General features: G+C 60.5%; 2 protein-coding genes across 5 annotated transcripts; one reads left to right on the top strand and one right to left on the bottom strand.

Annotated features, from left to right (window-relative positions):
- The first annotated feature begins 23,253 nt into the window (after positions 1–23,253).
- On the top strand, positions 23,254–98,435 carry ADGRB1 (adhesion G protein-coupled receptor B1). Of its 4 annotated transcripts, none has more exons than XM_074317052.2 (31): positions 23,254–23,868; positions 35,578–36,568; positions 46,082–46,243; positions 47,297–47,407; positions 47,834–47,998; positions 48,289–48,453; positions 48,807–48,971; positions 49,452–49,616; positions 49,822–49,923; positions 50,603–50,709; positions 50,937–51,131; positions 51,429–51,497; positions 52,201–52,309; positions 54,285–54,428; positions 54,925–55,000; positions 55,180–55,282; positions 56,311–56,354; positions 71,229–71,370; positions 77,161–77,264; positions 79,491–79,593; positions 80,262–80,412; positions 80,898–80,967; positions 82,167–82,233; positions 84,540–84,625; positions 88,956–89,127; positions 90,963–91,058; positions 92,652–92,706; positions 94,850–95,541; positions 96,629–96,664; positions 96,878–96,982; positions 97,660–98,435. In XM_074317052.2, exons 2-31 carry the CDS (start codon positions 35,800–35,802, stop codon positions 97,858–97,860), a joined length of 4,731 nt encoding a protein of 1,576 aa, XP_074173153.2. In that variant the 5' UTR covers positions 23,254–23,868; positions 35,578–35,799; the 3' UTR covers positions 97,861–98,435. The 4 variants fall into 4 exon arrangements, with proteins under 4 accessions (XP_074173153.2, XP_074173154.2, XP_074173156.1 ...); XM_074317053.2 differs by having other exon boundaries at positions 23,256–23,868; positions 92,652–92,691; positions 97,663–98,435; XM_074317055.2 differs by lacking the exons at positions 23,254–23,868; positions 35,578–36,568; positions 46,082–46,243; ... (12 more) ...; positions 55,180–55,282; positions 56,311–56,354 and adding an exon at positions 70,995–71,151 and having other exon boundaries at positions 92,652–92,691; positions 97,663–98,435.
- Positions 98,436–103,627: 5,192 nt separating this feature from the next.
- LOC109434829 (maestro heat-like repeat family member 5) lies at positions 103,628–128,125 on the bottom strand. Its single transcript, XM_088799295.1, has 29 exons — positions 128,104–128,125; positions 126,214–126,281; positions 125,009–125,120; positions 123,319–123,467; positions 123,067–123,141; positions 121,922–122,038; positions 121,467–121,586; positions 120,712–120,861; positions 120,485–120,607; positions 120,316–120,392; positions 119,410–119,542; positions 115,943–116,038; positions 115,182–115,286; positions 112,708–112,850; positions 112,448–112,571; positions 111,039–111,188; positions 110,201–110,355; positions 108,973–109,117; positions 108,492–108,676; positions 108,016–108,153; positions 107,728–107,839; positions 107,348–107,464; positions 106,679–106,855; positions 105,300–105,455; positions 104,589–104,711; positions 104,333–104,383; positions 104,142–104,244; positions 103,874–103,948; positions 103,628–103,728 (listed from the first exon to the last, which is right to left on the bottom strand). Exons 1-29 carry the CDS (start codon positions 128,123–128,125, stop codon positions 103,628–103,630), a joined length of 3,402 nt encoding a protein of 1,133 aa, XP_088655421.1.
- Between the last annotated feature and the right edge of the window lie 391 nt (positions 128,126–128,516).

The following is a 128,516-nucleotide window of genomic DNA, read 5'->3' as shown; positions in this document are numbered from 1 at the left end:
GGTGCCCAAACCCAAGCGTAGTAAAGGGCTGGGGAGAGAGAGAGAGGACACAGTTGCCTTGTCACCATGCAGGGACACTGTCATGAGGGGGATGCATCCTGGGAAGGGGCTGGCACAGGACCAGCATATAGAGGGTTCTGACTGAGGCAAGCGCCTGGCCCCCAACCATTCAACACCAGTCATGTCATAGCACCAGGCTCTTAGAAAATCGACTGCGCCATGAGACTTGTAACAGCCTCCCAAGGTATTTAACACCAAGCAGGAGTGGCAAAAAAAAAAAAAAAAAAAAAAAGTTAAAGGAAATGCATGTGAGTGTTGTCTGCTAATCGCATCCGCAGTGAAGGAGTTTGCCACTGTCCTGGGAAATGGCAGAGCCAGCTCGTCCTCCATCCCTGAGGGAGGCGGCAGCTTCACACCCCATGGAGCACCATCTGTCTGTTCCATACTCACCTCCCACGTTTGCTACCTGGCTCAGTGTCCCCTCTCCTCTCTTGACAAATCTTATCCTATTCAGCATCATTTATTTAGTCACAATCTTTTCTTCCAATGTCAGGCAACATGCTAGATCCTACGGACACAGTATGTTATTCCTGGGGTGTTGAAAAGGTTTCCCAGAGAAGGAGCAGTGGGGCTGGGTGCTGAAGGATGAGTAGGAGTTTGTCAGGCAGGCACAGGGTGAGTCTAACATGGCTGCTGAAGAAGGCTGCCACATCCTCCTCCTGTGTCAGCTTCTGTCCAGACTCCTATGCCAAACAGCATACGGGCATTTGCCCAGGCCCCCACTTCCCCTCCCCCTTCCTGCACACATATGCACAAACATGGTCCCACTCACATAGTCACACACATTCTCTCACTCAGAGTCAAGAATTGACTTCCATGGGCTACCACCCACCCTCACCCCAACAACTCAAAACCCTCCTGACTGCTGTGTGGGGGACACAGTAACGAGATGTTAAAAAGCAAACATAAAAATCAGAGGGAACAGCATTTTACAAAATCACAACACTCTGTACTTCCAGGGGCCCCCTCTCCCTAGTGAGCGCTGCCAAACGTCAAGACAGCGCTGTGGCCTGGGGCGGGGGGGTGGAAGCACCAAGAGCCTCACCTCCTGGAGCTGTGATGAAATGCGGGGGTCAGTGAGGTGGCGGGAGGGGACCTCTGGCTCCAGGCCCTGTCCAGAGGTGCCCCTGTTCTCAGCTTAGGGGTCTGGTCTGATTTGGGGATAAGAAACCAGCCACATGAGGCCCTCCCCCGGCCACCCATCATGCCAGAATCACATCCAAGCACCTTGCCCCACATTCCAGGCCCTCGGACACTGTTGCCCACGGCAGCCAGCTGTCCCGGCGCACCTCGCACCTCTGCCTCCAGCCCCTGGTCTGTGCCCAGCCCGGTCCCTCTGGCTGCAAGCTGCCTTCCCCGTCTTTCAAGGCTGTCCTTCCCACACACTTGGCCCTCCTGGGAATCTTCCTGACCCTCCAAGCTCCCCAGCCCCAAACTTGCCTCTTCCACAGCACTTATCACACTGACACACAGACATATAGAGGGTTCTGTTTATACACACAGACCTGTGAGCTACTTGTTAGCAGCAAGTGGCACAAGGCTGTTTCCCTTGTTTGTTGAATGAATGAATGAATGAATGAATGAATGAATGAATGATAGAGTGGCTGAACTGAAGGGATCTTGGAGAGCATCTGGACTATTCTGGGGAAACTGAGGCCCAGAGCAGGGATGTGGTTCACCAAGACCGCCCACCAATGGGCAGAGCTGGTTGGCCCCCAAGCTTCTGGCCCCCAGTCCAATGCTCTTCCCTCCTCAGTGGCTGTGGTGAAGGCCCTGAGGCCAGGGCCCTGCCCTCACTGCCATGGCCTTTCCCCTCCCCTGGGGTCCCCACTGCTCTATCAGCTCTCTCTGAGCTGGAGATCCCTGGCTGTCCCTTCTCCATCTCGTAGACCTGCCCCTTCGCCAAGCTATGGGCTCTGAAATACAGAGAAGGGCCATCTGGGCTGGGTGCCCAAGGACATGGCTGGGACTTCTCCCTCTGCTCCTCCCCCTTCCCGACCTCGTGGAGCCTGGCACCGGAATGGACAGCGTCTGTGGCCCAGAGAAAGGTAACCCAGAGGGACCACAGTGGGCAGCTCCCTCGGCTCCTCTGCAGGCAGCAGGTCCAGAGCCCACCAGAGACTTCAGGCTGAGAGGCCTCGTGGGCAGGGCTCAGAGGGACACCAGCAGTGACAGCACTGTGATGACCACCGCCGAGGGGTCCAAGCTCACCTCAGCCGCTGGGCGCTGTGTTGACCTCCAGCCCCACCACCCCAGCGAGATGTGGCTTCCAGAGGTACCAGGACCTTTATCCTGGTTCAAACCCGCTCGTCCTCTTCCGTGCTGTGTGACCCTGAGCAAGCCACTCCACCTCTCTGGGCCTCAGTTCCCCTCGGTGGAAGAAGCATGATGAGCACAATGGCATCACCCACCCCACCACCAAGCCCCTCATGTTGGGCTCTTTAGAGCCATTATCTCGTGTCACCCCACCCACCTGCCCACTCACTCAAACATTCACAGAGGGTCTTGATCAAAGACCTGGGGGACAGCAGTGACCAAAACCAGTGAAGGCCCTGCCCCCTCCCACAGTAGGCATTAGGGTCGGGAGACAGACCACACACAACATCCACCCAACTCTCAACCCGTTCTCTAAAGGGAAAACAAATCCAGAGGCTCCAGTGTAGGAAACACGCTCTTTACTTTGCACCATAACCGAGCAGGAAGAAGGACGTTCCAGGCCATCCAAGTGCGGAGGGGACATGGGGGTCCATCCCAGGGGTCTGGCCTGAGGACCCTCTGCCCCTCCCCAAGAACATCTGTCTCTCTGGGTCTCCGGCCTCCCCCTGGTGACTGTGGGCCAGTGCCAGAGGTGGGCGGCGTGGGGCATATTGACTGTATTTGGTAATCATTGCTGTATTTATAGGGTTTGATGGGGATAAAAATAAAGTGAGGCGGAGCTGCGTGAGTCACTGAGCACTTCGCAGTGTGGGCTCTCTGCCTCTGCCTCCTGGATTCAGCAGCGGGGCCCCCACAACCAGAGCCCCTGCTTCTCCTACCCAGGCCTCCCTGCAGCCAAGGCCTGTGCCAGACGGATGTCCAGTGAGGTAGGGGCTCAGCCTATGACCAGGGTGAGGGCTTCCAGTGTGCCGAGGGTCAGGGCCCAGCCTGGGCCCACAGGTGTGATGTCTCCTACAGTCCTACGATCCCAGGCAGGACACAGGCTCAGGTCCCGTCTGGGAAGCTGTCTGGATTTTAGAGTGTCCTGAACAGGCATTCCCAGGTGGGTCCCCTCTACGTCACAAGGCTGTGCAGAGGGTGGGGAGCCTGTGCAGGTCTCCCCAGCATGTCCCATCGTCTGCTCTGGTTGGAGCTCAGGTCACCACATTCAGGAGGGAGGTGAGCAGCCCCGGGCAGTCTCCTCACCTGCGAGCAGCCTGGAAGCGGCAAGGCTCAGAGCAGGTGTCTGGCCCACCCACTTCCGGACAGCCCTTACAACGGCTCCCATGAGACCCCAGATTCCCCTCAGGCTGAGGCACTCCACCTCTGTGGGTCAGGCCCTGGCTGAAAGGCCCCTTGCCCTCCACAGGGCAGTCCGTGCCCTGGGACTGGGTGATGTGCACTGCAGAGGCCCAAACCCCTTGCCCCAGCTCTGCAGGGCCACCCCAGTCCCGTAGGGCAGCTGAGGCCTCTGGGACCATGTGCCTGGTGCAGGCTCTCCCTCTGCCCAGCCCCTCCCCCTAGCCTCCCATCAGCTTCCTCAGTAAACGTCCAGCAGACAAATCTCTGTCTGAGTCTGCCTCTGGGCTGAACCCTCCTTCCAGGGAACCCCATTCTGCACGAACCCTGTTCCCAACACTCCCCTGACCCATTCAGGCCCTCCTGACTTTTCTGCCTCTTTCCGGCTGGGGCTCCTTCCATGGATGCAGATCTTGAAGGCCTGGGGCCACCAGTTTTGTACCACAGATGGGAGCTTGTCTGCAAGCTGGGGAGCAAGATGGGGTGCTTACAACACCACGAGAACACCTGGATCCACCTAGACCTGAAGGGAATTTATGGGGCCTGCCAGGAATTTACAGGGACCCCAATTCCCTTCTGCTTGAATGGGCTTGAGCTGTGTTTTCTATCTCTCTGAATCAAGAGCCCCACCTGGTCCAACTCTGAGGAGCTCTGCGAAGTGGAGGGCACCTGGACATGGGGCAACTTGGGAAACTAAAGGGCTGTGTGGTGCATTGTGTGCACTGGACGCGGCTCAGGGCCAGGCAAGCCCCAAGGAGTTTGGGAAAAGAGCTGCTGGGTCCTGGGAGACCCTTCTGGTCGGCACAGCCCACCATCCCTGGCTCCAGGAAGCAGTGCTTGGGGGGGTCTCTGTCCCTGGGGAAGGGGGCCATAAGTGGCCCCTCTATCAGCTGGCCTGCATCCCATGATGGGGCCCTGCACAAAGGCCGATGGTGATTGCCAGAGCCGACCCCGTCCTCCCCGGGGTGGAGAAAGACCTGGGGGGCAGCAGTTCAGGGGGCAGCGTGGAGGACAGAAAGCAGGGCCAGGAGTGGACACAGTTTGGGGTATGCACATCAGTGCACCATGGAGGGCACGCTTGTCGGCTTCACTGTCCATTGCAGGCCCCTCACCCGCACTGTGCCTGGCATCCAGCCCCTGAAGCGCCTGGCATCACAGAACACCACTCTGTTGGCATTCTGCCTCAGCTTGGCGGTCCAGCTTGACCCTCCACAGTGTCCGCGGATGGTAGGTCTGTGCCTCCTCACTGCTGGAAAGAGACATTTGAGGGGGAGAGACCCCACCCCATCTCGTGTTTCCCCCGAAGAAACCCCCGTTTGGAGACAGGTGGGTGCCTGGGTGGTTGAAGCCGTGGGGAGGGGAGGTTTGCGTTAAAAGTATCTGAGGTCTGGTTCTAGGTAAGATGGAGCAGGCACACCCCCCACCAATTCCAACTGGATGTGGCTATAAAACCCAGACAGAGTCCATGCAGCAGCCACATGAAAAGTAAGTGTTAGCAGGTGATGGGGGAAGAAGACTGGAATTTGAAGCACCCACAAACCACTGATGAACATCTCCTTTTTTCCTCGGGTGTCTTCCAGCTTGGACTCGAGTCAGCCTGAAGCCAGGAAGTGGGCACGCATCGGCGCCTACAGAAAGAGTTCAACCAAAATCCCTCCCATCTGACTCAGAACATAAGAGAGGACTCCTAACACTGACAGAGTGGGAGAAAGTCCCCATCTCAGCCCCGAGCTCCCAGGCGAACCCCTGGCAGTGGCCAGGATGGCGGTCTCAGCAGCAAGCCCTCAGATGCTCCAAGAGCAAAAGGAGGGAAAACGCCCTCCCTTATCAAGAGCTGTACTCTCCAGAAGGTGAAGTAGACTCGCATGTTTCCTCTTTCACTCTGTATTCGCTCCACGTGACCCTGATGTGGGCACCGTCGTCGGACGCGCATAGCAGAGTATCCTGATGAAAGCCCCATGTTTGGGCCAAGGGACGAAAGAGAGGAGTCCCAGGGAACAGAAAGTACTGGGAGGACACAGAGAGGGGGCTCAGGAGAGTGACCCCTATAGTTGTTTATGATTGCAGAGGCTCAACCTAAGCTGAGTACACACGACCCCAAACAGCACACCAAAACTGAGAAACCAGCTACAGGGAGGCACTGCCGAATTCCAGAATGGCCTCTGGACGCTCACACAGGACAAATCTGAATATCACTGAAAGGCTTTAAATACTGACCTGACAGAGAAATCAGAGCTCCCGAAGACTGGCAGGAACTTGTATCCTGGACCCAAGTGGGCTGATTGCTGCTAAGGTGTCCACATCTTCGTAGGACTTAGAACACATCCAGAGCCTTGGGAAACAATATTCAAAATTTCCAGGATACAATCCAAAATGATTTGGCATACGAAGAAACAGGAAAATCACAACATGCATTTTTCAGGGAACAAAACAATAAACAGAAGCCAAATCGAGATAACACAGATGTTACGATTATCAAACAAAGACTTAAAACCAGCTGTTATAAAAAATGTTCCAACAAGTTAGGGCAAACACTCTTGAAGTAAACAGAAATATAGACAGTCTCAGCAAAAAGAGAGAGAGACATAAAAAAGAACCAAATGGAAACATTAGAACTGAAAATACAAAACCAAAATAAGGGTGGCCGGATGGCTCAGTTGGTTAGAGTGCGAGCTCTCAACAACAAGGTTGCCGGTTCAATTCCCACATGGGATGGTGGGCTGTGCCCCCTGCAACTAAAGATTAAAAATGGTGACTGGACTTGGAGCTGAGCTGCGCCCTCCACAACTAGATTGAAGGACAACAACTTGACTTGGAGCTGATGGGCCCTGGAGAAACACACTGTGCCCCAATATGCCCCAATAAAAAAATTTTTTTAAAATAAAATTAAAATATCCGTAGTTTGAGTTCAATAGCAGAATGGAAATGACAGAAGAAACAACCAGTGAGCATGAACACAAATCAATGGAAAGTATCCAATATGAACAGGAAGAGAGGAGAGTTTAAAACAGAGTCTCTGGGACCTGTGGGATAATATCAGAAGATCTGATATTTGTGAGCTTGGGGTCCCAGAAGGAGATGAGAAAGAGTGTGATACAGAAAAATATTTGAAGAAAGCATGGCTGAAAATGTCCCAAATTTAGTAAAACACATAAACCTACAGACTCAAGATCAATGAACCAAAGAAATTTATTCTCAGATACACCAGAATCAAACTGCTACAAATTAAAGACAAAGAACAAACTCTTGAAAGCAGACAGAGAAAAACAACGAACTATTTATAAAAGAAAAAATCCAGATGACTTCAGATGCCTCCTCACAAACCATGGAGGCCAGATGGAAGTGGAACAATGTTTTCAAAGAGCTGACAGTAAAGAACGACAGTCCAGAATTGGCTATCCAGTGGCAATATCTTTCAGGAATGAAGGTGAAATGAAGACATCCCCAGATAGAGGAAAGCTAGGAGACCTCTCCCTGTGTGCAAATTCTGCGTCTACCTCTGAGCCTGTCATTGCTTTGAAATCAAAAGTTACGGGAAAAAGAGCAAAAGACTTGAACAGACACTTCACCAAAGAGAATATTCAGATTATAAATAAGCACATGGAGAGATATCCCACATCATTAGTCATTAGAGAGTTCAATTTCAAACCTTAATGAGATTCTGCTTCACACCTATCAGGACGGCTAAACTAAAAACTATCGACCATGCCCAGTGCTATGGCAACATGGGCCAACAGGTACTTATTGCTGCTGGGAAGGCAAAATGGTATAACCACGCTGGGAAATTATTTGGCAGTTTCTTATCGAGTTAGATGTACACGTACTGGGGGGCACCCATCCAAGTGAAACAGAATCTTGTTCACAGAAACCTGTACACAACGTTCAAAGCATCTTTCTTTGTAAGAGCCCCAAATTGGAAACTATGCAGTGTCCTTCAACGGATGATGGTTAACTGTGGTACATCCATGCCACGGACCAGTGCCCAGCAGGAAAAGAAACCAACTTGATACATGCAACCATGCAGTGGATTTCAAAGGCGGCACGCTGTGTGACTCCATTGATACAACAGCCTCAAAAAGACAAACCTGTTGTGACGGAGGACACACACGTGGTGGCCAGGGTTAGGGGTGGGGAAAGGTGTGACTACAGATGGGTAGCACAGGGGAGTCGTAGAGGTAAAGAAACTGTTTCTATCTTGATTGTGGGGGTGGTAGTGGTTACAAACATATGTTAAAACTAATAGCCTCCACGTGTGAATTAATTTTAATTGCCTGGAATGGCTGGGCTTCAGGAGCATTCATGATGGAAGTGTTTGGGGTGGGGTCAGCAGTGCCCTCCTATGACAGATAGTGACGCTCTCGGGGCCCCCACATGGCTCCTTCCCCTCCAGCATTTGCATCTGTTGCCACCAGGCTCCCACCTTTCCACCTCCTCTCTCTGGATGTTCTAGCTCCCAACCCGGTCTGGTTCTCTGAGGGTAGGAGTACCCCCATTAGACCGGTACCTGTCCAAGGAAAACAGAGCTGGACACTGTTGTTCATTGGGCGCCTACTATGCGCTGGCCGCTGCTGGGTGCTGCATACACACAACCTTAGGTGGAGACGTTTGCCCCACTTTACAGGTGAGGCATCAAAGGCCCCCCCAGCGGGGGTCAGCAACGGCATTGAACCTAGGATGGCCAGAGGCCAGCAGCCACCCTTCCCCCTGCCCACCTCTGTTCCCACCATGTCCTCAGTCAGGCCTGCACCAACTCTGTCCACTGTCTACGGGCATCCACAGAGCGGGGGCAGGAGTGAAACCCATGCAGGAATTTCCCAGGGTCCCAGCAGTCAGGCCCCCAGCGTGGGGATGCCTGGGGTGGGGGCCCTGATTCCTGCACCTGTCTGCAAACTACTCCCTTCTAACAGTCAAACTGGGCTGTGTTAAAACTCCCTCCTGCTGCAGGAGAAGACTTGTTAATGGATTAAATGACACTCTGGCTCCCTGCATGGCCAGTGAGTGAGAACAACCTCTCCTGGCTCTAAGTATCTGGGGCAAGACGAGGAAAGCAGCTGTGGGCGTGGGCGGACGCTCAGGCCACCAGGGCACACTAACCGCCCCCCCCAGCTCCTCCTCTCTCCCCAGCCACCAGCCCATTTCCTCATCTGGACAGTCCCCCTCTGGATTGCAGCTCAGTGTGGCCATCGAGTGATTGGCCCCACACCCAAGGGGTCTTCCCCACTGGACCTGCCCTGCGTCTCCTCTGCCCAGAGCTTGTACAGGGGTCACTTCCTCAGCATCTGTCTGACCATCTCTGTCCCTCACCACCCGCCCTTGGTCCCAGGCTTGTCTCCCTATCTGTTTGCGGGTGACCAAGGGTGGGACAGTATCTGAGTTAGCCCCAGTTCAAGGCTCCTGGAGCAGGACGGCCCTGCTTCCTGATGGGCAGGCCCCACGCTTTCAAAAAGTCCCAAGCTAAAGTTTTGCTTTGTCTCGTGCACCTGAAACTAATAAAATTAAAAAAAAAAAAAGTCCCAAGCTAAATTATACTCGTTAAGTCAAATTATACCAGAGATTCAAACCTCAACATAGAAGATTTAGTGCCACCATTACAATCCCTCTGTGTAATACCAACACTTCCAGGAAGTGGCCTATGTAGACACCCCATTACCCAGTGTCCCTTCTCCCTCAGGACTAGGACCCTGGGTCTTTAGCTGGATGAGTAGCTGCCAGAATTAAGACTCTACTTCCCAGCTGCCTCATAGCTGCGTCTAAGTTCTGACTGATGGGACTCGTGGCAAGTGATGTGTGCAACTGCCGGCAAGTGCCCATAAGAGCAGGCTGACCTTTCCTCTCCTCTTCTCCTTCCTACTGGTCAAAAGGCAGATGTGACAGCTGGAGCTCAAGCAGTCACCTTGGGCCATGAGGATGAGGCCCAACTATGTGGGTGCAGGTGGGGGCCAAGGATGCTGAATCACCCTGCCCCGTGAAGGGAGCCATCCTGAAGACAAAGGCAACACACAAAGACGAGAATGAGGCAAAGCAAGCAGAACTCAGAGAAGCAGAGCTGGAGCTCGATCGCATTCTGCCTGAAATCCACACAGCCCAGGCTTGCCATCAATGGGACTCAATCCATTCCTTTCACAGTTTAAGCCAGCTTGAGCTGGGTTTGCGGTTACAGGCCACTGAGAGCTTCCCAGAAGTTACTGTGGGGGAGTCGGGTGCTGTGAGAGAGGCATTTGGCTCAGCTGTCTTGTGGGGGGGGGGGGTCCTGAGAAGGGGACCCACAGGGGAGGTGCAGGGGGGTGAGGGTGTGGGGGGCTGGGTGTGATGTGGGCAGTCTTTCAGACAAGGAGGGGCTGGTGTCCCCTGGACACAGCAGGCCTGGGATGGAGAACCTGGCAGCCCCTGGTGCCAGCCCAGAACACTCTGCCAGCCTCCATTTGGCCCAGTTTGAAATTCGCAGGTAGCACCTCACACCTTCCCTGGAACTGTGAAAAGCACAGCACAACCTTCTACGCTCTGTGGGGCTTACTCATCTCACCACCAGAGAGACTGGCCACTCCTCCCTCCTCCGGCCACACAAGACAGACACACACATATACAGGGGACAGACACACATGCACATGCTCTTATCCCTGTGAGGTCTGCACACAGCTCGTGTGTTTATATTCACATGCATGTGGGCACCCTGTGTGTATACGTGTGTCCATGCCCGTGTGTGCATACATGTGGGTGCACATGCATACACGTATGTGTGCATCGATGTGTAAATATCTGTGTGTGCACACAGGAGGGACTGTGTTTGGTGTGTGCACACGAGATACGCGTGCATGAGAGCATGTGTGTGTACACATGCACACACCAGCACACACATGTGCACACATGTGCAGCACACGTGGGTTGCATGCTCAGGCACGTGTCAATACACCTACTCTCCTTCTCCGTATAGCAGTGACTGAAGCTTGGGAGGCACAGGGTGGGCCAGGGCCCAGCCAGACCACAGGGGCACCCTGCCCGCCCCTCGGGCCCCACTGCGGCAGAGGGCTAGTGGTCTCTGACTAGACTCCATGCAGCTGCGACGGGGACAGAGGTCAGGGACCCAGCTCTGTGCCCCCGTGTCCAGGTGGTGCCAATGCTCAGGCCAGCCCCTCAGCCAGGCCACATAACACACGTTCCTGGTCTGAAAACTGGGCGTTCCACCTCCCCAGGCTCCCAGGGAGCAGGAGGGGCTTGGGTAGATGGACACATGGGAGCCCACCTGCCACACCTCACAGCGCTGGGAAGCGGCCTGTTACCCGCATCTGAAATGAGGCTTCCAATAGGTGGGGCAGGTGGGGCACAGACGTCCCTGGGGGTGCTGAAGCCCGAGGGGCCCTGGCCCTTTCTCGGCTCTGGCAGAGCTCAGGAGGCTCCTTTCCAGGACGCAGCATCAGTGGGGAGTCCCACTGAGCAGAGCCTACCCCAGATTCTGCCTTGGCAGGGCTGGGTCCAGATTGGTCTGGCTGCGCTGGGAGGTGGGGTTACGAGCTGCAGGGGCCCCATGTGGCTGAAGGAGGGAAGGTCCCAGCACCTTAGGATCAGCTCTGGGCTCCAAGGGTCTCATCTGTTACGTGTCCCCCACGCCAAACCAGGAAGGGGGACACGAGGGGAGAAGGTCTGTGTTTTTTCTCCTTTGATTTGTTGGAAAGTAGCCTCCCCCACCTTCTCAGGGTTTGGGGAGCTGCTGTTCTTCACGCCGTCTAAATCTGGGGCCGCAGGTGCCAGCGGCCCTGGGCACTAAGGAGGTCAGCCCAGGGGGGACGAGCACCACAGCAGTGGCCCCGTTTGTGACCCACATCGCCTGCGCTCCACTCTGGGCACTGCGGGGGTGCGCTCTGGGCTGTGATTCTGGGGGTGTACGTGAGTGTGGCTGCGTGTTAAGACTGTCAGCTCCTTACACACCCCGACCTGGCACACTGCCCTTATAGCCAGCCTCGGGGGTGTGCCCCAGGTGCCCTAGCTCCCCACACCCAGTCAAGAAGCCAGGCTCTGGGCCGTGAACCTGTTGGGCAGGAGCCCAGCCCCTGTGTGCCAGGCCCCGTGGTGCCAGCCCAGCCCAGGTTCCTCTCCACATGGTTACCTCTATTGCCCTCTGTCCATCAACTCTGCCAGCCTCATGCCCCTCTTGCCACATTCCCTCCCATCCCCAGGCCCTGGGGGTGTGAGCCCGCCCTCCCTGGCAGAAGGCGGGACTCCCATCACCTGGCTGACTTCAGCACCCCAGCCCCCGAACGCCACCCCGTCCTCACAGCCAGCACCTCTGCCATCAGCACCGCTGTCACCATCTTCTTACCACCATGTCATCCTCCTCCAACCCAGCACCACGTCCCCACTAGCCCCACCACCACCCCCAGTGTCTATATTTCTGTCATGTCACACATCATGGCGCCAGAGAAGGTCATCATGCGGCAGTGGCACGTCTCCAGCCAGCTCTGCGTCCCAGGTGCCACCAGCAGCATGACTGTGCCAGGGCCTCCATCGCCAGTGCTGGCTCTCAGAGTGGGTCTCAGTTATATGATCCCACTCTCGGGACCTGTTCCAAGGCCAGGTGGGCCTCACGCTGAGACTGACCAGACCCCTGCTTGGTACCGAGTGAGCTCCGCTGCCCCCCCGCCCCAGGCCGTCCCCTCCGACAAGTCCCTGAACGGAAGCTTCGAGGCTGGCTGGGTTGGGTTTTTGTTGCCTGTTTATTTTTTCCCCGGCTTTGTATCTAACTCCTTTTTTTCCCTCTAAATTGGTGCGGCGCCTGGATTCACAATTCATCCTTCTGGTTCCCATTTCCGCGTGCTTTCCTCTCCGCTGCCTGAATTATCTAATTTGTAATATTTCATTTCCCCTCCCTTTCATCTCCCTCCGAACACCCCAACCGGTTAAAATAAATACGTATTTTTAATTCTGAGGCACCTAATTTAATCTGGCAGGCAACGTTCCACCATTCACTGGCACCCATCTCCATCTGAGTCACATTCCAGGCCAGCAGGCACACGGGCCTCCCACCTGTCCTGCCAGGGGGCTCTGTGGGGAGGGGCTCAGGGGCCATATACCCTGAGGGCAGGACCCGGATGGTGGGCAGGGCCCTGGCCCCAACAGTGTCTTCTCCTCGAGAGTCCACAGGACACCGCCATAGAATCCCTCAGGAGGACCAAAATGCTCAGCTCGATCTTCGGTCTCACCCTCCTTCCTCTCTCCAGCGCCAGGCTCAGGCAAGGGAGAGCCTGTCAACAGGTAAGGGGAGGTGGGCCCCAAGCGGGAGGCAGTTGTCCCTTCTTGGTTAGCATGGGGCATATTTCCAGTCCTCGTCCCCTTTGCTGGGTGGTCAGCAAGGTGGACCCTCATCCCGCTGCACTTCCCAGAGGCCGTTGTCACCTCCCTGGAGACCACGCCCCCACCTGCACCACCAACCTGCACCGGACTTGAGCCTGCGGCTCTGCTCTCTCCCCGCCCACCACGTTCCGGGCACTGGCAAGAGCTCCACGGTGTGTGGGCAGTCCAGGGGCTCAGACATGGGGTGCGTTAGAAGACGGGGCTCCGACGTCAGAAAGACTCCATGTGTTTAGCGCTGGAGGCAGTGGGGACTCTCTTACCGGCCGTGGCTGCCACTCCCACTGGTGCTCATAGCAGGGCCCTGAACCAGGTGACATGCAGACGAGAGCCTGGCCTCCACTGCCCATCCTTCCTGCCACTCCAGGGGCCCCGGAGAGTAGGTCTGCGGGCCTCTCTAGGCCCTTTCTGCTGACCTGTCCCAGCGTACTTGTCTCCTGCCCCTTTTTCTCTCAGCCTCCAAAGCCAGTGGCAATATCTGAGAAACAGAGAAAGACAAATGGAAACCAAAGTGAGGTGCTCATCAACGGCCCCTCATAGCAGGACCGGCTATGGCAACGTGTTACAGTGGGCATGTGTGCCCCAAGGAGCAGCCACATTGGGCAGCAAGTGGGCAGCGCTTGGCCAGTTCAGGATGCGCGTGCCCGCTGACCCAGCACTTCTGTTCCTGGATGCACACCCTAGAGAAACTCTATCCCACGCGCCTGAGGAGGGGCCAGGAGGACATTCTGTGCAGCTTGTCACGGAGAGAGCGAGCACACAACCTGGCCTGCACAGTCAGGCACTGCTCTAAGCATTGTCCGTCTGATGACTCATTTGGTGTCTGTGGCACCTGGGGAAATGGAAACTCTGGGAATGGGGTCAGGGACGGAAGATGGGAAAAGGATTGTGGCCCGCCCCTGATGGAACAGCTCTACATCTAAGCCCCTCTTAAGGGTTCAGGAACTGACCCCTAACCTGTTCAGGGAGCTTGGGCCCACCTTTCTGCTCCCGTGGCACTGGCCCTCTGCCATCTCCCAGGGCAGACTCACATCCGTTGATTCTCAGAAAGGATCCTTGTGTTCCCACAGCTCCCTGCCTGGGAGTATATAGGCTCGGGCCAGGTAACATTTACCAGCGGTCCCTGCATTCAAGGCCACATGGGACACAGCAGGGTGAGCAGGATACTGGGTTCAGGAGAACAGACCCCCAGGCTGGCCCTGCTCTGTCTGGTTGTGGGATCTGGGCCCTGTGTTTCAGGGTGTGTGATATGTGAGTGTGTGTGCTTGTGTGTGAGTAGTGGGTTTGATGTCTGCTTGTCTGTGGGCTTCACAGCCCAGCAGGGAACCTGGGACAGGTGGAGCCCGAGGCCCTACAGAGCCAAGCTCTAGTGTGAGGGCAGAGGAGGCAGGAGAGGATGCCTGCCTGACCAGGACAGGGTGGTGGGCAGGGTGGGGAAGAAGGCTGCAGTGTGATGGAGGGTTCTTGGGGATCTAAGGAGCTGCTCCCTGTGTCTTACTGTATCTCCACAGCTGGATCATTTAGGCTTCAAATTAATTAGACAGTGTTGAGTAAGGCAGACCCAGGGCCCAATCCTGAGCTAGGGGATACAATAGATGCAGAAATAGGAATGCCCCAGGCCACACCACTGAGAACTGGGAGACAGCATACCCAGAAGGGGGTTGCCTGGAGTACAGGATATGGGAGAGCGCTGACAAGGGATCACTCGCCGCCCCACCTCCCCCAAGAGCTCCAAACTGGAGGAAGTGTAGCAGACTAACCACTACGGAACGACATAGCATTAAATCAGCCAGCCACTGGCTCTGGAAACATCAAGGAAAAAGCCACACAAATTTTGTTCTTGGCTCCCTGAGTCATCCAAACCAGGTAGACCAATTCTCTTCAATATCATCAAAATCACTACTGTCATTACCGTCACCAACAGTACCACCAATACCATCATTACCACCAATATCACCATCATGACCACCACAATCACCATTGCCACCAACACCATCATCATCATCACCATCATCACCACCGTCACCACCACCATCATTAATACCATCACCATCACTACGATCACCACTACCATCACTACCACCATCTTCCTCCGTTAGGTTCTGGGCAGAAGACTGTCTATGTCAAGTTGAGGCAGACAGCTGAAGAAACAACCCTACTAGGAGGAGCAGGAGAGGATTTGCAAGACCCAGATCCTTGCTGGATTACTTTCTTGTCATGTCACCTTGCAAATTGACTTGATAACTCTGAGCCTCAGTTTCCCCACTTTAAGAAGGAAATTATGCTCCCTGAACTCTCTACTTTTCAATGTTGTTTTAATGAAATAATTTGAAATGTTTGATGATTTAAAAATAAATTTCAAAGTGCTGAGCAAATGTTATGCATTAATATTACCATGTAAAAGTCCATTCCTAGTCATACCCCTCTTTCAGCCCCCATCCCAGCAACCACATATTTACCAGGTCTTGGGAGGCTACAGTTCCAGGAAGCAACCTCAGGAGCTGGAAGATTGATTCCACCTTTGACTGGAATACAAACAATATGTAAATGACATGCAAATTTCCTCTGCTCCATTGAGAGACCCCCGCCTGGTGCTGGGGTGGGCTGCCTTGCCTCTGGTTCAGAACAGGCCATGGAGGAACGGGGCTCTGGGGTCAGAGGAGGAAGGAAAAGCGTGTAAACATTAGCCCTTGACTGAGAACTCAATGTGTTAACGTTCTTGTCAGGTCTCTGTTTCACAAAATATCAGCATGTCTGTACAGAGGTGCAAGCTTCCCTTCATTGTCTCACTGTCCCCCGAATGTGCCATCACTCTTCCTTCTCCTCCCCTTCCTCCCTTCCTCCGACTCTCCCTGGTGTGCCTGTAGGCCCTGGGTTCGGTGTTCAGTAATGGCACTGGGTTTTGGGGAGAGAGACAAATGAGAGGTGATGTCCCCTCACAGGTCTACCCTGTCCCAGCCCAGGACAGTGATTCAACATGCAGAGCCCTGTGGAGACACTGAGGCAGGGAGTCACCTTCACATTGGGGATAGACAGGGGTCTTCCCTGAGGGTGACATGGGCCAGCAGTCCAACGGCAAAGAGTGCCTCAGAGGACACAGCCGACGGGCTTCCCAGGATGAGGAAGAACCTGGCTCAGGCAGGAGGAGGTCAGCAGGGAGGCATGGACAGGGCTGTGCTCGGGATGAGGCAGGTGTCGCCGGGCGGACCGGGACAGCCCTCCCTGTCACACCTGCCCTTCAGAAGGCTCTCAGGCCTGGGAGGAGGGCCAGAGTTCACTTAACAGCCCAGAGAATTGGACCCAACTTTCACTGAACATGTAGCGAAACTGAGGCCCAGGCAGGGAAGGGACTGACCCACCACCAGGTTTCAGGGCTCCCAGGTCCCAAAGCAGAGGGTGCCCCCTGGGGGACAAATGGGCTGCACCGTCAGAACTCATCCCACACAGATAGACGCAAATCCTCCCGTGCTGTCTGTGGGTGGGCCCCCCACTCTGCCCCTGGCTGGGGCAGGCTTTGCTGTCTACACCCCAGGACCTGGCCCCGGTCCCATGCCTCACTCTGGTGGCTGACACATGAGCAGAGGCCAGCGCTGACCCTCCATCACCTAGGCTCCAAGCCAGGCTCCCCTGGTTGTCATGGAGATGGCCCTAGCCAGCTGGAGGAGCCCAGCACCTGCCCGTGGGCAAGGGAGCCCAATGGAGACGCCTCTCACCAGCCCCGGGTCAGAGCTGTCCACCTAGTAGACTGCCAGGAAAGACCCCAATGCCTTGGAAAGCCCAGTCCCCAGTCTAGGTGGGGAGGGGCCCAACCCACAGACAGCTGTGGTAGCATCTGCATCAAATCCCACCTCATTCACTTTCTGTAAAGTTTTGGTGTGCATGAGGAGCTGGCTGTGCCAGGCAGCCTGCAGGGCCTGGTCCTGCCCTGACTTTAGGGCCAAGTCTGCCCTGTGAGGGCCCCAAGGGGCGTGGGGAGAGGCTGGGAGGAGGGGAGAGGGTGGGTCCCTTTCCCTCAGGCTGCTACACGTCCTGTGGGCTGTGTGCACATGCACACGTGTAAGACGTCTGCACATACATACATACATGCACACATGTGGGACACCCGCACATGCATACATACATGCACATGTGCGAGACGCCTGCACATGTGTACATACATGCACCCGTGTGAGACGCCTGCACACATGTACATGCATGCACACGGGGGTGTTCATACTCACATGCCCACACGCTCACATGTGCACGCATCTCTTCCTGCTCCCTAAATGTGAGCGTGTCCCAGCCTCTTTCCCCCTCCTCTGGGCCTCTGTGTCATCTGGGGCAGGCCTAGGCCTCCGTAACTAGTGACACCACAGATCAGGGTCTGAGACCCAGGGTGGCAGGAGGGTCCCCGTCACAGTGTGACCTGGGACCCTCGCCCCTGTCTGTGGTCCCGCAAACCCCAAGGCCTCGCCTGTCATCAGCTTCATCAAGGAGGGGGAGCACAGAGCAGGTTTGGGGGCTTCAGAGGGCCCGAACTCCATTGGCTGGAGCCAGTCGTGTATGTGCCACAGCTCATCTGGGGGGCATGTGGAAATGAGGGTGCCCTGTGGGGGTGCTGCCTCCACACAAGGGCATGTCCGTGTCAGCAGCATTCGTATACTGAGGCCCCCTAGAGCGCACGGGACCTGCTGGGTGGAGGCCCTGCTGGGGCGGGCTGAGGGGACGAGGACCGCCAGGACAGCAGGGATGGCTCCGGGCACGGAGTGGTGTCAGTCTGCTGACCCAGGCCCAGTCTACTCTCCCCAGGTAGATCTCAGACCTCAGGGCTGTGAGGTCCCCTGGGACCCACCCCCAAAATGTCACCCCTGTGGGCCCTCCCTTAGAGAAACCTGGGATGGAGGAAGTGTATCCCCTGCCCTCTGAATGTCTGTCTGGCCACCCGCTACGCAGGCTGGGCTGTGTCCTGGGGTGCCCAGACTAGGCCCCTCACCCAGTGATAGTTAGAGGCAGTAAGGCCTCCAGGAGGGGCTGTAGAGATGGGACGTCATGGCCTGGGGTGTGAGGAGGCCTGGGCAGCATCCAGGGTCCCTGTGGACGCCCATGGCCTATTTGGGGCCGGCTGTGCCCAGCACGCACAGGCGGTGACTATGTGGGAGCACACCTGCCTTAGTGGGAAGCCCGGGCAGGGCACCAGGTGGGCAGGGAAAGCCCAGCCTGCAGCTGAGAACGCCACTTGGAGCCAGTGTGTGGAGTGTGGCGGGGGGGCAGGGCCGGCAAGCCTTTTCTCCCTGTGGCTCCCTGATCTCTCTGATTGTCTGCATTGATTTCCACTGCGCTGTTTATTAAATGCTTAATCTCCCTGCACTGAAAGCTCCCAGAGCTTGCCTGGCATCCTGCTAAGCCCAGAGGGAGAGCCTGGGGGGATGCTGGGGTAGCTGTTTGCACAGGCCCTGAAGTCCACGCAGCCTCTGCTTTAGAAACCGGGGCAGTGGGGTGTGGGCAGGGTGCCAGCCCATAAGGGGCTTGCTGGAAACTGGTCAGGTGGTTACAGATGCTGCCCATCCTCGGGCGTGACCAGGGTGTGACCAGGGTCAGGACTCAGCCTGTGATTATGGATCAGGGCTCAGCATGTGACCAGGACCAGGGCTCAGTCAGGATGTCGTGAGGCCTGGAAGTAGTACTTCGGAAATGTTTAGTGCAATTCCTGGCCCAAGGCAGGGACTCTACAGCGCCCCCCCCCCTTTCCTTTTTGCCCTGTGGATCTTGAAGACCCTTTGAAGAACATCTGTGACTCTGGATCCCACCCTAATCAGAGCAAAGGCTTTGGTGTCCATTCTAATCCCTGGCTGTGTGACCTTGGGCAGATCACATCACTCTCTGAGCCTGTTTGCCCCACTTTGGAACAGCACCATGCCTTATGGCCTGTGGCAGTTGCCATGAGGGCAGATGGACACAGGGAATGAAGTCGGTTTGGCCAGCACAGCTGCTATGGAAGTATCAGGAGCCTGCACAACCAGGCTTCACTATCTTCAGGGGCCCTGAAGGCCCCAGGGGTTCCCCAGCCGGCCCCCAGCCCCGGAGCCCCAGAGCAGCACTGGCTGCTGCCACCTCGCTTCTCCCTGACCTGCATTTCCTCTGCCGGAGGGGGTGTCAGGAGAACCCGCCAATGACGCCTGGTTCTCACCTGGAGAGTTGTGAGGAGGCGTGGTTGAAAGAAACTACCCCAACCTCCCGCTCCCCTGGGAGGGCAGGGCCGCTTGGGTTACATAATCTCATCCTGCTCCTTGCTCCTCGGGAAAGGGCTGAGGACTCAATCAGCACCACGGCCAGGAGAAAGCCTGGTCTGTTTGGCAGACCAATTTGGTCTGGTCTGTGAGGTCTGGGTGGGGCCCGTGAAAGGTGCTCTTTCCAGGGGGCCTGAGGACAGGGTGGGAGAAATTCTTCAAGGCACCGGGTCCTAAGACCCCCTTTTGCTCCCATAGCCTGCCTGGGGTTCCACCTGATGGGGACCTGGCCTTCCCCGAGTGACCCCTCATCTGTGCGGTGAGGCATAGCCCCAGGTCTGGCAGCAGGCCCGTCGTTCTCCAGGGTCTTACAAAGAGCGGGTGACACTGGATTAGAAGGAGGCCCGGGGCTGAGGCTACACAAGAGGGGCCCTTCTGAGCCCCTCCTTTAGAACTCTGTGGTTAACCAGAGGGGCTGGGAGGGGCTCCTTTCTCCCCAATCCTCCCTCCTCTTTTCCCTTTGGTCCATTTTCACAGCCCTGAGGACTGAGGACTGGGAGGTGGGGGCGGGGTCTGAGGACAGAGCCTCCACGGGAGGGCCTGGCTTCTGTGTCCTGACTGGCAGGCGAATTGTGTCATGTTGTGTCCACAGTTAATTGTCGTGCATATGACTCAACTAACAGCCCCACCCCTCATCCTCCTGCCTGGTTTGCAAAGTTCACTGACCGGTTGGAGAGGACCACGATGTCTGCTGGGAAGGGTTGAGGATGATAAAGATCCTCATGTCACCTCTGTCCCACGGACCTGGGGTCAGGAAGCTTGGTCCTAGACCAGCCAGCTCCCCACACGGTCTCAAATAACCCCCTCCCAAGTCCTCACTTCTCCCCGCAAGGAGCACATGGGCCTACGTGAAAATGGTGGGAAACAGGCAGAACTCTGAGGCATCCTTCCTGCGCTCCAGCCTGGGCTCCTCCTAGACCTCAGTATTCCTCTGCTTCCCGTCCCTTTGGGATGCGTTCGAGTCTACACAGCCTGGGGATTAAGACCTGGGTGTGTAAAACTGCCATGGTGCCGGGGCGCGTGCCTGGGGTCAGTGATCAGTGAGTTTAGAGTCACTTAAGGGGTCACGGCTGAGTAGATGGCTGTGGTCAGGGATTCGTTTATGGCCATGAATAGGGCTTTTAAGGTGACAAGGGTCAAATTCCTTCTGGGGCTGAATGAGGAGGTTCTAGGACCTGATGTCTAGCTGGCTACGGTTGGCCTAGCAGGGGACCCTCAATTTCCACTTCCCATGTTGAGCCCACCCTGGGTTTCTTTAAGCTGTGACCAGGCCCCCAGGTTTGGGTGGGAGATGGAACAGTGGGGAGGTCAGGGGTGTAATGCAGGGACTCAACTCCCACTCCCCACACAAGAACGCAGAATATGGTGAGGCCAAAAAGGAACACCAACAGAGACATAGATAGGGGAGTCATACCTCTATATTCTCGCTGGCGGCTGGGTTGGAGACACAGGAAGCAGCAGCCACATGATCTGCAACCTGCCATCCGCTTCTCTGTCAATCAACCCCCCAACATAGCCACGGCAGTTATATTAGTGGCTAATGGCTAACCAGTAACAACTGATGGCCACCCAGTCACAGCTGATGGCCATCTAATAACCGAGCCAGCACCTTTCCACGTGAGGCCGAGAGACTGGAAACTGCTCTCTGGGGCTCTGTCCCCACAGGGGTTTGAACAAGTGTTGGTGAAGGGGATGCTGGATGTAAACTGGTAGCGAATCTCAGGAAAGTGGCCACTGGTTCAGGGTTCTAGAATCCTGGAGGGTCTGGGCTGTAAGAAACCTTCAAAACTTTTCAGTCAAGATACTCATGTACCAATAGGGAAACTGAGGCTACAGCAGGTGAGTGTGATTCTCCTGGTTTCCAGGCATTCAGCTGGAGGCTGGGAGCCGGGTCATGCGACAGAATTCCCTACCTCTGAGCAGGGGCCCAGTTGACTCTTCTCCCTTCCTAGGGAGGGGTATGGGGGAAGGGTCCTCTCTGCCTATCCTAGAGAGTGTTCTGGATCAGGAACTGGGGCAAAGGGACAATTTTCTAAAAGTGGCAAGTCGGGGATGGAAGCAAAGGGTCCCCATACAGGGAGGGGGAAGGCATGGCCCAGCTGGGACGCTCCAGTTGTGGGGGAGACCACCCCGGATGGCCTGTTTGGAGGGGCCCCAGACTTGCTTTGTCTCAAAGCAGAGGAGCAGGTATGGCTGCTACCCTCCCCCATAGCAGGGAGAAGGGCTGGTGTCAAAAGCAGCAGCTGAAATCCTGACTCAGAGATGCCCGCACCCTTGGCGCCGCCTCATAGCCTAATATCAGAGGCCCCCTGGTGGCCACAGGCTGCTAGTGCAATGAGGAGAACCAGCAGCAAGGACAGCTGCAGTGAGGAAGGACCTGGACACCGGAAGGGTGGGCAGGCACAGCTGCCGGTCCTCACAGCAGCCCACAGGGCACCAGCTCCATCTCTTCCTCCAGACTTGGAGAAGAAGGCCCTTTCCCAGGAGGGAGGGGGAGGAAGAAGGCTGCCCAGGGAGGAAAGGGTGCCCTCCCCAGCCCCCCTGGGCTGCCTCGGGGTTTGTGCCTCCGTGGCCCTCTGACCAGCTCCTCAGGACACCCCTAGAGGTTTAGGCTACAAGCTGGCTTCCAGAGGGACTGGTTTGGGCAGAGCTCTACCTGATGAAATGACCAATGTGCCCGGACACTCAGTTGACTGGTTGACTTGAGTTGCCCTCCCCTCGCCCTGCCCCTGGGTAGGTGATGCTGGTGGTGGGGGTGCTGACTGACCGGTGATGGTGGTGATCGTGATGGTGATGGAATGGCACTGGTTGGGGGTAATGGTGATAGTCACGGAGAGAACAGTGTGGGGATGGGTGCTGACATTGAGATTGAGAACGGTGACAATGATTGTGAATTAATGTTTGACAGTGACAGTGATGAGACCCTGATGGAGCCTCCTGCTGAGTCTGAGAAAAGCAGACAGTTGGACCAAATGTTGGCCTGGGCAACAAAGACATTAGTGGACTACTAAGATGATCCGTGTGTAAAATATTGGCTATTCAGGCAGAGGCAAAGAGGATCTTACATTCAGAGTAGACCACAAGTTATTAAAAAGGAGCAAGGGGTGAAAGACCAAAGCATCCTAGTAGAGAAGGACCCTGAAGTAATTTGCCTGAGGCCATTCTCCAGATTCTAGATTTCATTCCAGAGAAGCCCCCGTAGCTATCTAGCCAAAGGTCTAGAAGAACAGGGACTGTGAATACTTGAAGATGAAAGGTGAAGCCGCTAAAGGGGCCATCTCCATCAGCTTCTAGAAAACAAAATCCAAATATGGGACGGGAGTGTCCTCACTGTCACCAAGTCAGAGGATAGCGGAAGACGAGGACGGGGAGGAGGTGACTGAGGAGAGCTACGTAGGGCAAATTGGTAGGCTAGACCTCACTTTCAAACCCACCTCCTCTTGGCTCTTCTCCCAAGCCCCTCCCTCAGTGTCTCTCAGGAGTCCCCCTGAGGAAGGACTGGACAAACTCAATGTGGGCAGCTCTAGTTGGTCCTTCCCACCCCTACCAACCTCTGACCCTCTTGAATGGGGTCCGTGGCCCTCAACTCATGCCATGCATCCATTTATGCACCCGCCTGTCCTGTCCATCCTCACTGCCTCTTTCCTCCATCCATCCCCCACCCTCCATTCAACACCCCAGGCATCTGTCCATCCATCCATCCTCCTGCACACCCCTTCCATCCACACCTACTTACCTCATCCATCCTTCCACCCATCCCATCCTCCCATGCACCTATATTGTCTATGCACGACACCCTGTAACTTCCCTCCATCCATCTGCTGTCTGTCCATCCACCCATCGTCCAGCCAGCAGGCAGCCTCTCCTCGGCTCCTGTAAGAAGCAGAGAGCAGAGCCCCAACTCCTGGCTTCCCTGTTGCCTGGGGCAGGAGCCGGGCTTTCCTCGGCGTGCGCGCGTGTGTGCATTTTATCCGCCCCCCCCACCCCGCGCCCTTATCTCGCTCCCCTCCCCCACACCCGTCCCCCGCTCGCGCTCCCCTCTAATGTGTGATCTGGAAGCTGTATAAAGCCTGATGTAATCCGTAATGCGGTCTCTGGCTCCCGATTCGGGATCCAGTTTCAGAGAGCGAGAGATTGGGGAGCGCCGGCAGCCCGGCGGGGGAAGCAGCTCGCCTCTTTCCCCTCCTCCTTCTCCCGGTCCTCGGCCTCCTCCTCCTCGCGCCGCCCCGCCCCCGGCTCGGCTTGGCTCGCCCCCCCTCCCCCCTCAGGAAGGGGAAAAAAGGCGAGAGGAGCGGGGCAGGCGAGAGGAGCGGCGCGGCGGCGGCGGCGGCCGGAGAGGGAGCGGCGGGCGCAGGCGGCGTTGGCGGCGGCCCCAGCGGAACGAGCGCGGAGCCGGCGAGTCCGGGGCACAGTCGGCCGCGCCGCGTCCTGGCCGGGCCCGCGCGCTCCGCATCGCCCGGAGCCGGGGCGTACGGACCTTCCCGGCGCCGGGGGGTCTCCAGCAGGCGGGGGGAGGAGAGGGGGCCTGCGTGCACCAGCGGGAGCGCTCCAGGGGGCGTCCCGCTAGGCCTGGAGCGGGCCGGGGGCGGCAGCGGCAAAAGGAGCTCCCCCACTCCGGTCGGCCGCCGGCGACGCGGGGCGCTCCTGGGGATTTGCAACTCGTCGGATCAAGTCTTCACCAGCGTGGCCGCTGCTGCTGGAGAAGGTAAGGAAGGCTTGGGCTGGGGGCTGGGGGAGCGGTGAGAGGGGGCGCAGCTGGGGGGGCGGGGGAGGAGCGGGCGCCCGGACTTCCTAACTTCGCCGTTTGGGGCTTCGCAGCTCCGAGGTTTGCGCTCGGAGCTCGGGAGTTTGGACCCCATCACCACCACCACCACCACCACCACCGCCGCCGCCGCCGCCGCCCCCTGGCTCCTCCAGCGGCGGCGACGGAATCTGGCAGGTCTCCGCGAGCCCACACCGGGCGGGCTGAGGAGGGGGCGACCCAGGATGTGGGAGAGGCCCCTAACACTGCTCACCTCCCCAAATCTACTCGCACGCAGCCTGGCCAGGCTGGCAGGCTGGGCTGGGGGAGGCGCCCCTTCCCATCACATGCACAGACCCAAGGCAGGCTAGGGAAGGCGTTCCCGTGATGTCCCCAACACATACAGACGCTGGCAGGGGTCTTTGAGAGCCCCAGCTGTGATCCCCACAGTCACACGTAGACCCAGGTGGGCTGAGGAGAGACACCCCAGCGTGTCCCCCTTCCCCTAAATCACACCAAGAGCCCCTAAAGACATTTTGGAGGCTGAGGTGGCCTTCCCCCACGGACAGAGCCCCAGGGCTGCTCGAGAAGCCCCCGGTTTCCCCCTGGCAGCCCTCACCCATGGATCCAGCATTGTAGGTGGAGACTCCCCAGAGGTTCTCTTACCCCAAATTGGGAGAAGGGCTACCCTAGCGACACACACACACACACACACACACACACACACACGCACACACGCACACACAAACGCCCTGGCTGTTCCTTTCTCGTATTCTTTTCCACTGGGTCGGATAGGCCGCGCGGATAAGCCGCTTCGAACTTTGGGTCGGCCCTGGGCCCTCTCCGCGCCCAGCATTGAGGCCAGGCGCCGGGCGCCCCTCGGTCTCCATTCTCAGCGGGCAGAGGCCGCCGGCCCTCCGCTGCCACTGCGCTCATTCGGAGCAGCCTAGAGGAATGGACATGGCCCCGCCGCCTCCCGGGGAGGCTGAGGGCTCTGGCTCAGCCAGGCACCCTCTAGCCCGGTCCTCGCGGACCCCTGAGCAGGGCAGAGCGCACCTCGGGCCTGCCTCGCGAGGGAGCAGCAGAGCTGAAAATCGCTGCTCGGAGGCTGCGGCTCCGAGCCCAGGTCTCTCCGCGGGGCCGCGGAGGCTCCTACTGGGTCACTTCCCAGGCCGCCCAGAGAGAGCGCCCAGCCTGACACCCAGACCCCGGGCGCTGGGCACCCATCCCTTTTTACTTTTATTTTGGGCTTGCAAGTTTCCCGGACCGCAGGGACCAAGGATGGAACCGCAAGAGTCCTATCCCACCCGTCCTCCAGTACCCTTTCCCTCCGTGCGCTCCCCATCACGTCCCATTCCCCCGGGTCTAGTGCGAGGATTCCTTAGCCGCAACTCCCTACGAGTTGAAAGGTGTGAAGGCGTGTGGGTGGGCAGGGGGCGCGCACTCTCGCCCGCGAGGAGCCGCTTGGCATGTGTGTTGGGGAGGGGGCTGTGAGGTCTGCGCTCCCACCCCACCCTCGGGATCCAAGGAAACCTACGGCGCCCTCCCCCACGGACACAAACACACGCCCCCTCGGAGCAAGAGCCTCCGCCCGGGACCAGCAGCAGCCGCGCGGGTGGGGGTGGGGGGATGCGAGGCTGGGGTCCCTTTTCACATCTTGGAGGTGATATACGATGTGTGGGGTCTGGGAAGGCGGCCATCGAGTCTTCTAGAGCCCTGAGCCATCACATTCCTTTGCGACCCCCGCAGCGGAGGAGGCAGCGAGGGAGGTAGAAGGAGAGAGCCGCTCCCTCCTGACCGCAGGCGGCAGCGAAACTCTGAGCCCGGACGCCCGGGTGCCGCGGGGTCCGGCTTTGAGTATCCTAGCAAGGTCAAGCAAGCGTAGGAGGGGGCGGCGGCTCCTGGGCGCGTCCCCGCCCTCGCGGAGCAGGAGCCTTGGGAGCGGGTGTGGACCGCCCGCGGAGTCAGCCCCCTGCACCCAGGTCCCTGGAAGCGGACATGGCGTGTGTTCGGGGATCCTGGAGCGCCCCGCGCCGGGCCCGGCGCCTTCCCTCTCGGCTCCACGGCTGCTCCTGGGCGCTGCTTTCAGACTTGTTGCGCCTGAATCTGGGGGGGCGGAGGCCGGCCTGGAGCTCTGCAGCCCGGGCGGCGGGGACCGAGCCCCGAAGCGTGCGGGAATGCGCCAGGGGGGCGCGCGGCTCCGCGGACGGGCATGGTGCGCGGGGCTCGAGCCGGGAGTTTGCCGCCTCGGATTCTGGAGAAGGGCGCTTGTCGCCGCCGCGCACCCGCGCGGGGGCGGATAAGGCGATGCGTTGCTCTGGGTATCACGCCGCACTCCCCCGGACCCCGGGCCGGGTAGGGGACGCAGCCAAGTTGCCGAGCCCTTCCAGTCCCTTCCCTTGCCCGCAGACTACGGCCCCTGGCGGACCTCGGTGGTCGCATCCGTGAAATCCGGGCGCGGGATATGCTCTCGGAGTCCTTCCGGCCCAGGCCCTCGTCCCGGGATCCAATGTACTGGGCCCACAGCATGCTGGGCCTGCAGAGTCCCGGCCGGCAAGGTCCCGAGGCAACTCGGGACCTGCAGACACGGCCGCGGGACCGGGCGAGCGGCCTGGGTTGCGGGCCGCCTCTCGTAGCACCCTCGCCCCGCGGCTGGCCGGCCCGGCCCCGCCTCCTGGAGCGGGCCCTGGGGGCCCCGAGCCCGCCCCCTGGGAAAGTCTCCGGCTCCGGGTACTAGCCGCTGGCGCCGGGCTGCGGTGGCAGAGGGCGGAGGGCGGCGCGCTGCCTCGGATGCGCGGGAGAGGGCGCCCGCGCTCGCTCGCCGCCCTGCCCGCCCCTTCCGCCCCTTCCGTCTCTCCTCCGCGGCCTGTGGCGCTCGCCCCAGCGTGGGCAGCCCCAGCTGCTTGCCGGTCCCTCTGCTCCCCTGTCAAGTCCGGTCACTCGCGGCTCAACCCAAGCCTCGGTCACCCATCTCTTCCCAAACTCTCCTGGCCCCGTGCATTGTGCACAGGCGTGAGGGAGCGTGTTTGTGTACATGTGTGCATGAGTACATGTGTGCCAGGCACGCACATGCGTGTCCAGCCACAGGCTGCGCGCATGTGTGTGCAGGCGTACAAACTGCCATATGTGTGTGCGTGGCGAGATACAGGTCTTGTGTGAATGGCAGTGTTTAGTAGAACCGCGTTTTCCCTGAGGGCAGCTCCTGTGTCCAAGCTGTGTTGTCTGTGAGATGGACCCCTGGGAGTGAAACTCTAACCCCCCATGAAGACCCCAGAGCCTGGAGGGTTTTGTTAACTCCATCCGTGCCCGCAAACCCCCTCTCTCCTTTGTCCTCTGGTACCCTCCAGCCTCACTGCTGCAGCTGGGCCATGGGGCAGAGCTGTGATTTCTGGGTAAATGGAGGACTCCGGGATCCCTGTGCACAGCCTGCGTGCACATACACACTAAACGTGTGGGTGCCCAGGTGTACACACTCCGAAGGGTGCACTGCACTCAAGGCTGAGGGTGTGGTCCCCCCACCCGCAAGGCTGGTGGGAATATGGGAGCAAAGAAGCCCTGATAAGCTCTGTGAATGGACTCAAGGGGTCGAGGACAGCCACCTGCAGGAGTGCAGAGGTGGTGCTCCTGAGAGGCTTCCACAGGGAAGCGGCAGCTCAACCGGGACCCACAGAGCCGTGGGTGGGGGGTGGGGCTAAAGCGGTCAGGAGGTTCATGGAGGGAACAGCCATGCAAAGGCCTGTGGCCGGTGAGAGCGCAGATTTGAGGAGCAGACAGGAGTTGGAGAGGAGAGTGGCTGGCAGGACGGGGCTTCGGAGGGAGCTGGCACAGACCTCAGAGCCCCGTAGGCTCCGGGCGATGTCCTGGGAGCCATGGGAGGGTCTTAAACAGGAGCTGATGGACAGGCCAGAGAAATGATGGGTGCTCCTGGGGCAGCAGGATCGCAGGGGGCAGAATGCCCAGGGGCCTGCCCCACCCACAGCTGCACTGCACTGCACACTATTCACCCTAACAGAATGGCCACCTGCCCTCCCCACCCCCCATCAGTGTGGCACACGAGCAGACGCACAGTGCAGCACACGTGCCCCATGAAGAAGAGGGAGGCAGTCATTGCATGACAGTGAGCCACTGCCCAGATCTGGGCCTCTGCAGAGGTCCACCTCTGTGGGATGTCAGGCCTGGCGAGGCATGGGAGGGCCCCTCCTCCCACCACTGCCCATTACAGTTACTGGGATAAGCAAGGCCTGAGAGGTAGGAGCTTCATTGGGAACTCTGATGCCTGGAACTCAGTACGTGCAGGTGCAAGGGGTGTGAACCCCCTCCCCCACAGGAGACCCTAAAATCCACAGATGCAGCTAAAAGTAAACCCTGGGTGCAGATCTCGGTTCTGGCAGGAGATCTCGCGGCACCTTCCCTGCACCTGTCTCCTCGGCTGTGGGTGGGGACGCTGTCTGCTGTCTGGGGTACACAGGACTACAGCTGGGGGTAAAGTAGAAAGAGGCTAGGAAGGGCCCTTTATGTCCTGCTCTGCGCCCCCATCCCCACCCGCCTTTTTCAGACGAACTCGTTTCTATTAATTGAAAAAGTGGCAAGTGCTGGGGTTGGCACCAAAGGGTTAGAGTGCAGAAGGAGTCCCCTTCCACCCTAGACCCCAGACCCCCCATCCTGTATCACCCTGTTACTGGTGCCCTTGTCCTTCCAGAATGTTCTGTGCCTCCACAAGCACAATCCTGTGTGTCTGTCCTGTAAGTGGTTTAGACAAATGGAAGTGTTCTGTTTACCCATGGGCACCTGGCTCACCCCACCCCACCCCACCCCACCCCAACCCCCTATGTCATCTCACCCCCACCCCCATGGCCCCCCAGCACCCTCCACCACCCCCTTGGCATCCCTATCATCCTCATCGTTATGCTGGTCCCACCGCCGTCTTCCTGCCCATGTGGCTCTGTGGGCGTCCTTGAGGGCTCGTTCAGAGGGGTGCACATGGGGTCCCTGTGGCCTGCTTGGCCCTGGTGGGTCACTGTGGGATCCCAGCCCACCACTGCCAGAGGCCAGGAGAGGCCCCCAGGACAGGCGGCCAGAGTCGGGCTCTGAGGCTGGTTTGGGGGGTGCTGACTTGGCTGAGAAGTGAGCTGAGGCTCCCTCGGGTGGTGAAGAGGCAGGGGAATGGAGGGGAGGGGAGGACCCTGCAGTGAGGGGCAGCAGGGCCTTGGAGCTCTGCAGGGTCATACAGAGGTAGCGTGGCCCTGCCACTGAGCCAAACCTGGGTGGGGGTGGAGGGAGTACACAAAGCCCCTGGCCCCACCCCCGAAAGTCTGTCCACCACCCATTAATACTGACTCACTCTCCCGGGGCCCAGAGCCCCCACACCCCCCACCCCCAGACCGACAGGAACCTCCCTCCTGCCTGGCAAGGTGACGTTGACCAGCGACTGGGTGATACTTGGGGTCCTTCTGCCCTGCCTGAGTGTGCCCTGAACCAGAGAGTGCCGCGTCTGTGGGGGATGTGCTGTGGAGAGCAAGTCTTCGTGAGGACCCAGTTTGGCTGGGCGGACATCCTGTCCCCTGAGGAATGTGTGACTTCAGAACCTGAGTGGAAAAGAGCAGGACTCAGTGAGAGGGAGAGAGCGCCCTCTGCCACCGCACTGCCCTGTCCCCAGGCCGTACCTTCTTCTCCACAACAGCACACACACTCGCACATGTGCACACTGGCCACTCACAGGCTGCATGTGCCCACAATCCCACAGACACACTCGTCCTGGGACACTTACACTCGCTCCTACACTGCACGTGCACACGCCCACAGTCCTCCGTGCCCAGCCTGTCCCACCATGGGCTCCGCAGTCCTGCCCTGGGTCGAGGCTGGCTGCCCACCCCATCTCCGCTCAGAACAAGGGGTGGGGTTGGCAGTAGGCCTGAGACCGAGCGCCGTACTCCGTTGTTCCCCTCTTCTCAGCCATCCCAGACAGAGGCACTCCGTGGGTTTTGGGAGGCCTAGGTTGGGGCCTGCTCCCCAAGGGACAGCCTCCAGCTGGGGAGCCTCCATTCCTCTGAAGACTGGGACAGCATGCCTGCCCTCCCTCCCTCTTAGGATGGTCAGTCCTGCCACAGCCGAGGGTGCTGCTGGGGGCATCGGGACCCAGGGGACCTGGCTTCCATGACACACATCCATCCTCAGTAGTGCCTGTCTGTTCTCATCTCTGCCCACGCTGTCAGGACCTTGCTGTCTCTATCCTCCAGGCCTAACCAATCAGTGTGGCACATGAACAGTGTGATGTCCTGCCCCTGGGACCTCATCCCTCCCAGGGCAGCCCCAGGGCCCAGCCAAGTAGCCGGACCCCTTCCTGATGGCTTCTTCCGATCTTGTCTCCATGCCTTCTCCATGTGACCTTGGGCAGGTGACCTTGGACGAGCCCCTCCTCCTGGGGACCTCAGATCCTGGTGTGGTGTGGTGTGTGGCTGGGGGCGTCTCATGGGCTGGCAGCTGGGCAAGCACTGCAGCAGAGCCTCTGTCTTAGGGCACCATACGGGGGGACATGAGAGGAAAGCTCAATGACAGGTGACACCCAGATTCCAGAAGCCTCCCCTCCTCCTGAGTCCCATGGGACTAACCCTATCACTGTCCCCACTTGGGGCTCTTCCCAGGGGAGTGTGTCTGCATGTGAGTGTGTCGTGTGCATGGCTGCAAGCACGCATTGCACGTATAGAAATGCATGCGTGTGCACGCATTCTTGGGATGCAGGACACAGTGGGAGCACCGGGAGGGCACGTCCTCGCTTGGGAGTCCCTGCAGGCTTGGGAAGGCTCTCTCGGGCAGCGCCTTGCCCTGTGTCCTGAGATGAGTGAGTGTGTGCCAGGCAGTGGCAGCAGAGGCAGCCCAACGAGGGGCATGGCTGAACCAAAGGCCCAGGAGCTGGAGCGTCTTCAAGGCCTGCAGGTGGTTTGGGGTAACCAGGTCCTGGGCGAGAGGAGGTGTGAGGAGGCTTAGAGCCTCCGAGGCCCATCAGAGAGCTGGCCATTGACCCCAGGGCCAGGTGGTCTGGGGCAATGGGGTGGCAGTCTCTCAGTCTGTCTGCCTCCTTTGTGAAGTAGAGGTGATACCAAGCTTGCTGTCTGTGGGTGGGGGAGCAGGTGAGGGTCTGAGCAGGGCGGCCTGGAACAGAGCCAGCCCCGGACAAGGCACCTCCCCCTAGCCCCCAGCAGTGTACTTTCCAGGGGTCTCCTCCTAGGCAGTTCTGTCTGGCTTCTGGCCAGATTGCCCCAGCGGCCCCTGGGCTCAGGCAGGCAGAAGGAGGCCCTCCATGGGGCTAGGCCTGGCAGGTGTGGTGGGCAAGTGCCCCTCTCAGGAGCCTGATGGTAACCCAACCCTTCCCGGGGTTCCCTGCCAGCTCCAAGGGACACCTCATTGGTCCTCACCCAGGTCTTTGCTGTAAGTGGAATAAGACCCGGGGGCTCTTTAGGGCCAGCCCAAGATGCCCCACAGCCAGCCACAGTGGTCACTGGGGCGTGGTTGGCAGGCGCTAAGGGTGGGGCTAGATAGTGGCCACAGGGAGGGGAGGCTGGCTCTCCCAGGGCCCGCCTGGCTCTGTGCTCACGGAAGGAGGCCTGCCCAGCTCTCATGACCTCTTCTTGTGGCCCCAAGCCCCTGAGACCACTCAGGGGTCCGTGTGTCAGGGGTCCCTGCCGGAACTGCCTCTGCCTACCAGGCTGCCCAACCTGCCACAGCCCAGGAGGCATCTGTGTGGCCCATGGGGCACCCTGAGCCGGGAGGGCAGGCTGCCATGGGCTGTGGTGGTCGGGTACCCCAGGCGGCCTCTCCTTGCTCTCCCAGCCCCCACCCGCCCATCAGCTCCTGGGCTGTCCTCGGTGCCACGGGTGCCCACCGCGCCCCTCCCCCAGTGCAGCCTTTTCCCAGGACACACAGGCGGGCACTGTTCAGAGGGCCAGGCGGGACAACAGAGCGCCTTTTGTGGCTGGTGTCTGGGGATGCCATTGGTGGCCTGGGGTGGGTGGGGAGGGGACGTGGAGGCTGAGCCTGGGGAGGAGGCTCAGACGGCATCACTGAGGTGAGGCTGGAGCACGAGGGGCAGCCCCAGCCCCTGCCTTTCGTTGTCAGCAGGGAAACCGAGGCACCAGGGCTTCTGACTGGGGGGCAAGGGTACAGCAGTCCGCATGTGCGTGGATGCGTCTGGGACAGGTGGGAGGTGGGCACAGCATCCCTCAGCTGCTGGTGACTCTGCGAGCCATGATGTGGGGCCGTGAGATGAACAAGGCGTGGGGTGGGGGTCTCAAAAGATCTCAGACCCGTTCCTGGTGTGCGGTCAGCGGTCAGTAAATGACAGTTATTGTCACCCTTTCTCTTTAACGTCACTCCCAGCTCCTCGTCCCCACCTGGCGTGGCTGGCACTCAGGTCCCCCACCTCCACTGTCACCCCGTCCTGTCTCTGGTGGCCTCCACCCGTCACCATGCTCACTGCCCCCACCCCTCACCTAAAGGCCAGTCTGCAGGCTGTGGGAAGCCGTGTGGCAGGAACGGAGTGACACTGGCCAAAGGCATGGGGGCAGGACACCAGGAAGAATTTCCTGGAAGCAAGGGCAGTTTGGCCCTGAGGAGGTGAAAGGAGAGGCGGGTCCCCAGGGAGCTTGGGCGCGCATTATCCTTGGGAGCTTAAGACGGGCAGTGGCCGTGGAAAGCTGCAATGACCCAGACCAGGGTATGGGGAACCAACCACCAGACAAGCAGCCTGTGGTTTGGGAGAGGAGAGTCACCCTGTGAGAACTGATGGGGGAATGAGCAGTGACTCATGGACCCCCAGCACCGGGGTCAGCATCCACCAGCCTCTTGCAGCCCTCACCTTTGGCGAGCAGGTGCGGAGAGTTCTGACCCCCAGCGGAGGCCTTGGTGCTGGCTGTGGCTGAGGGGAGCCAACCCGCGGAGCCAAGCACACAGGGCACCTGGGATGCAGCCTGCCACCCACTTGGCCAGGACCTCCTCCTCTGAGGCCCTGCCGTGGGCTCCTCGGGGCTCCAGCCTGGCCACTGGGCTCTCCCTGAATGGTCCTCTCCAGCAGGGCCGCCTCTCCCAACCCTGGTCCCTGTCCCACTGCCCCCCACATCCCTGCACAGCTAAGCCTGGCTCTCCTTCTGCCGTGTGACCTTGAACAAACATGCTACACATGTATTTGCACACACAGACACATGTGCATGCGCACACACATATATACACACAAAGGCACACGCATGGACATACATGGGCTGTGCACACATGTGCACTCCCCCTACCTCAGTGAGGGCGCCCACCACCCATCAACCACTTGTCCACGCTGGAAGTCTGTTTTCTCCAAGATGCTGTCTCCTCTCTAACCGCCTTCCTGACCCAGATGCCACGTCCTCCCAGCTCTCCCCACCTGCCTGCACCCCCAGCAGTCAGAGGGACCCTGCCCCCCAATCCTAAGACCCCTTCCAGGCACTGCCCCCTCCAGGAGACCACCCGGGTGCCAATTAGGGTCAGGACCTCCTCTGCATGCCCCTTCCCCATCTCGGATCCAATCGCCCAGGCCTGGGATAGACTCCACACTGATCGGCCTCCCCCAGGGCTGCGTGACCTGGGGCCTCACACTGATGTACCCCTGGCCCGCCCAGCTCTCTGCCCACCTGAGCCTGCCTCGGTGGTGAGAAGGCCCAGAGCAGCCTCTGAGCCGCTGATCCAAGGCCTTTCTGGAGGGTCTCAGGCGAACAGTTCCTGGGGGTGAAGGAGCCTCAGCGCGCTGCAGGGGACCTGTGGGTCTGTGGGGGCAGGGGCGTGGGGTGTGGGCAGGTGGAGGCGGAGTGACTGCTGGCAGGTGGAGGAACCGTCTGCACTGACAATCTGGGCCTCCAGCCCAGTTCTGCTCTGTGACCCAGCCAGAAGAGGCAGGGCTAGGCCAGCTCCGTGGTGCTCAGGGTCGTGGCTGGGACAGTCTCTGGCCAGCAGGGCCAGGGCATGGCTGTGGTTCAAGTCAGAAACGTCCTCGAGGGTGCCAGGAAGTCAGCTCAGTCCTACTGTTCCCCTCCCACACCTGGCTCCCTGGTGGACCTGGTGGTCTCCCCAGTGGGACTCCAGGGCTCCAAAGAACCCTGTATGAGAACCCCAGCAGTGGGCACTTGTAGGCTGTCTTCTGGCCCCAGAAGCCTGTTGGAGGCTCACTCCAGAGCCTTGGTCTCCGTTTGACAGGTGGGGAAACTGAGGCTGGGAGGCAAGGGACTTACCCGAGGCCACGCAGCCATGAGGGGCAGCCGGAGTCCAGGCCTCCAAGCTCGGCCTGCGGAGCTCCCTGCTCCGTCTCCAAGGCCCACACAGCAAGGACGCTGGGAGGGGACTGCAGAGCAGTGACCTACGTTGTGTCGCCGGCCAGCTGGGCCCAGGCAGCAGGAAGCGGCGAGTCCCTGTGGGCAGGCGGCTGCTGTGTGCACGGTCAGCAGAGCGGAGGCCCTGGCACCAGGAGGCCAGGCGGCTCTGGGCGCTGGCGGCCGCTCTCTCCTGGCCGGCCAGCTCAGATGCTGCGGGTCGGGATAGATGCACTGGCTTGGGAGGCCTGGGCGCCTCCATGTCCCTGCTTACCACGGGCCCGAGTGGCCTTCCTGTCCCCGGGGTGTGTGCAGCAGGAGCAGGGAGTGATGCCAGTGGCACAAGGTTGGGGTCAGTCTGAGGCTTTACATGTGGGTTCTCCAGCCCCCGCACTGTGACCTTGGGTAAGTCCTTACCGCCTCTGAGCCTCAGTTTTCCCATCCTGAAATAGGCGTGGGGGGTAATAGCTCCAGCCTCGCAAACGAGGGGTCAGTGCAGGCCCAGCTGGACTCTGGCGGCTCCAGGACACTCCATGCCCCCGCCCTCCCCACTTGGAGGTGCAGGGCCTGAGAGGCCAGGGGATCCCCAGCACAAAAGGCAGGGAGCATGGCTGGGGGTGGGGGGGCTGAGAGGCTGCAGTGACAGGTGGGGACCAAGGAGGAGGTGGGTGGATGTCTGTTACAGCCTAGGACCGGGGTCGGACCCCCACCCCCACCTCTCAAAGAACTGGGCAGTCCTGCTTTGAGGAGGGGTCTCTGCTCCCGACCCTGGGCGAGGCTTAGAGGTGCTGCAGGACCGCCAGAGGCTGGGAGATGGCTGCAGTGACCTTGCTCCTCTGCTCCCTGTGTCCCACTTCCCTTCTTGTCAGGTCTGCAGGGGGCGCAGGAGAGGGGGAGGTCGTAGAGAAAGGTGACTGAGGTAAGGGCAGGGCCGGGAGAGAGAACCAGGCCTCCTTCCCCCCAGAGGCTCATAGACAGTTACGGAGGTCCAAGGGGATGGGTGGCCACTATGGCCGAGACGGGGTGAGTGGGCAGGCAGCAGGCCCAGAGCCCGCAGGAGCCATGCCAGGCTGCTGGCCAGACAGGCACAGCCAGGGTCCCTGTGGCATGTGCCCTGGCCTGGCGCTGCCCAGCAAACCCTGCTCAGGCCTGAGTGAAGGAGGGGTCTCCCGTCCCCCTGGCTGGGCCCCTGCAGGTGGCTGATGGACAGGTGGACAGGGCAGGTGCCTGGGAGCAGTGCCAGGGCCCGTGTCAGCTGCCCAAAGCCCAGGGTGGGCAGTGCCCCAGCGTGCCCACAGTCCCAGTCTCCCCGAGGGGGCTCACACGTCTCCCATTCTGCTTTCTCTTTCAGCTGCTGCCAGTGGCCACAGGCTGGTGGTAGGGCCCTGGACGTTAGGAGCCCCCGTCACTCTCTCGGTCGTCTGAAGGCCTTTCCTCCTGCCCTCACTCAGAGATCCTGTCCTCTGGTCCCGGCCCCTGGCCTGGCCCACTTGACGCTGGACCCTGGCATGTCCAGGCCTGGTGGGAGTCTGCCTGCCCAGCCCGCGGAACCCCGGCGGCCCCGCGAGCTAGGATGAGGGGCCAGGCCCCCGCCCTGAGCCCCCGCTGGACCCTGGGCCCATTGCTGCTGTTGCTGCTGCTGGGGCGCCGGGCGCGGGCGGCCTCGGGGGCCGACTCAGGACCAGGGGCTGAGCCGTGTGCCACGGTGGTGCAGGGCAAGTTCTTTGGGTACTTCTCGGCGGCCGCCGTGTTCCCGGCCAACGCCTCACGCTGCTCCTGGACCCTGCGCAACCCGGACCCTCGGCGCTACACGTTGTACCTGAAGGTGGCCAAGGCGCCCACGCCCTGCGGCGGCCCCAGCCGCGTCCGCACCTACCAATTCGACTCATTCCTGGAGTCCACGCGCACCTACCTGGGCATGGAGAGCTTCGACGAGGTGCTGCGGCTGTGTGACCCGGCGGCACCCCTGGCCTTCCTCCAGGCCAGCAAGCAGTTCCTGCAGATGTTACGCCAGCAGCCGCCCCTGGAGGACGTCCCCAGGCCCCTGGGCCCCAGCCATGACTTCTCCGTGGAGTACCTGGTCGTGGGCAACCGCAACCCCAGCCGGGCCGCCTGCCAGATGCTGTGCCGCTGGCTGGACGCCTGTCTGGCCGGCAGCCGCAGCTCACACCCCTGTGGCATCATGCAGACCCCCTGTGCCTGCCTGGGCGGGGACACCAGCGACCCTGGCTCCAGCCCCTTGGTTCCCCGAGGGGACGTCTGCCTGAGGGATGGAGTGGCTGGTGGCCCTGAGAACTGCCTCACCAGCCTGACCCAGGACCGGGGCGGGGATGGCGCTCCAGGTGAGTGACAGCCGGGAGAGGACCCAGGGGTGGCTCTCTGGGCAGAGGGTCTTCTCTTAAGGGCTGTCCTGGCTGCCCACCCCCTGAGCACACCTTCAGGGAAGCCAATGCGTAGAGATAAGCTAGCTACGGGTGGCTCAGGACTGGTGGCCTGAGTGCTGGCCACTAGCCCCTAGGAACCAGTATGTGCCCAGGACATGGGAGGTGCCCAGGGAATGGAGAAAGGAAGGAATGAAGAACAGGTCTGATCTCTCTCCGGTGATGTGGTTTTAAATTCCTGGCTGGGGAGCCTCCTTACTTTTTCTCAGGCAGGACAATCTAACGGGCCAGCAGGCTGGGGTCTACAGGGGCCTCTTGGGATGCATGCTGGAGAAAATGTGAGCAGACAGGTGTTTGGACATGTCTGGGGAGATGACATTTGGGGATTGAGTGTGGTGTAGCCGTGGAAATCTTTTGTCCAGCAGTTAGTGACTGAGTGCCTGCAGGTGTGTTCCAGGTACCACGGAGAAGGCAGTGACAACCCACAGCCCAGCCCCGCCCTCAGGGAGTTGTGGGGCTACGGGAGCTGGCAAGGAAGGCCCTATGTTGGGGACAGTACGAGGGAAAGGTCGCCGGTGCCTGAGGTCAGAGGTGCAGGAGAAGCCCGCGGGTGTCAGGACGCACTGCAGGCCCAGGGCAGGGCAAAGGCTGGAAGTGGGCATGTGCTCGCGCCAGCAGAGAGGGCCGGGGCCTGGGCAGGAGGATGCCATTAGCGGGATGGGACACAGGGTGGGGCTCCACAGGCAGTGGGGTCAGGAGGCGCCCCCCACCCCCATTGCAGGATGCCCAGGATGTCCTGGGAGCATCTGTGAGGCTGGAGCAATGGCTGGCGGAGGGACAGCAGCAGGGGTCAGCTTGAGACACCAGGCAGGCAGCTGAACACACGTGCCTTGCATCCAGGGGCCAGGCCAGACTGGGTGTCCATGCTGAGCTGGTCACTGTGGGGCCAGATTACATTGTCCACGCCCGATGAACTACTTCTCAGAATAACATCTTTAAAGGCATAAAATAAGCATGTGGGGTATAAAGGAACCCAGTTATCCTGGAATCCAGTTCTATTCATGGCCCCTGGGGCCTGGATCCCAGGTTAAATGCCTCTGTGAGCTGTGAGCAGAGCTGGAAAGGAGTGGGGGAGAAAAGGGAGGTGACGGGCAGAACCTCCAAGAAGTGGGGGTAGGTGGGGTGTCCAGAAAACCAGCAGAAAATGCCCCATCAAGATGGGGAGACCTCAGTTGCGTCAGCCCCCAGCAGTGGGGTAGTTTTCTGGGAGGGCTGACCTTGGGGCATGGCAAGGTAGAGGTCACTGTGACCTTGGCTTGGATAGCTTCTGAGGAGCAGAGAAGTGGGCAGAGCTGGTTTGAGAGTGAGGAAGGCACAGGAGGATGCATCCTGCTCGGCCACTCCCCAGTGGTCACCTGTCCCCTGAGCCTCGGTTTCCTCCTCTGTGAAGTGCTGACTGCTTTGCAGGACCATGCTGTCACATCGGAGCTGATGGCCCTGGGGCCGGGCCCACGTTGGCACCCAGGATGTAAGAGCTGGTCTCTGTGAGCGTTGTGGACCAGCGGCCATGCTGGGAAATGCCCAGTGCTGCTCAGAGCCGCGTGGAGATGCCAGAAGGAGAAGGTCAAGAGGACAGGGCTGGCATCCGTGCCAGTTTGTGTGCCGGATGGAGCTAAAGCCCCACTCCCCACGGAGCACCTACTTTGTGCCATGCCGAGGCAGGAGCTGGGGTGCCAGGGGGCACAGGCCTGCTGGCCACAGTTGAATTGCTACCTGGAGAGCAGAAGGGTTGCGGGCGAGAGCCTTAAGCAGAAGAGTGCGGTTATTTGAGCTGTAACTGCAGAAGGGTGTGGCCCAGAGGGGATTAGTCCTGGACAGGGAGGGGCGACTGCAGGCCTCCAGGAGGGGCTGACAGGAAGGAGGAGGGTCTCGCGTGGAGCTGATGGACTTGCTGATGCAAAGATGCGGGTGAGGAGAAAGGACGTCACCAGACCACTCTGGATTTCTGGCCTAGAATAAGGTCGTTCACCCAGGTATCCAGTGAGGATGCAGTGGGGAGGAACGGGCGGGGGAGGAAGACCCAGAGGTCAGAGTGGGACTTGAGCATGAGATGCTCGTGGGTCATTCCGCTGGGAATGTCCTGTGAGCAGGGCGATCGGGCGCAGGACCAGGTTAGGTTCAAGTCCCAGCTCACTGGCCCCCGGCTGCTCCCATCTGCTCTTTCATCCCCTCAGGCCCCTCATCTTTAAAATGGAAAGAGTAATACCTGCCTTCCTTGGTTGCTGGGAGGAATGAGAAGTGGGGTGACAGTTAGTGGTGACCCCAATATGTTCATTGACTGGAGAGTTTGGGGGGCAGAGACAGTGCAGGTACTGGCAGTTGGGTGGGGCAGTGGGGGCTTTCGTGGAGATTCTGAGGGGAGAGTGGCTGGTGGTGGGGACAGAAGAGGGTAAGGAGGTGTGTGTGTGGGTGCGTGTGTGTCCATGTATGTGTGCACGTGAGCGTACATGTGTGCAGTACCTAGAGTCTGTGTGCATGCGTGCATGTGTGTACACATGTGTGCTTTGAGGCTGGGTTCTGTGCAGGGCCACTTTTGGCGATTTTGACCAAGCACAGTGTAAGGGCCATGGCAGGGACAGGTGGCCTTGTAGGAAGGCAGTTGGTCTGCACTGGGCAGGAGGGAGGGACCATGTCGTCCAGGCCCAGAGATGGCTGATCCCAGTGCCTGTTGTGTCCTGGACGCAGACTGCGTCTGGGACCCGGGGCCTGAAATGATCTCAGTAGTTGTGACAGCAGCCATGTTTGGCGTGTTTACTTTGTGCCCAAAGCATCCACATATGCACTGGTTTGCTCTTCCCAGCAGCCCCTGAGGCTGGCTCTCCACCCGGGCGCCCTCCTGCCACAGGTGTTCCCTGTCTAGGAACGCTCTTCCCCAGACCCCAAAGAGCTGCCTACCTCAAATCCTCGCTCAGCCATCCCTCCTCCGTGAGGCTCACCCAGACCGTGCCGGTTCAGGTGGAAAGAGCCCCAGCCCCAGCTCTCCACCCCACACGCTGTTTTCCTCTTTCCATCTAGGTATCTATCACCTGTGAACACACTGGATAACTTCCGGTATTGGTGGGGTTCCTTCCTCATTCTCTGTCCCTGCTAGGCATGGGTGTTTGCCCACTCCCTGAAGTAGCCCCCAGTGTGTGCCACGGTACCTGGCATACAGCGGGTGCTCATAAATGCTTGTTGAGTGGAATGAGGCTTAGAGGCATTAAGGCAGTGGCCAGGGTCACAAAGCTGGTGAGGAGTAGGCTGACAGCAGAGCCAGCTCTTGGCCACCTGGCAGTGCCCCCTGCACTGAGTTCTGCTGGGAGGGTCCTGTGCACACGTGTGTGCATGGGGATGAGGCACGAATGCACCAGAGAGGCCCAGCAATCATTCAGAAGACACACGGCAGAGCTGGGCCAGGCACCAGACTCCAGATCGTGCCTGCTGAGCCCTGTGCCCAGTGAGCTTCACTGGCCAGGGGAGGCTGGGACAAACACATCCCTCCGTGTCCTCCCCAGGAAGGCTGTGTGCAGCCAAGCCAGGGATCGAGCAGGCGGCCCAGGCCAGCCTGTGGCCCATTTACAGCCCTGCGCCCCGCCTGGCCTGTCCAAACGCCACATGGCCACGTCACGCGCCGCCTGGGCCAGCATTCCTCAGGCCAGAGCAACTGTTCCCTTGCCACTGCGTGGCCGCCTGGCTGACCCTCTCAGGCGCACCCCCACCGGGGGTCTGTGCATGTGTCTCTGTCCCATGCATAGTCTCTCTGTGCATCTTTCTGCCTCTGGTGAGATGGGGCCACTTCTCTCAGGGGTTGTTTTAAATATTCATGTTTTAATTAAAGAATTTTATTGCAGAAGTGACATGTAAGATAATGAAAAAGCAGTGTCCTGGGGGCTGGAAGCAACTGTGTGTGTGTCTGTGTGTGTCCCTGACTCTGTGTCTGCCCCCTTGGGCGGCACGGGGTGGGGAATGGGGCTGAGCTAGAGCCTGAGCAAGTGAAGGACGTCTGGGCATGTGGGTCTGGAGGGCTGTGAGGCTGTGATGCTGGGCTCAGGGGCTGTGACCCATCCAGGACCACACAGCTGCTGAGGGAGGGGATAAGTCCCCACCCTGCCTCCGGGCCTGGCACCACTGAGCGGGTGGCCCCTGCCCTGACACACACACCCCTGCAGGGCGTGGAGAGGTCCCCCTGGAAGCAGTGTCTGCAGGGTGTGGAGAGAGCCTGGGCCTGGAGTGTGTGGGGGGAGTTCCAAGTGGGAGGGCTATGTCTCTGAGCCCTTGGGGGGGGTGCACGGGGAGAACGGGAGGGGCCCCCCCGCCAGGGACTTTGGTCTGATCATGTCAGCCACAGATGCTGCTCTTTTTGCACAAGGACCAATTTAGAAAAGTCTGGAAAACAAAGTGTCCACTGGCGACAAGGCTCACTGCAGATAGCAGGTTATGGCCCCAGGACCGTGACGTGCACACGTATGCCGTCACCCACAGTTCCCCACGTAAGGCAGTGACCCCATGCTGCCCGGCTGCCAGAGACCCTGCTTGGGTTCCATGTCCCAGAAAGATGGGAGAAGGGATGTCAGCCGTATGGTGGAGGCCCAGTGAAGGGAGGGGACTTGCCCAGGTCAGCCAGGGCCGAAGGGCAGAGCCAGGGTGGGGCCTGGGCCTTCATGCTTATAATAGGACACCATTCTTGATGGGGAGCACCTGCCTGAGGAGGAAAGGAGCCAAGGACAAAGCGAATGACCTTGCAGACAGGACCAAGTGAGCTAGATCGGCAAGCCTGTTTCCCGTCTGTGAAGTGGGATGGGACAGGCCTGCTCACGTGGTCTACCCGAGGTTGAGGGCGATGCAGACACAGGTGTGGGAGGAGCTTTCCTTGTCCCCCTCACCTGGAGGTGGCCCGTGGCGGTGGGCGCGGCTCCCTCGGCCCATCCTGAGATCCCTTGTCACCTGCTACAGCTGGGCAGGCTGCTGCCGGTTCCTCCAGGCTGAGAGTGGGAGCTGCAGGCCCCCTGGAGGAAGGGCAACGCCAGGGCCTGCGGGGGGGGGGGGGGGGGACACATGGGGGGGGGAGCCGGGGGCAGGCCCTGTGGAGCCCGTGGTCTGGTGGAGGAGGGGTTTCAGGAAGCCGTCCTAGCTCCTTTGGTCTCCATTTGCACATTCATGCAGGAGGTTCAGAGGAGGAGCCTGGGTGCTCTGGGACAGGCCTTAAGTTGGTGAGGGTGGCGTAGGGGTCTTCACAGGAGCTGGACTCCGCACCGGGCAGGCCTGTGGGAGCCCCGCCGGGCAGGCCTGTGGGAATGGGCAGGTGCTTGGAGACCTGCAGGACTGGGGAGACCTCTGCTGGACGAGATGGAAAGTGCACAGTTCCCTCCTCCAAACGGGACCACCAAACACCCCAAAGCCCAGCAGGGGCAGGGCCTCCCCCAGCGCCCCCATCCCAGCCAACTTGGGGCACAGGGGCCTGAGAGGTCACAGCCTCCAGGCGCCAGGGTGGGAAGGAGGCCAGTAGACCCCTCTTCGTGAGCCCCCTCTTCTGGGTGGCCAGGCTGCCTAGAGGCCATTAATTGGTTCTATTCATCCTGTAATGAGATGGAAATGAGGCTTCCACACAGAGGGGGCATTGAGCTGGGTAAGAATGGCGGTTTCTTTCTGGACCTGGAGGGGCATCCCACCCCCGGCCTTGCCCACGCCTCTGCTGCCCCCTCGAAGCCCACCCAGCCCAGGAGCCCCTTGGCCACCCAGCAGAGGGCAGCCTGAGCGCCTCCAGGCCCCGCACTTCGGGCCCTGGGAGTCCTTCCTGGGTGATTCCCCCCGTCATGGACACACATTTATCAAGTGTCAGCTGTGTGGGGACACACATTAAAAATACAAACGATAACAAAAATAGCAGCTCCCGTTTCCTGAGTGCTCGTTAGTGGCGGGAGTGTGGCCGAGGTCGGGCACCAGTCTGTGAGGGGATCAGGGCTCAGTATATGCAGAGAATCAGGGATCCTGGCCCCGGATCAGAAGGCCGACTAAGGAGAGGAGCCAGCTCAGGATGTGACCAGGGTCAGGGACAGGGCTGGGGGCAGTCTGTCCCCTGAGCCCGTGGCCCCCCTCCTCCTCCTCTCCCCCTCTACATCCTCACCACCTGGGTCACCAAGGTAACCAGCCCTGAAATCGTGGGTGTTTTGGCAGCTGAGGCCTAACCTGAGTCTACCCTGAAAGACGGAGCTCTGCAGCAGTTGCCATGGGAACCGAGTGGCATCCTCCGATTAGCCTGGCTTGGACACCCTCTCTCTCCCACCCACCACTGGTTTCCACGTCACTCAGGCTTCCGTGTGGGGGCTGGGCTGGGACAGCAAGGGGCAACAGGCAGGACATGCCCACCCTGACCCCACCAGGTCTGTGTCCCTAGACTCCGGCCCTCTCTGTTCCTTTGTCTCGGTGTCACGGGATGTGGTGGCTTTGGCGGGTGAGACCACTGAGGCCTGGAACACTGGGCTGGGGCCTGTGGTTGGTCACAGAAGGTGGCGTTAGTGGGGGGTGGGTGCAGGGAGAGCATTTGGAATCTCACCGTGGCTTCCAGTGCCCGCTCCTCTCCTTGCCAGCCCTAGGTAACTTGGCCTCCCTTTCTGCACCTGTGAAATGGCCGTGGTTCTGGGCCAAGATCACCCGAGTGAAGGCATGTGAAGTGCAGCAGCAAAGGCCCACTCTGGGCAGCCTGGGCTGTCACACCTGCCCTGTCCGTGCAGGTGGACACATGGAGGCCGTGCTCGGGGCCTCTTTGGGGTGCTTCCATGGTAACTGCAGTATAAGACAAAATGGTATTTATGTAGTACCCTCCGTATTTATAGTTCTGACTCAGCGGTCCTCTTCGCCCCTCGGTGCCAGCTCCAGGGCAGACCCGCCTGGGCATGGCCTTACTCCCAGCCCCTGGCTGTCTGGACCACCCCTCTTTGAGCCTGTTTCCTCCACTGTAAATGGGATGAAAATGCTGCCTCCGGGGTGGATGAGACTTGAGGTTCCTGTGTGCTGAGGTGCCTGGCACAGAGCAGGGCCAGCTGGGGGCAGGGGAGGGTGAGAACACCTCTGCCCGAGATACCCCCAGGAGGGCTGGGCCGGGAGTGGGGGACAGACAGGCTGTGCAATCCTGCTCAACCTCTTCCTAGCTGGGGGCACGGGCACTCCTTCACCTGGGCTGCCTCAGTCTTCTCATCTGAACAGTGGGAGCAGAGAGGGCTCCCTGTGGTAACACGATGACTGCCAGATGAAGGCGTCACGCCCAGACCCAGGAGGGGCTCAGAGCCAGGTCTCCACCCCAGAGGAAGGGTCCGTGTAGAGAGCAGCCCTGCCCCCGCTCTGTGGCTCTGGCAAGCCCCTCCCTGGGCCTCGCGCACATGGGAGATGCATGTGAGTGAGAGACAGAGCAGGGTCCCCACCCAACAACTGAGGGACAGCCACCTGGCTGGGCACAGAGGACAGGAGGCATGGCTGCTATGTGCCCTTGGCAGAGGTGCCCTGCCTCTCTGGGCCCCGCGGGAGGGTGGGCTCTATGAGGGAAGGGAGAGGAGAAGGTTCCACAACAGGCTCCCCTTCTCACGCTGTGCACCCAGGCCAGCGGCTCACATCGGGGAGGTTCCTTCCGGTCCGTGCCTCCCATTCCTTGGCCGCCGGCGCCCCCTGCTGTCGGTTCCCAGCAGCTGCACAGGGGTGATGAGGCGGGAACTCCGGCACCGCGGAGTGAAGGTGGCCCTCCACAGAACAGAGTCACGGGGACACTGAATTTGCTGCAAATCAAAGTGGGTTCTCTGGAGTCAACTCTGACCCCAGTGACCACCCCCATACCCGTCCTTTCTGAGCCTGTTCTTGCCATTTGGCCTCAGTCCTGGGACAATGCTCCATATCCTCAGAAGAGGGGCGTGAGGTCAGGACGACATGGACTTGACCATCCCACAGCTGGTGGGTGGTGGGGCCAGTATGTGAACCTGTTTGGGGGCCCACCCTCTGGGATCTCCCAAAACCCTCATTCTCACCCCGCAGTGGGGTACACTCCCGCAAGCCACAGGCAAGCCGGAGCTCCCAGATGCACGAGACCCTTCTCATAGGCCCTTTGCAACCTGCCCTTGACCAGCCTGGCACCCCTGCTCCAGCCTCGGTTGAGCAGGACTTGGGGGGCAATGGCCCAGCTCTAGGGCGGACCCTTGTGCTGAACTTTGGCAGTCCTCCTGGCTGCCTCGCTCGTGGGCGCAGAGTTGTGTGCTTGTGCAGGATGCCCACCGCCCATAGGTGCTGGTGAGGCTGCCCACCGCGGCAGAGTGCACCCTGGCCTGCGTTGCTGGGAGTGCAGGGGCCTGGGTGTCCCCCAGGACAAACAGGATGGCAGCGGCTGGAGTTCCTCGCAGTGGGAGCCACCTGGGCAGCCTTAAGCATGGTGTTTGAACAGAAGGCCTGGACAAGCGGCCCCTTGGCCCATCAGTGCAGCCACCAGGCTCTGGCCCGGTGACCTCCCTGCTCCTCATCCCTCAGTGTCTTCCCTACTTTGAGGCTGTCCTGCTCAGTGTCCTTGTGGTACTAGGGTTACCAAGGGCTAATTGTTGGGGGGACAGGATGGAGGAAGATCCATGAGGGGCTGAAAGGGGGCAGCTGGGGTCAGGGCAGGGGTGGCTGGAGGGGCCTGGAGGCCCAGGTAGAGGCCTTTGTCGCCAGGCACCCTCAGCAGCCAGTGGCCAGTTTTACCAGGTCTGGGGAGGTGTGGGGGAGCTCAGCCTGGCTGGGCCCTGAGTTTGAGGCCCCCCTGGGCCACCAGGTGTGGTGTTCATACCTGGGTGGGGGATGATGAAGAAACAGGCTCAGGGAACTGGACTGAGAACCACGGGGGGCCTTCCGGCAGGGCTAGAGGAGCTGCGCCCAGGAATGAGACTCGTCAAAGGGCCCTCTCTGCCCTCAGCCCATCTCTAGGACCTTATAATGCAGCCGCTGAGGTGGGCATGGGTGTCATTCATCCATTCATTCATTCATTCTTCAGACCCCTCTGGGGCTCCAGCTTTGTCCCAGCCCCCACGCTAGGGACCTGGATTCAGAGCCAGGAGAGACCCTAGCACAGATGCCTGTGGACAGAGAGCCCAGAGTACTGGGGGCAGGGACCAGCCGAGGAAAAGGCCCAGAGGGGATCAGAGGGAGTGGGGTGGGCACCGCACAGCCAAGGCTCTCCCTGGTCAGACCCTTCCCCTGCACCTCTACCTCCCCACCACTACCCCACGCAGGCCCACACTTGGCCTCCCAGCTGACCTCCATTGTGCTGGTTCCCAGGCTGGCCCTCACAGTTCGGGTCTCTCCGCGTGGGCCGCTGTGGCCCCATCCCTGCCTGGGAGACCCTCCAGAGGTCACTCTCTGAAAGGCACCCTATCTCTTTGTCCCCATCCCTGGCTCTGACCCCTGCCCTCTGGTTCCCACCAGGCGGCTGGAAGCTGTGGTCGCTGTGGGGCGAGTGCACGCGAGACTGCGGAGGAGGCTTACAGACACGGACGCGCACCTGCCTGCCTGCAGCTGGCATGGAGGGCGGCGGCTGCGAGGGCGTGCTGGAGGAGGGCCGCCTGTGCAACCGCAAAGCCTGCGGCCGTGAGTGCAGGGGTGGACGGGGTGGCCAGTGGAGGGAAGGGTCTGGGGTGGGGCCAGGTCAGGTGAGGAAGGGGCGCAGGTCGAGTGGAGGGAGGGGCGCAGGTTGGGGCCGGGTGGAGGGAATGGGTTTGGTCTGGGCAGGATGAAGGCAGGAATCCAGGACTAGCCAGGTCAGGAGCGGAAGGGGGCACCCATGTCAGGGCCAGGCCAGGTGAGGGAGGAGACGGAGAAGAAGGATGGCCTTGGGGCAAAGCCTGGAAAAGGCAGGCCGGTCACCTGTGCTATGAGGGGCGGGACCTGATGCGAGGGCCGGCCACAGGGTAGAGCCTGGCCAAGGGGGTGGCCAGGCCTGGTCCTGGGGGCGGGGACCAGCCGAGGAAAAGGCCCAGGAGGAGAGGTGGGACGCAGAGGTAGGGGAGACTGCATGGGACTTTCTTCTCATCTGTGGATTGATAATTTTGGGGTGCTCGCTCCCACTGCCCCCTAGTCCTGGCCAGACCTTCCTGCCCCAGGCCAATCCTGCCTCCAGAACGTATTTCTCTAATAAGACTCCCTAATGACTTCATGTATATTTTAGCTGCTTCCATAAAGTTAAATCAAGTTATAATGAGACTGTCATTCTTTGGGTTGCTTATTTCCTTGATGAACTTTCCTGGGAGAGGAGCTCATCTCAAAAGACTAGGGAGGGTGTGTGGGGGGTAGGGGGTGGGTCCAGGCCACAGGAGGCAGGGGAGCTGTGGGATGCTGAGCAGGGGAGGGCAGCTGAGCATGGGAGGGCAGCAGCCACTGAAACGTGCTGTCCCGCAGGTGCAGACCCTGGAGGAAGAGAGGAAGAAGGGCAGGGTGGGGGAGATGATACCCACAGGAATGGGCCAGACGGGTTGGCGCCAGATCGGGGTGCCCTGGTCCCAGGTTTCCCAATTGTCCAGTGGGGTCAAGCAGCCCTGGTGCTGCGAAGCCCCGCCCCACTCTGGCGGGGGACAGAGGGACCCAGGGCCCAGAGCAAGGCTCTTGAGCACCACAGCCCGGGCGCTGACCTGAGCCCGTCTGCAGCAGCCGGACGCAGCAACTCCAGGAGCCAGTCCCTGAGGTCCACTGACGCTCGGCGGCGTGAGGAGCTGGGAGACGAGCTTCAGCAGTTTGGGTTCCCGTCCCCACAGACAGGTGAGCTGCAGGGCTGGATGGCACTGACACGTGAGGACAAAAACGCTGTAGAGTGGGGAAGGTCGGTTTCACGGGACTAGGTCTTTGGGCAAATATTTTAAGTTGTTAACTGCTAATTATAAGAAATAACATTGATAACTACCACAATTAGACTATATCTTCTCTGGTGCCAGGCTCTCCTCTCCAGGCCAAATGGCTTTAGGGAAACTAGAGCCCAGGGCCCCGGAGACCCAGCCCCATAGCCTTGCAGGGGAGGGCAGGTCCTGAGATCAGCCCGGCTTCCAGCCCCGCGAGCTAAAGGCCTCACAACCACCACCGGCTGCTCAGCACCGCGGCCCTCCTCCTGGGCGTCCCCCTGAGGGTCTGACCGCAGTCCTGGCAGAGAGGCAGCGGCAGGCCTGTAACGCTGTAGGTCTGGGCCCGTAGGTGACCCCGCGGCAGAGGAGTGGTCCCCGTGGAGTGTGTGCTCCAGCACGTGCGGCGAGGGCTGGCAGACCCGCACGCGCTTCTGCGTGTCCTCCTCCTACAGCACGCAGTGCAGTGGGCCCCTGCGCGAGCAGCGGCTATGCAACAACTCGGCGGTGTGTCCAGGTAGGCGTGCGCGGTGGGGCTGGGCGGCTGAGCGGGACAGCCGGGCGGGAAGGGGGTGGAGGCGGAGCATCAGAAGCAGGGGTGGGACGTCTGAGGGCGGGGCAACCAAGGCCTAGGGGAGCAGGGGTGGGGGCGGAGCATGGAGCGAGGGCGGGGCATCAGGAGCGGGCCTGAGCATCATGAGCGCAGGTGGAGTAGCCAGACTCGGGGCCAGGGAGCCAGGAGCCCTGAGCGGGATATTAAGGTCCAGGGGTCGCAGAGTTCAGCAGCGCCCTCCTGTCCCTCCACAGTGCACGGCGCCTGGGACGAGTGGTCGCCCTGGAGCCTGTGCTCCAGCACGTGCGGCCGCGGCTTCCGGGACCGCACGCGCACCTGCAGGCCCCCCCAGTTTGGAGGCAACCCCTGTGAGGGCCCCGAGAAGCAAACCAAGTTCTGCAATATCGCCCTGTGCCCTGGTAGGTGAGAGGGAGGGCGCTGGGGGCACATAGGGAGGGAGGGGATGGGGAAGGGTCCAGTGGGTCACTGGCCAGCCCCAGGAGTCCAGCTTTGCCCACCCAGAGACACCTGCTTGGGCACTCAGAGCTTGGAACCTCAGGCTATGATCAGGCTGGAGGTTGGAGGCCCTGGGGAATTATCATCCCTGTACCCTTGGTGCTGGAGTGGTGGCCCCTAGGCCATTCACACTTGTGGCCCAGCCTTCATGGTGGGATGGTGGCCCCTGGGGGTGTTTATACTGCATCTCAGGCTAGGTGTGGGACCCTGGGTGTTCACGCTGGTTCCTGTCCCCTTCCTCCCCTGGGCCGGGCAGTGGATGGAAACTGGAACGAGTGGTCAAGCTGGAGCACCTGCTCTGCCAGCTGCTCCCAGGGCCGGCAGCAGCGCACACGGGAGTGCAACGGGCCCTCATATGGGGGTGCCGAGTGCCAGGGCCACTGGGTGGAGAGCAGAGACTGCTTCCTGCAGCAGTGCCCAGGTCAGTGCCACACGTGGGGACTGTGGGTGGGGACCTGGCAGACGTGACCCATAGAGGAAGGGCGAGGCCTGTGGGGGCTAACTGTGGACCCTGGCATGTGGCCACCAGGGCGTAGGGGGATGGTGGGACGTGAAGGCAGTCCTGAGGGGGGCTCAGTGGGATGGGGGGCGGTCCTGGGGGGGTCTGTGGGATTGGGGCGGTCCTGGAGGACAGTGGGATGGGGGCAGTCCTGGGGGACAGTGCATGTGAGGCACTTGGTTTTCTGTATCAAGTTGATCTCTGCTTTCTCCATCTGTGGTCTCAATTTCTTTTCTCCTCATGGCTTACTGCTCCTACCTCCTTGGTCCCCGTGGCTCTGTGTGTCTGGCCCTTCCTGTTTTCTGCGTCTCCATGGCCCTGTGTGTCTGCACTGTGGTTCCTACTGGACCTGTACCCTCCTCGTCCCCGGCCCTGTGCCTTCATACCTGGCTTGCCCTGCAGTGGATGGGAAGTGGCAGGCCTGGGCGTCGTGGGGCGGCTGCAGTGTCACGTGTGGGGGTGGCACGCAGCGGCGGGAGCGTATCTGCTCGGGGCCCTTCTTTGGGGGAGCAGCCTGCCAGGGCCCTCAGGACGAGTTCCGCCAATGCAGTGCCCAGCGGTGTCCGGGTGAGTGTTCTCCCTCCCCCCCACAGCTGGGCTTCAGGAGGGCACCCTGAGTAACTGGGTGGGCTTGGGGCTGAGCTGGCTGGGGAATGTCTTCCTCTTGTGATGGTGGATGTCCTGGGGAATCTCGGCCCCCTGACCTTACTGCCAGGTCTTGGCACCCCTTCGCAGATCTTGCCTCCACTCACCATCTCTGACCCCTTGGCAGAGCCCCATGAGATCTGTGATGAGGACAACTTTGGCACTGTGATCTGGAAGGAGACCCCAGCAGGAGAGGTGGCTGCAGTCCGCTGTCCCCGGAACGCCACAGGTGAGGGCTGGCAGGCAGCCGGTGTGGGGGGCCTCCTGTCCTGTCCTCACAGAGCTGTATGTGGGGCAGTGAGATGCCCACACAGGCTAGCCCCGAGGGGCTGTCAGAGCAAGGGGTGTGTCCGTTTCTGGTTCATGCCTCCTGTTGGGTAACAGGATTGTGGCAGTTCTCTATTGTCATCAGCACTGTGTACTCACAGCTGTGCCTTGTTCCCTGCCCATTTCCTGGCAGTAGGCTCTGGGTCACAGGTGTGCCTGTGTTTAAGGCTGTCACTGCCTGATACCAAATGGCCCCAAAGGCTGCCCAGTGTCTCCCACCATGGGTGGGGCTGAGGTGGGGGCCGAGGCTGTGGGCTCTGGATGGGGAAATGCTCTAGGAGAGGCCCCAGGCTGAGCCTGAAGCCCCCCACTCCACCAAGGACTCTGCCCCATGCAGGTGGGTCCCTGAAGGTTTGGCCTCTGCCAGGTCACTGCAGCAGCCACTCAGAAATGTTCTGAAGGAAAGAGAGCGAGGAGGCCTGGCCCCTGTGCCAGAGGGAGGCTGTGGGCGAGTCTCTGCTTCTGAGGCTGAGGGTCCCATCCAGAGGGGCTCGGGCCTGGGAGTTGTGGGTGGGATTCCCGCACCAGAGGTGGGCATCCAGCTGGGAAGTAGGAGGCAGAGCTGCCCCCTGCCTCCCCAGGCCTCATCCTGCGACGCTGTGAGCTGGATGAGGAAGGCATCGCCTACTGGGAGCCCCCCACCTATATCCGCTGCGTCTCCATCGACTATCGAAACATCCAGATGATGGTGAGGACTGGTCCTGGGTCTCCTGCCCAGCCTATCACTCGAGGACACTCCTCTGCCCTATGTCCTTAGGCATAACCCTGTGTCCTCAGTGACATGCCCTGTGGACACAAGTCAGCTGTGGCCACTGGCTGGGGGCTGCAGAGGGTCCCGTAGGTGTGGGAGGTTCTTGGTACCTGCTGTGACATATCCTGCAGGATCATGGCACCCAACCCTCCCCATCTCTCCAGACCCGGGAACACCTGGCAAAGGCTCAGCGTGGGCTGCCCGGGGAAGGGGTGTCGGAGGTCATCCAGACATTGGTGGAGATCTCCCAGGATGGGACTAGCTACAGCGGGGACCTGCTCTCTACCATCGATGTCCTAAGGAACATGACCGAGATCTTCAGAAGGGCGTACTACAGCCCCACCCCTGGGGACGTGCAGGTGGGCTCCCAGGAGGGTGACCCAGGGGAGGGGCACCTGGGGAAGCGGACGGGGGGCAGTGCTGGACCCCAGCCTCCACTGAGCCCAGACCTGGCCATAGGCTGGGCCATGACCTCAACCTTACAGTGAGCACCAAAGGCTGCCCAGTGTCCGCCCCTGGCCACATACTGAGTACTGACCCTGGTCACACACTGAGCCCTGATCCTGGTCACAGGCTGAGCCCTGACCCTGGTCACAGGCTGAGCCCTGACACTAGTGCCTTGCTCTCTGCTCACTGGTCCTTTCTCTTCGTTCCAGAACTTTGTCCAGATCATCAGCAACCTGCTGGCAGAGGAGAACCGGGACAAATGGGAGGAGGCCCAGCTGGTAAGGGCAGCAGTCAGGGGTCGCCATTGTCGGAGCAGCAGGACGGGCACTGGCATCCACGCTGCCTCCCTAAGTCCCAGGCAGCCCCGGGTGGGGCCCTGGATTCAAATCCCAGCCCAGCCTCCGCCTATTGTGTGACTCTGAGGAAGGCACTTAACCTTCTCAGCCTCAGTTTCCCCATCCATCAGAGGATGGCTGGGTGTGGCAAAACGTGTTGGCTGCGTGGTGCTTGTCAGGATGACCCGGATGTGGTGGTTCTTTCTCATCTGAAATAAGGGTCCCTCCCTTCCTCCCGGACTGACCTGGAACCTGCCATTGTTTCTGTCCCCTGGGCAGTACCCAGTGTGGGGACAGTGGATACCCAGAGACCCCTGCCCTCCTCCATAGCCTGGACCCCTGATCCTGTGCCACGGGCTGTAGCACAGTGTCTGGGCTCAGTGTTCTCGTCTACGCATGGCGCTGTGCCCTCAGAGGTTCTGACCCGCTTCCCATCAGGTCCAGGGCCTGTAGTGCTAGGGAGTGACCCAGACACAGAGGGGACAGATGAGGAAGGGGGTGGGAAGAAGCAGAGAAACGAGAAGGCTTGTCCCCGACTGGGGGTGCAGGGTCCTTTGGTGACACCCTCATTTAGCTCTGGCGTTCTTGACGGGGCCGCTCCCCACCGGCTCCGAGGCTCCCTGACCCCACCCCTACCTGCCCCCAGATGGGCCCCAACGCGAAGGAGCTCTTCCGGCTGGTGGAGGACTTTGTGGACGTCATTGGCTTCCGGATGAAGGACTTACGGGACGCGTACCAGGTGACAGACAACCTGGGTAAGCCCACGCCCCGCTCCTCTGAACCCCCCACCACCGTGCCCCTGCTCTGCAGCTCTGGGCAGGGCCTTCCTGCCTCAGTTTCCTCGTCTATATACACAGGTAGCAGCCAGAGCCTCTCCAGGGCAGCCTGTTTGTCCAGATGCACAGACCTGAGAGTCTTGGTGGCTGGGGTCTGACCTGATCCTGGGAGGGGTCAGCATAGGCCCGCTCAGACGCAGACACGAGCCCGGGACACCCCAGGAGCCCCAGTGCACAGCCAGCCCCTCGGGGGTACCTCCCTGGGGCCCAGGTCCTACTTTGACTTGTCAGCCCCGGTGCCCTCTCTGAGATTTGAAGGCAGGGCTGTACAGCACCCCCTGCTCTGCCCTCCACTCCCAGAAGCGTCATGTCAGAGGGGACTGGACCCCACCCAGCTCCCTGCATTGACCGAATGTGTAACATGAGATGGTGACAGCTCACCTCATGGGGACGAGAAGGGTAAATGGGCCGGGGACCTGGAGGTCAGGGCCTGCACACTTACACTGAAGGCCTATTCCCGGTGTGCCCGTCGTGGCTCTCACGGGACACACAGCCTCCCTGTTTGGGACACCTCCCCAGACTCTGTCCACACACCCCTCATACACCCCACACACCCCACAGCCTGCACACCCTGTTCCTGGAACACCTGCCCCAGGAATCCAAGCAGCCCGATCCCCTCCAGGCCTTTATTCAGTCACCCCCGGGGAGGACTCCAGACCACCGTGTTGGGAAGTGCGCCCCCATCTCCCGCAGCCCAGCCCTGTGGTTGGCACCGCCTGTCATTCTCCCCCACTCACTGACAAGGCCAGGAGTTGTCTCTTTTGGTACTGCCACACTTCAGCACTGGGACACCTGGCATACAGTAGGTGCTCAGCGTATGTGTTGAGGGCATGACTTGGTTCCCTGTTCTCTCATTGGTGGAGGACTTAGGGTTGGTCACTCAGAGAGCAGGGGCCTGTCCCTGTCCCCAGGGCCTCTCGTAGGGGACATGCCATGGTCCCCAGTGCTGACCACACACGGAGGGCATGGCCGGTAAGCCAGGCACAGAGCCGCACTGACCTGTGTGGTGGGTTTCTCTTGGAAAGAGGCCCCAGAGCCGGGCGAAGGCCAGGTAGCAGCCAGGCAGGTGGAGGCTGATTCCTTGGCCCCTCCCCCTTTCACCCCACACCTAATGTACCCCTCATGTAGACCTCAACCCAGTCTGTGGGGTGCTGGTAAAGGGAGCACAGTGTTTGCCTGGGTGGGTGGGCCGGAAATGAAGGGGACTCAGGGGGCCAACCCCCCCACACCCAAGTCCTGTCCCCCCAGGCCTCTGTCTGCCATTTGTCCACGCGATGCCCGTGGTTGGGGGTCTTCAAACGTGAGCTTGGCTGGGGCCCAGGTGGGGCTGTGGGTCTTCAAGATGCTGGCCAGACCCCAGGGCCAGGTTCCCACAGGGAGAGGCTGAGAGGAAAGGCTATTGGTACCAGCAACTGTCCCCGAAACCAGCTTCTCTCCAGAGGCTGCATCCCCCTTCCCCGCACCCCGCACCTTCCTTCCAGGTCACCCCTCCCACCCAGCCCATCTGTTGTCTCCTTACCATCCTCGGCCTGGGAGGTGGGGTCTGTCCCTGTCCCTTTTTTAGAGCCAGGGTGAAGGGGAAGCTAGGGGGGTGCCAAGGTGGAGCGCAGTGTCTCTGGGACGCAGCCGACCCAAAAAGCCTATCCAGGGGCAGTGCATATGGGAAGGGCAGTTGGTCTGCAGCTTGGGGCCAGGGGCCTGGCAGAGAGGCCCGGAAGGCAGGCACCAGGCCCTGGGCCTCACCAAGCAATGCCTCCTGTCCCTCTGAGCCGTGAGTGTCCCGAGTGGTAGTCCTGGACTCCTGGGCCCACTGTGGCGTCCCAGGGCCGAGGCTGCAGGTCGTGTAACCACTGTCCCTGTCTCTGCTCCCTCTTGCCCGCTGCCCCCACCGCAGTCCTGAGCATCCATAAGCTCCCGGCCAGTGGGGCCACGGACATCAGCTTCCCCATGAAAGGATGGCGGGCCACAGGCGACGGGGCCAAGGTGCCAGAGGACAGGGTCACTGTGTCCAAGAGCGTGTTCTCCACGGGGCTGGCAGGTGAGGAGCCCCGGGGCAGGGGAGGGGCCCTCACTGGAGACTCGGGTGTGTGAGGGTCCAGCCCCTGAGAAGGTCCTTCTGGAGCCTAGCCTGCTGCCCCAAGGACCAGGCGGCACCCATGTTTCTTCTCAGTGTTCCCAAGGTCTCCCCTTCCTCCAGGAAGCCCTCCCTGCCCTCTCTGTGATGAGAAGCTCCCAGGCCATCTTCGTTGAATAGACAAATGGACCTTCTCCTCACAGGGAGGGACAGGATCTCACCTGGAGTCACACAGCAGGCGACAGGTTCCCAGGGAGTAAAGCCCTTCCCTGCCTGCCCCCAACTCTTGGAAGTCACTCAGGGGACCCTAGGCAGTCACCCCCGCACTCCACCTGCCAGGCTGCATCTGTGGTGGGGGTGGATATGACCACGGAGCCTGGGCCTCCCCCCAGGGACACAGGCTAGAGCAGGGCCCAGGCTTGGGGGCGGTCAGGAGGGTGACTGGCCCACTCTCTTGCAGAGGCTGATGACTCGTCTGTGTTTGTGGTGGGCACCGTGCTCTACCGGAACCTGGGCAGCTTCCTGGCCCTGCAGAGGTGGGCACCGTGGGGCTATGGGGGGAGGCCAGGTCTGGGGGAGATGGGGATGCTGGGCGTGGAGGCCACAGGGGTACAGGGGTGTCAGTGGGTGTTCAGGAAAGGGGTCCAGAGGTGGGCCTGTGCCTGCAGGAGGGGCGGCTCCTGGGTACCTGACGTGGCCTGCTGGCACTCCCCAGGAACACCACTGTCCTGAACTCCAAGGTCATCTCGGTGACGGTGAAGCCACCCCCTCGCTCCCTGCTCACACCCTTGGAGATCGAGTTTGCCCACATGTACAACGTGAGTGCCCTCTGCCTGTGCTTGTGCACGCCCGCATGTACGTGGCTTCCCATCTGACCACGCATGGGGCTGTGTGCTCTGGGGTCTCACCTCAGCCTTGCAAGAGAGCTGCTTACATCCCCGAATGTCGGTGGGGAAACTGAGGCTCAGAGAGGTACCATGACTTGCCTAGGGTCACACAGCAAGGTGATGTGGGAGACAAAATTCAACCCACGTCTGACACCACTGCAGTGCTAGCCACATCGGCCTGGTTGCTCCCTGAGGAAGACAGAGCCACCCCTCTGAGAACCGAGCCTGCTCTGGGTCCCAGGCCCCTCCATGCCCTGTTCCTTGAGGCTCTCTGTTGGGCCTCGGGAGAGCTGGGCCGAGATGCACTGTGGACCAGCTGAGAGCCAGGAGCCCAGGGGTCACCCAGCCAGGACAAGGCAGCGCCAGGCCTCGAACGCCAGCCCTGCTCCTTCCTTCTGCGTGGCCTTGGGCGAGTTGCTCAACCTCTCTGTGCCATGGCTCCCTCCCTTATCAAATGTGAACTACAAGGTTGTGCGAGGACTAAGTAATTCCTACCAGCGTTTAAAGCAGCTTCCCCCATGAGTGCAGGAAACTGCCTTCATTACCTCTCCTATCGCCCCAGCGCTGGTAAACACAGGTCAGGGGTGTTTGCTGAGGCCCTCCCTCTGCCCACCTGACCCCTGCTCACTTACCCCCCAGGGCTCGCCAGGAGGGGTCTCCCTGCTGCCCCATCTTACGTTAAGCTGGTCCGGCCATCTGGGCATCCAGAGATGTGTTTCAGCCGCCTATGCCCAGCTGTGCTCAGCGGGGCCGGGGAAGCCCGAGGCCACACAGCAGTGGGGCGGGTGCTGGGCCAGTCCCTTCCCTGCTCTGGGCCTCAGTTGCCTCCTCAAACACCTTCTCTCGGAGGAACAGGTGTAGGCAGAGCACCTGGCACACCTGTGGGTGGATCCTGGCAGTGACCCTGGGGCGGGGCTCAGGGGGCCGACGTGGCCCTGACTCCTCTCCCCTCTCTCCAGGGCACCACCAACCAGACCTGTATCCTGTGGGACGAGACAGATGTGTAAGTCCATCCAGGCTTTGTGGCCTGGGGCCTCCAGGGTGGGCTCGCGAGGAGGCTGCGCCCGTGGGGGAGGGGCCATTTCTTGTTCCGGGCCGCTGTGTCTTGCATGGTCCCTTGCCCAGGTCTGGCTCTGAGGTAGCATGCCACCCACCCAGGGAAGGCCACTGGGGTGAGGAGATGGGCATAGAGGTCCAGCCCTGGGCTGGGTGCTAGGCTTGCCACACCCCATGGAGCAGACAGACCCCTGCAGTTTAGGGGTGCGGGAATGAGGGGAGCACTGTGCAGCCCAGGGCAGCTGCGTGGGATCGGACACCCAGACTGAGCCAACGGGAAGCCGCGGCAGGAGCTCCTGGGGTCGCGTGCCCAGGGCCTCGTCCGCACCCGCCAGTGCCTCCCGCGCCGTGTGCTGTGGCACAGCGAGAACAAGCCAGTGCCTGCTCCGCGCCTGGCAGGGGATGGAGCTGGAGTGTGCAGGCTGTGATGGGGGGTCACAGGGCCCTGCGTGGTCACCCCACAGGAGGGTGTCCCCCGAATCCCAGGGAGGCAGAAGCCTCATTTAGTCACAGGAAGAGTTTGTGCAAAGGCGCTAAAGCGGGAGCAGCTCCCAGAGGAGAGGAGGGCCAGAATTTGGGAAGACAAGGACAGGAGTGAGCTTGGCAGCTCGATCCCAATGGGCCTGGTGGGCCTGGTGGGGGCTGGGCCTTCCTCCCAAGGGGTTTGGTGTGCATTGGGGAGTTTGGTCAGTGGGCAGCTGGGTGTCATTGTCACTACCTGCCCACCTCAGCCCTGGTGAGGCCCTCAGGCCTCCCTGCGCCCCTTCCCCAGGCCGGCGGTCGGGAGGGTGAGTGTGCTCAGCTCAGCCCCCTGGTCCTGGAGGTACAGGCAGCACGTCCCTGCCCATGCTCTGGGCCCCGCAGTGACAAATGTGTGTCTTGGGAGGCTGGGAAGGGCTCTGGAGTGGGCAACGCTGGAGGAGAAGTTTGCCTGGCAGAGAAGGGGAGGAAGGGGTTTCAGGCAGAGGCGCAGCTTGAGCAGGGGTGCAGGGGGGAGGCTGCAAGGGGTGTGGGGACAGTTTATGGGGGCTGCGTGTCAGGAGCTATGGCAGTTGTTTGGGGGGTGGGATCATTATCCATCCAGCCACCCACCCACCAGCCCATCCTTTAGTGATCACTGCTGTCCGCTGTCCTGATGCTCAGCCTCCACTTCCCCAGTGAGGACAGACAGCCACGCATAGACAGATCCGTGTGGAAAGGTCAGGTCATTGCACATGCCCAGAGTGGAGCCAGATGGATCTGGTGGCCGGGGGGTGAGGCGCCTTTGGAGCAGATGCACAGAAGCCTCTCTGCGGAGCTGGTGTTCGAGCAGAGGTGGCACAGCGCTGCACGTGGGCATCTGGGGACGAGGCAGTGCGAAGTCCCTGTGCTGTGTGTGTGCAGGGCCACACGGCTGCCCACACCGGCCTTGACCGCTCGGGGGCTGAGGCCAAGGCTGGCCTGGGGGGTGCTGGGTGGACCCCACAGCCCTGGAAAATGTCTCCTCTGACTTTGGTTGCTGTCGACTGCTTTTCTCTGGGTTTTGCAAGTGGCGCACGCTCTTTGTACAAAATGGAGCATCAGAAAAGGAGACAAAGCCCACGCACTCACAGCACCCAGGCCTGCCCTTCTGCCCTGAGGGGGTGTCTCAGTTTTGCCTTTTCAGGGTTGCAGGTCCACCCTGTCTGGCACAAGCCCTTCCCTGCAGCCCAGAACCCCCCCACCTCCCGCCAGAGGCTCTTCAGAGGCTGCCTACAGCTGCAGGGGCCCCTGGTCCACCCAACAACCTTCCTGCTTTCTCATTCCGCAGCGTCACCAGGGTCCTCGCTTGGGCAGCTCTGCCACATTTCCCATTGTTTCCTTGGCATCGTTTCCCCAGACAGTTTTAAGCTCTTGGCAGTAAATTGCTTTCCAGAAAGACGGGCCCCTTTCCCTCTGCCCCCTGGGGGCAGCAGGCACGGAGAGGACTGTCCAGGACACTCAGGGACCCAGGCTGTGGCCCTCTGGCCCCGTGGCCTGGGGCACATCACGCCCTCCTGAGCCCGCCCCCTTGTGGGGAGAGGATGGCGGCCAGGTCTGCGGGCTGCTCCGCCTGCCCTTCCCCTCCCAGTGCTGCAGTGCCCAGTGCCCACCTCTGGACCGTTCAGGTCTCTACACCTGGGGCCCAGAGTCCTGAGGAGAGCAGGAAGGTGCCAACAGCTGTGCTGTTTGAGGCGTGCCCTGGGCAGCATGATGCATACAAGCTCCCTGTTTGGTCCTGGGCATGGCCCTGGGGGCATGGCAGCACTGTGCCTGTTATCTGTGAGGCTCCCAGAGGCCTTTGGTCCAGCTGGAAGGTCAGAAGCGGGAACTGAGGTATCTGGTCCAGAGCTGGGCAGCCCGGGATCCACAGGGAAGGGAGGCTGACTGAGACGGGGGGCAGGGAGGGCCCCCCTTTCACCCTCACTCCCCTGCTCTATGCCGGACGGCTCCTCCTTCCATGGCTGGTTGGCGCTGCTCCTCAGAGGAGCCAAGGATCTCGCAGGTGGCCTGATGGGGTCCAGGTCTGCTTCCACCAGTGTGCCCAGGGGCAGGTCTGTGTGGAGTGGACCTGTATTTGTGTGTGCGCTTGGAAAAGAAAGGGTCTCACATGTCTGCAGGATCCTGCGTGTGCGATGGGTGGGAGCCAGCAGTGACCGTCCACTGAACTAGTGACCGTATGACCCATGACTGCGACCCACACCTGAACCCTGGTCGTGGTCACAGACGGAGCCAAGCTCTCCATCTCCCTGAGCCCTGACCCGGTGCGTGTTCACACACAATGACGCATGTGTCAAGCTTGCAGGGCTGTCTCCTCTTCCAAACACACGCAATAGTCAAGGATGCACCATGCTCCTCTGGGAAAGAATGAGTCAGGCTTCCTCCCACAGTGCAGACCCTCCACCGGCCTCACCCCGTTACACACACACACACACACACACACACACACACACACACACACACACACAAGGGCTCGACTTCCACACTGGAGGCATCAGCTCATGCTCTATGAACACCGGGTCCTGACAGCCCCTGGAGTCCCCCTTGCCCAGGAGCCTGTTATGTAACCGGATCCCATCCTCTCGGCCCAAAGACACCAGGTCACCCACTCCTGAACCTCATTGCTCAGAACCCTCCACCATACCCCACACCATCCTGGCCAGGGACATTGAGGGTCTGGGGAGCATGGGTATTAGTCGGGGAAAGGGAAGTCCTTGCAGAGTTCCCAAATGTTCAGGACAGATGGGGGGGTGGATGGAAGAAGTGTGGATGGATGGATGGGTGGATGGATGGATGGATGGATGGATGGATGGTGGATGGTGGATGGATGGATGGATGGATGAGGGGTGGATGGATGGATGGATGGATGGATGGTGGATGGATGGATGGATGGATGAGGGGTGGGTGGATGGATGGATGGATGGATGGATGAGGGGTGGATGGATGGATGGATGGATGGTGGATGGATGGATGGATGGATGAGGGGTGGATGGATGGATGGATGGATGGATGAGGGGTGGATGGATGGATGGATGGATGGTGGATGGATGGATGGATGGATGAGGGGTGGATGGATGGATGGATGGATGGATGGATGGTGGATGGATGGATGGATGGATGAGGGGTGGATGGATGGATGGATGGATGGATGGATGGATGGATGGTGGGGGGATGGATGGATGGATGGTGGATGGATGGATGGTGGATGGATGGATGGATGGATGAGGGGTGGGTGGATGGATGGTGGATGGATGGTGGATGGATGGATGGATGGATGGATGGATGGATGGATGGATGAGGGGTGGGGGGATGGATGGATGGATGGATGAAGGATGAGTGGGATGGGTGGGGGACGATGGGTGGTGGATGGAGGATGGGGTGGGTGAGTACATGATCGGCCGTGCAAGGTTGGGCTGGTGAGTGACAGGGTTGTTGAAGGTCAGGAGCACGGCCTGGGAATTAAGTTCTGTGGTTCTGAAAGGACAGCTCCCTGGGTCTCCCACTTACGGGAAGTTGCAAATGTTTTGCAGTCTCCTTTTTAAAAACGAACCCAGAGTTAACATGGGGTATAAAAGTCAGAGCTGGCAAGATCGTCAGAGATCGTCTGCTCTGCCTCACTTGAAAGTGGTGCAACTGAGGCCCAGCATGGGGGTGTTAGTATAGACTAGGCTGGTGGCCAGACAACCTCCACTGTGCTCCTCCTGCTGTGCCAGTGTTTGGGGGCGGGGCCTCGGGAGGGCTCCAGGAAGGGCAGGGTTCCATGCCCACCACATCATGTGCTCCTGGATCTCCCCATGTGTCCACCATAAAGGCTCTGAGAAGTCCCGCAGCAGGCCCCTGTTCACCCAGGCTGGGAGTTTCCCTGACTAGTGGGCTCTCAGCATTCTTACTCTCTGACACTGGGACAGCTGGCACAGGGTGTGGTGTGTGAAGGGTGGTGTTCCTGCACATTCTGTGAGCCCCTTTCTGGAAGCCTGACTCCCCACCAGGCACCTTTAGATCCGCCTGGTTTGTTCACACAAGCCTTCTCAGTGTGGCTGAGAAGACAGGCCCTGAGTGCTCTCCAACAAGCCCAAGGGCACCCGGCTGCAGCTGTTCTGGGAGACGCTCTGGACCCAGGCCCAGCCCCCTCCCTGGGGCTCCTGCTCAAGTACACATCCTGGTCCCTTTAAGAGCCTTGCCCCCCATCCTTGGTCTCCTTGGAGAGGGCAGTGAAGGGGCTGGCCAAGGGGGGTGAGCGGAAGGGAGACTTGGCCGAGTCCCCAGGCTGCTGTCAGCGGCCGGTTCCCAGCCCGATCTCTCCCACGCCGGCTGGTCCCTGATGGAGGCAGGGACCGGAGGGGGACGGGCCCAAACAGAAAGCCCGTTCAGTGAGCTTTGGGAGGACGTGCTCTGCTTCCCCCCACCTGGGGGGGAGCCAGGGCTGGGGGAGGGGTGAGTAATGATGCTGGAGACGAGGTCACCTACCCATCCTAGACACTTCCCTTCTCCCTGGCACCCCTCCCTTCTCTGACTTACTCCCATTATGTCCCTGGGGGGCTGCAGGGCTGGCAGAGGCCTGCTGGGGACCTGCCCTCTCCTTAAGGGGCTTCTGAGCGAGGCCTGCCTGTCTCCTTGCAGGGTGTGAGAGCTGAAGGGAACAGACAGGATAAAAGGTCAGGGCCACAGGTACTGCTGTGCTCTGAACCTGGGGTGGGGCAATGAGTGTCCCCTGTCCTGCCCTCCACCAGCTGGATCACTCGGACCTGTCTGCCCCTGGCCCCTGTGCCCTCTTCTCCTCTGGCCCGAACTCCACCTGCTCAAGGAGACCTTCCTGCCCGTTCTCCTGCACCCCCACCCCTGGTTACGTCTTCCCAGTTTCGACCCAGTTTGTGGGAAGTACTCAGATCTGTGTGTTCCCTGTTTCCACTCTCCCGAGCAGAATGTGAGCCCGCCCGAGGGCAGGGCCTGGGTCCACGCCTGGCACACAGTGAGCCCTCAGGACGTGAACAGAGATCTCTGGGAAGCACCCCAGCTGAGGGGCCCTAGCTCTGTCCATGCTGCCTATGGAAGCCGCAGCCTCAGTTTTCTCGGCTGTGTGATGGGACAAGATGAGTGCCCACCATCTCCCAGTGTAGGAAGGTGCCACACAGCCCCTGACCCCCACCTGGCTCCCACAGGCCACTCAGAGGATGGGGCTGTCAGTGCAGGCCCAGAGTTGTCCCCCCCACCCTGCTGCCCTTCCCCTCCTGCTCCCTCCCCTGCTCTCCTGTTTGCTAGAAAAAGCTGCTACTTGGCCTGTGACAGCCCTGGTGAAGCATGTCTGAGGAGGGGGCTTCCACAGTGAAGGGGGGTCGGTGTCCTGTGCCAGGAGTACAGTGCGGGTGTCACAGACAGAAACTTGAGGCTCTACATGTGTTGGTGTAGCAGGGGGAGTCTTGGTGTGGGGAGTTTTCCTGGATGGAGGGTCAGGGCACATGAGCCTCCCACTGGGCTGTGTCCAGCTGTGTGTGGTCCCTGGACCTTTTCACCTCTGTGGGCTCCCCCATGTCTGGGTGTCCCTGTGGGTGGCTGGCTGTGTGCTGAGATCGCCAGGCAGTGCCAGGAAGTGGGGGAGGGGGGCGGTGTAGTTACGAGCTCAGCCAGTGTGTGCTTTGGTATATATGGAGGGGGTACATGTGGGGACAGAGCAGGGCACACTTGGAAAGGACCTGGGCCTGGCTGGCACACAGCGGTGCTTCAGAGTGCCCCTGCCAGGGGGTTCACCCGTCCATCCATTTGTCCATCCATTTGCGATGTACCAGAGCTCTGTGCATTCATGGCGAAGCTCTGCCACGTCGAGCACTAGCCATGCCTGGTACTTTGGCTCTGCTTCATCCTCCCAGGAGGAGCGATCAGTAGTGGGCTGCCTCCTGCCCAAAACTGTATCTGTTTCAGCAGGGATGCACAGCTGGCTCATGGGCCTGAGCCCAGGTTGAACGATCCTGCACTGCCCACCAGGCTCCTTCACTCAGATGGCCCCAGTGACCTTGAAGAGGCATGGGAGGGCAGGGCGTGGCTGCAGGGATCTGAGTCACAGGGATATGCCTGGAAGGCATGCCGGGAGCCCTCCTTGCTCACAATACTTGCTTCCCTCTGCCAGGTGTGCCGTTACTTGTTTCCCACCGTATAAAAGTCTTCATCTAGGCCCCAAGTCCCCAGGCAGCTTTGTGCCCTTGCTGGTGGTTGGGAGGACTGGACTAGCTGTCCTCAGCTCTGCCCGGAGCCAATGGGGACATGGGCGGGCTGGGGGTGGGGTGGACTCAGGGAGGACTTCCAGGTTGGCAGGGAGGGCAGCGTGATCGTGGGTGTCCAGGCTCCTTTCTTGGCTTTGGTACAGAGGCAACCGGAAGCAGGGGGATGGTGGAATGACCTTAAGGCCACTGAGGTGACTGGGACTTGGAGAGTAAGGTGAACTGGGAGATGCCTGGAGGGTGGGCAGGTGTAATGGACAAGGGTGATGGTGTGGCTGCCTGAGTTCCCTCATCACGGCTGATGGAGATGGTGGTGAGACCTCCTCCTAGACGGGCTGTGCCTGTACAGTGCCTTGGACATGGCAGGTGCTGAGTAAATGCTTGTTGATGATGGTGGTAGTGGTGTGCTGTTGCTACTAGCAATGGTGGGAACAATAGTGGTGTTGATGATATTGAGGGTGTTGGTGGTGGTGATGGTCGTATTACTGACTGTTATAGATGATGGTGGTAGTGGTGTTAGTGACAATCCTGACGGTAGTGACGTGGTGGTAATGGTATTGCTGGTGGTGCTGGTGGTGCTGGTGGTACCAGCATGATGGTGTCATTCTTGATGATGCTGACAGTGACGTGATGGCACTGTAGATAATGATGGTGTCACTCTTGACGGCGGTGGTGGTGGTGATGATGGTGGTGATGCTGCTGACAGGATTGGTTACGGTGATGATGGCGGGGGTGTTGACAGCATAATGGAAGTGGTGATGACAGTATTGTTGATGTTAATGGTGTTGTTATTGAAGTTGGTGGTGGTTTCGGTGACAGTTATAGAGGTGGAGGTGTGGTGACAGTCAAAGTGGTGTTGCTGGTGGGCTCAGCTCTTAGGGGACCTGAGGCCCCCTCCCCATGGTAACCAGGACACACTCATGGCTCAGTTAATGAGCCAGACTGCAGCAGACTTGACCTGACACCAGCCACCATAGAGGAGAGGACCGCAGGGGAGAGCAGAGGGAAGAGCCTGGAGGAGACAAGGTTGGGCTGGCTGTGATTGGTGGTGAAGTTGGGGGTCTGCTAGAACCAGGGGCGTGTCCATGGGGGTGCCCAGTGCCCAGCAGGCACAGGCACAGGCAGGCCAGGGAGGCACTTGCTGAGTGAATGAGTGAGCATACCAGCCAGACCCCCCAGCTGTACCAGTGGGTATGGGTGTTGGGGCAGTGGCCGCTCGATGGGTGGGAATGAGTGACAGCCAGGCAGAGCTGGGCTGGAGGTGCACCAGGCGAAGTTCTGAGCGAGGGGCAAAGGGCTCGGGTAGGATCCCTGGGTGTGGGTCTCTGAGCTGGGAGGAGCCAGCAGGTGAACTGACATCAGTAGGACCCCAGCCCTCCGAGGCCACATCACTTCCTTATGGGGCCGGGGAGCCCAGGCTCTCACCCTCTCCAACAGTGCCCGTCTGCCTGGCAGTCTGCCCTGGGCCTCTGTGGCCTTGCCCAGTCGGGTGGGGTGGGACAGAAGAAGAGCGGCTGGACCCCGGGGAGGGCCAGGTTTCCAGTCCTGGCACAGGCCTGAGGCTGAAAGCCCTGACCCAGAGTGTGGCCAGCGCCGGGGGCCAGGAGTAAGAGATTGGCATCTTGGATTGTGGGCATATGAGAAGCCCTGGCGGTCCCGGCCACAGACCCAGGGATGCTGAGCGAGGCTCAGGCGCTGGCAGCACTGGGAAGGACACAGGCCTGAGGGGCATGGGTCTCACCTGGCAGCTCCGTCAGGCAGGTGCCCATCCCCCAGGATCCCCTGGTCACAGGCATCGCTCCCAGGCCCTGAACCAAGAGAGGATGGAGCTGCTCCGGGCCAGGCCCTGGGGAAGCTGACATGGCCTGCCTGGGGGGTTCTCATAAACTGGTGACCAGATGGGCTGGGCATGGAGAGAGAGGCTGAGGGCTTCCTGGAGGCGGCAGTCACTCTGGAGAGCCCTGAAGGATGAGGCTGAGTCAGAGGACAGGAGGTCAGGAGGAGAGGCAGGAGCGGTGCCTGTGTTCTGGGTCACCTGTGTGTCCATCGGAGATTGTCTGTGCAGACGGGGTTGCCATGGCCACGGGGGCTGGGAGTCCCGATGAGCTCCGGCTGCTGGGTGAGGTAGCACCCGGGGAGGGGAGCCCAGCGCAGCAGCAGGGCACGGGCTCTGGCGGGGTCAGATGCAGTACTCAGGGACTCGTGGGTTATCTGGGCAGGCTCCCTGGAGGAGGAGACCCAACACCAGCCTTGATCTATGGCTCAGAAGTCAATAGGCAGCGGTGTGAGGTGGGCACTCCCAATGAGTGAAGCATAATTTAGTGGAACTTGGACCTGGGATGGTTGGTTTAGGGAACACAAGTGGAGGCCAACCCACGAAGGGTCATGAAGGACAGGCTGAGATGTTTTGAGGTCTCCTAGAAGCCCTTCCCTGCAGACACCTTGCCCACTCCCTGTTCCCCCATTGGGGAGCGCTCTGCCCACTCCAGCTTCTTTCTGGTGTGTAGGAGGACACTTATGAGTCATTCACACTCCAGTGCGAATTAGCCCATCAAACCCCAAGGGACCCTGGTGGGTATAGTCCCATAATAGCACCTGCTTTGTGGGGGAATGCAGAAGGCATGGCTCAGTGGCTGGGTGGGGGCTGTCGGTGGGCCCTGTGTCACTGGGCCCTGCCATGGGCACTATGGTCTTCCTGAACAACGTGTGGGTGAGGAGTTGAGCCCACCACACCGGGGCAGCAGCTGAGCACCGAGTGGCCAGGAGGGATTTGTGCCCAGGGCGAGTACAGGCCTCAGCTGCCCGGTTCCCTTTCTAGGGCTGGGCTGGGTGAGCATTGTCTGGGCACTGGCCAGGTGGCAGGAGGGCAGAGGTGCTGAAAGGCTGAGCCTCCTCCCAGGGCCTCCCAGGGTCCTTGGCTCCCACCCTTCTGGTGCCTTCGGTAAGCTGCCTGAGAAGGGGTGGGGCCCAGGCCCGCTCCCCTCTAACCATCCAGCGATGGGCACTAGGCTGCCTTCTCTGAGCCACTCTCACTGGGGACATGGGGCCAAGGCTGTGGCACTGCAGTGGGTGACGAGGTGGTGGTCTGCGCCAGGCCAGGAGCAGTTGGATGGGGGCTGCAGGGAGCTGCGACTCACAGCCTGAATGTGGCCCGAGGGGGTGGAGAGGTGAGGTCCGGAAGGGGGGGCCTGTCCCCAGGGACCCTGTGGGTCCTTGAGCATGGCCTCTGCTCTGAACGAAGAAGGAGCTGTGGGAGGGTCTTGAGCAGAGGATGACGTGGCCTGGCATGTTTCAAATGCTGGCAGTGGCATTGTGTGGAGGGTGAGTGGAGGCTAGCAAGGCAGTGGCCTCGGTGGCCAGGGGAATGCTGGCGGGGGTCCCACCAGGCTGGTGGCCACGGCTTGGACTCTCAGTGTATTTCAAAAGGAAGGCCCCTCAGATTTGCTGATGGGTCAGCTGTCCGTGTGAGAGGGAGGAAAGGGGGAGACCTTGAGGTTGCTGGTAGGCAGTGGGAGCTTAGAAGGGCAGAGGGGGCTGCTGCTAAGTCTTGGCTGAGCACCCCACCCCCACTGGTGTGCTGGCAGCTGGTGAGCAAGCCAGGCCCAGTCCTGCCCTCCCAGGGGAGAACGCAGAGCAGGACCTGGAAACCATGAGCAGAACATACCCGTGGTAGAAGAACCAGGCAGGAGACCACAGGACTCACAGAGGGTGGAGGCTACGGATCAGGACGGCAGGAGCCTGGGAGCTAACTGTGGCCTGTGGCCAAGGAGGTGGAGCCAGCCAGGCCAGGCCCAGCAGGTCAGCTGGTCTGACAGGGGAGGCACCGTTCTGTCCTAAGAGCTCTGATCTGACGAGGGAGGCATGGCCCAGCCCTTAGCGCCCTCTCTCAGAGAGGGGACACTGCCCTGCCCTGGGAGCTCTGGTCTGATGGGGATGGCATAGCTCTGCTCTGGAAGCCCCGGGGAAATCTGGAATGTGAGGGGCCCAGGTCCCCCCTCAACGTCCCCTGAACTCAGGCAGCGAGGGACTTCTGCTCTAACCCTCAGGCACCCTGCCCTCCTGGTTTTGGGAGGTGACACTATCCCAGCTCCCCTCACCGTGGATCTAGTGAAGGAGAAGCAGGTGTCACTGACCCAGATTCCTCAGGCCTGGGCCCGGGCGATGGGGGCTGGCTCCATGACCCAGATATTCCAAGTTTGTGAAGCTCAGACAAGCGGTGGCAAGTGGTCTCCCACGTGTGGAGCGGTCACTGCGCAAGAAGAGGAAATGGCCTGTCTGTGTTGCAGAGATGGGAACAGGTGTTTCCTGCAGCAGGGAGAATTTTGGTCACATGTGGGGAAAGACTTCCAGATGTTGTGGGTAGAACTGGGTGTGTCCTATGGTCTTGTTGGAAGGAAGGCTGAGAATTCCCTGGCTAATCCCAGGTGACGGTGTTCCTAGGACACAGGCAAAGGTCGTCAGGTCAGGGACCACCCATCCCCATGTCCTACTCAAGGCCAAGCCCTGGCTGACGTCAAGTGCAGTACAGAAGGCTCAGCGACCCCCCTGTGAAACCTCCACTGACCGAGTGCTTTTCCTGGCTTGGGATGGGGCCTTGGGCAGGTCACCCCTCTGCCTGGGCTGGTCTCAGCTTGAGGGTCTTTCTCAGATCTGTTCTTCAGAGTCCAGTGGTTCAGATGTTATAGGCCTGGCGGCGGGGAGGGGTATAGTCAGGTGAAAACTGGAACCCTGGCCCTCTTGCTATCTTGCTGTGTGGCCTTGGGCAATCTCCCCACCTCTCTGAGTCTCAGTTTCTTTATCTACACAGTTGAGCTGAGGGTTATTGCGAATATTAAATAATAAAAAGCCCAGGAAGAGGTTTCGTATTGAGGTGGGGGAAGAGGCAAGGAGAGGGCCCCCGTGCCTGTGCCACATGTCAGGAGCCTGAGCATTCTCCCGATACAAGCCACCAAGAGGACCCTGGTGTCAGGAGAGGCTGAGGCCAGGGAGCCTGCACTGCAGTCCTGCAGGATCTGGGTGAGCCCCACCCCCAGGTCCAGGCAGCTTCGAGAGTGACCAGCAGCTGCCCACCTCCTGGGCTGTCAGCCTGGCCAGCTGGTCCTCTGGACCGGGGCAGGTGCCTCCTCATGCCCTCTATAGCCTGAGGCTGCAGAGGCAGGCCCTAGCCAGACCTCTCAGCAGAGTGGGTAGCCACCCTCACGCTCCCCTCCCCTGGGAGACTGATAAGCTAATTAGTGCCCACAGCAGGAGCCCTGTGGGGCCAGCCACCGGCCTAGGCTGGCATTCTCCCAGGTGGTGGCCGGCAGCTGTCTGCCTGGCGCCCTGCAGACCCGCCAGTGCTGGCTGGGAACCTGCCAGGCTGCTGGTCCTAGCCAGCCTGTGCCCCTCACCCCCTGGGCCCGAGGGTGCTGTCCCCTCCCCGTCTTCCCAGCAGCCCTCAGGCAGGCAGGAGACCTGGGTTCTTGTTCCTCTCGCCACTCAGAGGAGGTGGGTGGAGGCAGTGTTCATGCCTGGATCGTTAGCAGAGCTGAGATTTGAACCCAGGACCAGCTGGCCACAGAGGCCTGCTCTTAAGAGCAGCCATCGCCAATGTCAACAATAGGCTGGTCAACTTGGGAGAGAGAGGGATTCTGTGTCCAGCCGGGAATGGCCTGAAGGACTGTCTGGGAACGTACTGTTCTGGCCTGTGCTGCGTTGGCCTCCTGGTGTGTGGTCGGCGGCTTGTACATGCAGGGCTGCAGGTGAATGCACACCCAGTGTGAGGACAGGGCACTCCCAGTGGGAGGGAGGGACGGAGGGTGGTGGTGGGCGCCACACGGCTCTGCAGAATGAAGTGAGACGGCAAGCGGGGCGTGCCCGGGGCGGCCGAGTGAGGCCTTGATAAACCTCTGGCCCACGGTGCAGGAAGGACCAGGCTGGACCAGGGGGGCCACTGGGAGCTCCAGGACCCCCCAGTCCTTACCTGTTCCTTTCACCGCCCAGGTCTCGTTTCTGGTTCTGTGGTTAATGCTGTTTTCCCTTCTCCTGAGGAAGGGAGGAAGGGAGGGAGGGAGGAAAGAGGGAAGGAGGGAAGGAAAGGGAGAAGGGGTCTCTGCTGGGGGTTTAATAGGCTTGGACCTTCGTTCCACTCTGTGCTGGGGACACACAGCCTGCGGGGTGGCAGACTGGGGCCTGGGGCACACAGGCAGCAGGGCCCCTGGCCTCCACCCCAGTGGCCCTTCCCTGCCTCTGCTGTGTGGCCAGGCACACCTCAGCTCCTCCCAGGCCTCCCAGGAGAGCAGAGGCTGGAAGGCTCAGGCAGAGATGTCCCCTAGCCCCCCAGGGAGCCAGAGGCAGAAGCCTCTGTGGCTAATGCCAACTTCTGCTTTCTTTTTTATGCAGAAAAATGGATGAGCTTCAAGCCCCCCAAACCCTGGACCCCATGAACTCAGGGCACACTGCCCATGAGAGGGACATACCCTCCTCTCACTGCACTTCAGAGATGAGCAGACAGACTGGAGGGTGGAGGGGCTTCCGGGGTCACAGAGCCTGAGCCCTGCAGAACCTGGCTACCTCCTGGGCTTTGAAGCAGCTTTGCCTTGCTATCACCTTGGGCATGTCTTGCCCCACCCCACCCCCACCTCAGTTTTCCTCCTCTGTGAAATGGGGCAGGTCTTTCCCCATGGGAGGACAATCAAGAGAGAGAAAAGCAGATAGGAGGGTGTTTGGCTTGGCCCAGAATGTGTCCCTTCTCCCCTGGAGCCTGAAGCTCAGAGATTGTGTAACATAAATTCAACGGAAACCACGCGGGGCCTCTCAGATACCAGGAACTGGCATCGAACATTCCCAAAGATGCTAACACGCACGCGTGCATGCACGTACTGTGCTGAGCCTTTAATGGGTGTCTGACCCCCTCCCCATTTTAGAGATGAGGAAACTAAAACTGGTGTGAGGGATTAGGTAAGTTCCCAAGGTGAACAGCGAGGAGGTAGCCAAGGCTGGTGGTTTGCAAACCCAGGTGATGGCAAAGATAACAGTCTGTGTGTGCGGTCTTGGGTCACAGCTCCTCTGGGCAGGGCACTGGGCAGGCAGCAGCCCAGCCTCCAGCCCACCTTTGACACAGAGGGGTCGCGATGGGGGAGGTGAGCCGAGGGCTCTGGAAGGTACCTTGCAGCTCCATCACCCTTGGCCCAGGAATGGGTGAAACTTTAGCATGGGGCAGGCCTGGGAAGACCCTTGCTCCAGACACCTGAGATTTTCTCCTGAGGCCCTGGGGCAGGTGCCAGTTCAGAAGGGGGCCACTCCTGCTGGGGCTGGTGATGGGCAGTTTCAGCCTTGTCTTCAGGCAGCCTGGGGGCCCCCCACAGCCGGCAGGCCCAGCGCCCTGTGGTGAGCACGCCGTGGACCCCCGCAGGCTGAAGGGAGGCAGGCCCAGCCCAGGGCTGGACATTCCCATGTTCCTGGATGTGGGGGCTGGCCGTGAAAGGTGGGGGGACTTGGATCGGCAAGGACGGGTTTGCAAGCCGTTCAGCCCAGGGTCCCTGAGACCCTCAGGAGCCCTTGTGTTTCAGTGGAAAGCGCAATCACGGGCCTATAGACAGCAGGAGGGACCTGGGTCACAGCCGCGGGGGGCTTGCTGACTGCTTCCCGTCTGGGAAGGGCAGACTGTTCCTGTCCCAGGAGAGGAGCAGCAGACCCCAGGGGCGGCAAGGCCTGGGGGAGGTGCATGTTGGGGATGGGAGGGTCCCAAGGTCACCAAAGGGAGCGCCCTGGATGTGGGGCCAAGGGGCACAGGCCACCCCTCCCCTGCTCCAGCGCCCCCGGCAGCCGTGCCCCCCCAACCCTGTCCAAGTGCGCCCAGCGCCACCCCCGCAGCCTGGCTGGCCGCCCCCTCGGCTCCAGGCGGCGCTGGGGCGGTGCGGCGGGCGGGGCGCTCTCTGGCTCGGCCCGCGCTCCCGCGAGTCGCTCTCCCGTGGCTCCGCGGCGGCGGCCATGGGGCGCGGGGCTCCAGGGGCCGGCGGCGGGGCGGGCGCGCGGCCGTGGGCGCAGGTGCAGGTGCGCGGCAGGGACGGGACCCGAGGCGGGGACGGGCGGGGCGGGGGCCGCCGCTCACGCTGCCCTGTCTCCCCCAGACCCTCCTCCCCCGCCCCCCCACAGCTCGGGCCCTGGTCGTGGCGTGGCTGCCGCACGGTGCCCCTCGACGCCCTCCGGACGCGCTGCCTCTGTGACCGGCTCTCCACCTTCGCCATCTTAGCCCAGCTCAGCGCCGACGCGGTGAGACCCCGGCGGGATGCGAGGGCGGGAGGGGGCGCAGAGGGGGCTTCCGGACGGACAGTCGCCTCCGGGCTGGCGCGCGCACAGAGGGCGGAACTGGCGACTAGCTGGGAGGGGTCGGTGTGCCCGGCAGGCCCCGGGGCCTGGCCACAGGGCCTGGGCCTCTGGAGAGGGTGGGTGAGAGCTGAGTGGGTGGCAATGTGGGGTTGGGGACTGGCGGGCGGAACCGGGCTGGGACCCCAGGAATGACTGATGGGTGAGTCGGTCTCCCTCTCTCCTTGGGGGCCTGGGACTTGGAGGGAGCTGGTCCTCAGAGGAGCCAGGCAGGCTGGGCCCCAGGCTCTCCCGGCTGGGGGAGGGCAGTGCCTGGCAGAGCCTGGCAGACCCTTTCATTTGGTTGGGGTCCCTGTCAGCGGGTGGCAGGGTTCTGGGCTGTCCGGGAGAAGGGGCCATAAGCTGCTACCTCTTTCTGAGCCCTTTCCCACCCCCCCTGTGGACCCCGGCCTGTGGAGGCGGCTGTGTCCCAGGTCGGAGACTTGGAGGGGCCTGGGTGCTGAGTCTGGCCCAGGTCCACAGGCTCCCCAGGAAGGCCCCATATCTCAGGGGCCTCCTTTTTTGTTCCCTGATTCTTGTGGGGGCTGCCAGTTTCTATGGCAACGGCATGTGGGGCCAGCTGGCTGGCTGGAGCCCTGGGTGCTGAGCCAGGCCCACTGGGGCTGGTGGGCTCTCTTGCCCATCCAGGCTGCACTCACCGGTCAAGAAGGCCCAGGCCCCAATCACTGGTCTCCTCCAGGATGGAAGAGCTGGGGTCTTTGCTCACTAAGCCCCTCTGCCCAGGCCTGGTGTGGGCAGCAGACACGGAGGACAGACTGGGGAGAGGGACATGGCTTTCCTGGGTGCTTGGGGTGCTGGCTGGAGTGGTACAGCTCTCCTGTCACGGAACCCCAGGTTCAATGTGAAAGATGGCTCCAGGCCTCTCTGAGAACGTTCTGCCCACCCTCTTCTCCTTTGGGATATGGGTAGGGAGGCGATATTGTCAGCTGGGGTCCCCTGCAGGGTCAGAGCTGGACAGGACTTTAGAGCTAATTGACACTAAACCTCTCTGTTGACAGGCAGGGAAACTGAGGCTTGAGTAGGGGGCTTTACCCAAGGCCTTAAGGGGAATCTGGATGGACAGGGATCTGTGGTCTTGGCCCTGGTCCAGTGTGCCCTCCCCCATCAGGCTGTCTCGGTGACAGGCTGTCCCTGCTGATCTTGCTGGTTCTGGGGGCAGGGCCATCCTGGGGGCTCCCTGAAAGAGGCGGCTTTTTGCGTAGATGGTCATTGGCACTAAAGCAGCAGGCTCCACTGTACAGGGGCACAGCCAATGGGGCGGGGGCTTCCTGGTTCCACCCAGAGGCCCGAGCAAGCCAGGCAGGGCCCCCCGCAGGTCCCTGGGTGTGAGGAGGACCAGGGCAGGGACGGCCTCTGCAGTGGGGTGCGTGCCCCAGCTCCCTTTTCCCCATGTCCCTTACACACGGTGACCCTGGGCTGGCCTCAGTCCCTCTGTGCCTCAGTTTCTTCCCCTGTGCAGTGTAAATGGTCCTGTGCTGCTCTGGGTAGCAGTGAGGAATAAAGCAGCTGGTGGGGGCAGCAGGGCACTCCTGGAGCAGGGCCCGAGCATCCAGCAGGCAACACCCTTTCTCCCGGGCAGGGGCCGAGCTCATGCAGGCCTGGCGTGGAGAGCGTGCTGGGTGAGAGACAGTGCATGGGAGTGTGTGTGGGGGGGAAGGCTGTGCTGGTGAAACTCCACGAGTGAAGGGACTTGATGCCAAGGGGGGCTTTCTAGGAAAAGCCGACCTGTGCCAGGTGCCTGCAAGGCCGAGCAGCAAGGCCGCACTGCACAGGGGAGGGACAGAAAGAATGCAGGGCTTTGCTCAGTGAAGGGTGTGAGGCGCTGTGTGGCAGGAGAGTCAGGGGGGCTTGTGGCATCAACATGACCTGCCATGTCGGCGTATACGAACAGGGGACATGGGCAGTGGGTCCGGCACCCCGTCCCCATATTCCAGAAGACGCAGCTGAGGCCTGGGGTACAGGAGCTTCCAGCGCCCTCAGAGCCACCCCTGCCATGGGACTGAGAGCAGACTGCCTGGCTGCTCTGAGCCTCAGTTTCCTCCTCTGTAAGATGGCGTAGTAGTCAGCTCTCCCAGATTCTGTGACCCCTTCAAGGGCGTGGGTGTGAGCTCAGAGCGAGAGTGCGGAAGGACCCAGGGTGGGCAGGCCACCTGCCATGCGGCCCATCATTGCCTTCCTCTGGCCCCAGTGACAGGTGACCCCACAGATGCTGGGCAAAGATGAGACGGCTGTCATGCAGACCACTGTACTAATGACCCGTCTGAGTGCCTGGGGCTGAAGCCTGTGCTGGACTTCAGGCCTGCCCTCTAGGGCCCCGGGGTCTGATGGGAGAAGCAGACGTGTCTTCAGACAGGCCTGGGGCAGCCTCGGCTGGGGGCAGGCAGGTGCTATGCTCCCAGGGCACCCTTCCCTCCTGGGGGGTTATTTGGGAGATGTGCACGTGGAGGAGATTTGGAGTGGGGCCCTGAGGGTGAGCAGGAGTTCACCAGCCACGCTTAGTGGGGAGGAGTGACAAAGGGCCAGAAGCAAATAGGAGAGGGGGTGGGGCTCAGGGGGCAGGCCCGGGTACAGAAGAGCTTGACCTGTACCCCAAGGGCAGTGGGAAGCTAGGTGGCTGGGAGGTGAGGGAGGATGGTGATGGGATTGGGGGGACCTGAAGGGACCCCGGCAGGAGTGAGGGCAGAGTAGCCCAGTGGCAAGTGGGGTGGTGGCAGAGGTGAGCTGGGCTGGGCGTGGGGAAGGACGGGGTGGTGTCTGCGTCTGCTGCAGGGGTTGCACAGTGCATTGGGTGTGAGAATTTAGGTCTGAGCAGGCGGAGGCTACAGGCATCCTAGGGTCTGGAGTGGCTTCGAGGGACGGGGTCCAGAACAAGGGCCCCAGAGATGGTGGTAATGATGGGATGCTGCGGTCACACCCCCGGAGCAGAGCGGGCTGCGCTAGATCTCAGGCGGGGGCGTGCAGTGAAGAGGCAAGACGGAGGCGCCAGAGCGTCAGATCATGGCTGTGCCCCTGCTGGCGTGCTCTGAGTCACACCTGCGAGGGGGACGGTGCCACCTGCCTCAGAGCTGTGGTGGGGATTGAACGAGGTGAGCTATTCACAGCACACGACACAGCCTGGCATGGAGTAAACAGTCTGTATGCACAGGTGTTGTTAGTGTTGTTTCTGTGAAGTGCCTGAAACTGTTACTAGTCTGACCATGGTTGGGGCTCAGCGAGTGACCAGGATTGGGGCTCAGCGTGTGACCAGGGCCAGGGCTCAGCCTATGCTGTAGTCAGGGCTTATTTCTGTGGGTAGCTGTGAGCCATGGTTGGTGTTGGAGCAATACCAGGACAAAGGTGGTGCTATAGGAAGGAAATCAGTGTTCAGGGTGCATAAGTACGTAGACTCTTTGGGAGAAGACTGGAAGTAGGGAGTTGGCGTGGTAGAACTGACATAACTATGTAAACAAAAACAAAAGCCCTGGGTGGCCGGGGACGATACCCTAGAGGGGCTCAGTACAAGGTGCTGGGGCAGAGACACAAGGGAGGGCCCCTGTGAGGTGGTGACATCTCAGCTGAGAGAAGCAGCAGCCGTGTGAAGGTCAGGGGAAGAGCGCTGGGCAGAGAGAGCAGCATGTGCAAAGGCCCGGGAGCAGCACTGAGCTTGGCAAGGGAGCTGGTCTCCTGAAGGAGGTCGCCTGCGTCTGCCTGCTCTGTGTCAGTTGGGTCAGTCTCTCGCCCCGGAGGTCTCCAGTCCAGCCCTCCCAACAAGGCCTGGAGTTTGCTGATAGCCCTGCCCACCTATTCTGTGACCTGTCTCCTCTCCACATGGTCCAGAACCTGCCAGACCAGAAGTGTCAGGAGTGACAGAGAGGAGGGCTGGGCGGGCAGGTGGGATTGCTGATGGGTGTGTGACTGCCAGGCCTAATGAGGGCAGGTGGAAGCAGATGGCCTTGGAGCTCGGGCCGGAGCCAGCCACGGAGCCGGCGTGAGCCACTTACTCGGCTACCCGTGACCCGTGTGGCTGGTTGTGGGCCAGCCCAGTGTCCTAGAAACGTTTGCTGGGGTCACCCTGCCCCCCACCTGTCCCTCTAGCCTCCTCCCTGCCCTGGTCCTCAGGGTCTCCATGGGTCAGTGATGTGGTGATGGGACTTTGATCCCTCTGGGCCCCTGCCTTGGGGTCTGAGCTCTGTGGGGACAGTGGCACTTTCCCCTCCTCACTCACAGAGTGCAGTCTGGAACAACTGCCGTGGGCAAGGCCACCGGCTCACCTGGGGTAATCAGGGTCTGCTAGGAGGAGGCTTCCCAGCTGAGCCTCATGGGTCAGAAGTGGCATTCCTGCGACAGTGAGAGCACATGTGCCAGCAAGCACAAGGCCCGGCGGGGCGCCAGGGCGGGGGGCATGGCGTGGCGTGTGTGTGCCAGGCATGCACGCCTGCAGCACTGGAGCTGGCGCCCCAGCTGGGCCGCCTCATGCCTCACTTTGACCTGGGAGAGGAGAGGGAGCAGCGGGAGAGGACATGGAACAGTCCTGAAGGGAAGAAGCAAGTGGGGAATCACAGCAGGGCCTCTGGTCCCCCTCCACACTGGCGCTGGCAGGAGCTCAGAGGTCACACCCATGCCCGGTATGGTGTGGCCAGGGCCCGAGGCTTCCCAACAGGCTGGGAGCCGATGAGAGGCCAGCAGACGGCCAAGCCTTATGGGGGCAAGAGACCAAGGGTGCCATGGGTAGTGGTAGAGGCGACACTTGTGTGCTGGCAGGCGGGAGGACAGGCTGATGCTGAGTGCCTCGGGGACTCAGTCCTCTCTCCTGCACCCTCGTCCTCCCTGCCTGGGGGTGGCAACTAGGACAGCCAATAGCGCCCCAAGGGTGGGGCTCTAAGGTTTCCTCCCACACACAAGTTCAGGGCCAGCCAGGCCCAGAGCCGGGGTGCTGGCCGTGGTCCTGAGCCCCTTTCCCTGGGGCCTGCCGGTTCCCCCGTGTGGAAACACAGACATTTGTCTTGCTCCTTGGCCATGACCCCAGGAGCAGGAAGGTGTCAGCTTCCGGGTAGGGAACTGTAAGAAGCCCCTCCTCCTCCGGCCATGCTTTCCCCACCATCTCCCCGACTCCTCTTTCCTGGAGCCAGGCTGCAGCAGGCTGGGGAGGAGCCACAGAGCTAGTCTGCAGTCCCAACTTGTCTGGGTTCTGGGTGCAGCTGGGCCCCGATCTTCATCAACCAGGACATGCTGTTCTCCTGCCATGTGCCCTCCTGCAGGCCCAGGGCACTAGTACAGCGTGGCCCCCGACGTGGCCTGTGGGTCATGCAGTCACACAGGATGAGCACATGGGTCGTAAGCAGGGGCCAGAGGCACTAGCTGTATAACAGCTGGGAAGGTGTCCCAGGCAGAGGGAATGGGTGCTGCTACACAGGCCGTGAGGTGGGAGCAAGAAGGCAAGCCAGGGCCAGGGGCCTTCACAAAGCCAGGAGGGCATTTGGACACTGCTTAGGACGCGGAGGCTGGGGGGCAGGGCTGGCAGGGAGGGGACCTCGGGTGGCATTTTATAAAATTCTTTGACTGCTGCTTGGAGAAGAGCTTGAGGGGGCTGGGCCCAGAGGGGCAGAGGGCAGAGGCCCTGCCCCTGCCCGGGGTCTCGTATGCACGTCTGCCCAGCCCCTGCCCGCCTCACTCTGTTCTCTCCCCTGGACTCGCCAGAACATGGAGAAGGTGGCCGTGCCGTCGGTGACGCTCATCGTGGGCTGCGGCGTGTCGTCCCTGACCTTGCTCATGCTCATCATCATCTACGTCTCCGTGTGGAGGTGGGTGTCCTGGAGCGGCGGGCGGGCGCTGGTCCGGGGCGGCCGGTGCTTCCCAGGAAGGAGACAGCAGGGTCATGTCTCACTCCTCCTCCTCTGAGGGTGCCATGGGGGGGTGGCCCAGAGTCCCCTTCCTTCTCTCCTTCCCAGCCAGCAGCACCTGTCACCTGTGTCCCCACCCTCCCCTGCCCATCCATCACTGATGGATCCCATGGATGGATCACAGCTCTCCCACCTCTCCCTCTGCCACCCCTCACCCCTCCACCCCCCACACACACCCCTACTGCCTGCTGCCTGTTCCAGGTTCCTGACTGACGGCTGCTCCAGGGACAGTGATGGGGGTGCATTGCAGGGGGCGGGGGGACACGGGCACATACCTGCTGCTCCTTCCTCACACTGGGACCGTACTTCCTCCTGCCCTCTGAACGCTTTCCCTGGCAGATGCCAGCCAAGCCTGCTCCCCAGCTCAGCACCCTGCCCTTGAGCACTGGGGCCCCCAAGACCTGACATCTCTGTCTGTCCTGTCACCTGGACATGCAAGGCCATGGCCTTCCTGGAGCCCAAGGTCAGGTTGCAGGTTGGGAACCTTCACTCGCTCCCCTGCCTCGCACTCACTGCCCCCAGGCCCTGAGTGCTGTCTGTCTGGTTTTGGCCTGTGGGGTGTAGGGCAGTGCAGGGGCGAGGCATGCCATGAGGACTCCTGTCTGAGCTGGTCACCAGCCTTGGGTGAGGGACCTATGTGCGCAGGTGCGGGTCTGAGCTAGGCCCAGGCGCCCACAGATGTGTGTGAGAGCGTGTGAATGCAGGCACGGGCTGTCTCCCTGCCCACAGTGCCCCACTTTGAGCCCCACTGAGCAGAGGTTTGGGACAGGGAGGGTGAAGTCAAGGTCAGCCGCCTACCCAGCAGCTGCCCGGCGGGCCCGGCCAGGACTCCCAGTGTGTCTGACTCCGTGGGCAGTGCAACATCAGCCAATAATTGAACTGACACCACACCCTGAGGCCAGCAAGGAGAGGTCAGTGTGGCCAGTGGGAGGGGCCACCTGCGCTTTCCTGGTGACTGGGTGCCCATGAGCAGCGGGCCTCTGTCCTGCCCTAGGGTGGAGGTGCAAGAGGGTCAGCATCCAGGGCCCCTCCCACTGGGCCCACATGCCCCCCGACCCTCAGGGAACAAGTTTGGCCCTGGGCTTAGCCCTTTTTTTGAGGCCTCAGTTTCCCCAGACCTCTGGGGAAGGGGCACGGGGCAGCCCTCTCAGCTCTGCCATGCTGCGGCTCTGACATTCTTGTCCACGGTTTGCAAAGTGCCTCCTTTCTGCGCTCTGCTGGCCATCACTGCCCTTGTGAGCTGCAGTCAGGACCCCACTCCAATGGTCCCCGTCAGGAAGTGGAGACCTAGAGGGGACATGACCCACCCCCATCACAGGCCACATCAGGCCCCAGGTTCTTACTTGTACCCTCAGGCCACCTGCCTGGATCTCAGCCCCCACAGGCCTCTGGGGTGCTGTGTTGGGAAACGGGAGCAGAGGGATAGTGGCTGACACTTTGTGTCCGAGCTCTTGAATTTCGGCCAGCCCTGAGCAGCAGGCTGTTACCCCCAATCCATCTCAGAGAGGGAAAAACAGACACAAGGGTTGGGTCAGTTGCCCAGGGTTACACAGCCACAGGCTCTGCAGCCCCCACTCAGGACCACTCCACATTCTTGCCTCAAAGTCAGGATCAGACCGGGAGGGTGGGCCTTGGGAGACGGGTGCTGCTGGGGTGAAAGCTAGGAGCAGGCAGACAGTGAGACCCCAAGAATGAGCTGTGTCTGGGGGGAGGAGTGACAGGGAGAGGATCTTACATGACAAGGAGAAGCATTTTTAAGGATGAGTCATCCCCAGCAGGAGGGGGCAGCTGTGCTCAGTGACTCCACAGGGCTCTCCCTGGCACCTGACTGTTGGAATTTGGTATGCAGTGGAGTGGAAGTGGAGATGGCGGTGGTGGTGACGGTGATGGCGATGGTGGTGGTGACAGTGATGGTGGTGATGGTTGTGGTGGATGTGGTGATGGTAGTGGTGATGGCGATGGTGGTGGTGGGGGTGGTGGGGGTGGGGGTGGGAATGGTGATGATGGTGGCAGCAGTGTTTGTGGGGAGAAAGTGGCGCCCTGGTTTGGTGCGGCCACAGCAGCCCAGTTCTTGTGAAGTGAGGCCCTCTTGGGCACTGACCACGGGCCTCCCACCCTCTCCCACAGGTACATCCGCTCAGAGCGGTCCGTCATCCTCATTAACTTCTGCTTGTCCATCATCTCCTCCAACGCCCTCATCCTCATCGGGCAGACCCAAACCCGCAACAAGGTAGGTGCCTCACACACATCCCAGTGTCCCCGGGTGGGGTTGGTGGTGGTGGTGACGGTGATGACCCCGGCAGAGACCTGGACCCTGGGTCCCCAGGAAGCTTAGGGAGGAGGAGACCAGACTGCCTGGAGTTCTTGGCTCCTCCTCTGGCCACGGCAACCATGTGGCTCCGGCCCGAGGGAAGCTGTCCCCTTGCCAGGATGGCAGGGTGGGAAGGGGGACTGGGTGTCTGGTCTCCAGCTGGACTGGCAGTTTGGGATGAGCCAGCTGAAGGCCTTGTCCCCAGCCCACGGTTGGGCACCAGGCTCTGTCTGACCTTGTCTGGGCCTTGCCACATGGCCCTGCAGATGACCTGCCCTCCCTGGGCCTCGGGGTCACCACCTACCAAACAGGTGGGCTTGCACTGGGGCTCTTGAGTGGGCTCCTGGCCAGCATTTGGTGCACGTATGAAGGGGTGGTGAGGAGTGTCTGTGCCTGGCAGTTCGTGGGCAGGGTCCCGCAAGCACCCACCGGGGGCTGAGGTGTTTCATAGCCCACCTTGGGTTGTTTCCTGCCTGGGGATTTGTCCTGCTCATTGCCGTGGTTACTGGGCCTCTCACCTGGGCAGTCGCGGGGCCCGAGGAGCGGGAGCCTGCCCAGCTTCCCCACCCGCCCACCTGCCCACCCAGGTGGTGTGCACGTTGGTGGCCGCCTTCCTGCATTTCTTCTTCCTGTCCTCCTTCTGCTGGGTGCTCACCGAGGCCTGGCAGTCCTACATGGCCGTGACAGGCCACCTCCGGAACCGCCTCATCCGAAAGCGCTTCCTCTGCCTGGGCTGGGGTGAGTGGCCGCCCACCCTGGCCTCTGGGCGCTGTCCAGGCCCAGCTGCTCGTCCCTGCCCCTTGCGTCCCCTCCCCTCTCCCCCCCGCTCCGTCCCTGGTGTCTGCCCTTCCACTGGATTGCCAGATAGATTACTAATGCCAACTTCAGTTTGAATTTCAGGTAGTGAATAACTTTTCCGTGTAAGTACATCCTAGTCAACGTTTGGGATATACTTACACCAAAAAATGTTTCATTCTTTATCTGAAATTCAAAGGTGACTGGGTGTCCTGTGTTTTCCTTGCTAACCTGGCAGCCCTGCCCCTAGTTCTGTGGGTCATCATCCTGTCCCTTCTCACATGCTCAATGTCACCCTCTGTTCGGGGGCTTCAAAGTCACATCCCTGGCAACCCTGCCCCCCTCCCGCGTGGCTGGAGGGAGGCGGGGGGTGGGCAGGGTCTTGGACGGTGGGGGACCAACTCCCCCTCCTTGTGGTCCTTCCCTAGGGCTCCCTGCACTGGTCGTGGCCATTTCCGTGGGATTTACCAAGGCCAAAGGGTACAGCACCATGAACTAGTGAGTTGGGGCCGGGTGGGGGGAATGGGGGAGGCCCTGGGAGGTGAGGGCTGGCTGGGCCCCCATCTCACAGAAGAGAAAGCCAAAGCTGGGAGAGGAGCTGGACACCAGGCCCCTCCCCGCAGCCAGCTCTTCCCCAGCAGTAGGCAGCGGAACCAAGAGAGGTGGTCTTGGGGAGCCTCCCAGCTTGTCCTTGGACAGACCAGTTAACCTCTCAGAGCCCCAGTTTCCCCATCTGTTAGGGTGTCCACCCCTGCACCAATGGGACTGTGGGGAAACCCTGAGGTGGGCAGTGCAGGGGGAGCCTCTTTCCCAGATGAAGTCACTGAGGTCCTGAAGCATCAGTGGGCCAGGGCCACGGGCCTTGAATGCCAAGCCAGGAAGCTTGGGGCTCTCCTAGCCGTAGTGTGACCTCCCACGCTGCGGGGGGGAAACAAGGCCTGCAGGGCCGTGGGTACAGGGATGCGGAAGAAGGGGGCAGGTGGGAGAGGCAGGAGGAGGGGCTGGTCCTGGCTGCTCAGGCTTGGCTCACTGTGGAGCCCCAAGGGGACAGGACGTGGCCACGCCCTGGGCAGTGGGAGGCAGTGGACACAAATGAGGAACCCAGTTACTGGAAGCCCCAGTGGGGTGAGTGCTGGGAGGCTCACGGGTGGATCAGGGGTCATTGAAGGGTTCTGAAGCATGGAAAGGAGTTCGTTAGGCAGCACGGAGTGGAACACTCGGGACAGAAGGAACAGCACGTGAAGTGTGCAGAGTCCTCCCTGAGCTCAAGGCTCCTGTGGGCCACTGTGGGTGGTGCCCAGGAGATTCCGGGAAGTTTGGGGTGAGGAAGGGCCAGGCTGGGGACCCTGCGCCGTGTTTGGGTATCATGTCAGGAAGAAGGGTCTGTGTGTGAGATGGGGGAGTAAGTGTCTAGGAGGACGGGACAGGCAGGCCTGGGTAGGGGACAGTCGGGGAGGGGGCTGGCAGGGCACCTGGCCCTCTGCTATGCGGTTCTGTGTAGGGGCTCCCCTACTCTGGACCTGCTCCTCCATCTGTAATTGGGGGTGACAGTGCCACCTGGAGCCCCTGAGGGCTCTGAAGCTAAGGATGAGCATGCAGGTCCGGCATGCCGGAGGCACTGTGCACCTGCTGGGTTCCTCCCGCCCTTCTCAGCGTCTCCCCTGCCTGGCCGCTAACCTACCGCTCTCCGTCCCCAGCTGCTGGCTCTCCCTGGAGGGGGGACTGCTATATGCCTTCGTGGGACCAGCTGCGGCCGTCGTGCTGGTATGGACCCCACCCAGTGGTCCTGGGCCGGGGCTTGGGCTGCACCTACTGCCCCATCAGGTCTCCCCAGCCACCAGGGCGTGGGCGGCACCCTCAGTCCCCTGACCTGCCCTCGACCTGCGGAGGTGCAAAGGCTGGGCTGAGGTAGCCACCTCTTGTTTCTGTGAGCACAGCTTGCCTGATTCTTGGGCACTGGCTGTGTACCTGCCAGATCTGTGTGCATTTGCCAAGAGAGTGGGTGAGTGGGGACAGGTGGACAGATGGAAGACTGGGGCAGCAGGGAGTGTGGGCTAGGCCTGGGCAGTGGGCTGTCAGAGCCAGAGGCTGGGTGGGCCTCCGGCCGTCACCCCCTGGAGGAAGGAAGCACCTCCCCTTACCTGACCCTCTGATTTTTTTTCCTCACACCCTTGCTCCTCTGAATGCCCTTTTGGTGAGGGACGAGGGACAGCCCCATGTGGCACCAGGGGCATTGTCCATGGGTTATAGATGAGCAGGAGAGGCTGGGGGCCTACCTGGCTTGGAGCCCATCTCACCCTCCTTTCTACCCCAGGAGAGGGCATCAGACACTGTCTTGCTGCTACAGAGTTCTCTGAACAGGGCCATGCCACCTTGTGGGAGCACCCAAGCTCGGGCACAGGCTAGACGTGGCTGAGGAAAGTGCAGCCCTGGGCATCCAGGGGGAGGCTGAGTCCACAGGAGACGAGTTGGGGGAGCCTGGGGTGGGTTGGTGGAGGCGGTGAGCAGCATCTGTGAGCAGGCCCAGGCCCCTCCCCACAGCCCAGCCTGGCTTCCAGCCCCTTTATTCCTGGAAGGCACAGGCAGGGAGAGGCTGCGTGCTGGGCTTGTCAATGCAGCAAGTCAATGGCCAGGGCCATTGAAGGGCAGGCGCCCCAGAACGAGTGGGAGACAGGAGCCCTGTCCCACCCATGGCCCTTCCTGGACTGCATCTGGAGGATGGGCTGGTCCTGACCCACTATGGGACCCCCGCCCTGGAGCCCCACTGGAAGTGGGGATGTGCAGCTACAGAAAAGCTGAACACAGAGCCTGCTGCAGGCAGGGTGGAGCGGCTGATATCCTGCCCTCTTCTGCCCCGGCCATGACAGAAAAGAAGATTGCCGGGAAATTCGCCTCCACCCAGATTGGCCGAAGAGCATTTGGTGCCCATGCCCTGGGAACTTTGTGTTCCCAGGGCCCGGGCAGCCACAATGTGTGGAGTCAGCCTCCCTGGAGTCTGGGCCCAGGTCCCAGGATCCACAGAGTCCCAGGGTCCCCGAGCCACAGGAGCTCAGCTGGGGTCAGGCAGCCCCTCTGCAGGGTAGGAGCAAAGGGGAGGGCATTCAGAGGAGCAAGGGTGTGAGCTGGCCCCCCCCCACCACCAGCAGGAGGCCAAAGGAGAGGGGAGACCCCAGGGTCTCCAGGGCTGTAGAGGGAGCTGACGAGGGCGCCCTGGTGACACTTCTCTCTCAGGTGGTAGCTGGGCAGCAGCCTGAGAGACTTGTCTTAGCACTAAGAAACGGGCCAGGGGCTGTCAGGAAAGACGCCTGGTGGCAGGACTGGTCCTGAATTAAGGTCTGTAAAGGGCTGCCCAGGACAGAGAGCACGGAAGCAGTGTGGCCCAGGCAGAGCCAGGACAGCAGTCTCTGGTGGCAGTGCGCTTCCCGTTGTGGCGGGGACACCAGGTGGAGGAGTACGGGCGAGCCTGGGAGCGGGTGGCAGCTGGGCTGGAGGTCACCGGAGGTCCCTTCGTGCTCTGAGCATGCTTACCTGGTCAGCCCCACTCTGGGCAGGGACAGGCTCATCCCGGCCCCAGCTGCCCTCTGACCTCTGGACAGATGGCACCCGTTTCACAAACTGTCGCTGAGCACAGGGGGGGTGGGTCGGCCTCTGGGCTGCCCAGCTCTGCCCACCCCGGGGCCTGGCGCAGGGTGTGGGAGCAGTGCCCAACGCCCTCTGAGGCCCAGCTGGGTTAGCCTGGCTCCCTCCTGATGTCCACCCGCCCACCTGGGCTCCCGGTCCTGGCGGAGCCCGTCAGGTGGGAGGGTCACATGGGAGGCTCAATGCCCAGCCCTGTGGGGTGGGGGTGGGGGCGGGTGCCATCTGGCACAGAGGACCCCACCTAACAGCTGGAGGAGACAGTGGGGTGAAGGGGGCATGAGCGCGGACCAGGCTGGCAGAGCTCGCTCCCGTGGCTTTGCCTCTTCCCTGGAGCCCGTCGCTGACCGGGGAGTGGGAGGCACAGCTGGGCCCCATATGAAGCCCTGGCCTGTGCACGTGCAGGCACCCCACGCCCCCCTCTTGCCTGGCAGGTAAACATGGCCATTGGGATCCTGGTGTTCAACAAGCTCGTGTCCAAAGACGGCATCACAGACAAGAAGCTAAAGGAGCGGGCAGGGTAGGACCCAGAGCTCACCACCCCTGAGCCCCAGTGCAGGTGGGGAAACCGAGGCACAGAGGTCTGCGCACAGCCAGCCCTTGCTTTGCTCTGTGCTGCAGTTTGTCCATCTGGCCCGTGACAGGGTGGGGGCCCTATGAGGTCCACAGAAACAGTGAAACTGATTGCTTTCAGAGACCCCGCCCCTGCCAGGCCTGCCCCTTCCCCACCTCGGCGTTAGCTGCTCCCTGAGCGGGCATGTGGCCGGCCCGGCCTGTGGTGCCTTCAGCATGGGAGGTGCAGTGGATGGCATGGGATGCCCCCCTACCTAAGAAACATTAGCCCACAGAGGGCACATGGCACTTCTGGTGGTGGTCCTGAGGGCTGGCCATGCCCAGCAGCGTGGGGGCGTATTCTTGGGAGGGTACTGTGCCTTCAGCCTGCCAGGGGACGGGAGCCCCAGGTCATGGCGTGGCTGACTGCCGGTCTGGACAGGCCCCCTCTGTCGTGCCCCGGCCCTCAGAGCCCTCCTCCCCTGCCTGTGCCAGCTGTTCTGTCTGTGTGGGGTCCTCACCCCTCTTGCCCTCCCCGCCGTGCCAGTCTTGCTCGCCTGTCTGTCTCCCTGTCTCTCTCTCTCTCCTCCCTTCCCCCCGTTTTCTTCTTCCTCCTGCTTGCTTCAGTGAACAAATGCTTCAGGAAACTTTTCCCTTGGGTGACTGGTGGGTTCTGGTTGGTTAGAAACCGGCCTTGAGGGAGGCGTGTGACTATGGAGTGCCCACAGGGGCTGGGAGCCTGGTCTGTGGCCTGGGACGTGGGCACTGGCAGACCTGCCCCAGCCGTCCCCGGAGCGCAGCCACCCACACATGCTCTGTGGACAGTGACCACAGCCAGGAGGCCGCAGGGCTGCACACCACCACGAGTCACGCTGGGGCGCCCACCCTGTGCTGGGCGCCATCTGTCTGCATCCTACCGTCACCCTTGAGGCAGACTCTCTTATGTCCCCATATGACAGCTGAGCAGACTGAGCCTCAGACGGGGGCGTGGCTGGTGGAGTGGGGCTCGAGCCGTGTGCTCCAGCACTGCCTGCCTGGGTCAGAAGCAGCCCTGACTCTCCAGGTACCAGCCTGTCCTCCTGGTCCCAGGCTCTGGGTGCGTCAGATGGAAAGAGGCCCCAAAGACACCGCTCCCCACCTGCCCCTAGGACCTTATGCCCTCAAAATCCCATCCCCACGCCCCTCGGGCGTGCCTTCACATGTGTGGGGCCCTCTCGGTGGCCTACGCCACCTCCAAAGTGGCCAGTAGCACCATGTTAGCGCCCACCCACCTGCCTGCCAGGCTCTGCTCTCCTCTGAGTCACATTTTGCTTGTTTTAAGCTTTTTCTGTCATTTCTGTCATCTCTTCTGTCACACTGGGGCTCGTAGGCATCCTCTGCCCGGCCTCTCACACTGACCACTCGTTCCCTGCCCTCCCCCACCTCTGCTCCCCGCTGGCCCCCTCAGCTCTTCCCCAAGGCCTCTTGGTGCCAGAGACCAGAGGGCAGGGTGTCCCCACAGGCAGGGTGGCCGTGGGCATGCTGGGACCTGAGCCAGCACTCTGAATGTATGTGTATGTGTGAGTGTGTATGCGAGTGGCTATTAGTGTGTTCACGTCTGTGTGCCTGTGAATGTCCGTGTGTGTGACCGTGTGTGAGAGTCACAGGCAGTCGCTGCCATGGAAGCAGGTGGGCAGACTCAGGGCCAGCACCCTGATTGGCTGACCCCGGGTGCCACCAGGCTGTGAGCAGGGCAGCCGGTGTGGGCCAGGGTCCCGGATTGAGGCTGAATCTGAAGGGAGCAGCTCAGTGACTCCAGAGCACTTGGGTCGTCTTGTCTCCAGACACACACGTTTTTGGGACCCTCTTGTGTTCGCTCCCTGAGCTGGGCACTGGGGCCCAGGGTTGCAGGAGCCTGTGCAGAGGGCAGTCCTGGCTATGGACACACGTTCAGGGCAGGTTGGTCCGGTTGAGCCAGAAGCCTCAGGGAGTGGAGGGGGACTTGAGGGAGAAGGATGCTTCTTCGTGCCGGGTCCACACCAGCCAGAACACAGGGCACACCTCGGGGTACAGTGCCCTTTGGATTCAGGCATGGCCCTGTGTTTGTTTCACACACCAGTCCCCATGGGGTGGAGGGCAGCACCTTGGCCCGGGATGTGGGGCCTGTACCAAGAGCCTGGGGGGGGATGTGACCTGTGAGGTCATGCAGCTGGTTGGAGACAGTGGCCCTGTCCACCCCAGTCCATGCTCAGAGCCCGCCGCCCCCACCTAGGGACATCTGACTTTGCAAAGGGGACGGATGGCATGACTGCCCCCCTGGCTCCTCTCCCCCCGATCATGCCGGGACCTGCAGAGGCTGGGCTTTGGGACTCTGGGTAGTTTCCAGGTCCCCAAGCCTGGCCATCTGCGAGCCACAGGCTGCGACTCAGGCTTCGGGCCCAAGGGAAGATGCCGCAGGATGCGGAGTTCGGGGGGGGGGCGCTGTGCCCCACCTGCTCAGAACATGGGGTGAGGGCTCATCCATGGGTCCCTGCTAGGGAAGGTCTGCTTTGGAAGGGAGGAGAGAGGCTACGGGGCCCCACCTGCCATGCTGAGGAAACTCAGGCCCAGAGGTAGGAGGAGACAGTCAGACACCAGCAGGTGTGCGCACAGCAGGCCTGGGGGAGGCAGAGCACCCGAGTAGGAAGGAAAGGCTGCGTGTGTGTGCAGTGCTCACCCCACCTGGCCTGCCCCTCCTCGGAGCCAGGGGTGCGCCAGGGCCCTGGACGGGTTTGGGTCTTGTGCCTCAGGCAGGGCTGCCATTTAGGAAAGACCCATGGAGGGGGGCCTGTGAGGAGACCCCAAGTTTGTCTAGGGTGGGGAGGTGAAGAAGGGTCCATGAGGTCCAGTTCTGGAGCTCATATTGTGCCTGGGGAAAAGGGGGGGCCTCAGGGTGAGTCCTGGCTCCGGCCTGAACCCCCAGGTGGGTGGCCAAGGAGCCATCCCTGAGCTGGGGAAGGCCTTTGGTGGGGCGGAACCTGGGGCTGGAGACCTGGGTCCCAGAGACAGGCCGAGGAGGAGCTGGAGGGGCGGGGAGCTGCCCCAGTCCCGCACAGAGGTCCAGAGGTGAGTACGGAGCTGTCCCGGCCTTTGGGGCCGGGCCCCTTGCAGGTCCTGGGCCGCACAGCAGAGGGTGCCGTCTGGGGGGAGCTGCTGCCCCGGCCAAAGCCACCCTGATTTGGGGGTCCTTGTCCTGGCCAGCCTCTCCTCCCAGCCCTGTGTCCCCAGCCTTTTCCTAGTGGCCCTGCCCCACACTCCCTGTCCTGACCCCCTGCCCTACTTAATCTGCTCATCCTGACAGGGAGGAGGCGAGCAAGTGGTCTGGACACCAGCCCCCACCCCTGGGGACCATGACACTGGCCCCAGCAGCCCCTGAGTCCCTGCAGGCATTCACCCAGCCATGGGGGCAGAGCTCACCCTGGCTGGGTCCTCGGGCCACAGTAGCCCTGAGGGGCCTAAGAGTGACCAGAACTGGCCAGGCGTCCTGCTGATGCCCTTTCTGTCCCCGCAGCAGCCCCTTGAGGTGGCAGAGTGTCCCCCTGTATGATCCAGGAGGCAGGCCCAGAGTGGCCACACAGGGAGCCCGTGCTGGTGCAGGGCGGGGTCTGGGCGAGATGCTCCTGAAGGAGGGGCGAGGGTTGTGGGGCAGAAGCAGCCGCTCCCCTGGGCCGGGCAGAGCAGGGCCCACCAGGAGGAGGAAGCGAATGTCACCCTGTTCCTGTCTGTCTGTCTGCCCTGGTCCCCTGCCTGCCTCGTCTGTCCTGTTGCCTCCCCACAGATTTTCTCCTTCCTCCTCCCTGAGTATTCTAGTTCTCTCCTTATCTTCCTCTCTCCCTCCTGCCCTCTCTCTGTCCAGAGCTCAGAGGCCTGGCCAAGCACCCCTCCCCTGCCATCTTGCAGTTCGGGCCCTGGACCCCTGACTGGGACCTCCTACCCTCCTTGTGGCCTCCTGGACAGCCAGGGACCTGGTGTCCCAGAGAGCTCCCTCCCTGACCCGGGACCACCCTCCCGGGTCCCCAGCTCCCCTGGAAGCCCTCAGACTTGGCAGGACTCAGGCTGGTCAGGGGAGAGAGCCTCTACAGAGGACGGGGAGGGGTGGACAGCCCCGGGGAGAGGACACAGCCCAGGCGTGGGAGGCCCAGCGGGGACCCCATGGGAGACTCTCCCTGGTGGGAAGGGTGGCCTGGCCCGGCCCCTGGGAGGGAGACGGGGGCTGAGGCCAGGTCCCGGGTGGGGCACGGGCACGGGCCTGGGCAGCCCTGATGCCGCCGTGTCTGCAGGGCCTCGCTGTGGAGCTCCTGCGTGGTGCTGCCGCTTCTGGCACTGACCTGGATGTCAGCAGTGCTTGCCGTCACCGACCGCCGCTCCGCCCTCTTCCAGATCCTCTTCGCTGTCTTCGACTCGCTGGAGGGTTTTGTCATTGTGATGGTGCACTGCATCTTGCGGAGAGAGGTGGGCGGCTGGTGGGGCAGGTGGGGCTGGCACCCACCAGACACCTGCAGGGTTCCCGGGGCTTCTGGGCATCAGCCTGGCCCAGGCGCTGAGATGCCCCTGTGCCCTGTGTTGGCTCAGACAGGGTGGGGGCAGGGGCTCCATCCTCCTGGGGCCCCTGGGAGCCACCAGAGATGTGAGCAGCTTTCATGGCAGCTGAGACTCCTAGTCTGGCATTTTCTGGACCTCTCCAGAAGGTAGTAGAGAAGATTTTTACCAAACCAGGTCCCGACTGCCACTGGCTGGTAGCAACATGTAAGGTGATGTGCTGCTATCTTAGAGGGGCTGAAATGTGGAAAAACACGCATTTTGATGTCAGTGGACTTGGGGCCTTCTTCAGGGTCAGACGGAGAGCAGTGCAGGATTGCAGAGGACATCAGCGGGGGCTGAAGGGGCTGAATGGGCAGGCAGACAGCCAGACTACCTCTGCTCCCCCCGGAACCTCCTAGAAAGACAACAAGGGGAACTTTTAAAGCACATGGATTTCAAAGGACAGAGAAAACAGGAGCGGACTGACAGTGACAAAACCTGGGAGTCGGAAGCAGAACAGCCCAGCGCACAGCCGGCGGTGGGAGGCTCGAAGCGGCCGGCCCACACCGCTGAGGCCTGGGAGCTTTGGGAAGTGGGGCCACCAGGGCCCTCTGGATGCCGAGGGATGGCCAGGACTGGTTCTCTGTCTGCTTAGGGAGCAGCTTCGATCCCCCTGGGCTGGGGGAACCTCTGCAGCTGAAGATGGGGGTACCATTACCATACTGAGAATGTACGGGGGAAATGTACATGCTGACCTCAGTCACCCCGTCAGCAGAGACCCCCAGCCCAGCCCATACCTGCTGGGGAGATGTGAACACCCCTCTCCAGGGGTCTTGACTGTACGGAAAGACAGGAAGATGAAGACCTGAAGTTTCTGCCATTGAAACAGGCCCAGTCGGTCCTGAGGGTTCCCTCTGAAATCCCGAGGACCTAAGGAGAGGCTGCAATGGAAAAGCTACGATGCACCCAGTGGGCCACAAACAGCCCAGAGGGAAGACACGTCACAGGCCCCGCAGTGACGTCCCCAGAAAACATCCACCTGTCCCCGTGATCTCACAACAGCCCCTTCTGCAGATGGGGCAGCTGCAGGCCAGCACAGGGCAGTCACCTTGCATGGGTTTGAGCCCAGGTGGTCACACGCTGACCAAGCTCTAAGGCCACACTCTTGGCCCTCGGTGGCCTGGCTTCTGTGAAACGAGAACTACGGAAAAGGAACATCCGAGAATGGAAAGCGAGCACATAGGAATTAAAAATATGAGCGCACTTCTGAGAAGCTGAGTGGGTGGGTAAGACCGCCTATGGCCCACCCAGGAGAGAGGGCCGCCTGACGGATGGAGCTCTTTACTGTCTCCTCCTAAAGAGTCCCTGGCTGTAGTGGGCCCGGCTCCCCCACAGACACGTGGTCTCACCCTGGGCCCTTGTGGGCGCTCAGAGGGGCATCTCCTGAGGGAGTGAGAGTCAGGCCCTCAGTTTGTCCCGACAGAGAAGTAGAGGCCGTGGTGACGCAGGACAGGTCTGGACACCACGCCTGCCTTGGCCCGATGTCCGGTTCTTACCACATTTGGCCAGGAGGGCCCACAGCACATTCTTGGGGGCTCCACACTTTTGAGTTCACACTGTGAAGGGCACAGAGAGAGTGTCAGAGAAGAGGCTGGGCCCGCACTGGGCCTGAGGGGGTCAGGAGAGACCTTGCAGTCCAGCATCGCTCCTGAGGCAGTCTTCCATGGCGGGGCTCGCCGTTGACCACCTGTGCTCTCCCTCCCCAGGTCCAGGATGCTGTGAAGTGCCGCGTGGTAGACCGCCAGGAGGAGGGCAATGGGGACTCGGGGGGCTCCTTCCAGAACGGCCACGCCCAGCTCATGGTAGGGCCCGGAGCCCATGGCAGGCTGCCGCTGAGATTTTCTGGGCCCCGTTAGGATGTCTGAGCCCAGTTCAAGGTTGGGGAAACTGAGGCTCCCCAGGGCGAAATCCCTGGTCCAGGATTTGGGGGCAGGCAGGGTCAAATTGACGAGAGTCTGGGTGGGGCTGATGTCCACCCCAGGCCCACCCTTGGTACCAGCAGTGCCCATTGGTCAGACCCCACCCTCTGGGTGCCCCAGCCCTTGTCTCAGCTCCTGCCCTCCCCTCAAGCTCAGCCAGGAATAGAACTTGGCTTACGTGGCTTCTCCCCGGGGAACCGCCTGGCCTGTCCACTCACCCCGACCCTGCTGTGGCCTTGTCCCCTCAGGACCAGACTCCCTAGCACCGCACGCAGTCGGACCCAGGTGCTGCCCCTTGTACACCCCACCCTCTTGTGCTGCCCACCTCACAGGTGTCCACTGAGATGCCACCTTCTCCCAGAAGCCCTCCCTACATCCCCATCAGGCCGCCCCTTCAGGCCCTGGTAGTGCCCTGGGTGAATTCTCAATGTCATGTTGCACCTGCTGCCCACAGGGGTGCCCCTGGCAGGCGGGGGGTACTCGATCTATCTTCAAGGTGGTTGGTTGTGGTCACAGGCAGGGCTCAGCAGATGCCAGTGGCCAGCCAGGGGTAGGCCGCTGGTGTCGTCGGGAGCAAGGGTGGGTCCTGGACCCCTGACACTGCTCCTGGCCTGACCTCTGACCTCAGGCTTTGTGGTCTTCCCGCCAACCTGACCTCTGCGCTTCAAGGAAGGATCCTCCAGGTTTGAGGTGAAGGGCCCGGCGGCCCCCTGGGGCCCACCGCCCCTGGAGAAGGCCACTGACCTGGCGTGGCCTGAGCCACTTCCCCAGCTCCTAGCCTGGGATGGGGCCAGTGCTGTGGCAGAGACCATGGCCAGTGCTTAAGGGGCAGCTGGTGCCCTCCCTGGCACCAGACATCTGCATCCCGACTCTGCTCTGCCTCTCCCCGACTGGCCGACCTCTGTTTCCTGATTCTCAGGGCTGTGGCAGTGACTAAAGAGGTGCCATGGGGCAGGCCCCCATGCCCCACATGTCAGCAGGTGGTGGCCTGGGCTCAGGGGCTCTGGTGTGGGGCCCTCTGTGCCCCATTGGAGGGGTGTGAGGGACAGTGCTGGAGGCCCAGGGGCAAAGGGGGCAGGAGAGAGTGAAGCCAGGGGGCAAGAAGGTGAGTGAGCTGTGGCAGGACCCGCCTTCCACTTCCCAGCTAATGCACAGATACCCTGGAGGGATAACGTGCTCACACGCGTGTGCACACTTGCACACATGTGTATGTACATGCACAGGCGAGCATGCAGGGTGTGGCCGCCCTCCAGGAGTTCACTTTGTGTGAACACACGGGCACCCTTGAACGTGTGGACCCCCTTAACCCTCAGGAGCCTGCACGTGCGTACATACACACACACCCCTCCCAGGTGCGGCTGCTTTTCCAGTGTGGCCCTTTCCCACCAGCCTACAGGCATCATGGCTCTTGGGGCAGCACCCCAGCCCTGCCCACTGGCCCACGGGCCCTCACCCTGCCCTGTCTCTGTCTTGCAGACAGACTTTGAGAAGGACGTGGATCTGGCCTGTAGATCAGGTGAGCGCCTGACAGGTGAGAGCGACAGGTGGCCCTCGCCAGGGCCCACTTGCTTCTTTTTCTTTCCTTTGTGCATCTGTTCATTTGTCTGTCCTTTCCCGCCCCTGCCTCCTACTCCCACACTGGGGCTGGGTCAGGTCCACCCAGGCCCAGGGGACGCTGCCCGGAGCCCTGGTCTGAGCAGGGAGACGGCCCTCCCCTGGCCTGGGCTGAACACAGACCTTGGCTTGCCCCAGCTGCCTGCATGCCTCCCACACCCACCCACCCCCGAGGCCTCAGGCAGGGTCTGGAGGGCATGAGCTGAAGAAGCCTCCAGAAAACTGTCCTGGAGCTCAGGCTCTGCAGGTGCAGGGACATCTGTTTTGGCAGAGTTCTTAGCCCTGGAGAGGACCGCCTAGGGCCTCCCTGCCCAGCCCCGGCCCTCTCCCCATCGTGCCCCACTCCTCAGCACCCACACACACTGCCGAGCTGTGACCTTACCCTCCTGGTAGGGACAGTGAGGCTGAACAGGCTCTGCATGAGACCCGGAGTTGCCCTGCCCCCCGCCCCACCCACACCTGTCACTCACCCCTGCCTGCCCTCCCACGAGGGCCCATATTCTGTGTTGCCTTCATCTCTTCATTGTTAGTCCAACCATGGAGGAGGGGCGGGAGCAGGAGGGAAACAGGGCCAAGGACCCACCGCTGATCCCTAGGCTAGCACTGAGCTTCCTGGAAGGGAGGGCAAGAAGGGAATCACTTGCCCGATAAAAGGAAGCCTGCCAGAGGCTTGTGTGAGCCAGAGGTCTGGGGCAGTGACCAGCAGTGACCAACTGCTCACGCGCCCTCTGGCCTGTCAGGTATTTGAGGAGCACCTTCTCCAGAGACAGCCATGGGGAGGGACTGGGAAAGCCCCACGTAGGGAGTGTCAGATGCGGCCAGGTAGACCCAGGGGGCCTTCCTCAAGGAGGGGACCTCCGGGTTGGGCTGAACAGGAGCTGGAGCCCTTTAGTCTCATGTGGTCTAGCCAATCTCATTGGGAGGTGACCCCTAGACTTGGGAGCCTTTAGGAGCTTGGCCCAGCCCCGTTGGGTGGCACCAGCCTCTCTGAGCCTCCCATCTGTTCCTCATTAGTAAGATGGCCCGGCCTGGCCGTGGCTGGTGGCTGTGGGTTGGGGATGGCGGGGAGGAGGTGTCATAAACACGGCCAAGCGCTGAGTGTGTGGGAGCAGGCCCCCGCCCAGGCAGACACGGGGTGAAGTGGGCGCCCCAGCGAGGGCCTGGGGTCTGGAAGGAGTTTGGGTTGTCTGCCTAGTGCATGGGAGGCACACAGCCCAGACCACGAGGCTCAACGCTCGCTCTGAGGTGGGCTGGGAAACCTCCAGGGAGGCACGTGCAGGGGGAGACAGTGAGGGACGGGCCCTTCCTGACGCTGGGGGGCCACAGGCTTGGTGGAGAAGATGATGGGCCCCTGTTGGGCCACATGGAGTGGGTGCAGGGTGTCGGTGGCCAGAGGGTGGAGAAGACAAGGGGCAAAGAGGGCAGCGTGAAAGGCTCTGACCTAAAGCCAGTGACTGACCGTCGGCCTGGGCAGCTTGGAGGGCGTGTGCTGATGAGGTGGGATGCAGGGGAGAGCTGACAGGCGCTGCTGCCTGGGGGCTGGACAGAGGTGTGGCCAGCAGGGGGAGGGCGCTGCAGTCAGAGCAGGCGTCCTGAGGAGGGGCCCTGAGGGGGCTGGACGGGCAGCTGGACCTGGCAGCATCAGGCTCTGTGAGGGCCAGTGGAGGGTGAATTGACTGGTAGGAACCGGGTGGGGGGGTGTAGGCAAGCTGGAACCCAGGCCAGAGGTCATGGCAGCCAGCCTGGTTTCCGTGCAGCTGAACAGGAGGGGCGACTGGGCCCCCAGGAACAGGCCGTCTTGCCTGCAGCAAGGAGCTGTGTCCCTGCACTTGTGGGCACTATGGGCTACCTCCAGGGCCAATGGGCCACCCGGCTACTGGAAGAGCAGTGTAGGTGGTGGTCATCTCTTATGGGGGAGACAGAGGGGCAGCCCGTGTCCCAGCCTTATTTAAAAGAGCAAAAGGAACCCCAGCTTTGCAGCACCAAACATAGCAGGGGGTGTGCCCGGGGGGCCTGGCCGGACCCCCGGAGGCCGCCCTGACCCCCCACCTGCCCCTCAGTGCTGAACAAAGACATCGCCGCCTGCCGCACGGCCACCATCACGGGCACGCTCAAGCGGCCGTCGCTGCCCGAAGAGGAGAAGCTGAAACTGGCTCACGCCAAGGCGCCACCCCCCAACTTCAACAGCCTGCCGGCCAACGTGTCCAAGCTGCACCTGCACGGCTCGCCCCGCTGCCCCGGCGGTCCCCTGCCCGACTTCCCCAACCACTCACTGACCCTCAAGAAGGACCGGGTACCCAAGTCCTCCTTTGTGGGGGACGGGGACATCTTCAAGAAGCTGGATTCGGAGCTGAGCCGGGCGCAGGAGAAGGCCCTGGACACGAGCTACGTCATCCTGCCCACGGCCACAGCCACGCTGCGGCCCAAGCCCCCGGAGGAGCCAAAGCACAGCATTCACATTGACCAGATGCCCCAGACACGCCTCATCCACCTCAACATGGCGCCCGACACTGGCCTGTCCGCCCGCAGCCCGCCCTCCCGCCAGCCCCCCGAGGCGCCCCCCGCCCAGCCCCCGCCACCCCCACCCCCGCCACCCCCACCCCCCCAGCAACCCCTGCCCCCACCACCCACGCTGGAGCCCGTGCCCCCCGGCCTGGGGGAGCCTGGGGAGCCCATTGCCCACGCAGGGCCCAGCATGGGGACTGGGACCAAGAATGAGAACGTGTCCACCCTGTCCGTGAGCTCCCTGGAGGTGAGGGCCGCCCAGGGGCTCGGGGTGGGGGGCCTTAGCCAGCAAAGGAGGGGTGTGCGTCCTGGGCACCTTGGGTTGAGGCTGGCAGCCAGTGTCAGGGAGGCTCACCGTGCTGGAAGCATCCCTTTGGTAAGAAGGGAGACAGGCCTGTGCTGGCAAGTGGCCTGGCCTGGCATACGACCAAGGTGTCCTCAATCTTACGCAAAGGCAACAGCATCTGTCTGTCCTCCAGCCACAGCCCTCAGCCCTCCTGGACCCTCATAACAGGGAGCTCGCTGGCGGGATCCACCTCTCGTCGGGTGGTTCCCCAACCTGGTGGTCTCACCCATTGCACGGGGCTCACGCACGGGCCCACAGCCTGGACCCACTGAGCTGGACTTGAATCTTGCTTGGGTCTGGCCCCTTCTGTGGTTGGGTGGTCACCACAGCAAGTCCCTCCCTTAGTCCAGCCTGAAACCTAGAGTTAACCCCCAAGGCCCTCCCAGCCTGTAGGACATGGGATCAGAAATGAGAGGGGTGGGAGCAGCCAGGCCCAGCACCTCGGGGAGCCTCACGCTCCCTAGGACCCAGTTCCCTGTGGCGCCCAGCTGTGCCATAGCCCTACGTCAAGGTCTTGGCCCTGGGAGTGTGTCCTGGGCACACTGAGCCAGACACCCTTGCCCAGCTCTGGGACTGGCCTCGAGGTAGGAGACAGCCCTGGGGGCAGTTCGGCCCCTTTATGCTGGGGCAGAAGGTGAATGCTGATCCATTCCAGTTCTGGACTGTAACACGAGCTTCAGACAGTCTAGGGAAGAGGGACCTCATGACTTTCCCACCAGCCCGTCAGTGCCCACTCTGTCCCCGCAGAACCCCAGGCTGGCCCCACCCCCACCCCCATCCCCAGTGTCTCTGGGCCCTGGTGGCCTGTGAGGGCCCTGGACACTGAGAACCATAGTGCACCCAGAGGTGTGGCCCAGATCCAAGGGCAGGCATGGGGTGAGCGGGTCCTGCTACCCCATCCTCAGGCAAGGAGAGGCCAGGGCTGGTGACCTGGGAGGCGGCTTTAGGGAACTGGTTGTAAATGCACACAAACCCCTTCTCCCCACAGCGGCGGAAATCGCGGTACGCAGAACTGGACTTTGAGGTGCGTCCTGGTGTCCCCTTCCCCAGACACCTGCTGCCAGATGTGCTCTGAGCCCCAGGCCTGACAGGCTGGTCCAACAGGCCAGGAGAGGGTTGGGGAGGAGGACCTGGCCCTGACCTGGGAGACCAGGTTTCCCGGAGTCAGCCCACAGGTGGGTGGAGGGCAGGGCAGCCCCTTCCGGCTCAGGACTCTCTGCCCTTCTGCCCCCTGCAGAAAATCATGCACACGCGGAAACGGCACCAGGACATGTTCCAGGACCTGAACCGGAAGTTGCAGCATGCAGAGAAGGACAAGGAGGTGCTGGGCCCCGAGAGCAAGGTCTGGGGGGCACAGGGCCTCAGGGCGGTGGGGCGGGGCCTGGGTGGTGGGTGGGGCCTCAGGGCGGTGGGGCGGGGGCCTGGGTAGTGGGTGGGGCCTCAGGATGGTGGGGCGGGGCCTGGGCTGGTGGCAGGACCATGGGCAGCAAGGTGGGGCGGGCTTGGGGCGCGCCCTTCGGTAAGGTTGCCTTCTCCCTCCTTCGACTCCATTCAACTCCGTTCATTCGTTTAACCTTTCCTGAGGACTGGCCTGACCCAGCCCATGCTAGACCCTGGAGGGACTGGGCAGATGGATGGGTCTGTCCCAGGGCTCCTGTCTGCAAGGGTAGGCAGTGCACTGGGCTGCAGTGGGGGCCAGGGCAGCCTGAGCAAGGCTGCCTCTCAGAGAAGGGAACAGCCAAGCGAGGGGTACTGAGCAGGCAGAGGCCTCCATCTGCCCTTTTCTGCAAGCCACCTCCAGACCCTGACCCAGTGGAGGGGACCACGGCCGTGTGCAGTCGGGAAAGGCTCTGCTACTCCCTTCCCCTTCTGTGCCAGGGCCTCTTGCACTCACCCCGCACCTTTCTGGTCCCTTCCTCACTCTTCTGACTCTTGTCTGCATCCTTTTCTCACCTCCCCATCTGTTCTTGCTCCGTCTCTCCATCTCGGCTCCCACCCCACCCACCGCCCGCTGCCCAGCAGCCAGAAAAGCAGCAGACGCCCAACAAGCGGCCATGGGAGAGCCTCCGGAAAGCGCACGGGACGCCCGCGTGGGTGAAAAAGGAGCTGGAGCCGCTGCCGCCGTGCCCGCTGGAGCTGCGGAGCGTGGAGTGGGAGAAGTCGGGGGCCACCATCCCCCTGGTGGGCCAGGACGTCATCGACCTCCAGACTGAGGTCTGAGCGGGTGGGCGGCGGCCACGCACGGGGCCACGGAGGAGGGCTGCTGCCCTGCCCGCTCCTGCTGCAGGACGGGCACAGACACGCGCTCGGGCGGCGGCCAGGCCCGCGCCCGGCCTCAGGGCACTCGGACGGCAGCCAGGCAGAGGCTCGCAGTGCTGGGACCAGAGCCAGACGGGACAGGAGGTGATGGAGGCCCCAGTGGCACAGGGCTCCAGAGGCCAGAAGGTGCCTCAGACTCTGCCCTCCTCGGACCCAGCCCCAGCGGTCAGGCAGGCGGCTGCGGACAATGGCCAGGCAGGGTGCGGCCAGCACCCCCGGGAGGCCTGCCTGAGCCGCAGCAACACAGGACCAGCCTGCTTGGCCCGGCCAGCCTGGCACCGTTTTTTAGATACCCCCACTCCTTGGGAAGCAGCCAGCCCCCCCACCCCCTTCCAGGGCCTGGGGGCCCCTCCCCAAACCCAGGCACAGCCCTCTCACCTGCGTTGCCCCCAGGGGCAGGACTAGGACGAAGCAGCAGTGGGCAATCTATTTTTTCTCTCCTTTTCTTTTCTTCAATAAAAAGAGTTAAAAACCCACATCCGCTCTGTGTCACCTTCCTCCGGGCTGCTGACCAGCCTTGGTCCCTCCACCCTGTCAAGGCTGGTGAGGCCTGCTGGGCACCGCAGCTTCACCCTGTCCTGTGCCCTGCAAGGCTATTAGGACCTCTCCTCCCGCCCCCATGTGGGCCCAGGCAGGGGCTCGTCTCCCAGGGGGGCTGTGAGGGAACCTGATGGGGACCCCAGGGTGCTGGGGGCCCCTGCCCCCCTCCCCTCCTCAGACTTTGAGACCCACAGGGGCAGGTGTTTGACTTCCCTGGGCCTTGACTCATTGCAGGAGGGACACGCAGTGCTTTTAAAGAACAATCTGAGGGCGGACGGGTGGCTCAGTTGGTTAGAGCACGAGCTCTGAGCAATGGGGCTGCTGGTTCGATTCCCACATGGGCCAGCGAGCTGCGCCCTCCGCAACTAGAATGAAGTCAATGAGCTATCGCTCAGCTCCCGGGTGGCCAGATGGCACGGTTGGTTGGGCCACAAGTTTGCTGATTTGACTCCTCCGCTCCTGCAAGGGTTGGTGGGCAGTGCCCCCTGCAATTAAGATTGAACACAGCACCTTGAGCTGAGCTGCCGCTGAGCTCCCGGATGGCTCAGTTGGTTGGAGCGCGTCCTCTCAACCACAAGGTTTCGGGTTCGAATGGTGGGCTGTGCCCCCTGCAACTAGCAACGGCAACTGGACCTGGAGCTGAGCTGCGCCCTCCACAACTAAGATTGAAAGGACAACTTGACTTGGAAAAGTCCCGGAAGTACACACTGTTCCCCAATAAAGTCCTGTTCCCCTTTCCCAATAAAACAAAAATCTTTAAAGAACAATCTGAGACAATAAAGGAAATGCAAGGTGGAGGAGATGGAGAGAGAGACGGAGACTCGGGCCTGGGGCTGCCCCTCCTGGCTGGCCGTGGTGGGCCCTTCGATCTCCAGCAGAGCCTCTTCCCTCCTCTGCATCACCCCTGTCACGCTTGCCTCCCCCCTCAGTCCTGGGGCAGGCCCGGGGCAGGCTGGACTTGGGGGCACATTCAAGAATGGTCCCACTGTCAAGGGGTCAGGTGTGAGGGACAAATGTGACCACACCCAGAGCTACCGCCCTACACCTGGGTGCGGGGTACATGCCTGGTGCCCCTCTCCATCCCGCCCAGTCCTTGACCACTTCCCACCTCAGCTCACTGACCACGTCCCCTGCCCATTTTCTGAACATGAGCAGAGTGAAAAATTTGGGATCTGTCTCTTCTCCGTGCTTCCAGCAGGGGGCAGCCTGAGTCTCTGCAGGGAGCCTGCTGGGAAGCTCGGAGGCTGGGAGGCCTCCTCCCCCAGGCTGTGCTCCCCACCACAGGAGCCGCCAGGCCTCAGGCAGCCAGGGGACCTCAATGAGCCCCCAGAGGCAGCGGACAGAGGCCCCAACCCAAAGAGGGGGTGTGCAGGTGGGCCATTTGGAGGCCTCATCCATGTTCACTGCTGTTCAATGCTCCGCGACCACCCAGCCCAGGGACTAAGTACAGAAATTGCTGCCCCCTCCCTGGCTATCAGTGCAGGGATCCTGCCAGGAATGTCCCCACAGGATTTGTCAGTACCCTTGGGCCCTGCTTGGGTCGGTCCCCGGTCACCTTGTCGTGGTGAGCCCTATGCTGGGCAGTGCTCTGGCCTGATGCTAGTTGTGGTCAAGGAAACAGACGTGCAGCGTGGCAAAGTGGTGCTGCCAGAATCCCATGGATCGTCAGTCTGAACGCAGCTCTCCTGGCTCATCCTGGAAACTCCCCTTTACGGGCGGGTGACCCCAGGGCAGCCGTGGCATCCCCATCTCCCCTTGCTGCCACCAGAAACCACCAGAGACATCTTCCTGCCTTGTGTTCCCTTAATCGTCTTGGCATCTTTGTACAAGTGTCATTCTTCTTGGCAACCTGTGACCAGTGAAGCTAAGACCACCTCCTCTGCCTCCCTTCAGCTGCCATGAGCAGCACTGCCGTGTCCTAGGAGGCGTGGGGCTGAGGACGGCAGGGATCACCTTGATGGGGAGAGTGCCAAGGCCCTGCCTGGAGCTGCCGCCAGACCTGGAGCTCAGTGGTTGGAGGGGGGCCACAGAGACCCCCACCTACATCCCTGACCTGCCGCCTACTGCCTATGGCCCAGGGAGGACTCGGACCCCCTACAGAGGGGTTGCTTTCTGCAGTCTCCTCCCTGCAGATCCTTCTGAGATGGTGGGGGTGTTTCTGGCCCTTGGAAGACACCCTCATACAACGTCCCCCCGCCCCTGGTGCCCCAACACCCGCTGGGGCATCCCTGTACCCTAGACTGGGTCTGCTCAGAGCAGCCACACAGGGGCCCAAAGATGAGCAAGACCCTGGCACCAGGTAAGCTGATTGTGGCCTCTGGACCCTGCTCCATGGCAGCAGGGCCGGCGGGAGGAAGGAGGCCTTGATCTGGGTCAACACCTTCCCCTCTGGGCCTCAGGTTCCCTCTGTCAGAGCAGCATTGGGTGACCGAGAGCCCTTCCAGGCCAGCAGTCTGGGACTCCACACTTCTCCAGGCATGGGGAACAGCGGGCTCCCAGAGTACTTTTTCAGGCCCTAAAAATAAGCAGGAGGGGAGGGATGTCTGTGAATAGCTGGTGAATGTGCCAGTCACCGCGCCAAGTGAGCGGAACCACCTCCAAATAAGGCCTTGGCAGAGCCGGAAGCAAGTACAGGGGAGGAACCAGTCCCGCTCATGTCAGCCTCCCAGCTGGGTGGCTCCAGAACCTTCCCTCGTGGCAGGTGCTTTGTCTTCCCCCAGAGGGCCATTGGCCTGGCGCAGGTGTGGCGAACAGCCTGGGTGAGCCAGGCTCAGACTGGGTGCCTAGGGGGGGACAGCACGTCCTGAACAAAGAGCATGGAGGCCCCAGAGTTTAGGGTTATGAGACGGACGATTTACTAGACTAGAAACTTGCATTAACATGTGTCATCTCAGGACAAATTCAGACCCCTCTCCAAATCCCAGGGGACATGAAGGCAGGGCCTCCCTGGGAGGGGAGGGTGGGCTTCCTGCGTGCCCTCTCCCAGCACCCCAAGCCTGGCCTCCCAGCAAGTGAGACCCCAACTGGGGACGGGGCCAGCCGCAGGGCGAGGGCGGATCCCCACCATCCGGGAAGGAGGAGGAGGTGTTGCTGGGCTCAATATGGCTCTCCGGGAACACCATATGTACCCCGCCAGGGAAGGGGGTCTGGAGGCAGGAGGCAGCACCCCCATCCACTCCCTCCTCCCGCTCCATCACTGGGAGTTCCTTGGGGGGCCTGGGAGCAGGGGTTCCAGGGCAGCTCAGCTACCTGTGGCCTCTGGGGCCCTGTTCCCTCTCTGTCTTCCTCCACCTCTCCCCTCGTGTCCTTGCTGATTCCTCCCAGACCCTGTCCCCTGGAGGGGAAGCAGCTGACAGACTGTTGGATGGATGCAGGAGGGCAGGACCTGGGACTCCAGGACAGGCAAGAGGAAGAATGGAGCGATGCTTTGCAGGAGGAGAGGAGGGAGACAGCCTGCTGGTGGGACCCTGAGAGGTGGCAGGGGAGCCGAAGCAGGGAGATGCCCCTCCACCCAACGCTTCCTGGAGGAGGGGCCTGGGCTGAGGCTGGAGGTGGGGGGATGGATAACTGAGCATCCAGGTGGGCTGCCTGGAGGCGTGAGTGCCCAGCTGGAGCAGAGGATGATGGTGCAAGCAGGGTGCCTTTGGAAGGCCTGCCTGCTGGCGAGAGGAGAGAGGTTCTACTCTCAGGCCCCGCCCCTGGGGGAAGGCAGGTAGTTTTGGGGCTCAGAGAGGACTCTGGCTCATCCTACTTCACCAGCAAGTCTCCAGGAGGGAGGTGTGGCCTGGACTGCTGCTTGGGCAGCCCTAGAGCCCCTGAGTCCCAGCCCCCACCCCGTGGCAGCCCCACCCCTGGCTCTGGGCAGGCTTTGGCCTGGGGGTCTGGTACCCTTCAGGACAGGGGCCACCAGGCATGCACAAAGGGTCTGCTCTTCTGAGAGCTGGGTGGACTTAGAGGGGAAGCAGGCCCACCAGAGCTGGGGGAAGGGCCGGCCCTCTGCTTACAGGGAAAGGCTCTGGAGGACGGCACAGGCTCCTCTCCTGCCCAACACCCCCACCAGCCCTGTGCCACCAGCGACGCAGGTCTAGCCCCCAGGCGGGCATTCTCAGCTTCCCAGCTTATCCCCCTGCCCTCCAGCGGGCCCTCCCCACATCCGCCCTCTTGGACCCCTAGGTGTCGGTCAGGCCTCTCCCCTTGCTCAACCAGCACCTCCTGCCCTCCCAGCCTGTCCTGCCCCCAGCCCTGGTGATGCCTGCCAGATGCCCTTCCCCAGGAGGCTCCCCGCCCCTCCCGGCAGGAGGGGAAGTCTGGGCGACTTCGGGGGGCCTCTGACATGGCCTGTCACATACTCCCTGGATGGCTGTCTGACAGCACCTGTGCTTCTCCCCTAAGAGGGCCCATGATGCCTCGTGAGGGCGAGGGCCTCGTCGCGGTCCTCATCCTCATGACTGCATTGGATTCACACGCAACAGTGATTAGCACGTGCCGGAACATTCTGAGCAGCTGCAGGTGCCGTCCCCAAAGCAGTCCCTGGGAGCAAGGGGGCTGTGGCCACAGTGAGGGGCCATCAGCAGGGCCTGGGGTGGGGGCTGATGTCCATGCTGGAAACGCCCGGGCACTGCCCAGCCGGGGGCAGAGGCGGCGAGGACAGATCCTGGAGTGTCTCAGGCCCATGTGCCAGATTTAAACATGATCTGAGGGCAGGACAGGCGTGGGCTGGAATGTGCATTTAGAAAGCTCTGCTCAGGCAGAGGCTCAGAGAAGGGATGGTTAGGAGGGCAGCTGGGGGGCCTGGACCAGGGCGGGCATGCGGGAAGATTCTAGATGCTGGGGAGGAGGGATCACAGGATCTGGGAAGGCCTGGGAAGGCTGGGGAGCGGCCTCAGTGATGAGCCCTGAGTCTCTGGGCCAGCCCAGGGCCAGTGGCTGACTTTGGGCCTTGTGCTGGCCCAAGGAGACACCCTTCAGGTCCGCTCTTCAGGCCCAGATGGCCTCCCGAGAAGGTGGCACTGGGAGGGTGAGCGAGAGGCAGAGAGAGCCCAGGAGGCCAGGGGGAACTCTGTCATGTTTAATAGAGAGAATTGCACAATACGACACAACTACAAGCGGCACAGCAGGCAGCCAGGGCTCAGTGGGCTACGTTCTGGAACAGTTCGATGACGTTGTCCAAGTGGTTCTGGTAGAACTTGCGGCAGATGGAGTCCTGCTCCTGCTTGAGGACCTCGAATTCTGCAGCACAGACCCAAGGGTCTGACCACACGGCCACTCCAGCAGGGCAGGGCAGGGGCACTGGGGCCAGGGGCCGGGGGCCGGGGGCCGGGGCGGGCAGCCCGTGTGGGTGCGGAAGGGAGATCCAGATGGGCTCTGCGCTCACGTTTCCTGAGGAGTTTCACATCGCCCGTCTTTAAGGAGAAGCAGAGGTTGCTGAAGTAGTCTTGCAGTATCCCTCCTGCACAGCAGGAAGGTGATGAGTGGCAGGAGACCAGAGCCTGGCTGCTGGGACCAATGGTGCCCAGCCTGGGCCCAGCCCACTGCCCCTGCTGGAGCAGACCCCAGGGCGCTGGCACTCGCAGTCCAATGCAGCCACTCTGGCAGCGGGCAGTGTGGGGGTGGGAGAGCAAGGCCCCTGGGCCACCACCTACCGATGAACTTCATGGCTGTCATCTTCAGGTGCCTGTGGGGGCTGCTCAGGTAAACCAAGGCCTGCATGAGAAACTTGTGGTAGCTGGCGAAGTTGCTCTCCACCTGCGGAGGGGGCAGAGATGGCGGTGGGTGGGGACAGCTGCCAAGCAGGGCTCCCTGGTCCAGGCGCATGGTGGGGGTGGTCTCCCACATGGCCCAGCTGGGAGGCCTGAGCCGACTGCTGAGAGACCACGCTGCCCCCCTGAGGTACAGAGCAGGCACTCAACTGACAGGCACACAGCCGAGGCAGACGTCCCCGAGGGGTTCCCAGCATCATCCCACCCCCATGTGGATGCCCCTCAGAGGGTGCTGGGGTGAGCCGATTCCTGGAGGACCCTGACTGCACACAGCCCATCTCCACGTCCCTGGCCTCCCTGCCCCTGCTTGGGGAGGCGCCGGCATCTTACCATGTAGACAAAAATATCATTCTCGGCACTCTGGCCATGACCCCACGCCAATTTACTGAACAGCTCCTTCCGAAACTGCCACTTAAGCAAGATGGCGCAGCGTAGGAAGGTGGACTTTGTCTTCTGCGGGTGGGAAGAGAGTGAGAGAGAGAGAGACCCACACAGGTAACAGCCTCCCATTTCCACCCCCTTTAGGAAGACTGCCCTCAGGAGGGGGCCCCTGGAGAGGATATTCCAGCAGATTAGAGGCGCCTCCCAAAAGCATGAGCTAGGAAGCCTTGGGGCCTGTGAAATGGCTGGTAGCAACAGGGTCACCCCATAACCTCCATGGGGGCAGGTGCCCTGGAGCAGGCATGGTATGCACCCAACCCCAAATGCCAGGCTCCCAAGGCTGATGGGGGGGCTATCTGAAGCCAGGGGAGGCTCTCAGGGTCCTGGATAAAGCCGGGGTGAACCTGGAGACAGGCAGGGCCAAGGGAACCATCACCCTGGATGAGTTCTCTCCTGTTCTCCCTCGGCACGTTTCCTGGCAAGGTCATGCGGCCTCTCCAGAATGGCAACCTCGCCCTGGTCTCCACTTACTGGGGCTCAGTCCTCCTAAGCTGCCCGACTGAGCCGTAGGCAGGTGGGGCCTTCCCCATCCCACTTCCAGACCAGCGCAGGCCTCTCTGGAGCACGCCGTCCTGCCAGAGGCATGGCCGGGACACTCACCCTGACCACTGCAGGGCAGGAGTCAGCCAGGTGGAAGAGCAGGGGCACCAGAGACCAGAAGGCGTGCTTCCTGAGCATCTGCTGATGCTTCTTACCACCGCTGTAGATGACATTGCCGTACAGGAAGATGGCCCCTCCACGCACGTCTTCCCGTTCCTGCCGGCAGCGGGCAGGCCTCCCCTCAGGCAAGTTGCATGCTGGCGCCCTCAGCCCCTACACCACCGCCTCCCTGCCGGCCACCACCCCATCCCACCCCTTGCTGTCTGGCCCAGTGACCTGCAGTGGCCAGTGTTTGCCCTCTCATCCACCCCTCTTCAGCTCAGGGCCAGCAGACTTCACCCCTCTCCCCCACTGACGCTGCTGTTCACCTGACACCCCAGCCTGTCACACCAGCCGGAGCTGCCTTCTCTCCTGGTTGCCCCTGTGCCCCTTGCCACCCCCTCCAATGGCTGCGGCCTCCTCCGGGATTGGCCTCTTCCCCCTGGCTTCCGTCCTCTGCGATTTCTGTGGGGACCTCAGGCTGACAACAGTCACACTTCCGACTCCCAGACAGGCCAGTGTGGGGGTTAGAGCACAGACCCTGGTGCCAGATCTGTCACTTCCCAGCTCTGTGACCCTGGGCAAGGCTCCTTCAGTGTGTGACTCAGTTTCACCTTCTATAAGAAGGGGCCAAAAAGAGTGCCCTTGCCCTGGGGACGTGGTGGTGACTGCGTCTGGCCATCTGCTGCTCCATCCCCGCCTCCACAGCCTCACGCAACAGCCTTGGGACAGCAGCACCAGGGGTCTCCAGGACCCCTTCACAAAAGGCAGCACCATCTGACCCCCACCTGGCTCCACCTCCCTCTTCCTCACCTCCAGGAACCAAAGCACCTATCTCCCACTTGCACACCCCTACTGGGGCTCACCCCACCCTACACTCTGCCCACTCCCCTCAATGTGCCTTCCATCCCTGAGGTTCACCTGCAGCTTGTCTGCCTGTCTTGGCTTAAGCCTCACCACCTGACCTCTCCTGACTTACTCAGAACACCTGAAATCATTAACCCCGCCTGGGGTGGCAGCCATCCCACCCATTCTCTACGTGGCTGCGCCAAGTGTCTTTCTGAAGACAAACTGCCGCTGCCTTGCCCTCTCCTCAACCCGAGCCAGCCACCATCATGACCAGTGTCCGCTGAGTGAGGGGTGTATGTGATTTGGAATGGTTATTTCCGTGACAGCCTGGAGCCCTTGAGAAACCTTTCTTTCCTGGGACCAGCTTCTCTCCTGACTCCTCCACCAGCTGGAGGACTTAACCCACAAGCCTGGGGGACGGGGCCCGCAGCCGCTTCGGCTGTTGTGACTGGCGGGCTGGGGTGAGGCGTTGTGCAAACGTGGGGTCTCACATCGTCAAACAGCTTCCGCAGGTGCTGGGCTATCTTGAGGCTGACGGCACCGACGCCGTGCAGGCCCAGGTGGTGCAGGATGTCACCCACGACCTCCATCAGGCCCAGCAGGTTCTGGGGCTCAGGCCTCAGGAAGCTGTCCAGCACCCTGGCCAGCCGGCTCTGGAGCAAGTCCACCTGCGGGGAGACGTAGCCCCACCACAGCTGCCATACTTCCTCCGAAATGCCCTCCCGATGCTCCACCGGCAACTTCATGCTCAACAGGGGCCCTCAGTCCCAGCCCTCAGCCCCCATCACGGGCACGGACATGTACTGGGAGGCCCAGGGCAGGAGACGGAAGGACGCCCCCAACCAGCGAGGTCTGAGTCTTCCATATACTGGGTGGAGCATGAACCCGACTACCTGGCAGGTGTGCTGTCGGTAAGGGATTCCCACCTGGAAAGGAGGCCAAAGTCGCTGACCTCAGAGCTCCCTTCAGCTCCAAATTTCCAGAATCCTCAGGCCTGTGCAGTACAGCAGGGTCCCCTCCAAACACTCCGACCCTCTCCTGCCCCAGGCCTAACTTCACCGTCCACCCCTTCCAATTCCACCTGTCACGGAGGCTCTTTTCAAATGCCTCCTCCTCCCGGAAGTCTTCCTGGGACAGAAGTGGGCGTGTCCTCCTCTCACCTTCTTAGGGTGCATGAGGACACTTCTGAGCCCCTGCAGGCTCATGGCCCGCACCAGCTGGTTGGGGTTGTTCAGGCCCAGGCTCAGGAAGTTGTCCACAGATTTCCGAGACACGTGCTGGGTGAGATTGTGACTGTTGAGAAACTGAGCAGGTTCTTACCATCAGACCACCATTTCGGCTACCAGGGAAAACCAGCCTATAGCACAGCATGAGATCGTGGGGTGAGACGCAAGGAAGCACTTCCAGACAGCAAGGAGGTCTGACGTGGAAGGCACAAGTTAGGATGGCATTATGCTGGAGGGTAGAATGGAAGTCCAGTTCGCCAGCCTCCTCCTCACCAGGGCCAGAGGGCACCGGTGAGGAGCGAGCAGGGACTGACCTCTGTGATGACGACGATAGCCACGATGTTGTCCCGTGCCTCGGAGCCCGTCAGTAAGATGACCGACTGTCCAAAGACAGCCTTGATCTCACAGTCATACTGGACCATGGTCCTGTCAGATGGCAGAGGCGCACACGGGAGCCCTGAGGGCTCCATCCTTGGCTAGGGGGGCCCTCGTCTCCCCACAGACCTCACTGACTCGGGGAGATGGCCCAGGTGACTGAGTCTGAAGTGCGGGGTCCCAGGGTGGGGTGTAGGAGGGGTGCCCTTCCCAGGCTTGGTGCTTACTTGGCCAAGAGGGTCACCCCCTCTGTGTAGGTCGCCAAGTGCTCAAAGAGCTCCCAGGCCTGCAGCAGCTTGAGGTCAGCAAACACCTCCCAGTGGTTGGTAGTCCAGAAAAGACCCTTCAGTGCCTCCAGGCACGTCCTAGGGGCAAGTGTGGGTGTTCAGAGGTGAGTCGGGAGGGGCTCAGCGCGCCACCTGGAGCGGAAGGTGGCTCTGGCTTTCTCCCGGACCCGCTCTCCCATCTGGGCCTGGGCAAGCTGTCACCTTCTAGCTTGCCCCCTTCTTAGGATCCTAAGTCCTGATAGCTGTAGGCGGCTCTACCCCCTGCTTCCCACACTGAACCACAGCCCCTAGGTGGGGCCAGAGCTCCTTCCTGCCCCAGCTCCTAGCCCAGGGCCTATGCCCACCAGGCGTTCTGTGGATGTGTGAGAGGAACCAGAGAGAGGGGGCTGGGCGCCGAGGCCGGTCACACATGTCACCTGCAGGGGCTGAGGGGTGTCATCTCCAGGACGTCCTCCTGGTAGTCTGTGATGCCGTCGACCATGCCCAGCTCAAACAGGTAGTGGAGCTGCGTGAGCAGGCCCAGGAGGATCCCCGCAAAGGCCCAGTGCACTGTGGCCTTATACTCCCGCATGTAGAGGAGCTCGTAAATGGTGTCCAGGGCCTGCAGGGGGCGACAGAGCAGGGCCCCGAGGGCCGCCACCCTTGGTGCTTGCATGGGGCCTGGTGCAGTGAGCAGAGGAGCTGAGAGCTGCAGCTACAGGGCTGCCCTGTCCCCAGGCCCCGCTGCCCTCGCCTGGTGGGACCCGGAGAGTCCCAGGGGCTGTGGCTCCACCTGGGACACAGCGTCCAGAGCCCTTGGCTCCTCTCGGTGAGACCCTGGCATCCCATAGGGCCCTTGAATGAGAGGCCATTGCAGGGGGGCAGGGAGGGACCCCAGGCAGGTGTGGTGCTGCTCACCAGCAGGGAAGTCAGCTGCACCTGCTCTGAGAACCTGAGGAGCTCCTTGGGTGGCCGCTGCTTCAATTTCAGGTAAAGCAGAGTGACGACCTTGCGGGCCAGCAGGTCATTGGTGGCCAGGGCCTTCCACAGCGGTGTGACCTGCCTGGGGAGGCAGGGAGTCCAGTCCCACCAGCCAGCTGGCCACACTGGACAGAGGGGCAGGCGGGACGCAACCCCTGGACAGCAGGATGGCCTGTGGACCTGTTGAAGTGGAGACTGTGGCTTAAGCCCTCGAGAAGGGTGCGCCTGTCATGGTGTGGGGTGTCCAGGAGGCTGTATTCTGCTGACCAGCAGGGCTGGGGCCCCTGCCCGAAGCTCTGAGTGCGGCTAGCCTCCCCTACCCTGGGCGCTTGCTCCCGCTCACACCCCCTTCCTGTGTGGCCCTGAGCAAACCCCACTCTTTCCCCAGCCTGTCTCCTCACCCTAATAAACCTTTCCTCAAATTAAAGAGAACTGCATTTTTTCTCTCTAATGTGTCTGGGCGCGGGAAACAAGGTGGCAAGGCATGTGCCAAGGCCAAGAAAGTGGGCTCACACCCCAGCAGGGCTCACCCCTCGGGCGGCCTGACAGGTGCTCCCGGATCCAGGTCCCTGAGAACGCCCTGTGGCCCCCGACAGATGATGGTCCCAGGGCACCATGGTCCCTCCGTCCTCTCTGACTTAGCGGGGCACACACACCACTGCGCTGGCGAGGCTATGCTTCTGACTCAGCAGGGACAGCCAGCTGACACCGCATTTCTAACGTGCTCCGTGTTGCAGACCTTGGCTGGGGGCCCAGTGGCTCTCAGCCCAGAGGGTTGACTGGGACCATGTGTGCCTGGGGCCGGGGTCAGCAGGCGGGAGCTATTTGGGGGCTGAGTAGTTTCTTCATGTCACCCAGCTCACCTCTGGCCCCTCTGCAGGTTGGCGTGTGGAGCTCTCCAAGTCTGAGGGATATTTCTGTGTAGAAATCCCCCTCCTGGCATTGCTGGAGCCTCAGCCTGGCACCCTCAGCTCGGCACCCCACCTTCGGGGACCCCACTGGCCCCGTTCTGGAGTTTAGGAAGGGGGCGGAGTCATGCCAAAGCTTGTGAGTGCTTCTGCCTTTCCAGGACCAGTTTCCATCCAGGCAGTGACCATGGACTAGGAGGGCGAACCCCAGAGGGTGGCCACGTGCTCATTTCAGTTCGTGCATGCATGTGACCTACCTCTCTGAGGGGTGGCACAGGGACAGCATGACCTCCACTGTCTCCTGGGTATGCTGGGCCCCCAGAACTGCCACCACCTTCATCATGGTCTGCAGGATGTTGTTAAACAGGACGCCAGGCAGCTCCTGGAACAGGCCTTGCAAGACCTCAGCCACCTGCATGGGGAGGGGCAGGCGGCAGGGGCCTCAGTGCAGCCCCTCCAGCTGCTGCCCCTGTACCCTGCTGGCCCAGGGCCACCTCCTCCACGCAGGCATCTGGACAGCCTGACGAGGCGTCTGAACTAGGGCCCAATGGGGATAGCAGGTGGGAGCAGCCTCTCACCTCACAGCTGCTGAAAATGGGAATCAACCCCAAAGGGCCGGGGGTTGACCAGGCCCGAGGAGGGGCTGAGGACAAGCTTGGCCAAGCTAGGCGGGAGACAATCAAATCCTGGGGTGGGGGAACCATTTGTCTCTCCTGCTGAACAAGTCTGTGAACAAGGTAGGGCCCTGGGACCTTGAGGGGATCCAGCCAGAAAGCAGGGTGAAGCAGGGACCCTGGGGTATCACTGAGGCTCAGCCCTGCTATCAATTAGGGCCATGCTGCTTCAGGCAGCTGGAGGCAGGGCTGGCCGCTGCCAACTGCCAGGAGCATCCTTGGGACCCACTGCCTCCTTTGGCTCGGGAGGTTTCCATGAAGAGGGGTGGTGAGCTGGCACACGCACACGGGCAGCCCTGGACACGTGGCCGTCGTGCACCCCATCCCCCCGAGCTGCCCTGCCAGGTCCTCCGGTGCCTGCACAAGGCACACTGCGCATGGCCAGAGAGAGGGGCTGTGGCCGCCTGGCCCAGGCGCCCACCTGCTCCTGCTTGATGCTGTGGTCCTCGGAGACCATGAGGAGGAGCTGAGAGGCGAGGTCGCACTGCGGGAGGCTGTGGCTGCAGAGCCCGTGCAGGAACGTGAGTACAAGCTGCGTGTGCTGGGCCACGCTCAGGTTCTCGTCCAAGGCCTGTGCCAAAGGGGCTTGGCTGAGGGCCACAGCGTCAGCAGTCATCCCGCTCTCCCAGGGCTGGGGGCTCTGCTCTTACCCACAGACGGACCAAATACCAGGGACATGGCCTTGCAGGCAACGAAGAAGGGCCCCGCTTGACCCCCTGCCCCGAACAGGCTGTTGGTGCCCTGCCCAGCTGGCCTTAGGAGGCCACGGGCCACCACCGGCAGCTGGAAGTCTGGCTGCTACAGGCTCCCGGCTGCCCCTTCTCTGGAGAATTGCTCTGGGGACGACAGCAGCGAGCAGCCTTGCCCAGGTCAGGCACCCCTGCCCCGCGGCCTGCAGCCCCTAAACAGTCACTGACGCGGGCTACGGAAGCCCACCCCCAGCCGCAAGGTGGGACCAACTGCTGGTGCAGGTCGAGCCGCAGCACTCCTCGTGGTCAGGCCGAGACCATACCCTGCTCAGCTCCTCCCTGCCCGGTCCTGCCTCCCTCACTCCCTTCTCCTGAGAACCCCACCAGAAGTCCTGTCCCAGGTTCTGTTTCTGGGGGACCCACCCCAACAACAGGCTTCCAAACCCAGGCCTCCCTGGGAGGGATTCCCAGGGGTGCCCATTTGCACAGAGGGGTCACCACTCCTACAACAGCCTGTCCTGAGAGCAGGCTGGATGTCCGGCTCAGGGACCCTCACTGGAAGATGGAGAAACTGAGGCCCAGAGAGTTTGACTGACCCATCCAAGGCCCCCTGGTCAGTTAAGCACAGAGCGTGGACTCAAACCCAAACCCTCAACTCCCAGTCCAACGAGAAGGGAGGGCCGAGCCCAAGACAGCAGATGGGGAGGGTGGACAGAGAAATGGGAGTCCAGCCATCCTGCTTGCCTGGGGCTAAGGGGAAGTGCGAAGACCAGGACAGTCCCGACAAACTGAGATGGGATGTCACAAAGGAGAGGCCAGAAGGAGACAGGGTGCTGAGAAGACAGGTTTTGAAGATGTCAGTGAGACCTTAGAATCTGCAGTTCCCAATGGGCCCAGCCACACGTCCAGGTTACAGGTGGGTGGGGTCAGGCGGGATTGAAGGGGAAGGGAGCTGTCACTTTCCTGGAAAGAGCAGCAAGCTCCTGGCTCTGCCTAACCCGCCCCCTCGCACAGGTCGTCGGAGGCCTCCACTGGCCCCATCTGTAATGCTCAGGGGAGGTGGTTTGGGCAGTGTGGGGTTTCTGTGGGCGCACCCGGCCAGCCGTCAGCCCCTCGCTGCCCCAGCGCTGACAGGCCCCACCTTCACCAAATGGTAGAACACGTCCGATTCTCTGCAGGCCCTGGCTTCAAAAGTCTTCATTTCATGCAAATGCATGCATTCCTCCATGTGCCCTGTTGGAGGACACTCCGTCAGGAGCCCTGACCTGCGGAAGCCCAGAAAGTGACACCGTCCTCTCCAGACCACACGCGAGGCCCAGAGAAACCAAGGAGCCTGGCCGGTTCCACAGGAAAGAGTGGGCGCTGGCCTCTGCCAACGTCTCCTACCCCCTCCCTCCTCACAGCTCACCCTTCTGCCGGATTAGAAGCTGCAGGAGGAGGCACACACACTGGCGGGAGTGGGTCCAGGTGACCTCGTCCTTGTCTCGACATAGCAGCATCAGCAGTCCTATCTGGTGACCCAGCACAGAGGGCATGGCCTCTTCCTGCGGAGGGCGGGCAGTGAGCAAAGCCAAGCCGAGCTCCTTGGTGTCACTTCCACCGTCCCTCCCAACTTTCCAGCTCTCTCAATCCACTGCTCTGCTCAGCGTCTTGTGGGCAAGTCACCAGCTCAGCATCTGAGAAGAAGCTCTCTTTCCAGCTCCAGGACAGCCCTTACCTCCCGACTCCAGCTTCCTCGTCTATAAAAGGTGGCATTGCATTGGTTCGGATGAAAAGTTACTGGTATTCTTATTATTTCGCTGTATGCATGCATATGTGTGTATGTGTGTTTGTTCTGGCTGCTTTAAGATTTTTTTTTCTACTTATCATTGTTTTTCAGCAATTTTCATTGTGATATGCTTTGGTGTGGTTTTCTTTGTGTTTATCCTGCTTGGGGTTTATTGACATTTTTGGACCTATGGGTTTATATTTTTCATTAAATTTGAAAATTTGCATCCATCCTATCTTCAACGATTTCTTTCTGTCCCAATCCTCTCACTTCTCCTTCTGGGACTCCGGTTATACTTGACAGTGTTCCCCAGTCACTGAGGCTTTATTTTTCATCTAGCCTCTCTTTTTTCTCTATGTGCTTCAGTTTCAATAGGTTCTGTTGAAAGTTCATCCTCTCTTCAAGTTCACTGATACTTTCCTCTGCAGGGCTCAATCTTCTGTAAACCAATACAGTGAATTTTTCATTTCAGATAGTGTATTTTGCAATTTCTAAAATTTCCATTTGGCTCTTTTTTATAGTTACTTGACATGTAGTTTTCTTGATACTCTTTATTCTTTCATTGTGTTTATATTTTCCTTTAAATTCTTGAACATATTTATAATAGCTGTCTTCATGTTTTGTTTCCTCATTCCATCGTCTCTGTCATTTCTGGGTCTGCTTCTGTTGACTAGATTTTCTTCTAATCACGGGCCACTGTTCCTGCTTCTTTCCCACATCAAATAAGTTTTCAGTGTTTGCTGGACATTGTGAGTGTTCTATTGAATTTTGTTCTGACAGGCAGTTAATTGATCCTTTGGAGGTTTAGGGGTTTTGATGTTGTTGTTGTTCTTAGGGCACACCGATGGTATTTTTTATGGATATATGTTTTCATTTCTTTTGAGTAAATACTAAGAGTGGAACTCAGCATTGTTCCAGGACTGGCAGGGGTTAACTTGGTAAAAACTGCTGAACGCTCTCCCAAGTGGCTGTACTGGTCTGCACTTGCACCAACAATGGCTCCACATCCCTGTCCACACTTGGTATGGTCCGTCCTTTTCATTTTAGCCTTCCAGTGGTAAGCGATGATGTCCTATTGTGGCTTTAATTTGCATTACCTTATGACAGATTATGTTGAGCCCATTCGTTTTCATGTACTTTATAAAATGCCTGCTTAACTTCTGCTTGTTTTAAAACTGGGCTGTTTAGCTTTCGATTGCATTGTAGAAATTCACTTAACCTTCTGGATGCACATCTTTTGCTAGAGACATACACACTACAGATATTTTCTCCTGTCCGCATCTTGACGCTTGGGTCCCTTAATAGTGTCTTGTGATGTACAGAAATTTCCAATTTTGGTGAAGTCCATTTTAGCCATATTTTTTATTTACAATTGCTGCCCTCTACATTCTGTCTAGGAAATCTTTGCCTATCCCAAGTTTGTAGGAAAATTCTGTTTTCTCCTAGAAACTACATTTCGTGCTGTGATTCATCTTGAATGATTTTTGTGGTGTGTGAGATCGGGGTTGAGGTTTGTTTCCTGTTTTTCCCTGTTTGGGCCTCTGTTTGTTTCACCACTTTTGTGGAAAGTACTTTCCTTTCCCCATTCAATAGCTTTGATGCCTTTGTTGAAAATCAATGGACTGTACAAGTGGGGTCCTAGTTTTTGACCCGCTCTTCTTTTTGGTCAATCTATTGGTCTATCTTTACTCTGACACGTGGTCATGGTTCCCACTAAGTCCTGAAATCCAGCAGTAGCAGTCCACTCATTCCTTTCCCAAGATTGTTTTGGCTGCTCTGGATCCTTTGCACATGTGGAGCTCCCCTCTGGACCTCAGCTGGACACTTTGCTCCTGGCTAGCCCCCTGGCTTTCCTCCCTCCCTTCCTTCAAGCCTTGCTCACAGGCAACGTTGCCAGGAGACCTCATGAAGACAGCGTGTGTGCCTTGTCTCCAGCGCCGTGCCTACCAGTCCAGATGTTCAGTGAATGCTGACTGCACGAGTCAGAAGGCGGCTGGGAGGTGAGCTCCACATCAAGGCAGAGCGTCACGGGGTGCCCTGCCCCCCATTTGCTCGGGCCTGCCTGCCTGGCCACCCTCCCGCAGGTGGGGGCTGTCAGAAGACTCACAGTGAGCACCACACAGTCCAGCACGTACTTCAGGAGCAGGAAGATGGACTGTACCACCCGCTTGCGCTCATAGCTCTTGTCCGACTTCAGCCAGGGCTCTGTGTGCTGGGATGGAGACAGGAGAGCTGAGGAGACAGGTCTACCCCACAGGTCCACCCTTACCACCCAGTTCAGACCTGGCCTAGGGCACAGCCACTTGCACATGGGTGATGGGAGGGCTGGCTGGAGCTGGTCCTGCTCCACCAGATGTTTCCCCCTTCTCTGCCCATCCATCAGCCCAGCTCCCTCAGGAGAGCCTGGGTCTGGGGCCACATGACAGACTCCAGAATGCTCAGGAAAGCCCTGGGCTGTGGGAGCTCTGGAGCTAAGCAGTGTCTGGCAGATATCTGGGTTTGTCTCAGTAGCCTCAGGGCTGCAACAGTTGTGGAGGCTGGTGGATCAGAGGGAAGCCAGGGTGTTTGAAGGAGAGCATCTCCAGGCTGTGGGAACCCTCAGATTATTCCTGAGACTGGTCCTTTCTCCAGGGGCACTGGAAGGTAAGCTCAATGAGTCATTCTGTTCCTCACAGGGTCTTTGACTCTTCTGAAACACCCACCACAGCCCTTACAAGAGGTGACAGCCCCCGGCACTTGGGCCAGGGTGCAGGGCAAGCCTGCCAAACTGGGACCCACGTTGAGTGGACCATGGAGAAGCCGAGGCCAAGACTGGGGTGGGCACTGGAAGCCCTTGGTTCTACACCAAATGCTGCCCACAACCCTCACCTGCAGGAGGAAGCAGACCTCATCCATGGTCTTGTTCTCAGAGATGAAGGTCTGGAGGAGCAGGTCAAGTGCCTGCATGGACTTCTGGTACAGCACCTACTGGGGCAGATGGCCACCTGGTGTTGCATGGCTGGGGTTGGCCTGCCAGCCCTGTGTCCCTCCCTGGCCAACAACCTTGTCCAGTCCTTACTAGGTGCTTGGGGAACTGTCCCAGGTGAGGGCTTGGCCAATCCTCCCTGCAGGGCCCCAGGTAGACAATAACATGTGCCCCAGCTGACTGATGAGCCCTGGAGGAGGAGGACAGCCTCCTTGGAAACAACCCCCAGGGTGCCTCCCACCACTCCGGCATCCCACAGGTCACTTCTGCTGCTCATGTCCTTTGTTTGCCTTAAACACCTCCATCCCTCAAGGGTTAGTCCCGTCCTCTTTCCTCTTCACCCTCCTGGTCCTTCCTAGGAACATTTTTGGCATAGATATTCAGAACTCTGGTTAAAAGCCACGCACCGACCTGCTCACCATGGAGGCGGATGGCAGACCAGCACAGCACTTGGCACTAGGAGTTGCTCGATGATTGTTGAATGAATAAGTAAATACATTAATATTATGTGATGCTGCAGATTGTGGGAGTATGGCATGCACCTAACAGATACTGGTTAAGTGAATGATTCTCAGTGTTCCTCTGCATGGTAGTGCTATAACCTGCCCCCTTGACCACCTAAGGATCAGAGATTGCTCAAGTTCAGAGGACACATATATGCCATAAATGCAAAAGAAGACAGTGAATACAATTGACATCCTTTTAATGATTCACTAGCCATAAATTCACTCTCTCCTTCAATGGATATTTGTTGAGCACATCCGATACATCCCACCTGTGGGGAGATGTAGAGTAGGAAATAAGCCTGGCTCCTGACCTTGAGAAGATCTCAGTCCCATTGGAGAGAGGCAAGAACACATTGTAAAAATTGAATAAGAATAGAGATAAATGTCTAATCACCTCACACCTGTTAGAATGGCTATTATCAACAAGACAAGTAGTAACAAGTGTTGGAGAGGTTGCAGAGAAAAAGAAACCCTCATACATTGCTGGTGAGAATGTAAACTGGAAAGCAGTAAGGAGGTTTCTCAAAAAATTAAGATAGGGGCGGCTGGATGGCTCAGTTGGTTAGAGCGCAAGCTCTGAACAACAGGGTTAACAGTTCAATTCCCGCATGGGATGGTGGCCTTTGCCCCCTGCAACTAAAGATTGAAAACATTGGCTAGACTTGGAGCTGAGCTGTGCCCTCCACAACTAGATTGGAGGACCACAACTGATGGATCCGGGAAAAACACATTGCTCCCCAATATTCCCCAATAAAAATGTTTTAAAAAATTAAGAATAGAGTTACCATATGACCTCACAATCCCTCTTCTGGGTGTCTACCTGAAAAATTTGAAAGCATTCATTTGTAAAGATGTATGTACTCCGGTGTTCACTGCAGCATTATTCACAGTGGCCAAGACATGGAAACAACCAAAGTGTTGTGCTAGTGTTTGGAAACAACCAAAGTGATAGATAAAGAGGATGTGGTACATATACACAATAGAATATTACTCGGCCATAAGAAAAGATGAAATTCTGCCATTTGAGACAACATGGATGGATCTTGAGATTATCATACTAAGCAAATTAATTCAGACAGAAAAAGTTGAGAACCATATGATTTCACTCATATGTAGAATATAAAACTGAAAGTAACAAATGAACAAACAAAAACTCAGACACAGTACAGTGGTTACCAGAGGGAAAGGGGGTTGGGAGGAGGTAGAAAGTGTAAAGGGGGTCACATATATAGTGAGGGAAGGAGATTTGACTTTGGGTGGTGAACACCCAATGCAACATACAGATGATGTATTATAGAATTGTACACTTGAAACCTATATAATTTTATTAACCAATGTCATCCCAATGAATTTAATAAATGTTTTTTTTAAAAATGAACATCTAAGCAAGTTTGAGACTGTGTGTTGCTATTTAAGTGCCATGGAAAAGGAGAGTCATCAAAGACATGGTGGAGAGCCACTCCCCTCTGATCCAACAGTGAGTACGCACTCACGCCAGATGTGCAGATCCTGCCCTCTCCTCCCACCCCCCTCCCATCTGCGGAATGCTGCTGGAGGCCAAGGCAACTGGAGTTCACAGAACAGAGACATGGAGCAGAGAGAGAGGCATGGAGAGAACACTGGACATCTACAGAGGGGCCCTCCTTGAGTCTTCAGCTGAGTGCTGATCAGTGCATGTGTGTGGGAGTCACTTGAGGCCAAAGAAAGTGCCAACTTTCTAAAAGAATCTGTCAATGTAGAATTCTATACCCAACGAAAATGTCTTTTTGTAAACAAAAGTTAAATAAAGACCTTTCCAGACACACGAAAGCCAAGGTACCAGAACAGTTAAGAACAAGTACAGGATATTCTGTAGGCAAAGGACATTGATACGGGATGAGCCCACAGAAAAGAACGAGAGCTGCAGAGATGCTCACCGTGTTGGTGACTGTGAGACTCTTTTTTCCTTATTGCCTACGTCTAGTTAAAAGACAACTGGCTGTTTAAAGCAGAAATAATAGCAATGTCTGTGTAACATGTGTAGAATTGAAGTGGATGACAATAGCAATGCAACACCAGGGAAGGCCATCATAGGCTAAGGATGTTTCCTATGAGCTTTAAACAACTAGTAAGGTAACGTAACAAAGTGGTCTTGCTAATAGAAAAAGCACATCAAATGGAATCATCAAGAAGTTCAGTTAATTCAAAAGAAAGCAGAAAGAGAGGAAAAGAGGAACAAAGAATCGACAGGACAAATAGGAAACAAACAGTAAGATCAGTAAGATGGTAACATAGCCCCAATTACCTGAGTGTGAGGGGCTAGAATCCCCCTCCCCTAATTAAAATGCAGAGCTTGTCAGACTGGATAGAAAAGCAAGATCCAATGATATGCTTCCAAAAAAAGACAAAAACACTCTACGATGACACAAATACGTTAAACATAAAATGATGGAGAGAGGCTGCCTGTACCAACACTTGTCAGAAGACAGCTGGACTAAATGCATTAGTATCCGAAAAAGCAGATTTCAGAGCAAACAATAGTCCCAGCAATAAAGACGGTCATCTCATAATGGTACTAGACTCAATTCATCAAGAGGACATCGACACCTACGTGTTTATGGATCTAAGAACAGAGCACCAACGTAAATGAAGCAGAACCTGGTACAACTGCCAGAGATAGAGACAAATCCACACCTGTACAGGGATTTCCACACCCCTCTTTCATCACTGATAGGAGAGCCGACAGAAAATCGGTGAGTACATAGCTCTCTCTGCTCCCCTCTGCTCCCCTCACTCACATACATGGCAAAGGCTTAGTAAACTGGTCCAGCACCCAGAACTGGCCTCCCCGGGGGACAGACAGGCCCCAGGACCAGGGCAGTCACCATGACATCCGGGACTGACTCCTGCGGAGGTAAACAGTTTTTCAGCATCTCCGTGGGTGGGAGCTTGTACAAGCTCTCCAGGCAGGTTTGCAGGATCCTGGATTTGACCATGGGCTTGAGACTGGGCCGCAGACTGCTGGAAGAAACACACAGAGGATTCTGGATTTCTTCGCACAGCCCACTATCCTGGGAATGAAAGGCCTGGCTGAAGCAGGTTCCCAGCGGGGAGAGCTTATGTAACTTAAAATGTGCAAGTGGGTCTGGATTACAAACAGGCCTTAGACTGTGGCATGGAGTGGGGCACGGTGGGATTGCAAGAGCTCATTTGGACTGGCAGGGGCTAGCCCAGCTCATTCACTCGCTTCTCTTGGGTTTATTGACATGTATTTGTAAGAAAACTTCGGGATTATTCTGGGGTCAGTGTCAACACTGAATGAGATCAGGCGTCAATATGTGGGAAAGGCCCTAGTCTGTGACCAGGGTCAGGGCTCAGTGTGTGACCAGGATCAGGGCTCAGCGTGTGACCAGGATCAGGGCTCAGCGTGTGACCAGGGTCAGGGCTCAGCATGTGACTGGGATCAGGGCTGTGTATATATCCAGGACGAGGGCTCAGTCTGTGTCAATGTTAACACGTTGCGTACGGCGGGGTTTAAATCCCTCGTGAAGATTCTCGTGATCCGTACGCAACGTGTTAACAGCCTACCTTGGACAAGAAACAAAGTCTAACTCTCCCTGATAGAATGTGGTGGCCCCCGGCTTCAGCTTGTCCATCAGCTTTAGTCCCTGGCGTCAGCCTCACCGACTCTGGCCCTTATTCACAGCCTTTCATCTCCTCACACATAGACCCTCACCCCACACTCAGAGGACCTGGCCTGTCTTCATTCCTGGACCCTGAGCGGGAGTTACCTGAGCCCCACAATGACCAATATGATCTTCTGCCGGAACAGGGTGGCCAGGAAGTTGGGCTCTTTCTGAAGGATACCCTGGAAGGACAGAGAGAGAAGGCATGGTGGCGGTGCCGGGCCCTGCCCACTCAGCCTCCTCTCCCCTGATGGCCCCTGCAGGGGTCACTCACCAGGAGACAGTGGATCAGCTCTGGTATCTGAGTGAACTTGTAGCTCTGGGTGCTGTTCTCCCACCTGAGAGCTCTCATGAGCATGATGGTCGCCGAAAGGAAACTCCTTTTGAGGGTATTATCCTGTCGGTGCACAGACAGACAAGTGGGAAGAGCCACGGGTCACCTGTGATGCATCAGCACACAGCCCGTGCCCACCCGTCGGGGGCGCCCCGGGCAGGGCTCACGTCGCTGCTGCATGAGTAGTAGTACACCATCCTGGAGACGAGGTTGTCCACCCAGGGCAGGACGCGCTCCCCGGCGTGTGTGGCCATCTGCCCATAGCAGAGCAGGGACATGCTGCCCACCCATTTCCAGTGCGTGTTGGGGTCCGGCTGCTGCAGGCAGGGAGGGCGCTGGGGAGCGGGGCCCGCAGAGGCTGCCAGACTCTCCGACCGGCCGTGGGAGAGTGGACTCGCGGGAGGGTCAGTCCTGTGCTCAGGCCCAGGGCTGTGTTCCCAGACCCAGTGCCAGCCCCTCCTCCAGAAAGCCCCTCTGCCCCCCAGCCCCTCTCGCTGGACCCGCTCCTTCTCCAGGCAGCACCCCTCCTCCAAGCGTCCCTGTGGTGCATCTGCTCCTCCCAGCCAGGTGCCCGGGACAGCGGCTGGCTAACAAAATGGAGCAGCTCAACCTATCCATCCCCCAGGTCAGGTGCACAGGTAAGGAAACTGGGGCCCAGGCCACACACAGCAGGCAGGCCCCACAGCCCCTGACGGTCAGCCCTGATGGAAGCTCTGGCCCCCAGGCTTGGGGCTCTGGGGACCAGGCTCACGTCTGCAGTGTCACAGTGAGTTCAGAGGCCTGAGTCTCACACGCTCTCCCCTCAGGGAGCTGGGATGGGCAGGGGTCACCCCTTTGTTCCCAGTGAGCAAAGGAGGCTCAGAAAAGGCAAGTGACGCTCTCCAGGCCACCGGCCCCTCCCGTCCCCATTCACTCTCTCTACCTGGCTGTCTGGGGATGTGAAGGATGACGTCAGGGACCTGGTGCGACCCAGGTGCTCCAGCATGGACCACACCACCTCCATGTGCGCGGAGGACGTGATGCCAATGGCCAGTGCAATATCCTGTGGGCCAGAGAAGCCCGTGAACTGGTCCGGAGCGGCAGCGCCTGACGTGGCCTTCTCTCTCCTGCCCACCCCTGTCCTGAGCAGCGTGCACCCCAGGGGGCCACCAGGCTAGGATGGAGCCAGGATACAGCCAGCCAGGTCCCATGGCCCCTCTGGATCAGCGCCTGCACCAGGGACCCCCACGCTTACTGACAAAGTGAGTGCCGGGTGCTGTGCGAGTGGCAGGCGCATGACAGGAAGGGTGGGAGGGCAAGGGCCAAGAAGCAGCCAGGCCACCTGCTCCCGAGGGGCTGTGTGAGCCACAGGGGGCGGTCCCAGGGCTGCGGACCCACCTCCTGTTGGCTGGACGACTGCTGGGACAGCTCGAGGAGGCCGGCCAGGTGCTTCTTCACCAGCTCCACACTGGGACACTCTCTGAGGACCAGCCCATAGATATAGAAGAGGAGGGTCTGGAGAAGGATGGAGCAGCTGTCAGGCCAGTGGGGCACAGGAAAGCGGCAGCGTCACCACCGGTGATGGGAGAGTGAAGTCTGGGAACCCCCACCCCAGGCCCCACACCACCGCTGCCGCCACTGGACCAGGCTGTCTGTGAGGCTGAGTCAAGCGGGGGACACCAAAGCCCCCTCCCACCCCACATGGCTTTCGTGCTGGTCCTGGGGCTCCAAGCTTTGTGGTTCCTGTGGGGTGGCACCCAGACCCCGCACTTAGAGCCTCAGCCCTTCCCCCTAACCCCCAACCCCGGGGCTGGGCCGCAGCTTGTCCTGTGCCCCCCCAGGACACCAAGCCCCCTGACCACCCCCCTGCAGCCTTGGCTTCAGAGCCCTCTGGCCACAGCTGACTTCCCAGCCCACGCCCCTCAGGCACCAGGAGGAGCCATGATGCTCTGCACCCCAACCACCGCTCACATGGCGCAGGAGGCCACACTCAGAATCTTCTAGAATTCCCCTTTGTTTTTCCCTCGATGGAAATTTGTAGTTTCTACACTGGGCAGAACAACTTGAATGGAACACATTTCCCTACTTTCATTGCTGACATCTCTGTCCTGTGTGTCGCCGTGCTAGAGGGTTAGGCCCATGAGGGCAGGCACTGCTGTCCCAGCCACTGTCCACTGTCCACTGCCACATCCCCCCAGCCCAGAACAGGGCCTGCCCGGCTGGTGCTCAATGCTCAGTAAATATGCTGAGGGAGGGAACAGTGGAATTGGCGCTCCTGAGACCACTGTCGCCTCCAGGCCTCGCCCACCTGATTGGATCTGAGTGTCCTAGAGCGACCAAGGTGTGAGCAGAGCCTCCTCGTGGCTGCAGCACCCCTCATGCCTTTCTGGCACTTTCCATGCACTGGGAGCTTCAGGTCATGTCAGTCACTTGGGGAGGGGAGGGGAAGGAAGGGGAGGGGAGGAGCCTGAGCTGGCACAGCTTCTCCAGCCTCTCCAGCTTGCACCATGGACAGCCTGGGGCAGCCCTGCCCAGGTACTGACCTTCTCTAAAGGCTGCTTGAGGTCCAGGTTCAAGGACACCAGGAGCTCCTGGACGCAGGCATCTGACACCTCCTCCTTGATGAGTTATGGACAGAGAGCACAGAGCTCAAGCCCCGCCAGCTCTACCAGGTCAGCGGCTTCGGGCAGTGCAGCGGCTGCTGGGAGCCAAGGAGCGGTGTGGACCCACCGCCCCCAGTGAGCCCTGGAGAAGCAGAGGGTGGCGGGTGAGCCAGGGGTCTCCCAGGGTCCCACCTGGTCATGCTCCTGGATGTGATGGCAGATGGCCTCCAACAACAGGCTCTTCTCCGTGGCCGACATGACCCCGACTCTGTCCATGAGCGCTTTCTCCCAGGGTGGGCGGTCGCTCAGGGGCTTCACCGTGATTGCCCTGCCTGGGTGGTCTGCGGGACAGAGAAGCAGAGAGGCCGCGCTGGGACCCTGCAGCCTGTGCTGGGGCACCAAGGAGAAGCCCCAGGCCTTCCAGCTTCCGGCCCGCCTGCGACCCTACATCACTGGCCCAAACTGCCTTCTTTACAAAGCATTTGCAGGAAAAATAGTGTGAAAGTAGCCAGGAAACTGCGAACACAGAGGGCACACACCCCCTGGACACTGAGACAGGCGAGGGGCATGGTGACCAGCCAGAGGAGTGTCCCGGGACAGCATTCAGACCCCAGCCCAGGAAAGGGGACACGCAGGGGACATGAAACCTCAGCCCAAGAGGAGAACAGGGTGCCAAAGGAACTGCTCATCGTTTGGGACAAAAAAACCAACCTGGGTCCCTACCGTTGTCCTTGCACTAAAATAAATAGCACACACAACGTTTGACTCTCCCAGCTGCAGCTGTAAGCACACTGAGCCAATGGTGAGTTTTGTTTGACTATGGCTTAAAGACAAACAGCAAGGAGGGTTCTTTGGGGGTTGGAGACCTGGGCGTGGGGCACAGAACCAAGCCTGGGAGCTATATGATAGCGGTGACTTCGAAATTCTCTAACATTTTTACAAGGGTAATTGATACTTCTTTGATCAGAGAAAAGAAAAAGCTGCGAACCAGCATCCCATTGGGAATGGAAACAAAGTCGTGTCCCAGCGTGGGTCAGGCCCTGCCCTGCTTGCAGACAGGGAGCCACCCCCTCCGGGTCCAGCTCATCTCCTTGCTCCTGTGCATGTTGTAAAAGGGAACCTGCCGTGGGCATCTCAGCGTATCCCACACCCGAGCCAGTGACGGCGGATATGAGGGGCCGCTCTGGGAACCCCCAGCGGACACCCACAGCCAGGGCCACGTCACGCAGCGAATGCAAGGCCCAGGCTTGTTAGGCCACCTCACTGATGACACAGCTGGAGCCAGGCATTCACGCACGCACTCAAAGCGGTTAGAGAAGCCAGTACGTGCCAGGCACTGGAACCAGTGGGACCACAAATAAACTCAGAATGCCTGTTGTTAGCACTCTCCAGGGGTTCTGTGTCCCCAGGCAGCCTGGTTGAGGGGTGATAGGAGACGCCCCCCTGCCCCACCACAGGGGATGGGGGATGCCAGCTGTCCCCCGGGAGAGCTGTGGAGCCCGAGTTCTTGAGCACGGGGATGGCTGTGGCCTTCAGCATGCTGAAAGCGGGGTGCAGAAGACTGAGGCCACCACAGTAAACCTCGCCTGCCTTGTAAGGCTGTGGAAGGATGGCCCTGGTCTGTGCTGGTTCACTAGGCCCTTCTGGAAGTTTCTGTCTGCCTGCTGCCCCCGACAGTGTCAGGGGAGGATCCGGGGTTGGGGAGGGGGTGTGGATAGCCGTCCCTCCACCCAGGCCACCTCCCTCAGGGCAGCCCACGCCGCCTGCACTCCGCAGGCACAGAGCACACACTTAGAACCTGTGCCTAGAAACAAAGGCCCCCAAAGAGCGACCCGCTCAGAGCCGGGACCAGGGGTGTGTGGGCGCCCACTGGCCCGCTCACCAACATCCAGCTCCTCCTGCTCTTCTTCCTCAGTGGGAGACAGGAGGCTGGACCTCCAGTGGGGACGGTGGAAGCCATCACTGGGTGCGGCTACCATGGGGAGCGGCGCCTCCTGCAGAGACCCAGGGCAGCGTCAGTCACGCCTGCCGGGGCAGGGCCCAGGCCACACCAGGCCCCACCTCAGTCAGTCACCCACCCTTACCAAGTCCCCGGTCAGTCACGCAGCTCTGACGGCTCTCTGGGGACCTAGGGGAGGGGCTAGGAGGAGGACCCTAACTTGACTGACATTCGCAGCCCCAGGCGCTGCCCATGCCCTAAGGCCCCTGGGCCCCAGCCTGTCCCTCCAGGCTCCCCTCCCCAGAGGCTCTGTGCGTCTGTGTCCTGAGTTACGTGGCAGCGGCCGCCCTGGCTTCCCACTATCCCTCCAGCCACAGCTCAGGCAGGGCCAGTGCGCACGGCATCCAGCCACACGAGGCAGCGCAGACCAGCCAAGCAGGGGACCGGCCACGTGCTCTGAGAGGCCCTGCTGTACCCTCGGCCTTCCCTGGACCGTCCACCCCAGCCTGCTTCCACCGGTTCCCCACAGGAGGGGACCACAGGGCCCTCCAGGGGCTGGACCAGGTAGCACTTGCAGGTGTGCCCCTCACGGCCTCCCCTCCTCCCCCGGGGGATGGCAGCCTCGATACCACCAGCCACACCAGGGCTCTGACCTCCCTATGACCCCTCCTGCCCCATCCCCCGACCGTAGGTCATAATGACTCCCCAGGGCCGTCCACTCCACCGGCCCCACTGCCCTCCTCTTTCCCCAACCCACTTCCAGAAATTTAATCTATGGAAAAAATGAGAAATGCAAAAAAAAATTCACGGCTCAAGGATTCTTCACGAGTTTAAAATAGCCATACATGCTCAGAAATAGAGGAGGAAGGGGCAGTGGGTAAAAATCCTGTTTTTGAAGACTATTTAATGACGTGGGAAATTGCCCAGGATCCCACATGCAATCAAAAGGCATGTGATTCTAATTTAAAATTAAGAGTTATCTCTGGGTGCTGGGATTACGGATGATTTTTTTTTTCCTGTACCCTTTCCAAAAATATCCAATTTGTCTGCAATGAGCATGGATTGCCTTTAGAAAAAAGAGCACTTATTTAAAACCAAAGATGATGTGAGGCTTAAAAGAAGGGTAAGAAAATGCCAGCCAGCTCTACCTTAGGCCCGAGGGAGGGGAGCCGGCATGAGGGAGCTCGGCCCAGTTCCGGCTGCTGGTCTTGGGGACCTGAGGAGCAGACAGGAAGGAGTCAGGCCTCAGGGCCTGGAGGGTAGGGGTCTGAGCAGGCCTAGAGGGGCCCAGAGTAGGTGGAGGTTCACGTGGTGGGGGTGGACACCAGCCCCTCTGGCTTGTGGGCAAACTCAAGGGGTGTCTTTTCAATATCTGGGGTCAAGGAGGTAGTGCTGGCCCGAGGTCACTCAGCAACTCCGCAGGGTGGCCTGAGTCCAGCTGGCCCAGGACAGTCCCCCCAGGCACAGGACAGCAAGTTATTCTCCGAGAAAGCCGCCCGTGAACGGCCGCAGCCAGAGGGGATTTTGAGGACATGGGTGAGTTCCCAAGGATGGGAGCCAAGTCAGGCTGAGATGACCCAGGACAGCCTGGCTCCCCACCGGCCCAAGTGTGCCGGGCTTTTCTCAATGTCATCTGGAGGTCAGCAGACGCCTGTGAACTTCGGGGAGACTGAGGAGAAAGCAGGCAGACCAGAGATCACAGTCAGTCTCCAATGTTGGCTGAAGTGGGCCCTGAGGGGTGAGGAGGGCGCCACTCTGGGTGCAGCTGTCAGTCCAGGAGGAGCTGCCAAGGCAGCATGTGGAAGGGACAGTGGAGTGGTGCTGGCTCCCCAGGAGGGCTCAGCTCCCAGCAGGGAGGGGTGGGTACCTCCTGAGAGTCCTCTGCAAGTGAGTCCTATCCCCAGGGCTCCCTGGGAATTTGGTGCCTGAAATTGCAGTTACCTGGCTGGCCCTGTCCCCAACAGCCACCTGACCCCAAAATTCCATCCTCCAACTGATGCACCGGCAGTTGAGGGAGCTCCCAGGCACGTGACCATCGGTTTGGTTCTCTGGATGCTGTGATTAGCCCCTGTCCCTGCTTTGCCACCTGGCCCCTGACCCAGACAGGTCCTCAGACAGGGGTGTGACCATGGCTGTTGCAGCGCCCGAAGGCAGGCCTTGCCGCTACCCGGAAGACTCCCTCAGCCTCTGCTAGGCCTCAGTTTGGGGGATCTTCTGAGGCACTCCTGACCTCCACTAGGAAGACCCTTGAGGATAGGTGTCCCCTGACAGGGCATGTGTCCCCAACACCACCACTGGGGTGTTGTGTGCCGGAGTTCATTCCACAGGTTTGGGCTCGCTGGGTCATTCCAGAACCATGGTTCCTCGTGTCCCTGAGCCCCGGCTACTCTGCTCTCAGCTCCCACTGCCCAGGCCGTGCTTCTAAGAGCCCGGAAAATATAAATGGGTGTGGATGCCAGGGGGACGCAGCTGCCCTGAGGACAAGGGCATTTTCAGTGGAATTCTTTCTTCACAAGTCACAACTGACCAGAGGGCAGCTAGGGGCGTGGCGAAGCCAGCTGCCACCCTCAGCTTGAGGGGCCTCAGGGGAACCTGCGCCCTCCCTAGAAAGTGGATCTGAGAAATTAGCAGTAAATCCGACAAGGGCATTCTGCAACCCAAAGCCACCTCTGGCCTGGGCAGATCAGCCGGTCCCCTTCCTGGCAACTGCCCCATGGGGAGAACTGGGAGCACTACGGGAGGTTTGCAGCCTCGCGTGCATGGAGCAGGTACTCAGTCCTCAGAGGTCAGCTGCTCACACTCAGCTGGGCTGAGCCCAGGCAGGGCTTCCCAGACACCTCCCAGCCCAGCCCAGCGCGCTCTGGAGAGTGACGGCAGGAAGGAAGGAGTGTGGGAGAGCCAGGTGGGGAGGGACAGGGAGGCTGTGGGGGGGCCCTGGGCAAGCCCTCCCTCCTGGGGGCGAATGACAGACATGGTGTCACTGACTGCAGCATCCCCTGCATGGCTGACAGAATGGTGGGTGCTGTGCCTGAGCTCACCTCCGGGCCCAACGTCACCCATGGGTGCTGAGTCTATCGAACGATTGATGTGTGCATGGCACCTACCAACAGTCAGCCACATGGAAGGAGCGAACGAATGTATGAATGAGGGAGTAGACAGGTGGTGAGGAAGGAGCAGTCAGAGCTGGTTTGTGCCTGGCCGCTGTGTGCCTGGCCTGGAATCTAGGAGGAGCCTCGGGGGGCCAGATCCCAGTAGGCAGGCCCCACTCAGGTCACGCCAGGAGCCCTTGGCAGCAAGCTGGAGAGCCCCTAGACTTCCCACCGTCTACGCTGACCAAGCACCATCCTGTCAGCACCTGGTCACACACCTGTGACATAACTTCTCAGAGCCTGGGAGCCTGGGGTGAGCCGGCAGCGGGTGGGGGGCGGGCACCTCCAGCAACACCCCTGAG

Source organism: Rhinolophus sinicus, chromosome 6, assembly GCF_057876585.1.
Source record: "Rhinolophus sinicus isolate RSI-liver-muscle chromosome 6, RSI-T2T, whole genome shotgun sequence".
Taxonomy (NCBI): Eukaryota; Metazoa; Chordata; class Mammalia; order Chiroptera; family Rhinolophidae; genus Rhinolophus; species Rhinolophus sinicus.
This window is presented reverse-complemented; position numbering and strand designations above follow the sequence as displayed.

Excerpts from the sequence above, each read along its gene's own strand:
- LOC109434829 (XM_088799295.1), bottom strand. The coding sequence starts at position 128,125 with ATGGGTGACGTTGGGCCCGGAG. Across the intron at positions 119,543-120,315 it reads TTGGTCATTGTGGGGCTCAG|TCTGCGGCCCAGTCTCAAGC; the intron begins GTAACTCCCGCT and ends TTCTTCCAGCAG. Across the intron at positions 105,456-106,678 it reads TGCGGAAGCTGTTTGACGAT|GAACGGGAAGACGTGCGTGG; the intron begins GTGAGACCCCAC and ends CGCTGCCGGCAG.
- ADGRB1 (XM_074317052.2), top strand. The coding sequence starts at position 35,800 with ATGAGGGGCCAGGCCCCCGCCCTGAGCCCCCGCTGGACCCTGGGCCCA. Across the intron at positions 47,408-47,833 it reads GTTCCCGTCCCCACAGACAG|GTGACCCCGCGGCAGAGGAG; the intron begins GTGAGCTGCAGG and ends CTGGGCCCGTAG. Across the intron at positions 48,972-49,451 it reads CTTCCTGCAGCAGTGCCCAG|TGGATGGGAAGTGGCAGGCC; the intron begins GTCAGTGCCACA and ends CTTGCCCTGCAG.